The sequence below is a fragment of the Grampus griseus genome, assembly GCF_964374135.1.
Source record: "Grampus griseus genome assembly, chromosome: 12".
In the NCBI taxonomy this organism is placed as follows: Eukaryota; Metazoa; Chordata; class Mammalia; order Artiodactyla; family Delphinidae; genus Grampus; species Grampus griseus.
The window spans coordinates 18,658,127-18,802,305 of record NC_139006.1 but is presented as its reverse complement, the minus strand read 5'-3'; the positions used below and the strand labels follow the sequence as shown (position 1 = coordinate 18,802,305).

Here is a 144,179-nt window from a genome sequence, read left to right as displayed (position 1 = left end):
GGCCCAGTTGTGGCAGATAGGTTTTTTTTTTAATTTTTAAAAATTTTTTAACATCTTTATTAGAATATAATTGCTTTACAATGGTGTCAGTTTCTGCTTTATAACAAAGTGAATCAGTTATACAGCAGATAGTTTTTTGAAAGTAACTTGTAAAGCATTTACCATATTCTTAACTTGCAGTCTTTGCAGACTTGCGCACATATATTCCTCTTTCAGAATAGTTTTGCAAATTGTACACAGACAAAAAGAGAGGGAACTTTTGAGTAAAGAAATTGCATTTATAAATGATCTGTATTAGAATGTAATAAATCTCCAGTTATAGTAAAAAAAAAAAAACAGGCTTTAAGTGATGTATTTCCCCATGCTTTAGATCAAATATAACCAGCACGTTGAACATCTTTTTTCATATGTTTAAGTTTTTAAAAAATGAGTCAAAATGTCGTCGAGCCATACAATGGAGTATCATTCGGCCATAAAAAGGAATGGAGTCCTGATACACTTGACAACACGGCTGAACCCTGAAAACGTTATGCTGAGTAAAAGGAGTTAGAATTAAAACTACATACAGTATGATTCCATTTATATAAAATGTCCAAAATAGGCAAATTCGAGAGACAGAAAGTAGATTAATGGTTACCAGGGGCTGGGGGAATCGGAAGGAAGTGGGGAATGACTGCAAATGAATACGAAATCTCTTTTTGTGGTCATAAAAATGTCCTAAAATTTTGAATATACTAAAAACCACTGAACTATATACTTTCTTAATTCTTTTTATTTAAAAGTTTTTAAGGTATAATTGACATACAATATTATATTAGGTTCAAGTGTATATGTTGCAAAATGATTACCACAATAAGTCTGGCTAACATCCATCACCACTCATAATTACAAAAAGTTTTTTGCTTGTGATGAAACTTTTAAGATCTACTCTCTTAGCAGCTTTCACATATGCAACACAATATTATGAACTTAGAGTCACCGTGCTGTACATTACATCCCCAGGACTTGTTGCATAACTGCAAGTTTGTACCTTTTGATCACCCATTTCAACCCCCAGGCCCCCAGCCCCCACTTGGCAACCACCAATCTGTTCTTTGTATCTATGTACTGGAGGTCTTGTTTTTGTTTGGGGTTTGTTTGGGTTTTTTTTAGATTACACATACAAATGAGATCATCTGGTATTTGTCTTCCTCTATCTGACTTATTTCACTTAGGTTAATCCTCTTGAGGTCCACCCATGTTGTCACAAATGGCAAGATTTCACTCCTTTTATGGCTGAATAATATTCCATTGTATATATATGCCACACCTTCTTTATCCACTCATTCATCGATGGACACTTAGGTTGCTTTCATATCTTGGCAATTATGAATAATGCTGCAATGAACACGGGGGTGCAGATGTCTTTTCAAGATAGTGTTTTCATTTTCTTTGGATAAATACCCAGAACTGGAATTGCTGGATCATATGGTAGTTCTATTTTTAACTGTAATTTGAATTGTACGCTTTAAATGAATGAATCATATGGTAAGTGAATTGTATTTCAATAAAGCTGTTACTTTAAAAAGTGAGTCAAGTTCAAGAAAAACATTAACTGAGGAACAGTCCCAGGTGGTACATAAATATGAAAACTTTTCAAGGTGATACAGGAATGACTGGAGTTTGGAAAACACAGAGTTGACGCATTAAATCCTCAAAACAGAGGCTCTACATGGGTTCACATCCCGCCTCCTGAGTGACCATGGGCTAGGGACTTCACCTCTCTGGACCTCAGTTTCCTCATCTGGAAAATGGGAACAAGAAGAGTTCCTGCCTCTCTGAGTCACCATGAGAATGAAGTGAGTTAGCACGTGCCTGGCACATCCTAGGGGGTCGACGGAAGGATCAATGGGGGACCAGATCTTTTGGGTGGTTCTGACCATGCGTTCATGAGCACAGGGTCCCGAATTCAAATCTCTCAGAAATACCTTTTCCTGAGTAGGTGAAGTGAGATAAAGCATGTAAAGCATTTAGCAAGTGCTCAATAGACATTAACTTATTACTTTCGTTGTTGTTATCACTGTGATATCTGCCTGGGTGGTAACATTTTGGTTGATTTTTATTTTGTATTTTTATTTTTTGCTTGTGTTCTATAATGATTCTGTCTTGTTTCGGTACTAAGAACTACCCAAAGAATTATATTTCGTACTTAGCATCTTTCTCTAGTACGATCTTAGATTTCAGATAGAAGGGAAAACCAGCTGGGGTCCCGGCCTGTTCCAGCCGCCTACCCCGCCCCCTCACAGTAGACACACGCTGGAACTGAAGATTTCCCAGCATCGGTCGGCCTGTGGAAGCACAGTTAGAGGGAAACCCCCCGCCCGTACTCCAAGCCAGCAGAAGGTGAAGATTGTAGCCAGAGCCCGAGGCAGCAGCCCGCAAGAGCAGTTATCCTCCCAACACCCTGCCTCCACGATCCACCCCCTAAAAGTACAGTTTGCGGGTGCAAATTTTGTACCATCCTCCACAACAACAGCCAGATTAATCACGCCCAAATTTGGGAGAGACACTTGGGATATACCGTGTCGTGGGTACAACGTTCACTCTGGAGGATCCTGGGGATACCCCCAGGATGCGGAGACCATCCTTCAGGGCAGCTGAAGTGGATAGACGGCCAGGAGGACTGCCGATGGGGGCAGGGGCATGGCACTGAAATGGACAAGGAAAACCTGGTTTTCTTTTTTTTTTTTTTGGCTGTGCCATGAGGCATGCGGGATCTTAGTCCCCCAACCAGGGATTGAATCCACGTCCCCTGCATTGGAAGCACGGAATCTTAACCACTGGACCGCCAGGGAAATCCCAAACCTGGATTTCAAGGTCAGCCCCAGAAGAACACTCACGGGACAGGTGCTCCAAATGACAGGCGTTGGGTTGGTGAGGGAGCTGCCTGTCGTCCACCAGCTGCGTGTAGTGCCAGCAAACCCAATAATAACAACCGCTGTGGTTGCCTTTTATTGATCACTGACTGTGTGCTGAGTGTTTCATCACACTCTCAAAGGTGTGAAGCCATGGTTAAACATACTCCCAAGCAGTGTGGAATCAGACAGCAGGACAATGGTGTTAATAACAGCAACGACGATTCATGACTAGGAAATAACGCATAGCGAGCACTTAGCATAGTGTCTGGCTCAGTCCATGTTGTTTTAGATGTACAAATGATGACGATGAGGTGCTGACTATGGGTCCAGTTGTGCTAGGACCTTTACATATCATAGTACAACAACCCTATAAGGTGAGACCTACTATTAGCCCCATTTTACAGAGAAGAAGACTGAGGGCGGATGAGGTTGTTTAACTCGCCCGTGGTCACTGAGCTGGTAAAGCACGCCATCGCTTGCCCCCCATGGATGTCGCCAACCCCAAATTCACTTCTGAAAGCCAGGCTCCATTAACTGTCCTGCCCGATGGCTCCCCAAACCCCTTCCCTCTCTCTGAGGGTCCCCACTGGTGCCAGGTGACTGCCTAGTTTCAGACCTGCTTAGAGGTGGCCAGCCGACCCTGTCCCTCTTCCCAGCTGTGGCTGAGCCCATCCTTCTGAAGCCACTGCGGGCGCCCAGGGAGAAAGAAGAAGGGTTCTCGGTGAGCTCATTTACAGGGGCCACCTCCAGCTGCTGGGACCAGCCAGCGGCTTTAATTTGGACAAATGCCCAGGACTCAGTGGGAACAGGAAGCATCCCTGAGCGATAAAGATCAGGACCGGCTTGTGAGCGTGCCAGGAGCGCTCTGTGTCGGCCAAACCAGCTGGCCCAACCCCCATTCTCAGCAGCCCCCACTGCTGGCCCTGGCCCTGCCAGGAGGTGGTCAGGCTGTCCCCCCCAGCCTAATGTCCAAACCTGCCAGTTGTAGATTACAGCATTGCTAGAAAGGGGCGCAGCGCTCAAAACGGGGGAAAATATGCATAGTGTAAAACGGTAGCTCGTAAACATGAAACATTTGCTGTATCCCAGGCATCTCTCTAAGCACTTCACAGACATCGACTCATTTAATCCTCACAGCCACCTTACTTCACGGAGGAGAAACTGAGGCTCAGAGAGGGAAAGCGACCTGCCCAAGGTCACACAGCTAGGAGATTCCAGAGCCAGGATTTGGATTCAAGCCACCTGAGAATAAAGCCCACACTCTAAACCGCAGAATGCAGTGCTGACATCTCTCCATCACATGTACTGTGCACAAGTCTAAAACTCACACCGCAAAACATGAGCCCAGGTTATCTTTCGACTGTGGGATTGTATGAGTCTTACCTCCTCCTTTCTGTTTATCTGTATTTGTAAATGTTTGACAATGAACATGTACTGTAGCATGACGTAAACATATTGTACTAAGGATAAAAAGAGAATAAAAATTATTAATTTGGAAAATGAACTGAGAATCATCCGTTAGAGCACTGAACAGTTATCTCCTGCCACCACCTTCAGGCAGAAGGGCTGGCCAGGTGTAAATAGTAAAGGATATAGAAACCCCGTGGTACTGCAGAAGGATGCATGCGCACAGTGGGGGCTTTACTTAACATCACCACCCACCCCAGTAGACCAGCACAAACATCAACTGGCCATTCACCCCAACATTCACCTACGTGACCTCGCTGGGAGCTCCCGGCGGGGCTGAAAGACGGGCATCAGCACCCACGCTCCATGGCACAGACACCCATGCAGAGAGAAGAAGCCACGCCCAGGGCTGGCGACAAAACAGAGGCAGCAGGTGACCCCAGGGCTGCATGGCTCTCAACTGAGCAGTGTCATCATGGTGGGCCGCTGCCGCGGTCCACAGAAGAGCCACCTTCCCGGGGGTGACCCGGGCCTTGGCACAGGAACTGGGCGACGCCCAGGAAACCCCTGCGGTCGCCCAGCCGAGCTCACTAAAGCCAGGGCAGATGGCTCACACTTGCTCTGCTGGGTCAGCTAGCATTCTGGGCATTCCAAAAATTCCTCCAGAGCTTTTTGCTGCCCCCCTTCACCCCATCCCCCCCTTTAATGAAGGAAAAGGAGGAGGGCAGAGGGGCTGAGATGAAGGCATCTGGCTAAAGGCGACACTTGGACATCTCATCATCTCCTCCCTGCAGTTAAATCTCACAGTAACCAGGCACACCTCACCTCTCCAAGAAGGAGGTGGAATGCTGGTTGCCAAAGCTTCCCGTCGCATCCAAGTCTGAGCGTGTCAAGGGAAACGGTTTTGCTTCGAGGCTGCCAGGAGGCGGGGCCAGGAGAACAGGGTCCCCACCCCGGTGCCCCCATGGGCCCCACACCCGCCATCACAGCCCTGGGCACGCTGCCCTGTAACCCCTCATCTGTCCCCTCTGGGAGGGCAGGAGCTGTATCCCAGGCACCTCTGAGACCCAGGGCCCAGCCCAGGCCCTGGTACACAGTAGGTGCTTAATTAATAACAAAGATGAAAATGACCAACTATCCCAAAAGAGGACAGGGATACACTGCCTGGGAAGTTCTGAGGGGAGAGATGGTATTTTCAACATGGTCATGGGGAGGTGGGAGGACACACTGCGTTGAGTTATTATCATAGGGGTTGGCAGGTGGCAGACCTGAGTTCAGATCCAGCCTCTGCCACTTCTTGCCTCAAGCTAAGAGACTTGAGGAAGGCTTCAGGTCTCTGAGGCTTGGTTTTCTCATCTGTAAAATGGGTTAGTAATACCACCTGTCCAAGTCATTCTGAGGACTGACAGAAGACGTAGATGTAATACCTCCCTAACAAGGCAGTTGGTACACAGTAGGTCTTCAACAAAGGGTGGGATTTTGTTGTTGTTTTTTTTGGTTTTTTCCTGGGCCCTACGTTTCAAAGGTCTGGTCTTGAGTCTTCCCAAAAGGCGCAGCAAGAATAAAAGGCTCTGGGATCTACTCATCCAGTTGCCCCTCCCCCTGTGAAAAAGGCCCAGAGCGGGAAGGGGCTTACCCAAGGACACACAGCAGAGAAGTAGGTACTCAGGGGTCCTGACTAGTGGCCGATAACTCAGTCTAATATACTCTGTATTCTCTCCCATGGCCTCGGACCCCTTCTCATGCCAAGCAAGTCCCTGGCAGGCAGGCAATCCATTCTAGAAACAAAGACATGAGATTTCCAGGGCTGGGGCCTAAAATGAAAGGAAGAGACAAACTTGGGCAGCTTCCCAGGCCAAAGGGCCCTGGGAGTTCCCCAACGAGTCACTCCGCAGCCCAGCCCAGGGCACTGGGCAGGGCTTGGCAGGCACTGTGCCCACTAAGGCCCAGGCTCCATGTCTGGGCAGGCAGGGTGGCGGGAGTTCACGGAGTGACCTCGGTGGACCCAACGTGCCCGCTGGCCTCCCTCTGCCGGTGGGCCCCGCACACCCTGGGCTTCCTTCCCACAGCGGCGCCTCACCACGCCTCAGGTAAACAGGATGGCACCCAGAAAGGGCTTCCTTCACTGAGGAAGCAAAACAAAAAGAAACGTCAACACAGAGCCACAGCCCTGACCTGGAGCCTTTGAAAGTGCAGCTGACTCTCCAAGGAGAGTCACACACAAAAGGGCTGCCACTGGCTGGTAGCTCTGGGAGAGGAGGTTCACCACACCGGGACTCCGTTTCCTCATCTGTAAAATGGGAACGACACTAGCACTGAGAAAAGATTGGATATAATAATGCACAAGGAACTAGAGTATAAGAAGCAGTCCATCAACGCTAATTATTATTTTGAATTACTGCTACTATGACTACTTCTGCTACTACAAACAAGGAAGATTTATATAGTGATTCATAAAGTCATTCCTTGGTATAACTTACAGAGAGTTTTTAAGAATACTAAACTGATCTTTTTATGGGTCAGCGATCCCATTTTTAAAGTGCCTACTATGTGCACGGTTATCTCACCTAACCCCACAACCACCCCACAGGGAAAATCCTAGAGTCTTCTTTCTGCAGATGAGGACTGAGGCTCAGAGAGGCAAAGTCACTTGCCCAGAGTCACACAGCAATGACACAGTACAGATGGGACGGAACACTAGGATTGTCTAGCTTGGCCTGCTTTACCGCCAGGGAGGCAGCAAAGGAGGGATTGAAGGCACATGGGCTGAGTCAGGCTGCAAGGATCAGCATTCCCCCTTCCTAGTAGAGGCCCTGGGCATGGGGCTCCCTCTCTGAGCCTCAGTTTTCTCATCTGTAAAATGGGGACATAAGAATCAAATAGGGCTTCCCTGGTGGCGCAGTGGTTGAGAGTCCGCCTGCCAATGCAGGGGACACGGGTTCGTGCCCCGGTCCGGGAAGATCCCACATGCCGCGGAGCGGCTGGCCCGTGAGCCATGGCCGCTGAGCCTGCGCATCCGGAGCCTGTGGTCCGCAACGGGAGAGGCCACAACAGTGAGAGGCCCGCATACCGCAAAAAAAAAAAAGAAAAGAATCAAATAAAACAATGATGAGCACAGTGCCTGGGACAGAATGAAAACTCCCTACTTATTATTTTTATTTTACTCTAAATAACATTTAGTGTTCTCAAAAGCCAGGTCTCAGCAGATGGAGGAAGAGCAGACTCAGTCATCTCCCCAAACTTCAGAAGGCACAGGAGCCAAGGCAGACCATCAGGTACACACAGGTCAAAGGCTGTCCTCTCTCACCTTCAGTGACACCTTGGCCCATCTGAGACTCACTTCACCGATGGGGAAATGCCCAGAGAGGTGAAGTGACCTACACAGGGTCACACAGGTATCCCATGCTGGCGCTACCCAACTCTTCTCCAAAAATCCAGCCCTGACATCAAGCAGATCCCATTTTCCCCATGGCCAGCACGGGATTTGCCAAGCGATAGCTACAGGATAAATTTTCATTGAATGAAGGAGTCAGTGTGACTTCTAACCCTGCACCTAGCTCAGGTGGCCTCCAGCCGATACTCATAACCAGGGGCTCCCTGAAACCTGCTGATTGTTTCCACAAAGGGAAGGTGTGAATATTCCTTAAACTCAGAGCATCCAAGACCCCTCCCTGGCCGGAAGGGGGCTGAGTGGATAGTCAAGGCTCGCCTTGGGGACAGAACGTCAAGTAAACAGTGATCCGTTAACTGACAGCCCTCCAGCTACAGCAGAAGGGGAAAAACACTTGCTGGGAAGCAGGGGTCCTAAGTCACTCCTTTCCCCAGGACCCTGGTGCTCCAAGGACCAGAAGCAACCTCACAGACCTTCATACATAACAATGATACTAGTAATAATGACAATAGTATTATTGTAAAAATGACACATGTAGGGACTTCCCTGGTGGTGCAGTGGTTAAGAATTCGTCTGCCAATGCAGGGGACACGGGTTCGAGTCCTGGTCTGGGAAGATCCCACATGCCTCAGAGCAACTAAGCCTGTGCACCACAACTACTGAGCCTGAGCTCTAGAGCCCACGAGCCACAACTACTGAGCCCGCATGCCACAACTACTGAAGCCTGCGTGCCTAGAGCCCGTGCTCTGCAAAAGAGAAGCCACTGCAATGAGAAGCCCGCACGCCGCAATGAAGAGTAGCCTCCACTCGCCGCAACTAGAGAAAGCCCATGTGCAGCAACGAAGACCCACGCAGCCAAAAAAAAATTAATTAATTAATTTAAAAAAATGACACATGTACATTCATTATAGGACACTATGTACTAACTCATTTAATGCTCATCCACCTCAGGAGGAAGGCACCATTGTTACTCCCATTTTACAGAGGAGTAAACTGAGGCACAGAGAGACCAACTGTCTTGCCTAAGGTCACACAGTTGGAGAATAGTGGAGGTGGGGTCTGAACGCAGGCAGTCTGGATCCGGAGTCTCTGCATTATTCCCAAGGGATGTTGGGAATATCTAATTCTAGAACCAATTCTGCAGAACCGATATCCAGTTTTGCAGAATTCCTCACTCCACCCTAATTAGGAACCCCCACTCCCATCCCAGCTCCGCAGTCACAGGACCATTTATATGTCATCTACTTCATGCCAAGTGTTTCACAGTCCTTCTTGCTAATAGTCATAAGCACCCTGTGTCCATTTTACAAACAGGAAAACTGAGGTTCCGAGAGGTGATGAGACTGGTTGAGGGTCACGAGGACCATAAGGAGCAGAGCTGGGATTTGAAGCCAGATTGATCACCTCCACAGCCTCCCCTTGGCCTCACTGGGATCTCCCAGTCCACTGGCTACAGGTACCAGAGCCTGAGGAACAAAGTCCAGAGCAAAAACCACCATCAAGACGATTATCCCTCACCTTCGCACCTCATGTCACAGAAAGCACCTCCTTATCCAATACTGTTTCAAGCTTCACAGCAGCTCTGCCAGAGAAGACGCATTATTCCCATTTTCCAGATGAGGAAACTGAGGCTCAGAGAGGTGAACTTCCTGTTCTGGGAGTTCTCACAAACCGGGTCGCCTTACCCCTGCTTTGATGTGTCCCCCACAAATCATGAGCCACGATGCTCACTGCCACCTCTGGGCGGACCCTCCACCTTGGCAAGGACCTCCCTGACCCATGTGGCAGGCTGTATTCCTGCTCAGAAGATATATACTAGCTCCCTCTCAGCCTCCATGAGAGGATCGTACTTCCATCTCATTGATATTGAGTTTGGCCACGTGACTTGCTTTGGCCAAGAGAATGAGGGCAGAAATGACACCTTCCCAGTTCCAAGGGGAGGCTTTCGGAGGCTCTGCAGGTTCCCAGTGAGCTCCTGAGCATCTGTTGTCCACCACAGAAGAGCACGTCCTGGCTGGCTGCTGCCTGTCAGCCTGGGTACCAAGATGAAGATACACAGGGCAGACGGGAACCCAAACCAAAGCCTGGAATCCAGCCTCCCTGCCAAGCCCAGGCAAGGTCAGCCAAGCCATCTGATGACCCCCAAGTACGAAACAAATGTTTGCTGTTAAAAGTCACTGCAGGGACTTCCCTGGTGGCACAGTGGTTAAGAATCTGCCTGCCAATGCAGGGGACACGGGTTCGAGCCCTGGTCCGGGAAGATCCCACATGCCGCGGAGCAACTAAGCCCATGCGCCACAACTACTAAGCCTGCACTTTAGAGCCCGCGAGCCACAACTACTGAGCCCGTGTGCCACAGCTACTGAAGCCCACATGCCTAGAGCCTGTGCTCCGCAACAAGAGAAGCCACCACAATGAGAAGCCCGTGCACCACGATGAAGAATAGCCCCACTCACCACAACTAGAGAAAGCCCATGCACAGCAACAAAGACCCAATGCAGACAAAAAAAAAAAATCACTGTGATTTGGGAGATGTTTGTTACACAGTATTATCATGGAGAAACCTGACTGACACAAAGGACTATGTGTTTCCAGCCTTGGAAGGAGTAGGAAAGGTACAGCCACTCTGGAGGGAAACTGAGCAGGTGAGATCAACATTCTAAACACCCTATATCCCAACTGTTCCCCATCTTGGAATGTGCCCTCCCATCGACTACAACAAGTATGCAAAGACACATGAGCAGGGATGTCACCGTGACACTGTGTGTTATAGCAAGAAAACAAACCACTCAATGCTCACCAGCAGGGCATGTGCTCAATAACTAATAGCACCTTCAGGCATTGAAGTACTGTTCAGTTTTTTAAAAGAGTGCAGTAAGTCAACACGGTCTAAAATGGGTCCACATCTATTTTTAATTTCTGCGTGAAATTCTTTGTCTTATGATTGTTGTTGTTCAAAGCATATGTCCACATATACCGATTCATTTCTTTATTCCACAACTGTTTACTAAGGAAACAGCAGTGAAGACAAATAGGGTTTCTGCCTTCTTGGAGCGTCATCTAGAGGGGGAGGAAGCAATACCACCTCCACTACAACCACCACAAGGAACAAGAAGCAACACATACCGAGCACTGACCATGTGCCAGTTCCTTTTCACTTCCTCCTCACAGCAACCCTCAGAGGTAAGACCCGTTATTATCTCCATTTGCCGATGAGGAAACTGTGGCTCAGAGAGGTTAAGTCACCTGCCCAAGGTCACACAGACAAGTGGCAGAACCAAGATGCAATTCTTTCCATCTGGTTCCAGAGTGGACCAAAAAAACCCCCAAAAAACAACTTAAGATAGCAGAGTGTGATAAGGGCTTGGGAAGAAGTAAACAGAGCATATGTATGTGGAAAGTTTCTGGAGGGTCGAGGGAACTGCTGACTGCGTTATCTCTGAGGAATGGGATTGGGGGTCTTGGGCGGGATTTTACTTTTCACTTAACGTAAATTCATTTTGCCGTTTTTGAAGTGTTTGGTATGTTACATGTTATTTTACCATAATATATATATTATATGTTATCATTATACTGTGTGTGTGAGTGTGTGTGTGTGTGTGTGTGTGTGTGTGTGTGTATGTGTATCTCTTCTGACTCAGTGATGTAAATATCCAAAGATCAGCCTTTGGGGATGTATTTTATATTCTCAGTGGAGACAAGGCTATACAACATTTCAAAGGTCACTCAACTGAGCAATTAGCAAATGTGGCAGTGATAACTACTTCTCAGAAGTCAATCCATAATCATTTCCATATTTGTCTCAATTTGCCTTCCCCCTCCCTTCCTCCCATCTAATTGACCAGATTTCTGTGGAGTGAATTCCTAAGGGCAGAGGCTCTTTTGACTTGCCCATAGAAGATGCTCAATAAAATATCCATCACATTGAAGGAAAAAAAAATTTGTGTGTGCATGTGTGTGTATCTCTCAATTCAAACTTTGTTAGCTTCTTTGTGAATGACGGGAGTTTCGGTAGTGGTCTTGGGCAGAAGGACCCCTCAAAGCCTCAGTTTTATAAACTGCAGAATCAAGGGTCCCCAAAGCAGGCATCGCCTGTGTTTGTTGTGAAGAATAAAAAAAGAACAAAAGAGCTTCGCCCAGAACCCAGCACATGTAAAGGGTTCAGTGAAAAGCAGTTGCTCTGATGTGTTATGTGCTTTCTCTACATTCTCTCCAATCCTCCCATTTTACAGAGAAAGAAATTGAGGTCCCAGGAGGGGAATGGCTTGTCTGGGGTCACACTCCTATAATCCGGATGGGTGAGTGGGGGAAGAAATGTGAAACTCCTGGACAGAGATTCCCCCTGCCCTCCTCTCAATCCCAAACCTGCCAAAGCCTTCCTGTTTGGGTATTTAGGGAGCGGCAGGGGGTGTAAAGAGAATTTTTGTTGCCAATGGTCTAACTTTTATTTCTTCAACACACCCTGTATTCTGGGTATACCAATGAGCACACAGTTCTCCTAATGGCCCTGCCTTTGCCTGTCCTGCTCCTGCTGCCTGCAACGTCCTCACCCCTGCCCTCTCCTCCTTTAAGACTCAGCTCAAGTGTCACCCGTGGTCGCCCAACGTCCCCCCCGCCCACCCACCAAACACACCAGGTTGGAAGAGGCAAGCACCACATGCCTGAAACACTATATATATATAGTGTGTGTGTGTGTGTGTGTATATATATATATATATATATATATATATATATATATACACATAATGACATGCCGTGATGACATCTATTATAATAATCATACCCACTACTTAGTGGGCACAGACCAGTGTGGGCACTATGCCTGGTAATGTCCATGCACTGCTTCTCTCAACTTGTATAACAACCCTTTGAGGGAGGGGAGTATCCTATCATGAGCCCATTTTACAGATGAGGACACTGAGTCTCAAACCAAATACCATGGCCTCAGACCACAGCCAGGAAGGGGCAGCGCCAGGGTTTGCCCCCAAGTCTCCCTGGCCGACTCCCTCCTTTCTATCCCTGCCTCCTCCTGGAAGCCTCCCTGGGTTTACCCCTGCTGCACCCTGACCCAACCTCACCAACATTTGTGGCTTCTCTATTCAACTTCCCTAACTCCAAACATCCTGGATTTGCAAGCTGGAAGCAAGTTCAAATCCCTGCTCTGCCACTGGCAGCTGACAAAGACCTCACCGCCACAACACTGAGTCCTGAATCTGTAAAATGGGACTGACGAGCCCTACCCCCTCACACAGGAAGATGGTGAGGGTTCCAAGGTAAAGTCCCCTCAGATGTTTATGACCCTCCCAGGGCAGGTGACAACAGATGCTCAGGAAGGTTTGCTGACTTGAATGAAATACTGACACTTAAAATATTCAGGCCACCTCCACTGGGGGTTTCCTTCTCCAGATTGACTGCCATGCCTCCAGGAAGGGGTCTTCAACCGCGTGGCTCTTGAAACACAACACTGACCACTGTCTCTATCCAAGTTCAGTTCCGTCATCACCTCTCACCTGGATTTTTCGAGCAGTCTCCAGCCTCCTGGCACACCATCTCCCATCCAGCCTCCCCAAGAGATGGGCAAGCTTCCCAAAACACACATCTGACTCCATCCCTCTCCCCCAGAGAAACTCCCACAGTGCCCCAGTGCCCCAGTATAAAGTCCAAACCCCTGGGAATGGTTGCCCTGGCCCCTGCCAGGATCTCCAGCCAACACCCTATGCTCCCTCCTCCGTCCAGGCACCCAGGCCTTTCTGTTCCCTCTTTCCAGCACATAACGCCATCCTCTACCCACGGGCACGCTCTCCAAGAAACAAACCCCCTGCCCACCATCCCCCACTCCAGGTCAGAAGCCCTCAGCCCCTCTTCCCATTATCACAGCTCTCTCCTTCTGGGCAACTGCCTCTTTTCACAAAGAATTTACCCCTTAAGGGTGTGCCTCCTCTTTGACATGGTGTCTTGAAATATTTGTTGAATGAATTAATTAATGAATGCACATTTAAAACATCCCTCTGGGGCTCTTTTTCTGAGATGGTCAGAGATGTATTCTGGTGATGCTGAGAGGGGAGAAAGGCTCACGGCCAGATAGTGGGCTGTTCCATTCTCCTGCCAAAGTCAGCCCTGAATAAAAGCCAGCCCCCAGGACCTCCAAGGGGGGGTGGGGCACCTCCAGACTAAGAATCTGGGGTGAGGGTTATACCCCCAACATCAAGAATCAGTACAGCTGCCTCACTGGACTGCAGGGCAAGCTGATTGCTCACAGCTAGATCGCAAGCCAGGAGGACAGACCCTATATTGCCCTGGGTCCACCATTTCTAGTGTCTGCCACATAGTAGGTGCTCAATACACACACTGGTTGACCGAATGAGCTTCTCACATGTCTAGACACTGTACTGAATGAAACTCTGTACTTCTGTAGGATAATTGCACCCTTGTCAAGCATGCAAATCCTTTAAAAAGGATTCCCCATAAAACCACCAGGACCGTGCCTAGTGGATGCACAACTCCCTCTGGAACTGTCCCAAGGATGAGACACCGGTGTCTGAGGGTGAATGCATGTTTGTCCAGGAGCTTCGATGGATTAGCAAAGGGAAAGCTGGGCCAAGGGAGAAGTCTTGTCCAAATGCCCTGGTTACTGATTAGCCAAACCCTAGAGCTTCTCTCTGCAAGGGGGATCAGAGGGGCAATTAAACCCCTTTGGAAGAAAGACTAAGTTAAATATCTGCCTAATCCTGCAGTTTAAAAAGACGGCAAGTTGGGTTTTTGGAGCCTTCCTTCAGATACCTGAGGGGAAGCGGCAGGGCATGAGACAAGGGAGAGACCACAGAACGAGGGCCCACTAATATTTACAGAGCCTGTACCTGTTTCAGACCTTTTATACCTATTAATCCTGCCAGGCACCCAGACGAGAGAGGACTGTGACCCCCACCCCCACTCCATTTCGCCCGAAAGGGAGACCCGGGCTCAGAGAGGTTAAGTGTTTTGTCCAAGGTCACAAAGAAGCTGCAAAGAAAAAGCACTTTCTTTGTGCAACAGGTATAGCCCTTTCCTTTCCAAAAGGTAATGGCAGCTCCTGTCTGGAGAAAGTTCAGTCCCGCGGGCAGGAAGCCCTGGCCACCTAGGCGGCGCGCGGAGGTCACACGGCAGCCCCACTACCGACCGGCTACCGACCAGCGGAGAAGCAGGGTTTCAGGGCGCGGCGCCGCGGCTCCGTGCCGAGTGTGTGCTAGGAGGGTGTGGAAAGGTCGGGCCCGGCTCGGGGGTCAACGGGCCGCTTCCCTTCCCCTGGGTCCCGCCTGTAGCCCTAGGCAGCGCCGCCAGCGGGGTGGGGGCCACCCGAGCCTACCGGGAGCAGGGGGATTGAGCCTTAATCCCATCAGGGCGCCTCTGCCCTGAGAAGGTGCGCGGAGGGGTGCGCAGGCCCTGCAGGGAGGGCGCGTCCGGAGCCCCGGAGCCCGTGGGGCCCCGCGCGCTGCTCTCTCCACCGCCCCAGGTGCCCGGAGGATCCCTTCGCCCCGGGCTCCGCCTCGATCAGCACCCCCGCTTCCCAGTGTCCACCTCCTGGGCCTCCAACCTGCACGGACGTCCGGATCCTAGCAGTTCCAGGCTGGGTACGGATCTCCAGCGATACCCCAGCTCCCGGCCACCAGATCTCCTCTCGGAATCACTCCCAAGGCTCGGACCAGTGGGGGTCAGAGGAGAGGGATCAACTAGCTCCCAGTTTCCAATCACCGTCCACAGTCACCCCCAGGCTGGGGATCGTATGGGACCCCAGGCCACCAGTGCCCGATCCACTCCTGGGATCGACTCCCAAGTCTTCAACCGGGTGGCGTGGGATCCATTGGCTGCCCAGTGAGGGATCTTCCCGCGGGATCCACTCCCAAGTCTCGAGAGACAGACCTCCTGGCTCCCAAATCGAGATGCCTTCTCCCCGCAGACCCAAAGCCCCGGGAGATCCACCGGGTCCCCACCTCTTCCCCGGCCAACTTTGCCAACTTTTCTCCCGGGGCCTCAGCCGAGCAGAAACTTGGCGGCCATCGCCGGCCGCCGCCTCCCCGGCCCCCTTGCAGGCCGGGGACAGGGGGCGGATGGCCTGCCCCCATCTACCGCCGCCGCCGCTCAACCTACCCTAGAGCCGCCGCCGCCGGCCCGCCGTGCCTCCACCTGCCCGCAGCCCTTGGCACCTGCCCGCGCCGCCCGCGGCCCAGCGCAGCCTAGCCTGCTGGGGGCGGGGCCTCGGGCGTGGAAGCGCCCCCGTCGCCGTGGGAACCGTGGCCGGCGGCGCCTGCGCGGTGGGCCCCGGGGCGGAGCGCAGCCGGCGGACCCGTGCTCTCGGCCGGCGCCGGGGCCGGGGGACGGTGAGACAGGTCAGGGGTCACGAGTTTGCCCCGACACTCCTCCCGGAAGCGGTCCCGGCCCTCGAGCCCCGACCCCGCCGCGCTGGACTCAGAACGTTGTTCATGATCCCCGCCCGCATTCCCGGGGTCAGCCCGCGGCTCTGGCTAGGATCCCCCGCAATGGACACCGACCGGCCGCAGGGTCTGCGCCCCCAAGAGCCTAATGCAGCCCGGGAACTCAGGAGGCGCACGGTTAGAGCCTCGCCCATTGAATCTCTTGGGCTGCGGGCGCCGGCTTGGGTGGGTGGGGGTGGAGGGGCGGTCTGCGCGAGGCGCTCGCGTCGCCTCGCGGCAATCAGGGGAATTGCACCCGGGACCGCACGACCAGGGGCTTGGCAGGAGGTTGTTCACTCCCGCTGGGGCGCCTACTGTATGCCACGCCTGCTGCCATTGTGTTGAGGTGGGGGTTGAGGTGTGAGGCATTTAGAGACTTTTTGGACAAGTTGAGAGAATCAAAGGAAGTTGCTCCTGAATGGGAAAATGCCTGTTTTGCTATCCTTTACTCATTTCATTCCACAGGTCTTTATTAAGCACCTGCAGTATGCTGGATGTCAGGGACCCAGTGGTGAAGCATCTGGCAATATACAGGCTCTCGTGGAGCTTACAGACATTGTAAACAATATTTGCACGAATAAACTGAATTGTATTTGTGACTCGTGCTTTCTTCCTTAGGAAGGAAATGTACGGAGAGTTAACTGAAGGATCTAAAATCATACATGAATTTATTGTACGTCAGTTAGACCTCAATAAAGTCAAAGAGAGGAAAAAGAACATCACGCTGTGTGGCTTCAGGAGAATTGGCAGGGATCTCTCTTACCTGTCTTTCTCTCAATTTGTGTGTGTGTGTAAGAAGGCACCCCTGTTACAGGAGATACATACATCATATCTCTTGTTTCTTTTAATCTGCACTTTTGGAGTAAGTATCAGCATTTTATCAAGCAGCAGCCTGAGACTTGCCCACAGTGATGGAACCCAGAAGTGGTGAGGCAGTGGCCCCATGACGCCCATGGCTGCATTGGTTCTTCGTTGCTGCACGCGGGCTTCTCATTGTGGTGGCTTCTCTTGTTGCAGAGCACGGGCTCTAGGTGCGCAGGCTTCAGTAGTTGTGGCACGTGGGCTCGGTAGTTGTGGCTTGCAGGCTCTAGAGCGCAGGCTCAGTAGTTGTGGTAGACAGGCTTAGTTGCTCTGCGGTATGTGGGATCTTCCCGGACCAGGGATCGAACCTGGTTCCCTTGCATTGGCAGGCGGACTCTTAACCACTGTGCCACCAGGGAAGTCCCAACGTCTTACATCTTAGAATAATCTCCTGTATCTGGATGTCTTGAGAACAGCCATCAGTAGGACCCAACTGAGTGGCTTTTAACTACGACTACCACTCCCAGGGCGGAGTCTTTGTGGTGGGGGACAGAGAATGGTTGGATTGAAAGTTAAAATGCCTCAAAATCAACCTTTAAGCAGGACTTTTGCATTACATGTATATTATATGAGCAAAGGCAAATCGTCTGCTGTCCTCTCCAGAACTTCTGGAGGCAGGGGCTTTTATCTCTTTAGTTCACTCCTTATTCTTAGTGCCTAGAGCAGAGCTTGGTACATAGTAAGTGCTCAATAAATACTGCGCTTAATAAATATTGGATTAAATGCATGAATGGCCAACAGCTGATAGGGTACCCTCTACTATCTCTCCTCCATAACCTTATCAGAACTTCCTGTCTCTCCCAGGCACATCTCAATGAACCAGAACATGTGGGCTGAGGATTCTGTTGAACTGGATGTCTCTCAGCTCCCCATCCAGCTTAGTCCTCCATCTTGGCCTCTCCTCTCTATCCCAGAACTTAAGTGGGGGAAGGGAGAAGACAGTCCTTTTTCTGCCACCTGTCACAGAAACCCCAAACCCAGATGTGTCCCCAGCCCTAGCCAGCCCACCCCCAACTCTACACCCCAAGAAATGCCCAGTGTCAGTTCTACCCACATCAAGCTTTGAGGGGAAATCTCAGATGTGCCAAACTACAACTCCCAGAGCCCTCCTGGCCCCAGAAGGGGCGGGACTTCCTGGCTCAGCCCCACCTTAGCTGATTCTCTCTGTGTTCCTGTGTCTTCCTTCCCAGGTGAGAGGCTGCCAGCCAGCACACACCCAGAGATTACACCCTGACCAAAGAGGTGTCAGGTTGTACATTGTTTTCAGAGCCAACACCCCACCCACCACTCCCAGCCCTGGCTTTTCTCTTCCTGAGGAGAGAGGACAGTGCCACCCAGGGACTTTCCCAGAACCCCTTCTCTGCCGTTGTTTGCCCCCTCTTCCAGAATGTTTGTCCTGAACTGGCAGCTCTGTCCAGTAGAGCTTTCTGCAATGACAGAGATGTTCTATATCTGCACTGTCCAACATCAATCGCAGATGACTACTGAGCACTTGAAATTCGGCCATTGTGTCCGAGGAGCAGAATTTTTTATTTCGTTTCATTTTAATTAACTTAAATAACCACACGTGGCTACAGCTACTGTATTGAACAGAACTCACACACTCCTTGGCAAAGACCATATTCACACATTTTCATTGATGTATATTTATTCATTTTGTTTCTCCCGTAATTTACCTGCTCCTTGAAGGGGAGAGCCAGTACGTTCTTTGAAATGTTTTCTCTCAACACCAGGCCTTTGCCCATGCCGTGGCCTCTGTCTGGAACACTTTGCCCTCCATCATCTGTAACAACTATGTGTCCTTCAGATCTTAGTTTTAAAGTCAACTCCTCCAAGAAGCCATCCCTGATTACCATCCCTTACCCACATGCCGAAGCTTCTGAGTCTTCTAGCCCCAACTAGACACTGATGACACTGTAGTATAATTGCCCAATTACTTCTCTGTCTCACTTTCTAGACTATGAGCTCCTTGGGAGCAGAGACTAGCATAATACCTGAATCAGAGCTGACCCCCAATAAATATTTATGGAGTTCAACGTTGAATAAATGTTTTCACATGATACAATCCAATGCCTCATTCACAGTAGTGATACTAATGAAAGCTGTAATTTATTGAGCTGTCTCATTAAACGCCACAACAATCCTATAAGAGATGCTATATTATCTCCTTTTCACAGGTAAGTGATCTGAAGCTCAGAGAGGTTAAGTAAATCATTCAAGGTCACACAGCTAGGATCACAGCCTGGGTTCCCTAGAAAACAGAGCCTGAGGCAAGATTTATAAGCTAATGCCTTATTAGGGATGAAATCCCAGCTTAACAAGAGTGAAGGAAAAGGGACTGTGAGACTGAGAAGGAGAGAGAGCAAATATAAGACGTGTCTTACTAAGTTGGCCACAGCTTTCCAAGAAAATACGGCTGGGAGTTCCACTGCTCAGGGCATCTCTGGAGAAGCCACGTGAAACATGCAGGGATAAAGGGCAAGAACTTCATCTGCCGGCCCGTCCCCTTTCCTGTCTGCCATTAGTGACCATTGGGCCCAACTGCTCCTCATGTCTGAGCTGTGTTACCTACACCTCCAGGCAGCCATGAGGGAAGCCAGTTCTACACCCAGAGCTTCACCTGAGTCTAGAAGAGGAGGCAGCAGAACCCTATTCCCAGCCCCCAGCCAAGGATCCAGTCAGGTCGGACTGGACCACAGCTGGGGTCGTTGGGAGACCAAGCCACGACTCAGGCCTCATCACCGCAGGCTGAGCTGGCCAAGTGGCTGCAGCAACTGACCCAGGCCGCCTGCAGGGGCAGGTGAGCGGAGGCTTATGGCATCCAGTGCTGCTGGGTGGCCAGGAAGGACACAGCTAAGCACACCTGAGAAGGTGCATCCTTCAAGCCTGAGAGATATCACACTGGGATTCAGATCCAGTTCAGACTAGCTCCAAAGCCCTTCCACAAATACTGATTGAAGGAAAGAAAAAGAAAAAGAATAAATACGTGACTGAATGAGTGGGGAAAAAACCCTGGCAATCATCTCTTCAAAACCCTGGTGTATTCCAGAGGCTCTCATTTTACAGTGGAAAGACTGAGGCCCAGTAAAGCAGGGATCCCCTGACCAAGGCCACACTGAGTGTGGGTGGCAGAGCTGGGACTCCAGGCTCGGTCTCAGGCATCACTGAACCTTCCTGCTTCTGACAGCACCAACTGATGTGTCTCATTTGTCGTGTCAGCATTCATAGCATCAGAGTGACGCCTCTTGTTCTCACCTTCCCAGCATCCGCGGCCCATCCTCTGCTAACAGCACCTTGGTTTTCCTCCTAGAAACCAACCCAGCCCCCACCTTTAGTCCATGTAGTTCTAGCGCGGTGAGCCTCATGACATGCTTACTCTAATCCCCATTCTCCAACTCTCAATCCCTAATCCTTGAGCCCAGGTCCTAGGTCTGGCCAATCAGAGCATCCCATTTCCCTGGCCACAATGATGGGACCCAAGCTTGTCCAGTGAGCGTTAATCACAGCAATTGCGGCAACTATGTGCAAAGAGGAGCTTTTTTTTCTCTGGGGCTGCTAAGCCTGGAGGCACCAGAAGCCAACACTGTTAGAATCTGCCTGAAAGCGAACCTAACTCAGCAGAAAATGGAGCTGAGAGATGGAGAGAGAAAGAGAGATCCATTGCTTGTTCACCTGGAGCCAGCTGTGCCTGAAGCTGTCCCACAGAATTTTCAGTTATGTAAGCCAATGCATTTCTCGTTTCTAGTTGAGCCAATTGGAGCTGCACTTCCATCACTTACCGCAAAGACAAGACAAGCGCCTATTCTGTGCCAAGTTTTATGCTGAATGTGGGAGACAAAGATTTTTCAGATCCAGTGCCTACTCTCCGCAGGTTTACAGCCTGCAGGGTAGGTATCCAGATCCCAGAGAAATATCCCTCAACTAGAATTACCAAGGCAGAAAAGTAGAGAGCACAGTGGCAAGAATTTCAACACCTGGTGTTTAATCGTAGATCGGTTAATCCCTATTCATGCCTTCTCCTACCCAGGAAACCCCATACCCTCACCCCATCCTGATTTGGGGCTGGCTTTTCCCTCTTTGCCCAACCCACCCAGCAGCCCAGTGAAAGCCTGTCGATTTAAGGAACTGGGAAGGAAAATACACACACACATGCACGCGCACACGCACACGCACACACACACGCACGCACACACACACACACACACACACACACCCCTCAGGCCAGCTTATCACACACTTGGGCTTTGTTCAGCAGCCTGAATGTTTCCTTCAAACAGAAGGACACCTGTTATGAGGTCGCAGACGTATGTTCAAAGCTGGAGCCTGAGAAGAAGTGGCCACGTTGGAGGGTCTTGACCTGAAGTGTGGTGAGTCTGGAGGGAAGAGGGATGTGAGGTCAGGATGGGGAGAGAGGAAAGTATTGTCCAGGAACCATAATGGGCTTTAAGGGTCCATGAGTCCCTGAAATTACAATACTGTGTGTGTGTGTGTGTGTGGGGGGTGTATACAAGTAAGTCTGCATGAAGAATGCATCCATGCTTTTAAATCCTATTTTCAAAGGAATTCATCACCTCCAAAAGGTTAAGTCCCACTGGTCTAGGATATGGCCATCTTTCTGCAGGTGGGTGTTTTAGTCTACTCAGCCTGCTATAACATAGTGCCACAGACTAAGTGGCTTATAACCAACAGAAATTTATTTCTCTCAGTTCTGGAGGCTAGGAATTCCAAGATCAGGTAGTTTTGGTGTCTAGTGAGAGCACGCTTCCTGGTATATAGATGGCTGTCTTCTTGCTATGTCTTCACATGGCAGAAGGGGCAAGAGTGCCCCCTGGGGTCTCTTTGTAAGGGCACGAATGCCATTCATAAGTCCACCCTCATGACCTCATCACTTCCCAAATGCCCATCTCTCAATATCATCACCACTGGGGTTAGCATTTCAACATGTGATTTTGGGGGGCACACAAACAGTCCACTGCAATGGGGAAACAGAGGCTTGGAGCCATTACATTACATCATAATTCGACCAGCTCACACAGCCAACTTGTAATGGAACTGGAAAAGCACCAGAAGTAGGGCTGACCTGGCTGTGCAGCTAGGAGAATGAGACAAGGGATGCGGGTCAAAGTCCTCCCCTAAACCCGACTTGCCCATCTTCAGATCTCAGCCTGGATGTCACCTGGCACCCAGGCTGGATCAGGTGCCCCTCCTCTGTGCCTGCCCCAACATCGCCCTGGGCTTTCTCTTGGTGTGACGCTGTGTCTGTTTGCATCTGTTGATCGATGGGTTGGCGAAATACACATCTCAGACTTCATTTAGGCTACACCACACTCAGATATCTCCACCTCTCCTAACAAACCGGTCCCTCCTGCAGCTTCCCTATCTCAAGTAAGGGCAGCCCCTCCATTCCAGGTGCCAAGGTCAGAAGCCCTGGCGGCATCCTTGCCTCCTCTTGGTCCCTCACACTCCAAGTCCAATCCATAAGCAAAGCCGGTTGGCCGGACCTACCTTTTTCCTTCAACAAAGATCCAGAATCCGCCCCCACCCTCCCTCTCTCCTCTCTCTCGGGTCCACTGATGTCTCTCACCTGACTGACTGAAGTTGCCTCTGGTTGCTTCTTCCTCGCCCTTCCTTCTGCCTCTCCTCCATGCAGAAGCCAGTGATCTTTTTTTTTTTTCTGTATGTGGGCTTCTCACTGTTGTGGCCTCTCCTGTTGTGGAGCACAGGCTCCGGACGCGCAGGCTCAGCGGCCACGGCTCACGGGCCTAGCCGCTCCGCAGCATATGGGATCTTCCCAGACCGGGGCACGAACCTGTGTCCCCTGCATCGGCAGGCGGACTCTCAACCACTGCGCCACCAGGGAAGCCCCAGAGTGATCTTTTTAAAACACTGGGACAGGTGACGTCACATCTCTGCTCGAGACCACCCACAGACTCCCCATCTCACTCAGAAAGTAAAAGCCAAAGATCTATCATTGCCTACAAGGCCCACCACTCTCCCCCTTTCCTCATTCCTTCCAGTTACCGGGTCCTCCTCGCTTCTGCCAACACGCCAAGTACACGCTTACCACAGGGCCTTTGCACCTGCTCCTCCCTCTGCCTGGAATTTCCTCCCCCATAAATCCACATGGCTTCCTCCCTCAGCTCTTACTCAAAGGTCACCTTCTGGGCTTCCCTGGTGGCGCAGTGGTTGAGAGTCCGCCTGCCGATGCAGGGGACACGGGTTCGTGCCCCGATCCGGGAAGATCCCACATGCCGCGGAGCGGCTGGGCCTGTGAGCCATGGCCGCTGAGCCTGCGCGTCCGGAGCCTGTGCTCCGCAACGGGAGAGGCCACAACAGTGAGAGGCCCGCGTACAGCCAAAAAAAAAAGGTCAAAGGTCACCTTCTCATGGGGCTTTCCTGACCATCCCCCAGTCACTCACCATCTCCCTTCCCAGCTTCATTTTCCTCTGTGGCACTTATTTACATCAGGCATCTTATATATTATTTCCTTATTGTCTCTCTCTCCCACTAGAGTGTAAGCTCCATGAGGACAGTCGTTTTGTCTGTTTTCCTCACTGCTAAACCCCCACCACCTAGAACAGTTCTCGGAACATAGTAGATACTCAATAAATATTTGTTGACTGGATGGACAGATGATGGACCATATTCTTCCACCCTGTTTGTCTGCCTTGCCCACGAAACCCTAAGCTCCTTGAGGGCAGGCACTATGTTCTGTTCACCACTGTATCTGTGAAGGTCACACAGGGTTGGGCACATAAAAGTTGAATGAATGAATGATCAATTCCTTCCAGTTCACAGATGAGGACACGGACAGCAGGATGATGGGGACATACCAAGGCTCTAGCAGCCACCTCTAAATACCCGAATCCCAGTTCCCCTTCTGCCATGGCTGGCTACGGCTACCCTGGCCATCCATGCTCACTGGCTGGAGCAGGTGGGAGGGTTGACCAAATTCTAACCCTGGGTAGCTCCTAAAAAACGCTGGGGTATTTGACTTTTAAACTGATTTCTTAATATCACTTTGGGTTTAGGTCCCAGATTCAGGAGCCTGATTCCCTGAGTTTGAGTCCCTGGTCCACCACTCATTTCCTGAGGCTTCGTTTTGTCATCTGTAAAATGGGAACTCAGATAACAGTACTACCCACCCTATCATAGAGGGACCACAGTCTTGAATTGAATGAGGCACTGAAAGAGTTTAGAATGGGGCTTGATGAGTGCTCAGGAATTGTCAACTGCCATTAACAGTTAAGCACTGAGCTGGAGGAGAAAATATTCAGTCCCTTTCATGTTTCCCTTAGGTGGATTCCAGGTAATTGAAGCCTGGCCGGATGTGGTTTCGGGTTATAATGCCTCATTTAAGTTTCTGGGCACCTGGACGGTTGGTGTGATTTTCCCAGGTGACACTGAGCACATTATCTGGAGAACAAAACTTCTTTCAAGGTCAGAAACGCCCGGAGAGGCACTGGGGCGGCCAGAGAGAGGCAAATCACGGGCCTCAGTCAGCTCTGGGCTCCCCAGCTTCCTGGCTGGAATTACACCCCTCGGGATCCTGCCAGCCCCAAAGTTGAGGCTGATTTTGGTGTAGGACAAAAATCCATCCTCCCTTCCTCAAGGGGCCATGTCTCATTTGCTGGCTAGCTGCCGTGAGGTTTTTCTAATCCTGGGAATAAAATGTCTGTGCCACCTTACCCTGACCTACCTTCCCAGGCTTAGCTCAGCCCCTCTCCCTGCAGCACACCTGCATCTGACCCCCTAGAACCTTCACAACACCCCTACCCCCATTTCCAGAGAGACGAGGTGACCTTCCCAAGGTCATGGGGGGAAACGTGGTTTGTTGCTTCTTTCTACCACATCATCCTGCTCAGTGATTGAACCCAACACCACGTGCCCCCTGGGATTTAGAATCTGCTTTTACAGATGGAGAAGCTGAGGCCCAGAGCAATGGGGCAACTTGCTGCAGGTCACACAGCTGGGAAGTGGTAGAGGGACTGGCTGGCCTCCAAGCCCAGGATTCCGGCCACGTTTAAAGTGCTGGCTGGGCTTAGAGTCCCAAAGTGAAACCCAAGGTTGAAGTCCTGGAAAGTCTGTGTAGGTGCCCTTGGCTGGCTCAGCTGCTTTTGATCCCGGGTGCCCTTAGGCTGCCTCAGCCCTTCTGGGCCTCACTTCTGACCATCAATGACAATGCTGGCTATTAGCAAACCACCATCCTGCCTCAGCATCCTCACCCAACCTCTATTATTATTTTGGTAACACTGGACTTGAAATCAACTCTCTTTCTCCTTAAAATAGATTTTAGTTTAAGATGGATAACCAGTATCATGCCAAAAAATAGAACAAAAACACCACAACAAACACAAGGAAACTCCAACTACATCCCCAGAATCTCACTAGACCCCACTGCTTGCTCAGGGCTCCCTGTCTTTTAAAAAGAGGAGATTGACAGATGCTTGGGAGATGATTAAGACCCTTTAGCTCCAACAGACGTTTTCTCCTTGGTGTAAAGAGAAGGATTGAAGGAGAATTAAAAACTAAGTAACTCTTGGCATTTAAGGCTGGGTTCAGGTGCCACCTGACTATCCCTCAAGGGTCATATGTGGCACCGCATGAAACAGCGATATATAAAACAATGCCATTTACATACATGAAAAATACACATATACTGAGCAATATTGATTTTGCAAAAATACCTCCAAACAAAAAGATACACATTAAATAAGGGTTAGGGATTGAGAGGAGATAGCTGATGGGCAGGGTAGAAGCAGACCTTTTGGAAAGTGCAAGCCTTGATAGGCAGAGCGAATGAATGAAGGAATAAATGAATGAATGAATGAAACACGAGAGGGGGCTCACATGGACCAGTGATGATCATTTCCCGAGGACTGGTTGTGCTCCAAGGTCTGTTTAAGCACTAACATTCATTCTAAAATTTGGAGTTTCGACTTCCAGAACTTGTTGGGAAAAGACCCACCCTCACCCCAGTTATTAACACCTCCAAGTCCACCTCCCAGGCCGAAGGGAGGCTAATGACCTGTGATCTGAAGACAGGACCAGATCCCTGGCTGGCCGGGGAGCGGGGGACACCTTTGCCAGCCCCTGTTTCTCTCCTTCCACTAATCTTGTCCCTTGACCTCTAAGTCACTGACATTCCCTGATGGTGGGCAGCGTGTGGGCAACTCTGGGGCTTTCCCTAACCTGCATCTCAGCCCTCAGCCTCATCTCTCCTGCCTGGTTCCAGACCACCACTTTCTCCTTTGGTGTCCTCACCTGCTGCTCCTGGCTTCAGGGTAACAGCTGGAACCAGAGCTGTGGGACCTTCAGGTCCCCAGATTATATTCCTGACTTTGCCTGGAAGGTGAGGCGTGGTCTCATCCATTCACTGGGACCTGGCGGTGGGGCACTCTTAAACCCATCAGAGTAAAAAAAAAAAAAAAAGCCAATTTCTGCTCACCTTCTAACCTCTGACTCGGTAGGTGCGGGGTGGGGTCTGGCTATCCGCATTTTAGCAAACACCCAGGATGATCCTGAAAGCAGCTGCCAGCATGCAGTGCCTTTGTACAAATTAGGAAAAGGGCGCCCCTTCTTCAGGACACTATACTGCCACCTGCTGGAAAAGTACTGTAGTCAATATGCATTTCTGTGATGACTCCCAAACGCGTCTCCTGGAGTTGTGCAGTGCACAACCTGTACACACCTACCTGGTCAGCCTCTATCTAAGCGCTGCTAGGTTTGAAAACCACAGCTAAGGTGTTGAAAGTCACTGCAAATTGCCAAATTCAACAATGGGCACAATGGGTTGGGACTCCCAGTTCAGCACCTCTAAGGAAGATTACACAGCCTTCAAAACCGATTACAAAGGTGCCTCTCTTGGTGACTCTGCTGTATAGCAGGTACTCAATAAAGGGAGGGTATGGTGGTTGTAGATCTAGATCTTAATTCTGACTCTATCTCTTAAGTAGCTGTGTGCTCTGAGGGAAATGACTCCAATTCCTTATACCTCTGTTTGTTTATATGTAAAACAGGGACAATAATAGCACAGACCTTGTGGGATTTTGAGGACTCAGTAGCTGATCAGTTAAGCAGAGAGAGCAGAGACTGCCCCCACCCCAGACAACACCCTCCCTCCTTTCTCTTCCTGGCAGGTCTCAGCTGTGATGCTCCTTGGAGGCTGACTCCTATTGGCCTTCAGTGCAGTTCTCTTCCTGTCCTGGGCCTTAGCCCCCAAAGGGCTGTGCCCAAGGAGGGGCAGCGGCCCAATGCCAGGGGTGCAGGCAGCAGCAGGTAAATCTTCTATCACATATGTGGTCCAGACATGTTTGTGGAATGAATGAATGGATGGATGGATGGATGGATGGATGAGCCTGTAAGCAGTCTTGCCTCCTAGTTGAATCTCAGAGATAAACCCTAGGATTGTAGACTATTCCAGGTCCTTTAACAAGCCAGAAGTTGGAGGTAGGGAATGGTATCCTTAACATCACCCTCTCTTGCCCTTATCCAAACCCCGTCTTAATAGTCTGTCCTCCTTTGTTTCTCTCCCATCCATCCACTTTGCATCATTTTTACCAGGACCATCATATACAGTTGGGCAGGTTGTGCACTGCACAAGGGCATCCAGCTGAGGGCTGAGAGCTGCTGAAATCTAGCCATGCTCCAATTCCTAAGCTGTGAAACTGCAGGGCTGCGTCTGCCCGGCTGCATCTGCTTTTCTCTAATTCACACATCGGCTTGGGATGATCTAGCTCAGGTCTTGACTGAACCTTCATCCAATTAATTCTCCACCATCTCTCACCTGGTTTAGAGGTGACCACCTCACACGTCTCCCTGCTGCCACCCTTGCCCCCTAGAGTCTGTTTGCCACACTCTGGCCAAGTGGGTCCTGTTAAAGCTGAAATCTGACCATGCCACTCGGACTGGCTTATCCACGCCAATGACTTCCTGTTACCAATGAGGCTCCACTGATGAAGCCCTCATTCGCTCACTGACCTCATCTCTTACCTGCTCCGCCAGGCTCAGCATGCTCCGGCCAAACTGGCTTGCTTTCTGTTGCCCATGAAAACCAAGCTTGTTCCCTCTGCCTGGAATTCTCTCTTCTCAGATCTTCACATCTTGCTCCTCCCACTTCATTAAGGGCTTTGCTCAAATATCACTGCCTCAGTGGGGTCTTCCATGACCTCAAGGTAAGGGAGCTTCCCTCTCCTTAGAGTCTCCTTCCTCTTACCTTGCTTTCCATTTTTCATAGCTCTTACCTGCCTGCTTGATAATATCTTATCTGCCTGCTTGATTACTGTGCATCTCTCTCCACTAGAACATCAGCCCATGAGGGCAAGGACATGTCTGCCTTGATATCACCAGCATCTAACACGGTACTTTGCACATAATAGTTGCTCATTAAATATTTGTTGACTCAATGGATGGAAAATCAGTCCTTGTCCTCCAATGTCTACTGGGGATGGGGTGTATTAGGCAGTTATAACTCAGTGGATATTTGGCACAAGAGGATGAGCACAGGATGCAAAGAAAAACTCCAAGAGGTACCAGACCCAGTGTGTGGAAGGTGTTAAGGAAGGCTTCCTTGAGGAGGCATCACTGAGATGAATCTGGAAGGATGAGTGGGAGTTAACCAAATGTAGAAGGGTGTTTCAGGTAATGGGAACATCATGGGCAAAGGCATAGAGAAAAGAGCAAGGCATGTGCAGGGAACTTCAAGTGGACGAGAGTGGCTGAAGGGTGGCTGCAGGTCACGTGACTCTCCTGCACGGGGAGTGCCTTCTAGGTGCAGAGGTGTCCGGTTCATTTTCTTAGTATCATTAGTACCTTTGACAGAGTGCCTAACAGTTTTGATGAATGAGTGCATGGATGGATGGATGGGTTGGTGAATGGATGGAGTAGGTGGGTAAGTAGGTGGACGAGCTGATGGATGCATCAATAAACATATTACTGGAAGGATGGATGAATAGATAGATGGATGGAAGGATGGGGAAAATGGGTAGACTGGAATACGGATAGATGGATGGATGGATGAATTGGTGCAAGGCAGGTGGCTAAGTGGGTGGATGGTTGGATGGATGGATGGATGAGTGAATGGATAGGTAGGTGTAGGAATGGAGAGAATGAGTGGATGGGTGAGTAGATGGACAGATGGGTGGAAGGCTAAGCTGAGTGATAGGTGGATAAAAGGATAGATGAACCAATAAATAAGTGAGTGGATGGATGGATGGGTGGGGGGATAGGAGGGTGGATGAGTGAGTCCTGGGATGGAAAGGCAGCCCAGAGCCCCTTGACCGACACACTGGTTTTCCTTGCTGCTGTTTCTAGCCATCGCCACCATTGTGGGCCTGCTGGTTTTCCCGATCAGCTTGGCCTCCCCATTTGCCAAGGAAGCCTGCTCAGCCTCCTCTGTGTACCACGGTGGTCAGTGCCAGCTGGGCTGGGGCTATGTGACTGCCATCTTCCACACAGTCCTGGCCAGCCTCCTGCCCATGTTCAGGTGGCTCCACGTGACCGAGGTCCAGCGGAGGACCATCCTCTTCTCCAGTGACACTGAGAGCATCATCCTTGTGCCAGAAATGAGCAAATAAAAATATCTCAGGAGGAGCAAAAAGAGCCCATGCAACAGTAGTATGAAATCACCACGCACCCAGGTTCAAATCCCACCTCTGCTGCTTCCTTGCTGTGTGACCTCAGACAAGACACTTCACTTCTCTGGGCCTCAGTGTATACTTCTGTAAGATGGGAGTGTGTGTGAAATAATGCTTACCTCATAGGGTTGTTATGAGAATTAACTTAAGATGCTGTGTATAAATAAAGCCCTTAGCATGATGTTAGGCACTAGTATTCAATAAACTTTAGCTATAATTATTATAATCCCTATCTCACAGGACTGTGGTGAGGATAAATCTATTCATGAAAAGTGCCTGGGGCAATTCTGAATCCGTGGTCACCACTCAAATACTACATCTTTTAATAAGTATGTGGATATTCTCTATGAGAGAATAAAATAAAAATATCCTTCCCTTTTTATAACTCCTCCTCTTGGAGAATTTGAAAATTTTTCATTTTCCCATCAAACGTCTAGTGAGTGCCCCTTATAGATGAGAGTTGGTCCAGTGCTGGGGTGGGGATTGAGGGGGTGTCAGGCAGTAAGGACCTATCTCACCCCTCCATGGACAATCCCACTGACGTGGAAACTTCACTGTTATTTGGGGAACATGAGGCCCCTCACGATCCAGTCCGAACCTCTCTCTCCAGCTTCTTTCTTGTCATTCACCCAACCCTGCACCTCTCCCTCCAGCCACACTGAATTCTGAGCTCACAGTAGGTCTCTTCACAGCTCCACCCCTTTGTACACATTGCTCTCTCTGCCAGGGATGGAGTCAGTCTGTTGCCTTTGCTTATCAAGACCCATTGCCCTTCTTTGGGAAGAGCGCCCTAATCTGCCCTTGGGGAATGACCCTCAGCAACTCTCTGACCACCCCAGGCTTTAGGATGGACAAATGAGTCCTTCTGGCCAGTCAAACCCAGTCAGAATGATTGGTTCAGAGATGGGCATGGGACCTGTATAAGCCAACATGGACAAGAGTGGAACCACCAGATAGACAAAGATGGAGCTCTAAAGACTTCACTTGAGTAGCTGGATGCAGCCACGCCTGCTCCGCTACCTGCAAGAGACATAGTCACAGGCAGCTCCAGGCCGGTACCCCTCTAGTTAGACTGCCCAGAAGAAAGAGTGAACTGCTCTCTTCCCAGGGATGGAATCTGATTGGCCAGAACTGAGTCATGTGCCCACCTTGGGGGGAGGGGCTTGTCAGCAATCTCAATAGACCATAACTATAGTTATAACGTAGGAGATACATTTCCCCAGAAGATGGGAGAAGTTGCTGGTCCTAGAATGGGGCAAGGATGCCAGGCAAGCAAAAACATTTGATACCAAACTCTCTCTTTAAGGGAAGCTTTATTATCTGCATTTCACAAAAGTGAAAACTGAAGCTCAGAGAGACGAAGTCACTTGCCCAAAGTCACACAGCTGATCAGTGGCAGAGCTGGGATTTGAATCCAGGTCTGTCAGACTCTGTGATGGAGGCAAAATAACACCTGAATTTGTGATCTCTGCCCCGGCCCAGCTCACCAAACTCTTTTGGTTTTAAATGTTCAACTAAGAACATCTGTAAATAACAATATTATATTATTAGAGCGATTCTATTATTTTGAAAACACACAAACCACAGAGAATGCAGCTCGCATTCGTCTTTCAGAAAAAAACAATAAGGACAATAATTACTTTAAAAAGTAATAGAATAATGGAATAAAGTAATAGAAAACCTAGGAAGCCACCACATGGTATCCAAATGGACTCGAAGACCAGTGGTATGTTTCAAGTGTCATCAGCACTTTGATGTGAGTCAGGCTTCTGTGGGAAGATTCCAGGAGGCCCAGGCAGCATCCCAGTGCAAAAAGCAGCAAGTAGATGCCGCCAAGAAGAAGCCCAAACTCAGCTTCAGGTCACCCACCTGCGCTAGGGATGAGCCGCCTCCTCTATGTAATAACCTTACAGTAGCTCCCAAGTTCCTTAATTTTCTCCTTCAGCAATTTCAGCAATGCCAAAGGGAGCAAATCTGCAGGCTATGAAGCAGAAGCATTTACACAGACACTGTCTTTATTTGACAAGAGCCAGAGGAATCTGTCTGTCTTATTTTCTGTTCAGCATAAGAGGTATTCTTTATTTGCAGGAGCCCTTTACCTGCTGAGGCTGGAAATCATTGTGCCCACAAGACTGAATAAAGCAAGCCAGGAAGATACTGCAGGATTCCTGCCCAGCACCCCGATGTAATGGAAAGTCCCTAGGGAACGGCATCGTTCTGTAGGTCATTTGAATTCTACTAGGTTGACTTAGCAACGGATTGGCAAGCTGGCACTTCAAAAAGGATCAAACTGTGCTCCTTGTAGAGTCTATACCTGTCCTGGGCTCAAGCTCTCAATGTGTGCAGCAGCTTAAAAGCCTGCAGCACAGAGACCCGAGAGCCCTTCCCTGACTCAGCAGAACCCGATGCAAACTGCAGAGTCAGAGCGGGTTTTGCTCCTGCCAAGAACTGATGGCCTCACCACACCTAACTCCAGTTGCTCTGTCATAGCCCCAGAGGGCTCAGAGCTCATCCCTTCCCCAGTTCTCCTTCAGGAGCTGTGTCAAAGATTCACCTGAGAACCTGAGCAAGACAGATGATGGGAACTCAGGGAAACTGAGGTCCCAACCAGGAAATCATCCCCAGTGATGCTAGGGGCAGAGGGTCCCAGTGGAAAGAGGGGGGCCAGGACTGAATCCAGACCCAAGGGAGGCATTATTACCCCCAGTTCACAGAAATGAAAACCAAGGCTCAGAGAGGCAAGGTCACTTGCCCAAAGCCACACAGCCAGGAAGCGGCAGAGTTGGGATCCTAAGTCATCCCTCCCCAAGCATGTGGATAAAGATATAGGACCTGATTTTAGTTGGTATGGTGAGAAAGTCACTCCCACTTCAATCCTCCTTGAAGTCCTCCAAGAAGAAAGGCTCGTCTGGTGCTAGCACGTCTTTAACCTCTCAAACCGTTAGCGCATCTCTTCTTAACGGCAAGAGAGCAAGCTTCAGAAAGCCTTTGGTGGGAAATAGTATTTTGGCAAAATAAGATTTATTTTTACAACCATCTTCTGTTTATGCAAATGATTCTGGCTTGCCATAAGTTTGAAGTTTTAAAAAATGAGTTGATTTAAAGAAAACTAGTAAAGGGACTTTCCCTGGCGGTCAAGTGGTTAAGATTCCGCGCTTCCACTGCAGGGAGTGCAGGTTCGCTCCCTGATCGGGGAACTAAGACCCCACATGCAACACGGTGTGGCCGAAAAGTAAAAAGAAAAAAGAAGACTAGTAAAGATATAATAGTACAGATGGTACACAGATATGGTCCAAATCATAAAGGGGGACTGCAGGTGACTTGAGTTTGATGCTGTCATAAAACCTGGGGAGAAGACTCATTGATTGATGGATCTAATGTCTCTCAGACTTGAGTATCTGTTGAAAAGGAAAGAGATCTAAACTACTTCCTCCCACTGCCCTTGACTGTACCCTCACCTCCTTTCTCCGATGGGCTGCTGGGACCTCAGGCCTGGGAGAGAAGGAGGGAGGGGTAAGAAGGAAGATGAAACAGGACGGCATAAACGGTTGCAGCCGTTCTGAAACGGGATGGTCGGGGCCTCCCAAACTCTTTGCATGAGTGCTTCTCAGTTGCCCCATGGCCTCTCCCACAAGCCAAATGGAAAGCTCGAGGTGAAAAGAAAATGGAATGTGATTTAGAAGAGAGATGACAGAGCAGCCAGAGGGTCTAAACCCAGCAGTGTTGTTCTGAATGAGAACAGCAACATTCAGTCAGAAGACATGGTGACGGACAGTGTCCACATGCCCATGGCTACAAGGAAAGGAGGCAGAAGGGGCAGAGGAGAGGAATCGGAGGGATGGGGGAAGGAGAAGATAAAGAAATGGAGGAAAAGATGGAGGAGGTGGCGGAGGAAGAAGAAGAAAAAGGGGGGAGAAGGGGTCCACAGTGACAACTGTGTGTGCCATACGCATGGCAGCAAAGACCCCTTCTCCATTCCTGCTTCGAGTCACGAAAACGTGCCTAGTGGCCCAAGACTCATCTTCTCACATCTATGCAAGGTGCAAATGCATGTGTTTAGGAAAACCTTTACAAAAGCAAAACATTCTCTTAGGATTTTTTTCCCACAAAATACATCATCCTTTACCCTAAGTCAATAGTGCATGTAACTGCCCATTTGTACACACATAACAGGTATGCTGGTGGTACCCAGGTCTGGTGGTGCCAGGCAGCTGCAAGAATAGTGGGGTCCTCCAGGAGGAGGGCCATGTGTACCAAGCTATGGCTGGAGCTGGGGAAATGAGACCAGTGGCTTCAAAGGATGGTCAGAACATCAGGACCAGTCTTTGCTCTCAGAAGTTTCTCCCAGGAAGAAGCAGACCTTCCCACTAAGAGAGCCCCATGTGGGCCAGCAAAAGACAAGTCCCCACCTTCCCGCTGCTGTGTGGCTTCAGACTTACCTCTGCTGACAATCTTCCAAGAAAGTGGTGACTTGGGCTCAGCCAGGCCACCAATGCCACCTGAAACTCCTTTACTTGGCTGGCCTATTTGGAAACTAACTTTTTCTATAGAAAACCTGAAGTCTTGATGGGTGCTCATTAGATTAAATCAAGCTTTGCTTCTGCAGCGGAAAACCAGAAGTTTCCCTTGGTGCATGGTTCGAGGCTGCTGGGGGTGGAGATCCATGTGAGGTCTCCATTGCCCAAAGACTGTGGTTCAGAATGACAGCCGTGAGTGGGAATCATAGATATTGAGGAGATAAGTTGATGGTCTATGGGAACACTGGGGGTGAGAGAGGAGCTAGCTCAGCAGTGGGGATACAGTGAGGCATCAACTTAGAGGTATACTCTTGAGTCCAATGGCTGACCATCTTGGGACCCCTCCTGTGCATGGACCTTGGGATACATGGTAGACTGTTTGCAAAAATACTCAATTATTTCCGTGCCTGTATTTACAGCCCTTTTCATTGTCACTTTTCAAAACCTCCCATCAACTGGCGGAATCTATTTCTCCATCCTTTCAATCTGAGCTCAGCCATATGACTTCTTTGACCAAAAGAATATAGTAGAAATAACTTTATGCCAATTCCAATCCTAGGTCTCAAGAGGCATTGCACACTTCTGTTTGCTCTCTTAGAAACTGCCATCATGGCCATGTAAACAAGCCTGAGCTAGCCTAATGGAGGATGAGAGATACATGGCCCAGTTTCTCCCACTATCCTAGCCAACAGCTGGCCAACTGTCAAAAGCAGAGTTGCCTGGCTGGCCATCAGCTGATCAGAGACACACAAAGAAGTCGAGCTGAGACCAGAAGAACCGCCCAGCTGAACCCAGCTCATATTGTTGACCTACAGAATCATCACAAGCTAAATAAATGGCTGTTTGAAGCCACTAAGATTTGGGGTGGTTTGTTACACAGCATTACTTGTGGTAACAGCTAACTGATACAAAGGATGAGATGAGATTCACCAGCCTTGAACTTTCAGGGGAAAGACCAGGGAGCTATCATAAGAATACGTCCCTCTCTGTGTCTGGGTCACTGAGGTGGGGTGGAGGGTGGGGTATGAGGACACAGTCTTCAGAAGCAAGCATGTCTTTTTTTCAAATTAAAAAGAAAATCCCCAAAGAAAGAAACAAAAAATAACCCAGGTTCACATGTTTCTGTTTATATATTTTCTCTCTATATAGACACAACTCTGTAGTAAACTGTAACAAGATATGTTGGCAACACTGAGAAAAGGAGGGCACTCCATAGATAAAACAACTCGCACGCATACGATTCAGGGACACAAGGACACACACAACGTACAAAGATCCAAATAAACACAGTAAGCCGAATAAATAGGAGTTATTCCAAATCACAACCACGACGTTCTCTGGAACACCACGAGAGAAGGCAGAGAAGAGATTTTGTGCTGTACTTTCAGACTAGTCTGTCAAAAAATAAATAAGAATCGGAAGGTCTAGGACCTGGGTCTTGCTAAAATAACATCCTCTGTAGTGAACAGTTGAATGGCAATATAAACTTTTATCTGGAGGGGACTTTCATACATTTTCTCCCATCTTGGGAAGGTGGGGGACTAGGGCGAGGAGATGCATTTCTCACGGAGCGTTCTTTGGAAGCGAGGGCCATCTAGTCTCATCCATCCTGCCCAGGAGACCATACTCAGGCGGAAGTTCAGTGCAACCTATAGTGCTGGGTCCAAGGGAAGTGCCTTCACAAGCACGCCAGGCAGGGATTGCTCCCCTTCCTGGTTTGCTCAGGACGGAAGGACTAATGCACTCTCTCTGCGAAGGCTTCAAAGTGCTTGACGAGTCTCCTACCCTCTCCAAAATCCCACCTGCCATTCTTGGGACGAGCATCCCTCCCCAACTCTCCCTGTTTCTCCCGACTCTCGTACACTCTCGGAAGAGAAGGGCTGGCAGGACCACTCTCTTGGGAGGACAGGTAGGCAGGTAAACTAGCTTGCTTAGGGTCTGTTTGGGGATTGGTGACCCTGCGTGTGAAGACATGGAGGGGACCATTTCCAGTCTGGTCTGTGACCCTGGCACCAGTTCATCAGCTGATGTTTCTTTCCCAAGGAAAACACCCGCCATACCCTACCTGGGCCAACCTCTGTCCTCCTTTCCCTCCTTTGTCCTGAGTGAGCAAGGGCACTTAGAGAAAAGCCAGCCTCCCTAAACAAGTGGCTTGCACCAACACACATCTTCCAAGCTTCTGGAACATCAGACCCAATGTATGGAAGGAGAGGCGAGGTCCTCCCTAGGAAGAGAGGAAGGGGATGTGGACTCTGCCCTGCCCGGGGGCCCCTGAGCAGGACCCGGAAGAGGCCTATCTCATGCTTACAGACACTTCTCACAGGCAGACGTCTTTCTTTAAAAGAAGAAAAAAGTCTCTCCTGGGCCAGGTGGAGGAGAAAAAATGAGAAATATACAACGGCTGAAATCCCGGACCCCAAGAGAGATGTGCAAAGGACCCCATGTGCCTTTTCTAAATGGAAGAAAGTCTCAGGATGTAGGCGGCTCAGGTACAAAGAAAGTGGAGAGGGAGATACACTTGTAGCCCCTCCTCCAAGCCAGTGGTTCTCAAATGGGGCTATTTGGCAATGTCTGGAGGTGCTCCGGGATGTCACAAGGGGCTGGGGAGGAGGGTGCTACCGGCACGTAGTAGGTAGGGGCCAGGGATGCTGCTCAAATTCCAACAGTGCACAGGGCAGCATCCCTCCAAAAAGCATTAAATGTCAACAGTGCTCTGCTCCAGGCCAACCTTCCAGCCATGTTCTGGAACATCTCCAAAGGCCCCTTTCAAAGTACAGAGGTAGCCCCACAGACCTCTCCTATACCAGTTTCCAAAAAGTTCCCTCCCCAAGTCTCATCCGACAAGACAGTTGGAGGGATGGGAGAGAAGAGGGAGGAGACCATTCTGGGGACCATGAACGAAGATGTTCCCTCCGCACACCAACAACTCCCAACTCCCACAAGGGAGAAATCCCAGACTTGGGCAATCTTTGGTCAAACAGAAAAACGTAAGGCTGAACTGAAGGGGCAATCCCTCAATCCCACCTGCCTGGTGGCCAAAGTTGGGGTACTTTCTCTTTGCACAGAGGTCCATGCTCGGGAACAGATGCCAGGACATTGCTCCCTGGGCGGCCAGGAGGAGAAGCAGGCAGGACAGGCAGGTGGGCAGAGGCTTGGGTGACGCTGCCTGGGTGACGTGGTCCTCACTTGTTCTCAATCAGGGTCTGCACCTTGTACACGAGGTCCCGGGCCAGCTTCAGGACCTGCTTGGTGTTGTGTCGCTCGGCCATTTCTGAAAGAGCGGAAGTAAGATCTCATGAGCCTCCTTCTGTGTCCATCCTCGGGACGCACCTTCAGTGCCCAGAGAGGTCTCTGGGGCATCCCCATCATCATCATCATCTGGCGTCACCCCCAGAGCAGTTCTGGAAGCAGAGACTTTGGGGAAGGCCTGCATCTCCAGACCTCGGTTTTCTCATCTGTAAAATGGGAACCATAACAGTACCTACTTCACAAGGTTACTGTGAGATCAAACGAGACGAAGCTGACTTTCAGTGTGTGTGTTTAAAAAAAAAATTAGGTCCTCCCACCACCCTCCTACAAACATGATGACTGGACACCTTTTACGAAAGCAATGCCAGGCACATGGTAGATGCTTAAAAGTAGAGAAGGAAGGAAGCAACAGAAGGAGAGGGGGAGGGGAGGGGAGAAAGGACCAGTAATCACTTTGTCGAGAGTGACATAAAATGATCAGCTCTTCAAAGCAGAATAATCCTAAACTTAGACATTTATCATAAAGAACTCATTTGGGGACTTCCCTGGTGGTCCAGTGGTAGTCCCCACCTTCCAGTGCAGGGGACGTGGGTTTGAATCCTGGTCAAGGAACTAAGATCCCACATGCCATGGGGCAACTAAGCCCACGTGCCACAACTACTGAGCCCACATGCTGCAAACTACAGAGCCCACGCGCTGTGGAGCCTGCGCACCACAACTAGAGAGAGACAACCTGCATGCCACAGCTAGAGAGAAGCCCGCATGCTGCAATGAAAGATCCTGCATGCCGCAACGAAGATCCTGCGTTCTGCAACTAAGACCCGACACAGGCAAGTAAATAAATAAATAAATAAAAGTTGAAATAAAAACAAATAAAATTAGGGATAAGTAACATTAAAAAAAAACCTCAGAAAAACAAAACAAAACAAGAAAGAAAGAAATGATTTGGTAGAAGAAAAACAAACAAAAAACACTAACACCGTGGTTCCCAAACTGGGTGCTGAGGAATCCCAGGGTGCCACAGTGAACACATGGAAACTTTGAGGGAAATACAGCTATCTTCCACACCTACTGAACACCACATAAACTGCTAATGCAAGTGAGTTTGCAAATTTCATGACATTCCTATTAACGGCTTTCTAGCTTTGCAAAAACTAGGTTTTCAGCAAGCAGTTGCCGTGATAAAAGCAACTATCATGTGAAAATCACTGTGGAATAGGAAATGAAGGTGGTGGGGTTCAAAATGATTCCAAGGTTTGAGAAGTTGTGCAAAGCCCAACAGGTGAACACACCCATTAGTAACTGTACTTATTTATTTATTTATTTTTATTTATTTATTTTGGCCACGCCGTGTGGCGTGTGGGATCTTAGTTCCCTGACCAGGGATTGAACCCATGTCCCTTGCATCAGGAGCACGGAGTCTTAACCACTGGACCTCCAGGGAAGTCCCAGTAACTGTACTTATTTAAATATAAAATAAAAATACGATTTTCTTTTGACTTACACGTATTATTTTTTCAAATGGCTACTAAGTTGTTAGGAGAGATATACTTATTAGGTGGTTTGGACCTAACTAGTTAGTGAATGGAACTTTTGGTCCGAGTGCCACGAAAACTTTACGGAGACATCAGGGGTGCCATGAACTGAGAAAGTTTGAGAACCTCCACGCTAAGACAGGAATTGCTTTGGGTTCTCAATCACACCCTCAAACCAAAAACAACCTAGATGCCCAATCAGAAGGGACGGTTCAGTAAGTTATGAACAGTCACTTGAGGTATATTCTGCTGTCTTAAAAAATGATTATATAGAAGATGGTTTTTAAAACATTAAGCGGAAAAAACCCTAGATACAACTGGATTCTGAAATGGTAACAACATAAAAATATCCATTACTTTGGGAAAGACTAGATGGAAAAAACATTTTTTTAAAAATGAACCCACTAAGTACAGCGTGGTTTCCTGGATTGGATCCTGGAGCAGAAAAAGGACATTAGTTAAAAACCAAGTGAAATCAAGTCAGTCTGTAGTTTAGTTGATAATAATATATCAATGTTAATTGCTTTGTTCTACAAATGTACTAGGATCAGGTAACATATTAACATTAGGGGCAGCTGGGTGAAGTGTATTGGGAACTCTCTGTACTATCTTTGCAACTTTTCTCTAAATCTAAAATCATTCCAAAATAAAACAGCTTCTTTAAAGGAAACTAATAATGTTTCCAGTGTAAGGTCATCACAGGTGGCTTTTTTCTTCTTTTGCTTTTTCCAAAACCTTCCTTAGTTTAAGAAAATGTTTTAATAGTGATAATATTGATAGTAGCAACAGCTTCTATTCATAGTAACAGCTATGAGCCAAGTACCATCTGACTGATGGGCTTTATATCCTTGTGGTCTCATTTAATCCTCCTGACATCTCTGTGAGGGAGGTGTTAGTACCATTTTATCCCCAAGGACTCTGAAGCCCAGAGACATAAAGTCACTTGCCCAAGTCACACAGCTCCCAGGTGGCAAGGCTGGGATCAGAATCCATCTCTGTTTGATTGCAAAGACTGTGCCTTTTTCATGCCATTTCAACTGCTTTCCTGTATCTGCTTTCCCTACACACGTCAACCTTCTGAAGAAGACACTGTTACTCCATTTCCCAGATGCGGAAGCAGATGTTTAGAGAGAGGGGAAGTGACGTGTCCATGGCACAGCTGATTAATGGCAGAGCCAGGGATGCTCCCTGAGCCTGATTTCAACACCTAGGCCCCTTCTGCCAGATCCCTGAGAAAAACACACAGGGATCACTCAGCATTACAAGATGTTAACTCATCCATTTGGAAATAGCTGCAAGAAGTGGGGAGAACCCTCCTCCATCCCCTTCGTGGTGTATCAGTCTCAGTGACCCTCCATCCCTCTCCAGGCCCCAGGAAGGGGCCCTCCAGAAGCCTGCATCCCTCAGATAAGACCCTGGTCACATGGATACCATTAAAAAATTTGATGATGTCTGTGAAATCCATGTTGTTCTCCAAGATGATGTCACGGTAGACCTCCACCAGCGCCAGCGCGATGAACAGGACATAGTGGGCGGACGACACATGTTTGGCTGCCCAGATGGTCTCCCAAACAGAGAAGACGTCATCATAGATGAGTTCTGCCGGGACACCAACACACACGCGCAGGGGAAGGGTCAGTCACTGAGCTCACGGTGCTGCCCTCCCTCCGGAAAGATCCCAGGCCAGCCATGGTCCGCGCTTCTGTCCTGGAGCAGTGGACAGAGCTCAGGCCAGGAGACAGAAGACCTGGACGCTGTCATTTGACAGCAGCCTCAGTTTTCCCCTCTGTAGAATAGGCTATGCAAACCACGTGGGTTGTAAGTTTCCAACTCTGACATCCTGTAAGTGGAGGAACCGGGCACATGCAGATTTGATTTACATTGACCTGTCCTTGCCCTGCCCCTTGGTCAGTGTCCCCCTCTCTCCCTGCTCCCTCCATCTCTTTTAGCACCAATGGGGGTATCTCCTTTTCCCCCTGCACCCAGGCAGAGCTGGCTGCTGTCTCTGGGTCTGGTAAAGAGATAGAATAGAGCAATGATGAAAAGTAAGGCTTCCTATGTCCAATAAACTCAGTCTGAATCCTGGCCCCATCACTTACTAGTAAGGTGACCTTGGGCTAGTTACTTCCCCTCCATGAGCCCTTCTCTTTCCTCATCTGTAAGTGCGGTGATACTAACAGTAATAAAGGACTGAAGAAATAATACATAGAAATGGCTCAGCACAGTGCCTGGACCTTAATAAACACCTCCATACAGGTTAGATATTATTAGCATCACCCCAAATTGGCATGACAGCAATGCACCGTGTCAGACATCATTTCTAAGTCACGTGTGAAAGATGCTCTATGGGCTTCAGAGTTCTTGGCCTCTCATAAGCAGCTTAATAGAATGGAAGGGAACTGGGCTTAGGTAGCCAGAGTGGGGCTCAGATCCTGGCTTTATTATTCCTAGCTCTGAATTTAGTTCTTCTCAGTCTTAGTTTCCTCATCTGTAAAATGGGGATTGTGACAACACCTACTGCATAGTGTCTCTGCAAGATAAGTTGGGTGAACTGATAGTCAGAACTTAACAAATGGGCATTACTCTCTTCCACTGGCTTTGTTACAACACCTCCTAGCCTCACCTCCCTGGTACCTTTTCCCCTGAGATTCTGCTACAAAGAGTCTGAGAACAAGTTTCCAGTTTGAAGTCTTGAAATCAGTACCTCGCTTGAAATCCAGCAGGAACCAGCGGTAGCAGAAGTAGAAGTGAGTGTAGTCCCCATTCTGATGCATCAACTCGAAGAGCTCTGAGTCCAGGATCTGTCAGAGAAAGGAAAGATAGGCATCAGTCTCCTGGGCAAAGGCTAGACTAGAGGGGACAGCTGAATAAATGATGCTACCTCCCCACACCAGATACCATACAGCCCTTAACAACCAGGTGGAGTTTAAAAATGGGCAAAGGATTTGAGGTGGAAGTCAACCTAGCTCAACCTAACCCCATCATTTCTCTAAAGAAGATGTGCAAATAGCCAATAAGCACGAGAGATGCAACAAATGGGCATCATTAGCAATTAGGAAAATGCAAATCAAAACCATAATGAGAGACCACTTCACATGCACTAGGATGGCTATAATAAAAATGACAGACAACAAAACGTTGGTGAGGATGAAGAGATACTGGAACCCTTATATGTTGCTGGTGGGAATGCAAACTGGTGCAGCTGTAATTCCACTCCTAGGTATATCCCCAAGAGAAATGAAAACCTATGTCCATATAAAAACTTGTACATGAATGTACACAACAGCATTATTCATAACAGCAAAAAAAGTGGGACCCACTCAAGTGTTTATCAGTGGATGAATGGATAAACAAAATGTGGTCTATCCATGCAATGGAATATTCGGCAATAAAAAGGAATGATGTACAGATATATGCTATAACATGGATGGACCTTGAAAGCATGATGCTAAGTGAAAGAAGTCAGACACAAAAGGCCACATATTGTGTGACTCCATTTATATGAAATGTCCAGAATAGGTAAATCTATAGAAACAGAAAGTAGATTAGTAGTTGCCAGGAGCTGGGGAGGGATTGACATTAATGGGTATGGGGATTCTTTTTGGGGTGATGAAAGTGTTCTGAAATTAGATAGTGATGATGATTTCACACCCGTGAATATTCTAAAAATCACTGAATTGAACATTTTAAAAGGGTGAATTTTATGGTACATGAATTGATCTCAAAAGAGGTGTGTGTGTGCATGTGTGTGTGTGTGTGTGTGTGTGTGAGAGAGAGAGAGAGAGAGAGACAGACAGACAGACAGACAGACAGACAGAGACAGAGAGAGAGAGAGAGAGAGAGAGAGAGAGAGAGAAAGCAAGGGAGAGAGAAATATACTCAAATATTTCTTTGCAGAAAAGGACCAATACATTCAAACATCCTGTTAAGGGCGAGGGCCATGTCTTGTTCATCAGTGTAGCCACAGTGCCTGAACCAAATAAATGCTCAGTGAGAATGAATGTAGTGGAGTTGAGCTGTTGAGTGAAGGTTGAGTTGAATTGAGTTTTTTAGTTTAACTCAACTGGGCTGAGTTAAGTAGGATTGAGAGACTGAATCAAGTTAAACAAGGCGTGGCTATTAAGTTGGCTTGCGGTCCATTGGGCTGAGCCGGAATAAGTTATATTATTGAAAAGCACAAGGTCCTACCTGGATTAGCGACCTCATGTTGGCAAAGTGCGTGTCCATGGCGCCTCCGTGGGGGAAGTTCTGGTTCATCCTCTTCATGAGCTCGGTGAAGCAGCTGAAGGCAAGCGCCTCTGCGGGAAGAGCACAGGAGGAACAGTCAACTGCGCCACTGCCCAAGGAACCCGAGGTCCCAAAGTGATGGTCCGAGGCCCTGAGCTGGTTCACAAAGTCCACAGCCAAATGAGAAACATAAAGACAATGGAGTACAAATGTATACCATTTCAAGGAACACTCTCCAATTAATTACATACTTCCCACCTTTAGAGGTACTGAAGTGTTTTATTTTAGGAAACAATGGTGACAGCAAAATGCTCTGTTTTAAAGATCCCTATTTGCTATAACGAAAAGTTGACAATGTTTGGTCCCAAACTTTTTGAAAAAAATATTCTACAGGGTTCATGAAATTCTCATGTCTGGGAACCACTGTATTAAAAGAGCAATTGTTAATATTGGAAGGGTGTTTGCAGGCCTTATGCAAAGAAAGCGTCAAATAACATTGGGAAATGCTGCTTAGAGAGCCACTACCTATATTAAGAATGAAAAGGCTCTGAGAAGTCATGTAATTTAAAAAATCTTTTATATTGTTCAACCCAGTGTTTAAAAAATTTATTTGAAAATAGTACCTTTTTTCTCTCTTAACACCTAGTAACTTTGGGGAAAGTTATGAGAAGGTTTCCAGAGGCACAGTAGGATCTCATTTATTTTTTAAAAGACTTTATTTTTCAGAACAGTTTACATTTACAGAAAAATTGGGAAGAGTGTACAGAGAGTTTCCATATACCCCACACCTCGTTCCCCCTATTACTAACATCTCCCATTAGTATGGTACGTTTGTTACAATTAATGACCCACTGATGATACATAATTGACTCAAGTCCATAGTTTTTTTACCTTATGTCCTTTTTCTGTGCCAAGAACTCATCCAAGGACTACATTACATACAACTGTCATCTCTCCCTAGGCTCCTCTTAGCTATGGCCGTGCCTCAGGCCTTCCTTGTTTTTGATGACCTTGATAGTTATGAAGAATACTTGTCAGGTATTCTACGGGATGCCTCCCTATTGGAATTTATCTGATGTTTTTCTCACGATAAGACTGGAATTATGGGTTATTGGGAGAAAGACGTAGGTAAGGTGCCATTTTAATCACATCATATCGAGGGTATACTGTATCAATGTGACTGAGGATGGTTGATGACCTTGGCCAGCTGATAGAGGCAGTGTTTTCAGGTTTCCCCACTGCATAGTTTCTCTCTCACCTCCCACCCCCTTCTACACTGAACTTTCTGGAAGCAAGTCACTATGCTCAGCTCTGAAGAGTTGGGAGTCATACTTCCCATTTTAAAACAGCCTTACTGAGGTTTACGTACCATAAAATCCACTCTTTTAAATGTATAATTCACTGGTTTTAGTATATTCACATCTGTGAACCAAAATCTCTAATTTCAGAACATTTTCATCACCCCCAAAAGACACTCTCTCTATATCAGAGGTCATCACCTATTTCCCTCTCCCTGCAGTCCCTGTCAACCACTAGTCTATTTTCTGTCTCTACAGATTTGTCCCTTCTGGCAGCAATCTTATTTTACTGTTGCTAAAAGGCCCAGCTTCTCACATGATCTTGGAGGCAGTTTTCATATCTTACTGGCTTCCTCATTAATAAGTTGAATAAAATCTTTGTCATGTGTTTATTTTATTTGTATGAGAGAGACACATTAACTTTTTGAAAATTGTATTTTATCAGTTCTGAAGGTCATCCACTGAGATGTTTGAGGGGATTTATCCAATGGAGACAAATTAAATCAAGTTACCTGTACATCCTCGGTGGCAACAGAACTTTTTCTGACCTTCTAGTTCTTTTTTTCTTTTTCTACTGATATTATGTATTTGTTTTCATTTCTGGCTTGTATACCTTCAGTAAGTTAATCTGAATTGGTGGCAGCAATGACTGGGGATTTGCTCTTATGGTCTGACTATTTGGTGATCTCTGTTGGGTGTATAATGAAAGCCTATTCTCTCTTGGGCGAGAGATGACAGAGAATCCAATTTTGTCGTCTTTTTTTCTTTGTTGTTCTTTTTTTTTTTTTTTTACCTGTTTGTCTATTTGCAAACTCAAATCAATTAAGAATTACATGCTCACTGGAAGAAAAATAACTAAGTTTTTGTGTTTCTGGTTCACTGTTTTCAGCAGTGTTTTATAGTTTTTGGTGTACAAATCTTGCACTTCGTCTGTTACATTTATTCATAAGCATTTTATTCTTTTAGATGCTATTGAAAATGGAACTGCTTTCCTAATTTCATTTTTAGATTATTCATGGCAATTGTATAGAAATTCAACTGACTTTTATATAGGTCCTCTATCCTGCAACCCTGCTGAACTTGTTTATTAGTTTTAATGTGTTTTGGATTCCTTAGGATTTTCTATAGGCAAGATCATGCCATCTGAAAATATACATGGTTTTACTTCCTTTCCAATCTGGATGCCTTTTATTTCTTTTTCTTCCCTAATTGTAAAGGCGAGGGCCTTTTGTGGCAAAAGTGGGCATCTTTGTCTTACTCTTGATCTTAGGTGAGAAGTGTTCAGTATTTCACCGTTGAGTATGATGTTAGTTGTGGGTTTTTCTGCTGAATTTTGTCAGATGGCATCTCTTTGTCAACTGAGATGATCATGTGATTTTTGTCCTTTATTCTATGAATGTAGTGAATTACACTGATTGATTTTCATACATTGAACCAGCCTGGGATTCCTGGGATAAATCCCATTTGGTCTTGAAATATAATCCTTTTCATATATTGATGGATTCTAGTTTGCTAGTGTTTTGTTGAGGATTTTTGCCTTTGATTTCATAAAGGATGTTGGCCTGCAGTTTTCTTTTCTTGTGATGTCTTTGTCTGGTATTGGTATTAGGGTACCAGTGGGTCCTCGTACAAGGACCTGCCTTATAGGATGAGTTGAGACGTGTTCCCTCTTCTTCTCTGTTTTAGAAGAGTTTATGAAGTATTGGTATTCATTCTTTGTTAAGTGTTCGGTAGAATTCACTAGTGAAGCTGTCTGTGTCAGAGTTTTCCTTTGTTCTCACTCATGTTTATAAAACCAGTGGCTAGCAAAAGGTTGGATGGGTGTTGGACACCTGGAAATAAGTGTTGGTCAACATGGAATAAGAGAACTTTTTATTTCACTAGGACCTTGATGTGTTCACTGGACAGGCCTTCTGAGCACCTGTACTGACCCATTCCATGGAGTCACAGAGTCAGGTTAACCTCTCTTCTATGTAGTGGGAAGGAAACTGCATCCCCAGGTCTGGGGCAGGGAGGATACACTCACCGTCATCCAGAATGACCAACAGTGGAGCCAGGAGGTCACACATACCCTGGACATAGCCAATATCAATGTGCTGCCAGATGTAGCTACAAGAGAGACACAAGATGCCCAGTGATGGCCCCCACAATATGCCTCTCCAACCCCCTCCTCCTTTACTTCCATCCTGGTTTGGTCCCCATCTCTCACCTGGACCACTCCCTCAACCTCCTGCCTGCATCCCCATCCCCAGTCTCACTCTCTTCAAATATCCTATGCTCAGTCACCAGGGTGTCCTTCTTAAAGCTCAGCTCAAGGAGACCACTACATGCTCAAAAACCCCACTGCATGACAGGACAGTGTCCATACTCCTTAACTGGGGGTGCAAGGAGTTCATAGTTTCCTCCCAATCCCTCTTTACAGTCTCACACTTCACTTCCCAGTGCTTCTTCCCCTCCAGCTGCAGAGGTATTTACCTTTGTACAAATAAAGCATACATTCATGCCGCTGTGCTTTTGTCCCAGCAGCTTCCTCTGCCTGGAATTTCCATCTGTCCCTTAATAATAATAACTAATATTTACTAAGCATTTACCGTATGCTCTGTCCACTATACATGAACTGTATCATTTAATTCTCAAAATAATCATATGAAAAAGTTACTATTATTATCCCATTTCACAGGTAGGGGTAATGAGGCACAGAGAACCAAGTGACATGCACCAGGTCATACACCTAACAATAAACGGTAGAGACAGGATTTGAACCCAGGTGGCCTCACTCCAGAGTATGTGCTCTTAACTTCAGTGCTAAATGATTTATTTCTTCAGTGTCTTCTCTTTTTGCCAAAATTCATCTTGAAGGTCACACCACAGTGAGGCCTTCCGTGATTTCTCCTGGTGCCATACCTAGGTAAAAGTCAGTCTATCCTTCCTTCCCCTCCAGCACTATTTAATTTTAAGGTAGCATGCTATATTAAAGTTAATTATGCTTGTATCTCATCAACTAAATTTTGAGTGGCAGTAATTGCTTGGGAGACCATAAGACAGAATAGTTAAGAGGTGGTATTTATTAATAAGAACGGTTTGAACAGGGTTTGGCAATCCTTTTCTGAGAGGTCCAGATAAGAAGTATTTTCAGCTGTGTAGGCCATATGTTCTCTTTCTCAACTACATAACTTTGCAGAAGCAATCACAGATAATACGCAACCAAATGGGCATAGATAAATTCTAAAAAAAAATTTATTTACAAAAGCAAGTGGTAGGCTGGATTTGGCCCATGGGCTGTAGTAGTAGCTTGCAAACCCCTGAGTTAGAGTATCATGTAAAGAAGTCCAGGGTGCACTGCTGAGTGTAAAAAGCAAGTTGTAGAAAAATAGTTTATAGTATAACCCAACGCAGATAAACATTTTTAAAAAATTAAAACGTGTGCATTCATATTATATTATACTATATATTACATAGTATAACTATATATTATATAGTATAATTACATGCTATATATTTATATAGTTATATAGCATTATATTACATTAAATATTAATTACTATCTAAATATCAATATATTAACATGTGTATATTCATATTATACTATATATTTATATAATTATATACTACATATGAAGCATAACTATATGTTATATAGTATAACACTGTATATTATATAATATACTATCTATTATATATGTGTATATATAGATATCTCATATATATGGCTTGGGAGGATATTCACTAAACTGTTAGCAGTAGTTTCTTCTTCTAGGTGAGTGGCATTAATGACTGGATATAAAAGGAGAAGTTTCTCTTTATACTTTATGAACTTCTGATTTCTTTGGTTGATTCAGGTTTTTAGTAAGCATGGGTTACTTTCATATATCAAGAAATAAAATATTTACTATTTAATGAAAAGTAACAAGTAGCCCCAAATCCTGGCTTAAAGAAATAAAGCAGAGATTCTAGAGTCCGAGAGAAATGGGTGAGTTCCCGTACAGCCACTGCCCACCTGGAGGGACCCTGAGCAATGTGGTACCCCTCTGAGCCTCTATTTCCTCACCTATAAAAGGGGATAACACTTACCTCATAGGCTTGTTGTGAGGACCAAGTGAAATGATGTTAGTAAAGGGCTCAGGACAGTGCCTGGTATACAGTAGGTGCTTAATAAATGCTCTCTATTATTATCATTACTGTAATTTTTATATAATTGTCAGGATGGGCTGGAATGAGATTCAAGGTGGGCATGGTGCCAGCTGCAGAGAGTGCAATTCTAAATGGGCTCCCCGTAGCCCACACCAGTGCCATCCCCTCCCAATCCCTGACTGATCCATCCCCCCCACCCACCCCAGCCACCTGCACATGATGTTCCGTAGCTTCTCCAGGTTGGCGGGTGTGAAGTACCAGTAGTTGCGGTCACACCTCTGCACGTCCTTCTCGATGCGGTGCAGGTTCACCGTGTACAGATCCAGCAGCTCTGGCTGCGGGCCCCCAGGAGGGGAGGAAAAGAACAATTACACCCCAACTCCTCACAGAGGCTGTCTTCCAGAGATTCTCTTTCCTCCTCCTAGCCCTCTCCTGTCATCACTGAAAAAAACTTCCTCTACCTGGACCAGTCAGATGTTCGACTTTATTTTTGTTGCTATTGTTTCCTGAGAAAGCCTCTTTCACTTTGTATGTTGAAAATTCTCTTTTTTTCCTTTATAAAACAACACAATCCTGGGACTTCCCTGGTGGGCCAGCGGTTAAGACTCCACACTCCCAATGCAGGGGGCCCGTGTTTGATCCCTGGTCAGGGAACTAGATCCCGCATGCTGCAACTAAGAGAGCCTGCAGGCTGCAACTAAAGATTCTGCACACCACAATGAAGATCCCGCAAACGGCAATGAAAATCCCGCATGCCGCAACTAAGACCCGGCACAGCCAAATAAAAAAATATATTAAAAAAAAAAACCAAAAAAAATAAAACAACACAATCCTATGAGATGTATAGAATTACTATCCCCATTTTATAGATGAAAAAAGTAAGATTGATATATATGTGTATCTATATGCTACAATATATATGTAGCAAACTAATAAAAAGCAAACAAAGAAATGAAAATACTTCTAGGAAAAACAAAATTTTTTGCAGGGAAAAAAAAACATATACAGGTTACTACATGGATTATGCATTAAATTCGTATAATAATATAACCATCGAACAGTCATTTAACTAAAATTACTATAACCATAGTGAATGGGTGGGGATTGGGACGGTTTCACTCGTGTGGTGGGTGGGGGCGGGGGGGGGAAGGAAGAAGACTGAATCCTCTTCCTCCTCAGTGGGGAGTCAATAGATATCAAAAACTGAAGAAAAACAAAAAAAAGATCAGTAAGTAGCAATACAAGTGTATTATTTACAGACATGAGGGTAAACACCAGATAAGTGGGGCAGAATAAGTAACTACTACTGCCTCTGGGGAGAGCCTAATGGGCAGAGGTGGGGCGCACAACTTCCAGTGTTTGGATCCAGCCTTGTCTGACTGTTTGACTCTTTGTGATAGAAATAAAAAGTCCTTTAAAAGAAAATGGATATACAACACCTGGCCCAGAAAAACCTCCCTTTCAGTTGATGTCCTTTGCTTTGGCCTTTTTGGCAAGAAAGTAAAATATTTAAAAGATACTGGACCTGAGTGTAAATCAGGATGCTCACCATCAAGGTTTCTATTGATCGCTATGGGCTGAGCACAGAGGCCTTGACTCACTAATTCTGAAAACAACTCAGGGAGGAAGGTACAAGATAGATAGGGAAACTGAGGCTCAGAAAGATAAAGTGATGGACCTAAGCTGGGATCTGAACCCAGCACTGTTTGTCTGCAAAGCCTGTGTTCTTTAAGTATTATATTATCTTCTCTCCCAAATGGGTTTCTACAGTGAAACCTTCGTGATGGGAAAAGGCAATGAACCAGAGGTCGTTCTGGATAACTGAGGTTTGTGGGACACTCCCACCCTCCTGAGGCTGCAGAAAATTGAGTGGAGGAGAATCCTGGTGACTTACAGAGTAGGTGACGCCACTAGAAGACACAGGGGATGCCTCGTTGTTGGCAGAAGTGGTCACGGCCAGAGAAGCGAGCACAGGGAAGAGACTTTCCATCTCGGGCTCCTCTGAGAGGTCGTCCTCACTGCCCACCTGGCTCTGCTTCCCTACCTCGATGCCCCTCCAGCCCTCCATCGCAGGGCCCTCCCTTTCGGGCAGAGCTACATCCATACTGCCAGTGATGGACACGAACTCGTCCATGCTCCCGTTGGCCAGGAGGTCGCTCTCCAGGCTGTCCTGAACAGCCAGCTCCTCACGGGGGACCTCATCCCGGGAAGTGGTGGCCTCGCTGCTCTGCCCGTCATCCACACTGCTGTCCCTGGGTCGAATCACCAGTGGGGCAGGGCGCTGGGCGTCCATGACGCTGTCCTCCGTGCTCAGGCTGGGTTCTGAGTGCTCCGAGAGGCCCGAGGAGAAGTTGTGGGAGGAAGGGTGGCCGGAGTCTGGGGAACAGGTGCCATTCACCAGGTTCCCGTTGGGGATCTTGGGCTGCTTCTCCTCCAACCTGCATTCTGCCTCCACCTGCTCCACCTCGTCCACAGACTCGAAGACCTGCAGACCAGGTGCACAAAGACAGATGGACTAGGATGTCTACTGTGGTGCTACTTCCAGCAGCAGCCTGAATATCCATCCACAGGGGACTGGTTCAAATACGGAACATGCCTGCCGGGGAACACTACACAGTCAGTAAAAAGACTGAGGCAGAACAAGGTGTAATATATGCTCCCATGTGTAGAAAATAAAAAACTGCTCCATATGCACACATAAGCGTAGAATAATCCAGAAAGAAACAAGGAAGCATTGCAGTTGACTCTGAGGAAGAATATCTTTTGTCATACAAAATTATGTGCACACAATTTTTTAAAGTAAAAAAATTAGTTAAACACAGAAGGAACAGGCTAAAAAAGCATCCATGGGGTGGACTATTATGGATCAATTTCCAAAATTAGTTAGATGCATATGAAATATCATGGAAAGTCTCCAGGACACATATCTAAGATTTATTTGTGGTTCTTTGTGTCTGTAGGCCATTTCCCGTCAAGGCAGACTGTATAAGATCATGTCCCAAGATCACTTGAAATATTTCTTCTGTGTGGTTATGTCACCAACTTGATTTACTGTTAATTTCATGTGCTTCTGGTTTTAAAAAGATTTCTTTTCGATTAAATTGCTTTTGGAGTTAACTTACCTAACTCCAAAGTCAAAACTAGAAAACAAAGTACATTCAGGGAAATGTAGCTTCTTTCCCTGTGCCCCTCACCCCACTTAAGTAACCATTTGATCAGTTTCTGGTTTATCCTTCCATCATTTTAGAAGACAGATGCAAATACATACATATATTAATATTTCCTCTGTTTATGCAAAAGGTGACATACTTTGCACATTTTTTCACTTTGTTTTTTTCTTTAATATTGAATGAGAATGTGTTAACTTTTCTTTGCACTGAATGAAATGAAAGGCTGTTGAACAATACATCTGATGGTATTTATTTAGAAATTTTAAAAGATTACTAAACATCGCAATATATTACATACTGTCTGTATTTCTGTGTATGTAAAGGCATACAGAAGGGTCTGGAAGGATACACAGCAAATTGAAGATAGCAATGTTATTTCTAGGGAGGGCACGTGGGGATTAGGGATGGTCAAAGCCAAATTTAGTTTTCTCTGTAATATTTTAATTTTTTTAACAGGCAAAAGAGATTCATGTATTACTCGTGTAGGTAAAACTTCAATTTTTAATGCTAGCATAAAAAGCTAAAACAGATCAACCATGAGTGACCTGTATATGAGGGACCTCCAGTCCCATTATTCCAGGTTGGAGGGAGGGGGATGGGTGGGGAGGGGCGGGGCCTCCGGGAGGTCACCTGTGTGCTGCTGCTGGAGTCGCTCTGCAGGCCGATGTTCTGGCGGCCCGAACTGCAGCTCTGGGAGGACTGAGAGAAAAAGGGGTAGATGGCGTGTGGGTGAGGCTGCATCCGGGCTCAGGGTCCCCACATTGAGCTCAGGAGGGGCTGCTGGGCTGGAAGTCAGTAAGTGTGGTCTTATCTCTACCCCTGACTCAGGCAAGTCCCTTCTCAGGGCCTCAGCTTCCTACCTATCAAATAAAAGTGGGGCGGTGGCTCACTCCCTACTCCCTGGAGCCTCCTCGGAGGCCACAGCAGCCACTGGACCTCCACCTCCCACCCACAACCAGAGAACCCCACCTTTAACTGCTCTGCACTTGAGACTTCCAACTAATATTTTAGTCCAACTCAAAGGACTGGTTGTATGCATGTCTATGTTCTACTCCTTCCCTGTATACGTGCTCCTTGCCCTATAACTTCTAGTTTCTGTCTATCCTGATGCTAAGCTTGGCCAAGTGACCTGCTTTGGCCAGTGGGGTGTTAGCAAACTCGACAGGGCAAACACAAAAAAAATGCTTGTGCATTTCTGCTTTCTCTCTTTAAGATCTGCTTTCACTGCGAGAACATGGCCAGGCTAGCCTGCTGGAGGATGAGAAGTGAGGAGCAGGGCCGAGTCACCCCAGATATGTGAGAGGCCAACGAAGATCAACAAACCTTCTAGCTGAGCAGAACTGCCCGGCTGACCCACAGACTCATGAGTAAAAAACATATGTTTACTGTTGGACATCATTGGCTTTGGGGGGTTGTTTGTGACACAGTATTAGTGTGGCAATTGATGGTGGATTTACCACTGGTGAAGGGAATTGACTTTCTTTTCATCCCCTGCTTTGGGATGCTAAACTGGAGATTCTATCAGGACAGATATGTCTGACCTGGTCACTGGAGCATTCTTGACATTCCTGACAGTACCTGGCACATAGTAGGTACTCAACAGCATTTGCTGAACAAATGAAAGTCTAACACTGTGCTGGGGACTTTATATATGCTAGCTTGTTTGAGTGGTACACAAATCTCCCCTATACAAATGATCATTCCCATTTCATAGATGAGGAAACTGAGGCCCAGAAGTAAAGGTGCTTGTCTGAGCCCCAGAGCTAAGAAATGAAGGGGCTGGAGTTTGAAGTCAGGTCTGTCTGACTCCAAAGTCACCTTCCACCTAAAAGCCAGGGGTGAGACTCTGTCCCAAGGCCCCAAACACCCAGCCCTCACCCTTCCTACAACAGCCTGATGGAGCAGAGCCCCGCCCCCTGCTCCCTGAGGGGAGCCACCCGTCACCTCATTGCTGATGGTGGAGTCCCGGTGCATCATCCGGTGCAGGTGGCTGTCCAGGCTGGCCCCCGAAGAGCACTTGGCCAGGGCGGCCGCGTGGGATTCCCGCTCCCTCTGCCGCACAATCGCTTCGCAGCCCAGCCACTCGGACATGGTCTGCGCATAGCAGGCATGCATCTGCTCATCCACCTGCCAAGGCAGATGCACGGTCACCTGGAATGGTGGGATCCCAGGGGACAACCAACCCAACCCAGAAGATGGTGGCTCTGACCTGGGACCCTGAGCCCTAGAAACACCCATCCAACGTTCACGGAGTTAACATCCAACAGACGTTAACTGAACACTATGTGCCAGGCACTGGCTAGGCCCTGGGGATGCACAAAAGTGAGCAAGTCAACTTCTTTCTTTCCATTTTTCCCTCCTTCCTTCCTATCTTCCTTCTTTTATTCATTCATTCATTCATACACTTATTCAAATATTTGTTGACAACCTACTCTGTGCCAGGCAGTATACTAAGCCTTGGGGATACTAAAGTGAGCAGACTGTTCCTTTCCTTCTTTATTACCTTCTTTTCCTTTTTCCTACTTCATTCATTCATTCACTTGTTCATCTAAGTTGATAAGTACCTACTATGTGCTAGGCACCAACCTAGGCATACGAAACATAAGATGAGCAAGATGCCTCATTTGTCCATTCCTCCAGTCACTCAATGCACTTACCAGGGGCCTCCCAGGTGCCCAGCATGGGGGTAGGTGCTGAGAACACAAAGATGAATAAAAGTGACCCTTTCCTTTACTTACAGCAATGGCTTTAGAGAAGGGCCACAGGTTTCTAGTGTTTCCCTTGTGAGATTTCAGCAGAGAAGATTGGAGCTTACTTCATTTCTGTGTTGCACAGCCCAGGTAACTGAGGTTCTGAATCTGCCAGACCTCTGGGCACAAGTGGGGCAGACAAGCTGGTGAAAGGGTGTGAGGGGGCAGGAAGGAGAAGAGGGAGGGCAGGGAGCCTGCCCCATGCCAGGGTTAGGAGGGGCGGGCGTCCTTTAGCTAGTCAGGACTTCCAGAGAGAGGCTCTGGGTCCACCCTGCCCAAGCCTGTCATGGGCAGCTCCCTCCCACTGACCTCCCGAAGACTCATCCAAGCCCACCTCCCTGTTCCCACTGCCATCCTAGGCTAGGCTTCCAGGACCCCTCACACAGATGACCTTCTTTCCTGGTGCCTGCTTGTCCCAGCCTGGCCCCTCCTGTCCATCTCCCACTCGGCAGTCTTCCTCCTGTTTCCTCTCCAGCCCTGCTTCTCACTGCTGCCCCCACCCCCCTCATCCTTTATGTCCGCACGCCCTTCCACCCCTCCCCACACAAATGCACACAGACACACACACATCGCATCATGCAGGCATCTCTCTTCCTAGAAGCCCTTCCTCAGTCTCCTCGCCTAGAAAGCAACCTCTTCAAAGAATTCAGGTAGGCTTCTGCCCGGTGGAGGTGCCTCCTCTGTGCTCTTAAAGCCCCTGAGTTTGCCTCCATCTGATTTTGCATGAACCCCCCTAAACTGGCAAAGACCTTATCTAATGCACCTCTGGGTTCCCAGTCCCGAGCACGGGGCCTGCCACACCGGAATCCTCATGCTGGTCCTGAGATCATTTTCGACAGCTCGTGGCACAGCCTCAGCATACGGAACCACAGTGTGCGAAAGTCTCCATATTCAACTTTTCTGATTATGAGGAAGGCCAGTCTGGCACTTTAATCCATCCTTAATACCTTATAATCTCCCTTCTAAACAAAGAGAGAGCGGCCTCAGGCAGCCTGTGACATCTAGGTAGAACTGAATTATTTCATTTTGTCACATTCTATTTATTTTTGGAGTTTCCTTCTCTTTTGGCAAGTCATATTGGTTTTCCATTGATGGCAGGGATATAAAATGCCTTTTTAAGTAAGTTATATAAATTTTTAAGTGAATCAATTCAGAGACAAATACTTAGTAAATCGTAGCACGGATGGTACACAGACATGGAGTGTAAAGTATGAGTGGGTTTTGAAAACTCAGTATGAATAAAAGAATGTAAAATATCTCACTAATAATTTTTATATTGAGTACATGCTGAAATGGTAATATATTGGATATACTGGGTTAAATAAAATGTTATTAATTTCACCCTGATAAAATGACATAGAAACACACACACACACACACACACACACACACACACACACACAGAGGAGCGGATGCAAAAACTAATGAAATCCTAGGTTGTACTGTACCAATGTTAATGTTCTGTTTTTTTGTTTTTGGGGGTTTTTTTGGCTGCGAGGCCTTTGGGATCTCGGTTCCCTGACCAGGGATCGAACCCAGGGCCCCGGCAGTGAGAGTGCCGAGTCCTTACCACTGGACCGCCAGGGAATTTCCTTAATATGCTGGTTTTGATAATACACTATATATAATAGTTCTATAAGATGTTTCCATTGGGGGAAACAGCGTGATGGGTACCTAGGACCTCTGCATCACAACTTTTGCAACTTGGCATGAACTTAAAATTATGTTAAAATTAAAACTTTAAAAATATTAATTGTGTCTGTTTCTTTTTACTTTTTAAAATGTAACTACTAAAACATTTAAAATTCCATATGTGCTACAGTAATGAAGACAGTATGGTATTACCTGAAGATTACTAATTATAGTGTGGCATTAGATCAAAGGCACAGAATAGAGAATCCAGAAATAGATGCCACTCTATAAGCCCCACTGATTTTTTCTCCTTCACTTTTTTTAAAATTGAGGTATAGTTGATTCACAATATTATGTAAGTTTCAGGTGTACAACACAGTGATTCACAGTTTTTAAAGGTTATACTCCATTCATAGTTACTATAAAATATTGGCTCTATTCCCTGTGCTGTACAATATATCCTTGTAGCTTATTTATTTTATACATAGTAGTTTGTACCTCTTAATCCCCACCTCTATCTTGCCCCTCCCCTCTTCCCTCTTCCCACTGGTAACAATTAGTTTGTTCCCTATATCTGTGAGTCTCTTTCTTTTTTGTTCCATTCACTAGTTTGCTTTATTTTTTAGATTCCAAGTATAAGTGATATCATACAGTATTGGTCTTTCTCTGCCTGACATTTCACTAAGCATAATACCCTCCAAGTTCATCCATGTTGTTGCAAATGTACCCCAAATGATTTTTCACAAAGGTGCAGAAGCAGTTCAATGGAGGAAGGATAGCCTTTTCAACAAATGGTGCTGAAGCAATTGGACATCCAGAGGCAAAACCCAAACCAAACCAAACCAACAAACAAAAACTCTTGACTTAAATGACACACCATATCCAAAGATGAACTCAAAATGGATCATGGACATTTTAGGAAAAAATAGGAGAAAAACTCTTCAGGATTTGGGGCTGAGCAAAAAATTATTAATCTTGACACCTGAAGTACAATCCCTCAGAGGGAAAATTGATACACTGAACCTCCTCAAAAATCTAAAAATTTGTTCTGCAAAAGACCCTGTTAAGAAGACAAAAAGACAAGGTACAGACTGGGGGAATATATTTGCAAATGACATATATGACAAAGAATTAATATCTAGAGCATAAAAAGAACTCCCAAACTCAACCATAAAAAAATGAAACAATTCAACAAGAAAATGAACAGAAGCCATGATCTGACATTTCACTGAAGATTCACAGATGGCAAGTGAGCACGTGAAAAGATGTTCAGTATCACTAGTCAATTGGGAAACGCAAATTAAAACCACAATGAAATACCACGTACACATTCCTGTAAGTGGCTAACATAAAAACTAGTGATAACACTGGTGAGGATGCAGGTGTGGATCGCTCCTACAGTGCTAGCGGGAAGATAAAATGGTACAGCCACTGCAGAAGTTTGGTGGTTTCTTATAAAACAAAACAAAGTGTGAACTACCATGGGGCCCAGCAACTGCCTTCGAGCATTTATTCCACCTTATGCTCACATGGAAACCTGTATATGAAGGTTCACTGCAGCTTTATTTGTGATCACCAAAAAACTGGAAACAACCTGCCTATCCATCAACAGGTGGAGTTAAACTGTGGTCCATCCATACTGTGGAACACTACTCAGCCGTAAAAAGGAATCAAGAACTGATACGCACAGCAACTTGGGTGAGCTGCTACAGATTTACACTGAGTGGAAAAGGTCAATCCCCAAAGGTTATACATGGTACGATTCCATTTCTACAACATTCTGGAAACGACAAAGTTATAGAAACAGAGAATAGATCAGTGGTTGTCAGGGGTTAGGGATGGGAGTGAGTGGGAGGGAGGGAGGTTTGGCTATAAAAGGACACGAGGACCCTAGTAGCACTGGAAATGTTCAGTATGTTGACTGTGGTGGTGATACACAAACCCACACGTGTGATAAAATTGTAGAGAACTAAATAGACACACACACGAGTACAAGTAAAATGGAAAGCCTGATTAAGATTGATATATATATATATATACACACACACATACATATGTATAAGGATGTATTATACAGCACAGGGAATATGGTCAATTTTTATAATAACTATAAATGGAGTATAATCTATAAAAATTTTGAATCACTATGTTGAACACCTGAAACTAATATAATATTGCAAATAAACTATCTCTCAATTAAAAATATATACATATTTATTGTAAACAACAAAAAAGAAATGCAATAAAATATGGACTTTAATGTAAAAATAAAGATTGATACATTGCCAGTATATCTACGTCAATGTCAATACCCTGGCTGTGATATTATAGTTTTGCAAGAAGTTACCACTGGGGGAAGTTGGATAAAGGATGAGATATCTCTGCGTTATTTCTTACAAGTGCATGTGAATCTATCACTACCTCAAAATGAAAAAGTTATTCAAAAAAAATGACATCTGTGGCGTTTGTTGTGTTTCTATTGGACTGTGCTGCCCCCAAGCTTCCTGACTCCCCAACATCTCCCTGCCCCACCTTGGTCCACCATGGGACCAGAGCTCCCCCAGCCCCACATTACCTGGGTCTTCTTGCTGCCAAAGACCCCACTGCCCATCAGGGGTAACCAACCTCCTTCCGTTCTGTTTCTGTCATCCCAAACTGGTAGTGGCCCAGGAGGAAGGGCCACACGGCTTTGCGGATCTCTGGCTGGATGCCCCCGTAGTAGATGAGACGCAGCAGCTCCCGCTCCTGGTAACTCTGTGGTAGGTGCGGGGAAACAAAGGATTTGCTCAACAGGAAACCAGGGGATGGACTCTGTGACCCAGCAGTCCCGCTTCTCAGACTTAGCCCTCAGTGATCATGCTGTGAACAAGCAAAGCCACATGGGCCCAGATATCCATCGCAGCATCATACAATAAAGCAAAACCCCAGGAACCCCCATAACTGCCCACCAATGGGGGAATGCTGCATCCCTACATGGGAATACCACACGGAGAGTAACTGGGCAGCAGGCGCATTTATGAGAACCTACATAAAAGGACGTTCAGTGTATATTGTTAAGTGTAAAAAATAAGATGCAGAATAGGTCGAGGGTGAACCCATTTTTGTAAAAAACAAAAACAAACCCCAAAGGTCAGAATATAATGAATTAACATTTCTACTTAATTTTTAGTCAATTTTGTGTACTGTGCTTATTGGGGAATATTATCTCGGAGTTATTAATCTTGACTCAGCACTAAGAAAATTGTTTTAAAGCGAATTAAACCAAAAAGGAACCATTTCCATCTGATTCTTCGTACACTAATAGCTTTTGTGCACACAAGAATGACTTTAGCAACTGTTTGTTGTACTGTGGAATAGATTTGTCCTCTTTCTTTTTAAAAATTCATTTCCAGGCAAAGGCTTTGCAGATACAATTTGTCAAGCAGTCACGCTGGGGGACCAGAGGGTCCTATCTGTGTGTGTGTGTGTGTGTGTGTGTGTGTGTGTAAAGTGCCAATGACTGCCAGAAGGTTACCCTGAAGGGAACTAGGGTCCTGTTTCCTCCCACCTCTTTACTTCACATTATAAAATTAAAAGCATGTTTCATTTCTTAACACTAGTCTTAAATGTACCCAACCACAATGGCAAAACCAGCCATTTTGTTCCTGTTAGGAATTTTTATTCATATTGTATTGACAGCCTTGTCAATGCTGTATAAAAATTAGGGAGCTATTTGGGGCTGAGGCTGTGAACGCTTCATCAAAAATCTGTGTTCTCTTCTCCCGGAGTCCATAGCGGGACTCCATTTCCCAGCCTCCCTTGCAGGTAGGTGTGGCCAGGCGACTGGGTTCTGGCCAAAAGGATGTAAGAGGAAGTGATGTAATCCATTTTCAAGCCAGGGCTTTGAAGAAGCGGGTGTACTCCCTTCACGCTTTCCATTTCCCCTCTGCTGGCTGGAAGCAGATGACCACAAGGCCCCAGAAGATGGTGGGGCCACAAGACTGAGAGATCCCTGACCCTCTAGAGGGAGGAGAGATGCCCACTCACCAGGAATGCCCACCCAGGACTGTTAAGTGAGCAATAAATACACCTCTATGGTGTCAAGCAACTAAAATAGCAGGGACTATGTGTTACTGCAGTGCAGTCCTCCCTGACACAACGATGCAACCAAGCAGATTGTGAAAGGGTTGGAGGAGTGTTAGATGAAATATATTCATTTTTGACTATTTATTGTTTCAGCCAATTTGTCCTTAGGATACTGCCTCCCAAACTGGGGAGATTGCGAGGAGCATTGGGGGAACTTTCTTCTCTTTTTTTTGGCCACAGTACGCAGCCCATGGGATCTTAGTTCCCTGACCAGGCATCGAACCCGGGCCTTTGGCAGTGAAAGCACGGAGTCCTAACCACTGGACTGCCAGGGAATTCCCTGGGGAAGGGGAACTTTCAAAATATAAATTCTTGGGCTCCACTCTTAGAGGTGCTCAATCAGTAAAGCTGGAGCCCCTGGAGTGGAGCCCAGAAGTCTATAAATCTTTCGAATTCCTCAGGAAATGTGCACTCACTCTCACAGACTGCCAGGGATTATGAACACTATAACCTTTCAAGAAAGGTAAGCTGGCATATCTATTTAAATTTAAAATGGACATCAAACAGTTACATTTCTAGGACTCTACCCTCAAAATAAGAGAACTAGTACAGAAAGGTATATGCTTATAAAGATGTTAACTGCAGCACTGTTTGAAATAATTAAAAAAAAAAGAAAAAGGAACAGCCCAGATGTCCATCATTAGAGGAAGATTTGACTAAATTATGGTCCACCCACATATAAGGTGCTAAGGTTCTAACGTGTAATAGTTTACTTAGAGATCTGAAAGATGCCTTTGATATAAAAGTAAGTTGGTCACTTAAAATATGTTACCTCATTAAAAAAATGAGTTTCAGTTTTATCTATATAGACGTATCTGTGGATGTATAAGTATGGGAAATGTATAACAGGGTCTACACCAAACTGATACTATTCATTAATTCAGGGGATCAGAACTAGGGGGGTGCAGCAGAGAGATCATATTTAAAAACTTAAAAAAAATTCTGTACACCTGTGTTCTGCATTCTTTGAATCGTTACAGTAAGAAGGCATTCCTCCTGTAACTTAGAAAAACAACTATTTCTGGCAAAAAAAGAAAACCACCCTTCTGCTTGTCCAGGTTTGGGAATCAGTTTGTTTTTCCCACTGAGTCTCCTGGCATCCCCAGATTAATACACAGAATGGCACCTTCCCCCAACGTGGGGAAGCCAGGCTGAGCCAGGTGCTCACCAGCTTGGCGCTCCCCAGGGAGGAGGGATGCAGCTGACGGAGCCACCGCATTTACCCAGCATGAAGGAAATGGGTATCTCCTCTGAAAGCCTGCACTTGGCAGCAAACCAGTATTTCTTAGAGTGGATTCTGCCTTCCACCATAGGTGGTACTTTTCCAACGAAGGTCCCTGTGGCCACATACATTGGAAGGAACGTTCCATATGCTCTCCCACACTCCCCCAATTTCCTGAGCGTGACAAGCATATCAGCATAGCCAAGGCTCTGACAAGTCCTGCAGGATACAGAAAGCTGTTTAAGCTTGTTTCCCAAATTATTTCTCCATGAAACTCTTCTCACACATAAACATTTCCCTTCCAGGAATATTTGTACTCTAATAAGAAAATCTTAGAAATCTATCTCCAGGTGAAATAGCTAATGGTAGAATTCTCGAGCCCTAAGACAAAGATGAGAGAAAGGGGTTTCATGTAGTGGCGGGTTTCCTTGGTCCAGCTGCCTCCCTCTAACTTAGCTACTCTCATCATTCTAAGTAGCCAACTGGACTGTAAATTCTTCTGGCCGGGAAGTCACAGCACATCATACAGGACCAAGCATACAGCTGATGCTTAATAAATGCTTACTGGCTGACTCATTCTTTACTCCTTCCAGACAAACATATGTATTTTCCACCCTCCCTGATCCTCATCCCAATGGGCAGAAGCAGGCTGTGGGTGTTGGAACTCTCGAGGAGGGGACCTTCAATTTGTGTATGGAGAACCCAAGGATGTCACAACACCTGAGTCCCCACGCAGGTGCGTCTATTCCTCAGATGATAAGAAGTCCCCCCTTAGTCTCTGTCCCCGCAAAGTCTCTGCCCCACGGCAGGCCGAGCCAGGCCAAGCCTTACTGTGCTGTCCTGCAGGTACTGCTCCCAGATCTCGGCCGTCAGCCCGTGTCCAGCATCGCAGGGCAAGTCCGGAGACACGATCATGTGATTGACCAGGGCTGACAGGTGGGTCCTCACAGTGGACAGGTGTCTGCAGTAGGCAAGCCCTACCGGGGAGGAAGGAAAAGTGTCATTGTCCACCATCCAACACCCCCTGCCTTGTCTCACGGAGTCTCCAAAGTACTGTCCTACCCGCAATCTGATTGAACCCTCGTGACCAGCAAACTGTCATTATCCTCCTTTTCCAGATAAGAAAGGTGAGGCTCGGAGAGGCAAAGTCACTTGCTGGCTTAACTGCTTAACAGCCCTGTGACCCTGGGGAAGTCATGTCACCTTTCTCAGCCCCAGCACCTCCTCTGCTGGAAACCAAGGCATTTAATTCACAGGCTGGAGGCAGGAAGAGGCCAGTGACTCCACGGGCTTGCTGTGCCCTGGGGTGCCTCCAATCCATACCAAGAGAAAGAGAATGGGAGAGAGGGGATGACTCGTTCAAACTGCAGCGGGATAAAGAAGGCCCTGGCCAATCAGTAGCTGGGGAGATGCGGAGGGCACTGGTTTGCTTTCAAAGATGGCCCTGGCCCTTCGAGCAATTCCCACCAACTTGCCCCCCTTCATTTGCTCCACCCTGGGTGCCGGGTCCACAGGAAGCACTCAGCCGGTGCTGGCCTATGTGCGCTTTGACCATGCCCGTTCCTTCTGGCTACCGACCCCCAACTCATCCTCGAGTCCCAGAGAGGACCCTGGACCATCTGGAGCCTGAGGACTCACCCCTACCAACAACAGGGGTAATCATGATGATTACGATGAGGATGATATGATAGCTAACATTTACATAGCACACTCTGTTCAGGGAGCTGTTCCCAGAGCTTACGTAACTTAGTTGATTCTCACTACAACCCTGTGAAGCAGGCACTCTTACTGCGCCCATCTTATAGGTGGGGAAACTGAGGCACAGTCTGCGTGCATCACTTGCCCAGGTCACGTTGCTAGGTGTTGAGCTGGGATTTGAATGCAGACTGTCTGGCTCCAGAACCTGGGCTCTCAACCATCATCAGGGAGGAGCCACACCATGTGATGACATCAAGACCCATCTCAACCCCCAACCCTTCTACCAGGAAGCTCTTCCATTGTGGTTCCATAAATACTCACCCAATGCCTTCTTCACACCAGGCCCTGCATTAGGCACTAGGGATGGTAGTAACAGAACAGGCAAAAACCTTGATCTTGGGGAGCTCATGCTTTCCCTGTTTCTCCAGGCCGATACGACCTGCACTGTTTTTTCGCAGGCCCCAGCAGGATATACTAACACTTCCCTAGAATCCCTGAAATACACACATTGTACCTTCCCCATCTAGGCTGTGAGACAGGGGAAATAAAACCTGCTAAGAATCAAAATAGCAGAGTGGAAAAAACAGAGGCTTTGCCACCAGGCAGGCCTGGGCTTGAGTCCCAGCTCTGTCGCTTATTAGCCGTGTAACCTTGGGCAAGTCACTTTGCCTCTCTGTGCCTCAGTTTCCTCATCTGTTAATTGGAAATAATCAGAGCACCTGTATTACGAATTTAGTTTTTAAGTTTTGGGGAAGGGATCAGGCCATCTTACTCTTCTGCTCCTGCCTATAGGAGAAGGGGACTGACACTTACTGAGCACCGACTGCATGCAATGCCAGGTGCTAGGGGCTTTATACACGCTTTCCATTCAATCCTGAAAACAAACCCTCTAAGGTGGGCACTGGAGATGCAATGGTGATTAAACCAAACCCCTTCCAGCAAGTGTTCACTGCCTCCCCTTAGGACCAAGGGAGACATTTTATGCCCAATCTGTAAATGAGGAAATTGAGGCTAAGAAAGGTTAATGTAACTTCACCAAAACTAGACACCTAGGAACTAGGAGTCAGGCTCCTTCCCCTGATATTGATGGCATGCAGTAGGCACTGAATAAATGCTCCCTGGAGACCACAATGGCAAATAAGGCCAATACGCACATCCATAGAAAGCTCTGGAAAGAATCTGGTACTTCATATTGTCACAGAGAAGCTTCAAGGGAGCCCTGTAGGAAGAAAGGAAGGGAAAGAAAGACACTTAGTACAGATCCACACATAGCCCAGGTTTGCTGGAGAGGAGCATAACTCGTTATCTCTAGGGAGCAGATTACAACCAGCCAGTCAAGTAGACTGGGGGTGTTACTGTTTCTATCTACACAGCATCACTGCCCCTTCCTCTGCTATCAGCTTGGGAGTTACCTCCTCCCCAACTCTGTCCCTAAGGTTTGGGTAGAGCTGATTCTACCCAGTACATGACTCAGCTTGGAGTCACAGTTATTGGGTCGGGGGTGGGGGGCAGTGTCACATGATCCAACCTGGGCCAATGAAAATCAGCCCTGGAACTTTTGTTGGAACTACTAGAAAACAGACACTCTTTTCTCTGCTTGAGTTCCTAAGCCAGTGGGATGTAGGGCAGCAGCTGCTGGGATCCGTTTTTACTACTGCACAGGAAGGGCCAGCTTGAGAATGAAACCATCATAGACACAAGCAGAGCCAAGAGCCAAAGAAACAGACATCCCTCTGTGGAGCATCTCGATCCAGCCATGCCTGAAGCCACCATACCTCTGGATGTCTCAGTTCTATCAAGAGATTTTCATTTGCACCAGTTTGAAGTGGGTTTCTTTCAGCAGCAGAAAGTGTTTTGACATCTTTTTATTTTTTGATTGGAGTATGGTTGCTTTTCAATGTTGTGTTAGCCTCCACTGCACAACAAAATGAATCAGCCATACATACACAGCCACATGTCCGACTTCTAAAGTGACCCCGCTGAACCAAAGTGGAGCCAGACTGCGATTCGGACTCTGGCTGACTGCGAAGGCGGTAATGCCTCAGAGCTTCTCCTTGCATGGGAATTTGCGGGGGTGGGGGTGGGGGAACTGCTTTGGCTGAAAGAAGGCCTCAGAATTGATGGAGAAAACAGGACTGCTGAAGGTAGCGTTGTGCATTCTTGGAGAAAACAGAGTGGAGGAATATTACACCCGTTAAAAACCCAGCGAGACTGGGAAGGAGGCATGGCTGAAGTCCTCCAGTTATGCACGTGGAGGCATTAAACATTAAAGTCACCCTCTTTGTGCCCTCAGGCTGGTGAGGCTTGGCTTCCTCGGGTTACATAAGGACAGCACCACACTGACAGCTGCCCCACAGTGGCCTTGGCCATCTGCAAGGTGGTGAGTTCCCTATCATTACAGACGTGGAAGCAGATACTATGAGAGGTACTAGGTTAGAGCAGCATTTGTCAATTGTCCATATGCACCATCATCACAGAATCACTTGGGGTTTCTCCAGCATGTGGATTCCTAGGTCCTGCACAGACCTACTCAGTCACGATCTCCAGTAAGTGGTCCAGGAAGCAGTACGTGATGCCCAAAGTGATTCTGATGCCTATGAAAATGTGAGAATCTCTGGTCATTTCAGTGCTTCTCGAGCTTAAAAGTACACACGCGATCTTGGGACCTTGTTAAATGCAGAATCAGCTTCAGTAGGTCTGGCGTGAAGGACAGAGAATCTGCTCGGGTGATGGTACTGCTGGCGCGGAGACCACACCCTGAAGGCCAGGAAGTAAGTATATGGCTTTATCTGATGCTGGCCCCCATTTACACGCCCATGACTGAAGACTGGACCGCCCACTGGGACAGAGGCCCAGCAAGGAAAAAAGAATTCCATTCTCCCAGGCCAGGCCAGGCGGGGTCAATGGGAAACATGACCAGTCTCAGGAATGGGCTGCGTAGTTCCAAGGAGACAAAGCCCTGTGGGCAAGGAGAGAGGTGATCTGGGGATTTAACTTTATGCAATAAATTAAAAAGCGTCATTTATTGAACATCACCATGTGCCAGGTACACGTGCTGGCCACTTCAAACCAGTATGTGATTTGTCCTTACAACAGCTACATGACGTAAGCATTAGTATCCCCACTTGCTGGAAGAGCAAACTGAGGCATGTTTGGTTGTCATTAAGTAATATTTCCAGCTTCTGCCTTCCAGGAGTGTGGTAGGACACACTTCCTGGTCCCTTGTTGGTGGGGCCAATGAGGTGTGAGTGAAAATGTAAGTGCTGCGCTCGGGCTGGAGCATTTAACCACTGGTTAAACCCCATCCAGAGCTCCATTTCCCTCAGTCACCGTGATTCGCAATGTTCAAGATGGTGGTGGCTCCATCTGCCGGGCCCTTTAATGTGGAGAAACCAGAGCCCCCAGCTGACCCAGGATAGACACACAGCATGAATATGCACGATGGACAATCCTTTATTCTAATAAGCCACTGAGATTTCAGGATTGTTTGTTACAGCGTCATAATCTTGTGTATGCTGACCGATATATGTAAGGAAGCTCCAACAGCTAGACTTCACATGGCTAGGATTTAACCCAGACATGGACGATTCTATAGCCTATGTTCACTCCTCTGAATACAAGGCAAGGCAAGAAATGGGCATCTGCAAATCTCTGGTAAATGCTTCCGTTCCCTCCAACCACAGTCCCTGCCCCTCATACCTCTCATGGTTGCAGCCATTGGTTGAGCCACCATCAGCCGAGCCACTCTGTGAACAGGAAGATTTCCGTGGGCTGGGTTGCCATAGGGATGGCAGGTTGCTCACGGAGACATCCATCAGGTCCTGGGGGACTGTGGTGGGTAGAAGGGGCAGAGGAAGAGCCATGGTTAAAAGCCTATGTGGGTCACAGAAACCTCACCCCAAAGCAAGCAGCTCACCCCTAGACCAGCACAGGGATAGGGAAAGACTCTGAATGTCACAGCAGGAGACAGCGACCCCAAACCAGGTCCTTGAGCCCATCCGAGCCAATGAAAGCCACCACCAAGATTTCGGGCCCCCAGCAGATGGGCAGAGCCGATGAAAGCTGAAGAGACAGAAGGAGAACAGACAGAAAGAGATCAGAGCCAAGGAAACAGGCCCAATCCCCGAGCAGGAGGCCAAGCCTCACCATGTTGTCATTCAGTTGTCCTCATAGGAGGCTGGCAGGAAGGAAGGGGAGCCTGCTGGGGACGTCTGGGGAAGGCTGATGGCCTCGAGTCCCCAGAGGTAGGTCTCATGGGGAGCTCCTGGTGGTGAGATGTAAGGAAGCCTGACTCAACAGGTGAGGCAGGCCACCCAACAGCAAGGGGACCCAGTGGAGTCCCCACTGATGAGGGTGCCTGCACTGTCCATGGTCCTGGGCCTGTAGCTGCTCTACCAAGAGAGCCTCAAATAGGTTGGCAACCCCCCAGAATCATGTTGAGGGGGCATGTTGAAAAGCCATATGCCTGTATCCCACCCCTGACCTACTGAATTAAAGTAGGTCCTACTATATGCAGGCTGGATCCTGGAGATACAGCCCTTGAGTCCGTGCTTCAAAAACAGTTTTGAGGTAGCAGCCACATTTGAGAACCAAGAGGGCACAAATGATCTCCTAACTCTTGGACACTGGTGGTTCCCGATCAATTGCTCCCAAGGATATAGCACTTATAGTTTCCCTTACTGTCTTCTTTCCCAGGTCCATGGAAACCTCAGCATCTGCAATGCTGCAGAACAAACACACCGGTGACCCAGGCATTAGAATTTCTACAGTTAATTTCCTGGTCTCTTGGTGCAAAAAAGTTGTTTTCTCTGGGACAGGGCTTGGTAAATATTTTCTGTAAAGGGCCAGGTAGAAAATATTTTAGGGTTTGCAAGCCACTATCATAACCACTTGACTCTGCTGCTGTAATGCAAAAGCAGCCAAAAACAAAAGGCAAACAAATGAGCACGGCTATGTTCTAATAAAACTTCCTTTGTGGACACTATAATGTGATTTTCATATCATTTTCACGTGTCACAAAATATTATTCTTCTTTTGATTTTTTTTCGATTTTAAAAAATGTAAACACCATTCTTAGTTCATGAGCTATACAGAATGAGACTGGATTTGGCTCGTGGGCCATAGTCTGCCAAACCCTGCTTTAGGAAATTAAGAGGGGTACTCATTTGCCCCATGAGCCATGCCTCCTCAAGGATGACTGGTAATACCTGGCCTCTTCCCTTGGGCTCTAAGGAGAGGGGGAGCTGTGGATCTGGCCCCCCTAGTCGCCACAGATCCGTAGCTGACAGCGTCTGCCCCCACCCACTGACAGAATAGAAAGCTGCCTACAGAATGAGGTTCTTGAGGCCACCAAAAGTGGCTTGTTGCCCTACTCCTCCCCATAGACTCACCAATGAGCTGGACGAGAAAGACCAGTAGGCCCCTGTAAAATGTTCTAGAAAAAGTCCCAGTTCTCAGCACTTATCAGTTTCACGCAGATGTGGCAAGCATGCCTCCACCCCCAGCCTCTCACACCTTGCAGACATCATCAATGGATCCCTCTGCTACAGAACCCTCAACACTCCAAGCTGCGTCCTGCAGCACGGAGGTAGGACAGTGTGAGGGCATCAATATTTCTCCTGCCTCCACCTCCCCCGGGACCAAGACTCAAATGACAACATGGCAGAGGTGGCTGGCACCCAGCCCCAGGGGTGGGGAGAGCCCAGACATTACTGGGGGGCTGCGGCTTCTGGCTTGATGTGGGGAGGGTGGTGTCCCATGTGGTCTGCGCCCACCGACTGCCCCTGGCCACCACTAACGCGGACCGTCCCGCAGGAACCACCATCCAGGCAGGGCCCACGGAGACAGGGTAAGTGCCACCCACAGCACTGGAAGCAACTTAAGAGGCAAAATAAAAAGCCCTGGTGAAATGGAAGGTCTGCGGTGACAGGAACACTGAAAAGGCGAGAAGAACCAATTCCCTGGGGCTTGAAACCTTCCCCTGTCCTGTTCCACTTAGTTCCCATGGATTGTGTTTGATCAGAGGAAGAAAGAATGCTGTTACCTATAAAGTGCCTACTCTGTGCTCGGTGCACATCCCCTACTATATGCAGGGGATTGCCTTATCCCTAACGACCCTGTAAGGGATGCATTTTTTTTTTCCTATTTTGCAGAAGAGAAAAGTGAGGCTCAGAATGGTAACATAACTTACTCAAAGCCTCACCTTTTTGACTAAAGTCCCCCCTTCTCTTCCCACTAAGAAGAGCTGTCACTTCCCGAGCTCAAGTCCTATCGTTATCCCCTTTTACAGATTAGAAGACTGAGGCACAGAGAGTTCAAGCAGCATGCCCAAGACTACTCAGCTAATAAGTGGTGGAGCCGGGATTCCAACCTAGAGGATCAGACCCCGAGATCCTATTCATACTCTCAGCTGTTTTCCTACTGGCTGTTGTCTCCCCAAACCATCCTTGCCCTAGACCAGCGGTTCTCAACTGGGGTGATGTTGGCCTCCCAAGGGACACTTGGTGATGTCTGGAGACATTCTGTCCGTGACTTGGGAGTTAGCTAGATGTTACTAGCATCTAGTGGGTAGGGATGCTGCTCAACATCCTATATAACATATAAGACTCTTCCCTCCTCCACCCACAAACAGTTATTCAGCCCAAAATGTCAACAGTGCCAAGGCTGAGAAACCCTGCACTGGGCAGGTGCTGTCCAATACAAATCCAATGTGAGGTACAAGCATAATTTAAAATTTCCTAGTAGCCACACTAAAAGGGTAAGAAGAAACAGATGAAATCAATCAGCAATATGTGCTGTTTAACCCAATAAACTCCAAATGTTATCTTTTTTTGTTTTTTGGCCGCATGGCGTGGCACGTGGGATCTTAGTTGCCCGACCATTGTTGACCAGGGATCGAACTCGCACCCCCTGCAGTGGAAGTGCAGAGTCTTAACCACTGGACCGCCAGGGAAGTTCCACCAAATGTTATCATTTTCACACAGAATCAATATAAAATAATTAATGAGATATTTTACATTCTTTTTCTTGGTACAAAATCTTCAAAATCCAGTGTGCATCGTACACTTACAATTTGGACTAGCCCCATTTCAAGTGCTCAGGACCATATGCGGCTCACACCTCCCATACCGGACAGTACAGAGACTGTCTTGGCGACAGAGGGGTCTAGAAATGCCCTTCTCTGACTGTGAACCCACCTAAATGCTTGAGAACTTGTCTTTGCCTCCTCTGTGCACAAGAAGCAGGCACAGAACCAGGTGGTGGAGACAGGGGTGAGAAGACACGGAAAGGGAGTTTAGAACCATCTGTGGCCACATCTTTCCTCCCACAGGGGAAAACTCTTCTCTTATCATTTAAGGCAGGCATCTGTATACTTTTTCTGCAAAAGGCCAGCCAGTAAATATTTTTGGCTTTGTGGGCCATGTGGTCTCTGCCCCAACTAGTCAACTCTGCGGCTGTGGCTTTTCAAGCAGCCACAGACCATATGTAAATGGATGGGTGTGGCCGTGTTCCAATAAAACTTTATTTACAAAAACAAGCAGTGGGCTGAATTTGGCCCACAAGAAGGGGTTTGCTGATTTCAGATTTAGGCACTTCCTCAGAAAGAACTTTACAGACCTTACAGATGAAAATCATAACATGACTGTTTTGTAAACTCTGTGACGCTCAGGGTCCTGAGAAAATCAACCAAGCATGGGGGTCATCATTTCCATGTGGGCTGAACCTGACCTTGAGGATGAAGGGAGTGAAACCACAATGCCCTCCCCTACCCTCCCATCAAAACAATCTGCATGGAGTGGATGTAAGAAGCACAAGCTCTGGAGCCAGACCATGTGGGTTCAAATGCCAGCCATGCCAAGGATTAGCTGGGCAATCCTGGACCAGTTTTTTAACCTTTCTGTGCCTCAGTTTCCTCCTTTGAACAAGGGGGGATGGTGATGACAGTGGTACCTGCCTTGGAGGGCTGTGGTGAGGATTAAGTGAATTAAGACATGGAGAGAGCACAGAAGTGGGCTCAGCACACAGTGTCACTTAGTACATGAGCCCCACCGTTGCTCACAGGGCATCTGCCATATTAGGTGTGTGATGTATCATTGAGCTGACTTCTAAGAATATGATCCCGGGTGGGGACTGCTGTTATCCCAGTTCTACAGATGAGGAAATGAGGCCTGGAGAGGGCCAGTCACTTGGCCACATTGCAGTGGCAGACTTGAAAGTAGTAATGTGTTCTTTTCTCTAAACCAGCAGTTCTCATCCGGGGGCAATTGGGCCCCCAGAGGACACTTAGCAGTGTCTGGAGACATTTCTGGTTGTCACAACGTGGTGCTGGCGGTGGGGGCAGATTTACTACTCGGCACCTAGTGAGTGGAGACCAGGCATGCTGCTCAACACCCTACAGTGCACAGGACAGCCCCCAACCACAAAGAATTACTCCAGCCGAAATGTCAGTGGTGCTAAGATTGAGAAGCCCTGTTCTAAATACACTGTCTTGGTTGGGGTTTCCTTGAAGGCAGACAAGGATTCAAGTGCAAGTTGGGAGATGTTCCCAAGAAGCACAGGTAGGGGACAAGTGAAAGGACACAGGAGGGGAAGGGCGAAGAGGGTAACAAGCTGGTCACTGCATCAGTTACCATCATGGGCACCTGGCGCTTGATCTCGTGGGGGGCCTCCAGGACATGTGCAGACACACATTTCAGAGTGTTCTCACCTGAGGGGTGAGGAAGCTGGGGCATTTATACACCAGCTCCTACCGGACACTGGCGGAGGGCTGCTCCAGGGAGGCACTGATTGTAATCCACCCCACCCACCCACCAGGGCAGAAGGAACCCCGGTGGCTGGAGACACTAAGGCTGGCAGCTGGCAGTGGAGCTGCCTGCACAGAGGGTGTGGGTGGGTGCAGCTAGCATCTGTTGCCCTGGCACGTGCAGGGCCACAACAGGCTAACGTGGATATTCCCCAAATAAGTAAGACGTTCAGCACCCAGCCTGGCTCCCAGCAAGAGCCTACAAATTGTTTGTTGGATGAGGCCCTGTGGAGAGAGCTGCCTGGGAAGGCAGCCACAGGGCACTGGCCTCTCTGATAAATCAGCTCTCTGTGGGGGGCGGAGGGGGGCGGGGGCGTGCGCCATGTGAGCCATAGTACCGCAGAGAGGCTAGGATGGCTTCAGCCCCTGATCCTGGGCAGGAACGGATATGGCAATACACGTCAGGACGCTCCATGGCTCTTAAAGACACAGGAACATGAAGCTTTGCTCCTAACTGAATACACGTGAAAACACAGGCTAACCCAAGCAACATAAGACCTTACCACCAAGCCTGCCCCCGTCCCAGCTCCGACAGCAGTGGACGTGAACTGGAGCGTTAAGCAGCCTGGCACGATTAGTCCAACCTAGCCAGGGAGGGTGTCTGCTTTCAAAAGAGCCTCTCACTGCCCAGCGTGGTCACTTAAGCAAAGGGAATCTCAGAGCCATTATCCATCAAATGGGAACAGGGCTGCAGAGGGTTAAATATTTAAAATAAGGTTTATAGAAAGAGCCTATAACTTATTATTGATTTGTTTAACAGACATCCACACAGTGCTTAACAAATGTCAGGCCTCCTTCTGAGAACTTTTCAAATATTAATTCATTTCATCGTCACCACAGCCCTCTGGTAATGAAGATCTTCATAGCAACAGTTCCCATTCACTAAGCATCTACTTCATGGCAGTCACCATGCAAACTGTAGGACACATGTTTTAATCTTGTGTGCCAGTGCCCAGGGCTTCCCTTCCCCTCTGCTGGCTTTTATTTATTTATTTGTTTGTTTATTTATTTATGGCCGCGCTGCGCGGCTTGCTTGATCTTAGTTCCCCGACTAGGGATTGAACCTGCGCCCTCAGCAGTGAAAATGCAGAGTCCTAACCACTGGACCACCAGGAAATTCCCCCCCTCTGCTGTCTTGACAACCATTTATTGAAGGCCTACTGTATGCGAGGCCTCATTCTATGGGCATTACATTGACCAGCTTATTATCTCATTGAATCCTTACAACAATACATTGAAGTAAAATAATAATAACAACATAATAGCATGTGAATGTTCTTTCTGTGCCAAGTGCTTTATCTCATTTGATCCTCGCAAGAGTCCCATGAAATAGGCGCTATGAATAGGTCCCCATTTTACAGATGAGGAAACCAAGGCACAGAGGGGTGAAGTGACTTGCCCAAGTGCAACCAGGATTCCAGAGCCCATATCACTGCTGCTACCCCATGCCACCTTGTGCCCATGGACATCTTTATTAGCTAAGTAGAGAGTGCTTATTTGTTTTCATTTGGGGAAAATCAAGGCTGCCAAGACCCCAACTTCCTGATTCCAGGTCCCCCTGCTGGCCCCAGAATCCACATCTCTTGTCCTCTAGTTCCACATGGCTGAAGTCAACTTCAGCACCAGCTAACAGGTGGATCCCTGGGCCCAGGGCCAGGGCAGCTTACCGAATTCGGACTGCATGCCAGGGTAGATGATCCTGAACACGTAATCCGTGGCCTCCTCATCTTCCTTGTCTGAAGACGTGGACTCGGACGAACCCTGAGGGCTTCGCTTGCGCAGTTTGGGAAATACTTTGCCCTGAAAGAACAAATCCCAGTGCGTGGTCCCTGGGACTCACCTGTCTCCACAACCTGCACAGCCCGAGGGTCTCTGCGGGGCATGCAAGAGCCTATGCAGCCACATAAGGGCCCATGGGCAAGAACAGCCAGCCACTCCCCATGGCTTACCCCTACCCCAGCCTCCCTGGGGCTCCCACGATCACTCACCTTCCCCCGCTGAGACCAGAGTGGCGGGTCCAGCTGCCCGTGAGGGAGGAGCCCATTCTCCAGGCACGAGAGGAACTGCAGGAGGTGACCTCCCTTGGGGAAGCGGAAGGGCGGCCTCTGGATCCCGTCCTGGCTGACCAACACCACTGTCCCACCGCTGTCCACTGCCACCGCGACCCGGCCAGAGGAGACCCAGCAGGAAGTCACTATGAGACATGGTGATGGGCCCCCGCCCAGGCATGCCCAGCCAGACCCAGCGGTCCTGCTCTAAGGCTCTGGGAAAGGTCTGGGCAGAAGCTCAGGGGCAGCTGTCACCTCCTCTGAGTCCCCCTCATCCCACCCACCAAGGTCATCAACTGGGGAACTACAGGACAAGGTCAAGAAGAAGGTGCTTGGCCTCCCTGCATTCACCCACCAAAGGAAAAAGGTACCCTCAAACACCCTATGCCCCTCAAACACACTCTACAAATTGAGCTGACCTATTTTTGTATGGAGGCTTTCAGACAGACCCATTTTTAGGGCAGTAATTGACTCTTTTTTTTTTTAAATTTATTTATGTATTCATTTATTTTAGTAATTGACTCTTGCTAGCATGTATTAAGCATTTACTGTATACATGCATAGCACGTTAAAGGCACTGTCTTATTGTAATATTCAAAAGAGCATTATGAGGCATATCTATTACTGCCTATTTTGCATATGATAAAACTGAGGCTCAGAGAGGTTATGTAACTTGCCCAAGGTCACACAGCTGGTGAGTGGCAGGACCTGGATCCGAACCCACGTCTGTCTCATTAAATAATTTAAATCACTGTGTTTTGTGTCTTGGTGATGTACAGATTCCTTTCTTAATAAAGCAAGATGGCCCTCTGCTTGTTCAGAATATACCTTCCTTGAGCTATAAAGGAGAACTCTAGCTATAAATCTTTGATTTTCAGAACACTGACTTTGGAGGGACAAAGGCCTGGGTTTGAGACCAGACTGGGGAGCTTAGGAAGTATATCAACGTGCCACGCTGCTTCCTCACCTCTAAAATGGGAATGATGGAGCCCCTACCGCTGGGTTGTTGCAACGATTAGATAACAAGCATGTGAATAGTGAGAACTGTGCCTGATACATGGGTTTAATGCTGAGCCCTTAACAAATGCCATTTGATCCTCACAGCAACCCCATGAACAGACGCTGTTATGATTTCCATTTTACAGATGGGGAAACTGAGGCTCAGAGAGGTGAAGTCACTTGTCTGAGGTTGCACAGGTAATAAGTGGGTGGGGCAGGCAGGGGGTCCAGGAGGAACACACCCCAGCCCCATGCTCACCCTCAGTCCCTACCTTGCTGGTGGCAATGCAGGTAGACAATCTCCTCCAGGCGGATGGTCATGGCATAGTCCCAGTAGACGCTAGAAGGGGAGAGAGGGTCAAGCTTGCATGATGTCTGCCCAACTCGCCATGGGGAAGCCCAATCCATGGGCTCCTCCACCCTCCTCACCAGGACCACCTATCCCCAACATCCATGTCCCAGTCTTCCCAGACTCTATCTCCCCTTCTTCTGGTTCCAGTACCCCAATTTTCCAAGGAATCCCCCCTACACACACATTTCTTTAACCCCAGTCCATGTGGCTAAGGCTGATCTCTCCTACCCTCCCCCACCTCAAGGACTCCAGGAATGGGCACCTGACCCTGGTGGCTTGGCCACTCAGTATATGACACTGTTCCAGCCACTGTGAGTGGTTCACAGATTGCCCCATGATGCAAGCAGAGCCAATGAGACTCAATTATTGGATTTATGTTAGAAATCTCTGGGAAGGAGATGCTCCTTTCCGCTAGGAGAGTAGTGGTTAGGAGATAGAACTCTGGAGATGTAGAGGGCCATGGCAAGAAAAAGCCTGCCTGCGAATGCAGTCAACAGTTGGGAAAGTAGAGCCAAGAGATGGAAAGAGTTCAGGTCCTCATTTGAGTCCCTGGATCCAGCCATGCCTGAAGCCACCACCCTGGATTTTTCAGTTCATGTGAGCCAATGATTAAGGCAGTTTGAGTTTGGTTTTCTGTCACCAGCATCTAAGATAAGAGTATTGACCAACTCCAGGCCACCATGTGGTTAGAACAGCCACTCAACAGCCTTAACTGCACAGGTCTCAGCAGGGTGACTTGAAGGCTTCCATGAACCTCATTTTCCTCCTCTATAAAACGGGGCTCATAATAATATCTACTGCATCGTGTTGCTGTGAGGATTAAATGGAATCACATATTTGAAGGGCTTAACACAGTGGTGATGCATGAAAAGGTACTTGGTGAACAGTCCCTGTGATGATTTACTTAAGGTTTTCCCTTTCCAGCTCAATGCCTACTGCTGTCTTGAAACAGATTGCCCTTCCCCTCAGAACACAGTGGACAGTGGGGGCCACAGGAGTGCACTGTTCAAGTTTCCTTCAGATCTTGCTGTGGGGAGCAGAGCTGACCAACCAACAGCTTCAGAGGCCGCCCCTGTGGATCCACCACATCTGTGCTAAGGTCATGCTTCACTTGAGCTGCTTTTAGTCAGGACTGAGCACGTGGGGGTGACAGTGTAGGTCTATTCTTGTGGGCTGGGAGACTCCTCCAATGGTCAACTTTAGCCCAGGGATTCTCTACTGATCTGGCCAAATGTTCTTAGAACTGCACTGTGTCCGAGATTCTTCTTGGCCAGTCTTCCTTCCTTTCCCCATCCCTTCCCAGTAATGAGAACAGCTTCTCGGTCTGCCCGCCTCGTCCTGCTCCTCACTTTGATCCTTTGCAGGTTCTTCCCCCATTACATCTCTTCTGCACGTCTACTCCTGTCTTGGTGTCTGCTTCTTGGAGGACACTAACACAGGCGTCAAGGTCAGGCAGGGTTTAAATCCCACTCCTGCCACCTACGTGGAGCCAGTCTTTCCCCGTCTCTGGGCCTCAGTTTCCTCTGATGTGAAGCAAGGAAGTTGGAATATATGCTCTCCGAGGGTCCTTCCTGCACAGGTCTATACCAGAATCAGTCTCGCCAGGATCCATGGAGTGACTGTCCTTGGACGATGGTCAAGTATACAAGCGTTTTTCTGAGAAGCAGCCTCTTCCGAGCCCCTCACAAGGCGAGTCTCAGTGAGGAGTTCCTTCCCAGGGCTTCCACACCAGGCCCATCACACAGGGCTGCAATTGCCTGTTTTCTCCTCTGTCTCTCCAAGAGGTGCTGTGGGGGCCACAGGAGTGCCCCCAGTTCCTGGAGAGGGACTGGGCTTTTTGTTCACTTCTGCAAAATGCTTAAAGAATGTTCATAATGAATGGTAAATGCTGGATCCTGGAATGCCCAGGAAACAAGGCAACTCTCCAATTACCACCAGACACCAGCAAGGAGGATCTCTGTGGCCACAGGTCCTTTGGATCCACCTAAATTAACACCAACAAACCCCATGACCGGGATGCCTTTCCAGCTGCCAGGCTTCCTGCTAAGGGCTTTATATGCATTTTCTTATTGACTCTTCCCTGTATGTCTCTTCAGAGGTTCCATTACCACATCCCCACTTTACAGATGAACAAACTGAGGCTCAGGGAGGTGAAGTTGATTATCCAACTGGGAAGGAACAAGAGTTGAGTTTCTGTTTTCGTTTTACATGTTCTAACGGCTTCTAGAGTGGAATTTCTGGGTCATATAGCAAGGGTATGTTATAAGAAACTTCCAAACTTGTTTGTAAAGTGGTTGGACCATCAGCAGTGTATGAGGGTTCCAGCTGTTCCACATGGCAGGGCTGAGATTTGAGCCAAGTCTGGGCTGACTCCAGAGACCAAATATCCACCTTTCTGGTGGTATTTCCCCTCAAACATCAGGAAACCCAGCTGGGGAGTCATGATCCTGGCTGTGTAAGAGGGAAGTCTGGCTGGGAAAAGAGGAAAGAGGTCCTGAACCTCCTCCTCCTTATCGTCATTGTCCCTTGATCCCCAGAGGGATGCTGGAGCCCCTGGGTTCCCCCCTTTCCCATGCCAACATGCACATTTCTGACCCCTGGCTGTTTTTATTCCAGTGAACCTCAGTTCCAGGCAAGGATAACAAGATAGATGGGGGTTCAGAGCCCAGGGCTGGGGAAGTTCCCAACCCCATTAGCAGTGACCTTTGACGTGCAGATTCAGCTGGAACTAAATATTGAAGCACTTATGATATGCCTGTCCACAGAGGAAAAGATGATGCAGAAACAGGCAGAAACAGAGTCCCCGATGATTTGAGCTGGAGGGAAGGTGCTTGGCAACCATTTGGTCCAATGTCTTTCCCAAAACATTAACATCAAAAGTTTCCTGCCCACACAATCCTGGGCTTAGGTCCAACCAACAAACAGAGTCCTTGTGTTGTTGAAAGCTTTGATGTTTGATGGAAGACACGTCAATGTTTAGGAACCCCTGCAGACCCTTGGGGAACCCTTCATGTTTTGGAGAGCTCATCCTGTCCACCCACCTCATTTGATAGGAGAGGGAAGCTGAGGCCCAGAAAGGGGGAGTGATGTACCCCAGGTCATCCAGTGAGGTGAGGACCGAGCAAGGACTTGTTCCCATCACATCCATTTATTCATTGCTTATTCGTTGTCTCCTTCAGTACAATGTAAATACAGTGTAAGCTCTGAAAGATCGATTTTCCTCTCCTTTTACGCATCTGTTCTCTCTCTTGGACCAAGCACAGTGTCTAGCACACGGTAGGTACTCAGTTAACATTTGATGAATGAATCCAGGTCCCCTGACTTCCCTGCTTTGCTTCACAATTATTTGATATCTAAAGGGCGAGACAGTCAGAACACAAGTCGTAACAGATTTATTATGATTTTGTAAATGCTAAGAAGGAGATTCAGGGGACCTCCGTGGGACCTGAACTCAGCTGGGAGGTCAGGGAAGGCCTGATATAGAGATTTCAGATGAACAAGCTGATATAAGGTTCAAGGGCAAGAGCATTTCCTCGGCTCCCACACTGCTCCTCCCAGAAGGTGTTGCCATCAGAAACTCAGGAGTCTGGCTGGAGCTGAATTACGTGGCCCAGCTGAGGACTGACTGCACCTCCCAATGACCGTCTCTGAGGACAGACGGTAACCCTTGCCCAGGAAGTGATCAGCTTAGAGAATGATATTAATCACACCAAAGCCTGGCGTTAATCGCACCGAGGCTTAACACTACACAGAATACAGTGATAGTGCTCTGGTCACGGCTCTTGGAAAGAGTTCTTCTTTTTTATATATAAATATATATATTTATACTTACAAATATGTATATATATTTATAGATGAAATCCTATAATTTCATGATGTTTGTTTGCTACTGCAGGACAATATGAAAGGCAGAGGGGATGATGGGATGGCTGTTAGGGCTGCATCATGGGTACCTGAGTTCTATTTTTATGTTAGAAATTCCTCATAATCAAAAGTTTTGAAGAAATCGAGAACATGTATAATAATAATAATAGAGCCCGATGTGGGCTCAGAGCAGCAAAACCCATCATCCCTCCTCCCCACCGGCAGCCAAGACTCCCCCAGCTGAAATCACCGGGCGGGCTGCACCTCTGCATGGCGGCTTCCCTGTGTTTTTCCTAAACTTTCCCTAATTGCGCTGGAACACAGGGGATCGCAGGCAGGGAATCCCTGGTCCCCGGGTCTCTTTGAAGTGTGACTCCAAGGCCTTTGCTGGGTCTTATAACTCGCAGGGTATTACAGGAGATACAGGCCTGGACCAGATGCTCACAACCAACACCTCTGGCCTTCCTTTTGCATTGAGTGATGGGTAAGGTGGCAGGAGACTGGGGAGTATTTGCCATTTGCGGGCTTACGAGATCTTTGTTACGATTTCTCTCTCCGGGTGGTGTTTGCCCAGGGCACTGCCTAATACCTATATCCTAAGATTCTTCCAGTCAGTTCCCAGATCCTCCTGAGTTACCCACAAGGCCACAGCTGCAGGGAGGCTGGACCAAGTGGCCATAACAACCAGACGGAGCAGGGGCAGAGGCGGGGCACAAGGGACAGGGCACAAACATCCCTGCGCCGAGGGGAAGGGAGGCTCCCAGCACCCTACCTCTTCTCGTAGTCCAGGTCCCCCACAGACCCGTTCATCAGCTGGTTGGGCGTCCACTTCAAGGTCATGACGTCAGCTGTCTGGTGCAGGGACAGATACCCCGGCACAGCCTCCATGTCATCCCTCTGCAGAGACAGCAGGACTCAGGCCTGATCATAGCGCTGGCATCACAGTGGACACGGGCCCTGGCCCATGTGACTCAAGGGCACACAACCAGAACCAAGAGGTTGGCTCATTCCCTCCACGGCCATGTCCATCTGGAAGACCCCGAGCCTCCCTCCAGATGGCTGTGCTAAGCCAACCACCACGACGGGTTTGGTTCTACGGAGTCCAGCTGTGAAGGCCGCCCACCCCACCCTTTCATGTGGCTCAGGAGCCCTGATGCAAGGGTGGAGTCGGGGGGGAATCTTTAGAACCAGGAAGGGGGCTCTGTCCTCTCAATAACACCCTTTCCAAAACGGAAGGCATGTATCTGCCATCACTGTGTCCAGTCTAAAGGGAGAAAGAGATGGCAGCCGAGTTCTGTTCCACAGATATTGCCCAGAACGCCCTCCCCAAATACCCTCTCCATACTCCCCGCCCAGGAGCCCCATCCTCTGCCTTCCCAATATGCCTGCAGGGCTTCTCACCTGCTCTGCTCTATCCCAAGTGGGGTTTGGCGGAGGGGGCTGTCTCCAAGCCTCACACATGAGAGGCAGCCCTCCTCCCCCCAGATTCACCCCACAACATGTGGAGACAGACAACTAACATTTACTGAGCACCGAGGGTGTACCGAGCACGGCTCCACTCCATAAATATCTCAACCACACATGCCAGCAACCCCGGGAGGAAGCATCTTTGCCGTATTTCATCGATTCTAAGATACACAATTTTTTTTCACATTTTAGTGCACCTGAAACGGTGCATAGCAGGTTCAGTACAAATGAGTGAACTAAATGAGTGAGTGATTACAACAGAGAATGATAGATAGACAGCTGGCTGGACAGATGGATGGACAGATGAACTGGAAAACAAATGGACAAGTGCAGACATGGATTGATGATGGGTAGATGGATGGATTAATAGATGAATATAATTATGGGTGGATGGATGGAGGTAACGATGGGTAGATGGCCGTATGGACGTAATGATGGGTAGATGGATGGATGAATGAATGGGTGGTTGGGCGGATATAAATACAGGCCGATGGATAAAGAAATAGTGATGGATGCATGGATAGAGTGATGGGTGAATACAGAGACTGGAAGAGAGGAGACTGGCTGGGTGGGTGGAGACTTTGACAGATGGATGAATAGATGGGTGAATGGGTGGATGGATGGATAGATGAGCAACCAGGAGCCAGAGGGAACTCCTCCTCTACAACCTGGAGCCAGACCCCAGTGGAAGAACTGGGCCCAAGATGAACTCTCACCGGCTGAACCAGAACGTTGTTCTTGCCATAGAGCAGGGTGGCCCGGGAGTTCTGGTGCAGGGACTCTACGTAGTCACGGGCGGAGAGGGACGGCCGGTCATCCATGCTGCTGCTCGAATGCCTTTTCTGGATCTGGCAATGTGCGGGGAGGTGGCAGATGAGGTCTGGAGTGACCACCAAGGCCCCGGTCCACTCCCCACCTCCACACCAAGTCCAGAACTCAGCCAGACTCCCTCCCAGTGCCCCACCGTCCACCCCACTCACGCAGAGGGCCGGACGCTTGGTGGGCGAGTCCTGTCGCAGGTGCAAGCTGTGGATGCGGTGCCTCTGGACAAGCTCGTCAGCTGAGGGGTCCGTCCAGAAGTGATCGGAAGTCTTCATCTTGGTGTACTCCAGGGCGCAGGGCCCTACTGTGGAGCAGACAGGGGCTGGGAAGCCATCTCCCTGGAAAGTCCTCCCTCCCTTCTACCACCAGATGGACCACTTATTTCACCATCTCTCCCCTCCAGGCAGCTAGCATGACTCAGGGTCCTGCTAAAGAGAAACCAGCACAAGACCCTGAAAGCAAGAGGCAGGGAGCAGTTTTGAAGGGAGAGGCTGGAGGGAGGCGAGAGAGGCCCTTAGGAGGTGCCCCCTGGAGCTGAGACCAGAGATCCAGAGGAAGCTCAGAGCACTGGACCACTTACCCAACAAAGATGCAAGGATGGGGCCATCCACGGGGTCCATCAGGAGGGCTTCCTTCTCGTAATACTTACTAGCAAGAAAGGAAAGGACATGCAGCGTTGTATGGTGACCAGCGGAGGGTGCACAATCAACTACAACCTGAAGGTTAAGAGCAGACTGGGTTCAATGCCTCTCTGGTCACCCAGTACCTCTGTGAGCCTCAGCTGCCCCATCTGTAAAATGGGGATAATAATAATATGTCTCATAGGGCTGCCAAAGGACGTTTGAGAGAGACAACAGATGTAAGGCACTTAACACAGTGCTTGGCTATAACAGCTTAATACATGGCTTATTAATAATACATTATTATTAATAATGAGAGTAACAGAAAAAATCATTAGAAGGCTGCCGAGGCCTGGCTGTTCTGTCTGCTTCTCTTGCATCTTCCATTTCAAACATGAAGTCACTTAGAGGCTCAGATGATGTCTGCCCTTCCAATATTATTGAGGCAAACATAGGCTTTTTAGCTGTGGTGTGTCCTCAAAAGCTGTAATAATAGGCCTTCCTGTCTGGAAAACTAAAGCAGATGACGCTGGCCTGACACGCTCAAAAATGCCTCCGGCCTCTGACTCTCCAAAATAACATGCAATGGTGTCAATACGTTCGTGCTGAGTGTTTTGTTTTTTGAGTTGTTGTGCACTGGTTTCTAATTCTTTGCAAACTCATACAATCTAGAAACTAACAGAACTTCAGAATTGGAAAGGACCTTGTTCTGACCTCCTGAGGGATCTCAGGCCCAGAGAAGGTAAGTGACTTGCTGGAGGGCACACAGCAGGTGGATGCAGGCTACACCCAGCAAGCTTAGCTCTTCTTCCCTTCCTACAACAGGGGGTGAAGAACACAGGATCTGGAGTCGGACTGAGTGGGAGCCCAGCTCGGCCACTCCCTCCCTCGCTGTGTGTCCCTGGGCAGGTGACTACCTTCTCTAAGCTGCGTTCGGTGCCCTCAGCTGTAAAGTGGGAAGAATGACAGAACTCACCCACTTGCGGATGCTGGGAGGAGCAAATGTCCAACTGCATGTATTAAGTCCCAACACCGTGAAGTTCTCACTAAATGTGGCAATATCATTGTAATTTTACCCCGAAGAAATCTTCAATCAACCATAAAATTGGCTGAGGCAGAATGACACATCCTGGACATGCTCAACATCAAGTTTATACATTTTGGTGTCAGATCTGAAGCTAATACTTTGAGACACTTTCCAGTCCACCACTCATATTCTATTCCAAAAATCAGCACAGTTATGTGATCGTAACCTGGAAATAATGCCTTAAAATAGGAGGTAGGTTGGGAGCAAGATGTGACTATATAGGGTAGCCCCACGGAGTTTCTTCCGGGTGATGGGTTTCTTTGGAACAGTTCTATAGCCTGAGTGTGGTGTTGGTTTTATGAAACTATGCATGTGTTAAAATTTCATAGAATTATATAGCAAAAAAAAAAAAAGAATGTACCAATACTGTTGGTTTAACAGTATTGCATCAATGGCAATTTCTTGGTTTTAAGACTTGTACTACAGTTATGTAGGATGTTAACACTGAGGGTAGGCAAGAACCCTCTGTACTACTGCTTCAATTCTGTGTGAACCTAAAATTCAAATTACAGTGTTAATGAAGAAATAGTAGGTTGGTATTGCTGCTCAAATAAATTACTAAATAAATATGACCAACGTTTTCAGCGGGAAAACACAAGGTCATATGCCAAAGGCAATTAACTACAGAGACCCTGGACCCATAACAAGACAGGGGGCAGAGATGTGTTATAATTTACTAGGAGGTGAAGAGGTGAACTGGAACTCCAGAGCCTGGATTTCTTTCAGTTCCTCTCCTGCCTCCGGGCCTTTGCACCTGCTGTTCCCTTTGCTGAGAACACTCTTCCCCACACTGTTTCACAGTATCCCATCTTCTGGGATACTTTCCCTGACCACCCAGAGGAAGTTAAACACCACCCACCTGTCCTGGTACACTCATCACAAATTATCACAATTACTATTTGCCTGTTTTCCCTGCTACAATGCGAGTTTCATGAGGGGAAGGACTTTGGTTTGTACTTTCATACATATTTTCCTAGCAAACAGGCAAAGAATAAAAGATGAGAACAATGATACCCACTCTGTGTGAGGATGTGGTTAAACAGGCATTTTCACATACTGAAAGATGGAAAGATTCTCAGATATATTTCTTTCTTTCTTCCATCCTCTCTGTCTCTCTTGCTGGAAAGGGGTGCTGGCCACGAGGAGTCTCAGATCATAGATCCTTCAGTAGATCTCCACTGTTCTTTTCGTAATATCCAAGTTCTTAAACATGACAGGCAAGACCAGTGTATCCCCAACATCTAGGTTAGTGCCTGGCACATAGTATATGCTCATTAAATATTTATTGGGTGAATGAATGGATGCACGGATGAATGTTTGCCAAGAGGACTTACACTGTAAAACCTTTATACCATGTCAATCTGAGCTAGGAGAGAAAATGTAAAAAATATCACTATGCATTCCCAAAATGCTGTGTACTCACTAACTCCTTTTCTCACCTCTTCAGAGTGGCAGCAATTCCCATCCTGTCCCATTCACCAGAAGAGACAACAGAGGCACAGAGAAGCTAAGTGAGTCCCCTAGGGCCACATAGTGAATAGACTGTGGGCTTCATTCATGGGAAAAGGAACATCTCTAAGATTGCAAGATCCTTACACCCCACCCCAATTCCAGAGACCCTGCATTGCTATTAAGCACCCAAATATTCCCAAGGTTCTAAGCTAGGCTAGTTCAGAGTCAAACATCCAGAAGGCCCTTATTTAATCACCTTCACATCAAGTGTATATCAAGGGGGCAAAGGGTAAGCAGCTTTGCGTGAGAGTGCAATTCCTAAGAAGGCCAGCAGGTGGTGGCAGAGCGCACCCAGGTGTCTTCCACTCACCTGCTGTTTTCCACAAGGTAATGAACAATTTTGTCCAGGACCTTCTCAAACAAGGCTGTACGGATCCACAGGTGCTTGATGGCGAGTGGGGACAGGTTGGGCAGTTTTGGCAGCTTTCGCACATTCTCCTGGAGGCCCTGTATCTGGTTTCGCCTTCAAGACCAGTAAAGGAAGAGAATAGATATTCACAAAAGAGGAAATCCAACGGGATCAATATGCAAAGAGGAAAGTGTCCAACTTCTCTGAGAAATCAAGGAATGTCAATTAGAACAACAACAAGAGCCCATATTGCTCCTGGAGAATGGGAAAACAGTTGAAAAAATAATACCGAGTGAGTGTGAAGCTGTGGTAAAACTGACACTTTCCTACACTGTGGATGGGTGAGCCAGATTCTCATACCGAAATGTCTTTGTTTTTTTAACATCTTTATTGGAGTATAATTGCTTTACAATGGTGTGTTAGTTTCTGCTTTATAACAAAGTGAATCAGTTATACATATACATATGTTCCGATATTTCTTCCCTCTTGTGTTCCCTTCCCTCCCACCCTCCCTATCCCACCCCTCTAGGTGGTCACAAACCACCGAGCAGATCTCCCCGTGCTATGCGGCTGCTTCCCACTAGCTATCTACCTTACGTTTGGTAGTGTATATATGTCCATGCCACTCTCTCACTTTGTCACAGCTTACCTTTCCCCCTCCCCGTATCCTCAAGTCCATTCTCTAGTAGGTCTGTGTCTTTATTCCTGTCTTGCTCCTATTGAAATTTCTGTCCCCCTCTCTTACTTTCTCTCTCTTGGCTGGAAAAGAGTGCTGGCCAGGAAGAGTCTTGGATTATAGATCTTTTGGTGGCTCCCCATTGCCCTGGAGAAGGAAGCTTTTTAACATGACTAGTAGGGCACTCCATGACCTCGCCCGTTTGCCTCTCCAGCCACCTCCTTATTACTCTCTGCCTCTGACCCCATGATCCAGCCAGACAGAGATATCTGTGGATCCCTGAGGCTGTGAAGCTCTCATATGAGGACTTTCGTGAACTGCTGCTTCTTCCCGGCTTCCCCCGCCCACCCTATTCCCTGGCTGACTCCTTCTCACTCTTGAGGTCTCAGCGAGGGCACCCCCTCCTACAGGAAGCCCTCTTGCACCAGCTGAAGCTGGGGAGGGGCCCCTCCTCTGTGTTCCCTCAACCTCTGCAGCTTAACTTCCCACTCACTTCTCTGTCTTCTCCTCCACACTGTGACCTCGAGGGTATGGACAATGCAACTGCTTTTAAAATAAAATACTGAGTCTACCAAGTGGCAAGCCTTGGCCCTTTTTCACGCCTGTATCTCCAGGGCCCAGCACAGTGCCTGGCATATACAAAGGGCTCAGTAAATATGTCCATGAATGAATAATTGCACAAATGAATGAATGGACACCTGGAATGGACATCTCTCATTCCTCCATTAGAAAGTTGCTCCCAATGTTATGGAAGGTCCATGGAAATCCATCCCTTTTAAGAAGTTATCAGCAAACACCTGGGAATTTAGCAGATGGACTGGAAGGCACCTAAAGACCAGGTGGCTGAGGAGTCAGATTCCAAATGGGAGTTGGCAATGCCAAATCCATAGCCTTACCCATCATGCAGTTCTGGCCAGCAGTCCGGGGCTGGCAGGGCCTAAAGGGCAAGGAAAGGGCCATTTCTCATCCAGTGAAGTAGAGTAACCACTCATGGCAGAGAGGGCAAACACATGACATGCATGCCTCTCTCTCCCTTCTGTTGCCCATAACAGGCATGGCTAATCAATCCATGTCCTCTTTCCCATGTAGTCCACTCACAGCTCCAGAATCTTTCGCAACACAACTCTCTGTGCAGCTACTAGGACCAAATGGGTTTGAAACCTATTTGCCATCCCTGACCAGGCTCCAGGTAGAGGGTTTGGCTGTGCAGTTGGGACGCTGGGGGTGGCTCGGGTGGAAGGCCCTCATGTGCACACTCTCAGGCCATGAGTCTCCCCCCAGTACACACAATCAGCCACTAAGACAACATCCCCTTCAGTGGCTGCTTCACTGTGAGCATCTGTCCACACAGACAGAGACCATGTTGGTTATGTTAAACTTTGATCTTCCTGCATTTGGCAGAGGTTTGGCTCAGAGTAGGCACTTATTCACTTTCCAGTTGTTTCTTGGGCATCTCCCGGGTGCTGAGCACTGTCTCAGACACTGGGGACCTAATGGGGGATAGCACAGGTGCAGCTGCCTGCCCTCAAGGAGTTCAGAGTCAAGTGGGGGAGACAGATGACAATCAAGTAAACAGTAAACGAATGAATGAATAAATTACACATGGTGATAACAACTGGGAAGACAATAAACAGAGGGATATAAAAGAGAAATGGGGTGAGGGTTGAAATTTACCATTAATTAGGGGAAGGCCTGAGGATGACAAGGAACCAGCCATGGAAGATGAGGGGTGTGAACTGGGTGGAGGGTACAGTGTGTGCAAAGGACCTGGGGTGTGAAAGAATCTGGCGGGTTGGAGGAGCAGAATGGAGAGTGGAGAGGGTGCAGGCTCTCACCAAGCCCGGGGAGGAGCAGGGGCTATCCTCTGGGGGTACCCTAGCCTGTACCCCGTTCTCAGCACTTACGCGCTCTCGATCAGCTGCTCCAGGTCCTGCACCTTGCGGCTCAGCTCCTCTGCTGGCGGGAAGCTCTTGCCCACTTTCATGAAGAGAGCTGCGATCTTGTTGCTGCGCAGGAAGCCAGCCGCTCGCCTCCGCAGGCCATGCAGGACGCAGGCCTCCACAGCCGCTGCAGGGATACAACGATCAGCAGGCCCTGCCCATGCTCCCCAGTGCCCAGCCTGGCTCTGAGCTTCCAACACACACAGGTACCTTGAAGATCCGGGGACCCCAGAATCACAAATTTCGTGACAGCATCATAGCAAAAAGCACGTATACCTCTCCACCATCCAGCCCCTCAAAAGGGAGCAAGGGGGCTTAGTGGTGAACCCACGCGGGCCGCCCAAGGTCAGATCATCTCTGTTCACATTCTCTCCTGGCCAATAACCAGCTGTGTGACAGGGGTCAATTACTTCCCCTCCCTGTGCCTCAGTTTCCTCATCTGTAAAACGGGGATGGTATGAACATTAACCTCGTGAGGTTACTGTTAGGATGAGGTGGAAAAAATGCACGGAAAGCACTTTGCCAGAGCCTGGCACATAGTGTGTGCTTTACGAATGTTAGCTATTACTCCTGTCCATGAGGGAGGGGAGCCTGGACCATGTGACTGCTGAGCTCTATTCCGGTTAGGGAGTCACACTGTTGTCACTACTACTGTGACTCCAGTAACAGCTAACATCATGGATCTCATCTGAGCTCTGCCACAGCCAGGCAGAAAGTAAAACCATCCATTTTTCAGATGTGGAAACTGAGGCTCCCAGAGGTAAACTGAACTGTCCAGGGCCACCCAGCAAATGAGTGATGGAGCTGGGATTCAAACCCACATCTGAACCCAAGGTGTGCTCACAACACCTGTGCCTCCACAAAGGGCCTTTGAAGAGAGGATTCAGTCATAATCTTCCCATTTCTGTGTTTCCCCTGGAGGCCCTGCCCAGCCCTCCTCAAATAAGAGACCTAGGGTGTAGCCTGGGTTCTACCACTAACTTGCTGTGTGACCTTAGGCAAATAACTTTCCCCCTCTGGTCCTCAGTGTTCCCTTCTGAGAAACAGACCCTGTGCAGGCCATTCTGATGGCCCCTATCTTATATCTGATACTCTCAGCAGCCTTTATTTATCTTCTTACTTTCCATCTTACACAGCAGACTGGGAGCTCTCTGGTATGCACTGGAGCATAATCAATGTTTATGGGAAAATGTTAATTTATAATAAGAGCTACCCCTTCTTGGGCACCTACTCAGCCAGTGTTAAGGTTTACCTTCCCTGATCCCCGTGGCAAAACTCATTAAGCAAGTGTTCTAGTTACTGTCTTTTCAGAAGAGCACACCAGCACTCAAGAGCCTGGCCAAGGGCTTCCCTGGTGGCGCAGTGGTTGGGAGTCTGCCTGCCGATGCAGGGGGTGCGGGTTCGTGCCCTGGTCGGGGAAGATCCCACATGCCGCGGAGCGGCTGGGCCCGTGAGCCATGGCCGCTGAGCCTGCGTGTCCAGAGCCTGTGCTCCGCAATGGGAGAGGCCACGCAGTGAGAGGCCCGCGTACCACAAAAAAAAAAAAAAAAAAAAAAGAGGCTGGCCAAGGTCATGCCATGTGCAAGGAGAAATACTGAGAGGTTTCAGTTTAATTGCTTGTGTTGCTTTTGTTGTTGTTGTTAGCAATGACTTGGCTTTGAAGGATTGTTCACATGTTGCCTAATCTGCTCATGGATTTAAAATATTCTGGGTGATGATCTCTAAAATATCTTCAGTTTTGCTTACATACCCAGAACTTTCATTTCTTTATACTGATTAAGTTCATGATCCATTCTGGCTTGGTAGACATTATTCCATGCTTTCCGACAATGGCTCATAAGGAACAATGGACAAAAGAAACCTCAGGGACATCCCTCAGGTCTCATTTAGAGCCAGCAGATTTCTCTCACCCCCAAACTCTGATCAGAGTTAGAGAATTATTATGATTTTTATCACTCTCTAGTCTTCTAAGTCTTTAATTGGTAGGTATGCTAGTGAGTCCCAAAATAGACATGCATATCATGTCTTTTGCAAATAAAAATGTCCAGGAGAAAAAAGAAAGCCAGAGATATGTATCTATATTTATATAGAGATATATATTCCCATATTTATGTGTGTGTATATATATGTGCACGCATAAATGTGTATTTTTATACATAACGTAACATCTTACAGAAAAACCCCAATGAACTTTTTGGCCAACCCAATATACACATAAAACATATTTCTGGGACTTCCCTGGTAGTCCAGTGGTTAAGACTCCGCGCTTTCACTGCCATGGGCCCAGGTTTGATCTCTGCTCAGGGAACTAAGATCCCACAAGCCAGGAGGTGCAGCCAATATATATATATATATATGTGTGTGTATATATATATTTATTTAAATAAATGCATTATCACCTAAAAAAATAAGATCTTGCCCAAGGTCACCCAACCAAGAAATGGCAGAGGTGGGATGTGAACAGAGGTGGGCTGCAAGGGGCTGAGCTGACGTCAGTGGTCTCCCAGGTCATGGCATGTGCTCGGCCAGCTGTAGGCCCATGGGTGGTGTCCCCGGCCATCTGGATGGAGGCTGATGGGCCCCTCTATAGGGCCAAAACCGTGAGGGGGGCATTACAGCTTGTCCTTTGTTATGAGACTCCAATCACGAAATAAAAAGGTGTTCAGGGAGAAAGAAACACTCCCACGTATACGTACACACTGCTTAGGCACTGAATCTGACTTCAGGGACACGGTAAGACACCTGTCTCTAGCCATTGTGAAAGTACAGTAAGAACCTGGCAGCGAGGTTATTCCTGGAACCCTGTGGGCCTCGCAGATTCAAGGAGAGAAGTCTCAGTCACGCTCTGAGCCTGCCTCCTTTGCTGAGCCAGCTGGAAGAGATCCCTCGGGATGTGTCTATGGCTCTTGATTCCTTTCTTTTTTTTTAAGTCCTCATTCATCCTCTCTCTTTACCTGGGTGAGGAAAGGATGTAGAGCCCATCCCTTAGATGCAAGACCCTTGGTCGCTTGGGGTAGGGTCAGTGCGAACGGAACCCACGGGAGGGAAGGCATCCTTCTATGTCAACCATGATTACCTTTTCCCGGGGTGCAGATGTCATTCTTAATTTCTTCTCTACTTCCAAATCTTTTCTCTACTTCCAAATTCCCTAATGGAGTCCCTTTAGAATCCAAAAATAACTTCGCAGTTAAAAAGCAAAAGAATGACATGAGAACTTTGCTCAAAGAAAGACGCCACATCCCCAAGGCAGCCCACAGAGGGAAAAAAAAGCCGCTTTTCAAGGCCACGGGCCACTAACTCACCACAGAAAGAGATGATGTGGCTGCTGTCTTCATGGACAAACTTGCGCGTGACGGCTTCCTCCATAATCTGCTTCACCTGGAAGGCAGAGGCACCAGAGGGGGAGACCCAAACCCACTCGGGGTGCAGACACCTCAAAGGGCTACATCACTCCCCACGGTGTTCTCAGGCTGCTTGGGATGTTTTGGTAACTGCTTTCCTTCCACATCCTCCCTGCTGTGTTTTCTGTAGGGCTAGGGCCTGTGGCCTCTGATAGCTGCACACTTCACACTGAACTAAATTATTTTTTCAGGCTCTCTGCACAGTGGGCTTCTCTTGAGGTGTCACGAAAAATGTCCTCTCCTTCCTGACTGTCCACATCATCTAAGGCATCCCACCTCTAACTCCTTCCATCCCCTGTTATGGTTTCTTCAGAGTACTTCCTGTCCTATTTGTTTACTGTCTGTCTCCATCTTCTACAATATAATTTCCCCAAGGGCAGGGCCTTGTCTGCCTTTTTTCACGGCTGTATCCATGGAGGCTAGAACAGTGCCTGGTCCACAGTAGGTCTCCATAAATATTTTCTAAGTGAGTGGATGAATGAATGAATGAATGAATGAAACGGGTATATTAAAAAAAACAGGAAGGTGTAGTATGAAGAATCAGCCCTGGAATCCTGTAGACCACAGTTCAAATCCCTGCTCAGGTACCTACCAGCTGGATTTGTGATCTTATTTTGGGAAACAGAGGCTTAGCAACGTGTAGAAATTCACCCAGAAACGTAGAGCTGGCCCAGAGTGGAGACAGAATCCAAGCTGGGTCTGACCCCCCAGGCTGTGTGTTTTTCATACTACATTCATTCATTCAACAAATATTTATTGAACACCTGTGATGTGCCAGGCACAGGGGACACAGCGCTGAAAGGGCAGCCATGCCTCTGCTTATGGAGGTGGCCCTTTGGTGGCCTGAATGCCCTTCTGCTCTGCTGGATTCTGGGCCCCACTGTGTCTGGAGTCACTGTAGCACTTTAGCAAAGTGTTTCTCCCCTCTAAGGCCTCAGTTTGCCCACCTGGAGGTTGAGGAGGTCAGAAGAGATGACCTCAAAACCTGGTCCCCGCTCTACATCTCTGGGGCTGTGACGTGGGGATCCGGAATCCACCCCCATCGATGAGCCCCTACTCCCTTCTGGCTGCCCTGCAGCCCACCTACACTCGGCCTGGCCAGCCCATCCACGTGCCTGTCTGAGAGCAGTCTCAGGCTCTCAGTGTCCCTCTCTCCTTTCCTTCTGATTGCCTTCTGGAGGGGAAGACAGAACCCAAAGCATCCTTGGCCATGTTCTCCGGAAAAACACATGGCAGTGACCACCTGAGAGCTGACACAGCACCTCCCCCGACACAACCAAGTCAGCACCCGCACCGTGAACAGCTCCCGGCCACCAAGCCCAGCAAGCTCTAAGCCTGGTTTTGCCAGCAGCATTTCAAAGTCTGAAAACTATCTAACTGAGCCTGTGGAACTGGTCCCAATTACAAATGGGGAAACTGAGGTTCAGGAAGATGAACTAGCCCACCCAAGGCCATACGGCTAGGAAGCAGCAGAGCTGGAATTCCAACTTATAAAAATGTTTCTCATTTTGGCTCCAGCTGCCATATCCTGGCCCGTCTAGCTGCTAGCTGTATTTCCTCAGGCAGCCCATGTCGCCTCTCTGAACCTTAGTTTTCTCACTGGGTAAAGGGCTTGTAGGAACAGCACCTACAAGGGGCAATGGGAGGACTGCACAAGGTAATGCACCCCATGTGCTGAGTACAGAGCCTGGTGTGCAGTGTACCTGCGATAAACGTTAGCTGCATGTAGGTCATTGCCCTACCGAGAACCTCACACCTGGCCTCCTTTACCGTTATTCTGGTCCTGCCTGAAACATCACCTGTTAAGATTAAATTTCCTTGCTTGGGGGCCCACAGTGGCTGCTTTTTGTAACATCCATCAGATTTGTGATGATTTTGTCAGCATCTGTCCTCCCTGCCAAGCTGTGGACCCCATGAGGGCAAGCACTCCGTGTCTCTCTGCTTAACAACTGTGGTTCCAGCACACAGTAGGTGTTCAATAAAGTTCTGTTTGAGGAATGAATGGCTTGAAAGATCATGATTGACTTCTGCTTTGGTAGAATATTCTAGTTGAAAAACATGCTTTCTTATCACTATAATCATGGGTAAATGGAGTAGCCGTATAATGACAAACAAAGGCACAGAGAGGCGGAGTAACCTGCCCAGAGTCACACAGCCGGTGACGAATGGATTCAGGGCTTGGACCCAGGTTTATCCGACTGCAGGGGTTGAGCCTCTTCTACAACATGCCGTTAAGCCCACATGGTCTCAGAGCATTTGTCCCCCTCTCTGCCCTCCTCAGCCTCAGGTACCTGCCTCCCTCTTTTCTCTGCTCCCAGCACCTAGACTTGGACATCCTTTGGGAATAGAGGCTGAGGGAGTGAGTTCAGGCCAAATAGTGGTGACAGTAGACTGTCAGGGAGGCATGGGGGTGGGTGTCCAGGCAGCTGGATCGGGAGTACTTTCAAAAGCACAGTGAGTAATCAACAGCCAAGAATTGGGAGCCAAGCAGACGTGGGTTCAAATCCTGGCTCAGCCACTTACTAGCTGTAGGAGCTTAGGCAAACTCCCTTACCTATAGCTCCAATTTCTACAGAATCGTTTCACTGACTCTTTTGGCTCCACCATTGAAACAGACTTAGAGTCCAACCATTTTTCCTCCCCTCCACCAGCACTGCCCAGGTGCCAGTGATGCTGGTCCAAGTCATATCTCTCCTAGATTGACACTGTAACCTCTCACTGGTCTCCCTGCATCTACATCCTAGAGGCTGTCTTAACAGCCTTAACTGTGTCCAGAAGGATCTTGTTAAAAGGTAAGTCAACAGAACAACCAGACAGAAGGCCAATAAGGAAACAGGGGACTTGGACGACATTATAGACCAACTGGACCTAACAGATACATGGACTGTCCAACCAACAAGAGCAGAATACACACTTTTCTCAAGTGTACATGGAATAGTCTTCAGATTAGTGTGTTAGGACACAAAACAAGTCTTAATAAATTTTAAAAGACTGAAATCAAAGAAAGTATCTCTTCCGATCACAATGGAATGAAGCTAGAAATCAACAGCAGAAGGAAAACTGGGAAATCCAGAAATAACTGAAAATTTAAACACACGCTTAAACAATGAGTCAAAGAAGAAATCACAAGAAAAATCAACAAACGTCTTGAGACAAAAGAAAATGAAAACACAACATGCAAACATTTATGGGATGAAAGGGAAGCAGTGATAAGAGGGAAATTTACAGTTGGAAATACTTACGTTAAAGAATAAAGATCCCAAATCAGCAATCTAACTTTACACCTTAACGAACTATAAAAGAATAAACTAAACCCAAAGCTAGCAGAGGGGAATCAAGATTAGAAATAAACAAAATAGAGAACAGAAAAAATTAACAAAAGCAAGAGTTGGTTCAAACAATCAGCAAAATTGACAAACCTTTAAGCTGGACTGACTAAGAAAAAAGGAGAGGGCTTCCCCTCTGAGAACCAGCCCTCGGATACTGAGTTCAAGGTGGAGAGAGCTGCAGGGATGGAGTAAGACAGTCCTGCCCTGAAGGGGCCCTTAGTTCAAAGAGCCACAAGCTAAGAGAGGTGGGAGGTAAGTGCGATGGGGACCAGCAGAGCTCCTCGGGTGGGGCCCAGAAGCACCAGCACTGGCACCAGCTGGGAACTGGTCAGAGAGAGGTACAGATGCTCAGCCTCACCCTGGACCTACTGAATCAGAAACTCTGAGGTGGTGATCAAGCCCTCCAGGTGATCTCAAGCACGCTCAGACTGTACTCAAGGATCTAAGGGGATGGAAAAGGAGAGGCGGGGAGAGTGCGGAAGGGTGGGGGAGGATATAAAATATAAAATAAGGAGCTGCCCCCAAATCCTTAAGAAAGAGGCGTAGCAGTCACAGCTGTCTCTGGGGACCCCCCCCCATACAGGCTGCCCCTTCTGGGAACCTCTCCCTCCCACCCTGATCAGACTGGGGGCAGTAGCGGGTCCTGGCTCCCCAACGTTAATATCACGGGGTGCTGCATGCTTCCCTTGCCTTAGTCAACAGCCCTTTATTAAATTCACCTTGGGAAGCACTTGCTTCCTATCGGCACCCTGACTGCACACACACATTGTCTCAACTCCAGAATCTGCAGAGCGGAGAAGGCTGTCTGCTTGCAGCTGTGGATCCTGAAATTCAAAGGGTCACACAGCTGGGAAGCCGGCTGCAGGGAGGAGCCCGTGGCTGCCTGGCTCTGGGCCTCTTGTCCTGGGGATGGATCTGGGGGTGGGTGGTGGAGGGGAGAATGCAGCACCCAGGGTGTTCTCAGCCTGAACAAGGGGTTCCGGCGAGTGAGGGCCCCTCCCCACCTCCGTTGGCTCCCAGCTGTGGGCTAGAATATCTTCCCAGAAGTTCATAACAGGCTGATAGCCGGAGGCCAGGAGAGGAAATTAAAAGGCAATGCTGTGGGAGCCTCCCCCAGAAGGTCACTGAGAGTCTTGCAGAAGAGGGCATGGTCTCGCCGCAAGAAGAAAGAGGCTGCTGCCCACTCCTGCGAGGGGGGGACCCATCCCCGGGGACAGGTCAGCACTGGGGGCGGGGGAAGAGGGTCTGGCAGCTGCAGAAGACTTCTGAAATTAGCTCAACCACCTTCCCCCTCTCACACCCCCAGACATGGTCTTGAACTTGGTCCACGCTGGAGGCAGACAGACTGAGGGACCGTGGGGTGGTTTGGAGACAGTGGCAGTGGCAGGGTGCCATCCTGGCTCCTTGCGGCCTGCGTGATTTTCTAAGCTTTGGACCAGGAATCCCGCCCCATTTGGGCAGCACAGAGGCAGTGACTATGGTTGGCGCCACTCTAGAGCCACACAGACCTGCATTCTCATCCCAGCCCGGCCACTCACGTCCAGTGTGAGCTCGGTCGAGTCGTGCCCCTGCTGGCACCTCAGTTTCCTCATCTGTAAAGTGGAACCTATCACCCCCTGGGGCTGTGCTGAGAGTTAAATGCGATGTGACTGGTGAAAGGGTAGGCCGGGCTGGCACACAGTAGAAGCTTTATGACGCTAAAGCTTACCCTCACTTTTTTGGGCACTCGCTGTGTTCCGGGGACTATCTGTAAGCACAACCTTAATGAGGTCATTTCCCAAGTTATTCCCATTTTATAGATGGGGAAACTGACACACAAACATTAGCTAACTTGACCCAGGTCATGCAGAGGCAGCAGGATTCAGACCCAGGGCCTTTGTTCTAACAAATACTTTGTCTGTCACTGCAGAAGCAGAGGCCACTGTGAACCAAACGCTTCTGTTATTCTCCTTTTGTTTTGTCATTCTGCTTTTGTTATTAGAATAAAAGAGAATGTATACTAAGAGCATCTACGAAGTGCCAGGTGATCTGTATAGAATGTCTGATTTAATCCTCATGGGAGCATTATTATCCCCATTTTAGAGATGGATAAAGTGAGGCACAGAGAGTTTATACAACTTGCCTGTAGGTCACACAGCCAGGACTTGAAGCCAGGTCTGACGGCCTGAACTGAAGCCCTGCCTCCAGCCCTGCCCAATGCTGGGTCAGGCCCTCTGAAATCCCAAGGTGCTGAGAAACCTGTGAGGAGGGATTCTCCAGTGTCTCCCAACTTGGGGATGGAAAGAGGCACTGAACTGGGAGTCAGAAGACCTGGGTCACCTGGATGTGACTCTGCCAACTACATCCCACTGTGGGGGCCCTTCAGAGGCAGGGGCACCTCAAAGGTCACAGTGGTCGGGAAACTGTGATCCCTCTCCAGCTCCATTCTAAGGAGTCCTCCAACAAGTGCTTGCATTTCTCCAACGATGGGGAGCTCACTCTTTTTGGAACCAGCTTCTCAGCTCTAAGGACAGGATGTGAGGAGGCAGTTGAGAGAGGCTAAGAGCCCAAGAGGTGGAGTCACTGACCTGGGGTCCAATCCTTGGCCACTCACTGCCCACATGATGCTAGACAAGCTTCCCCATCTGTAAAGTGGGGTGGATGGTCTTAGCACCCCTACCTCACAGGGGTAATGTGAGGCTTGAATGAGACTGTGGAGACTGTACTTGGCACACAGTAGGGATGCTACAAACAGTAATGACTCTTGACATGGTAGTGACGGTCAGGTTCACTGAGTGGCCCACGGTGGATATCCATGAGGGTTAGTTAGTTAGGTGAATGGCCAATTGCTAAGGGGCCCTTTCAGCTCTATTCACCAACCCCAACTTCCTCTGGCTGTGGCCCAGCCGTGCCTCCACATCAGGCCTCAGAGCACCTACCCCACCCCACCCCGGGCCCCACCCGGCAACCATTCAGAAATATGCCCTGCCCTCCCCCATCCCTCCCTCCCTCTACCTGCAAATATTTAAACAGCATAAAAGGAGGAGTAATCTCAGGAGGGAGACAGGGAAATCCGGGCCAATCTGCAAAGCCGGAAGGGGGGCTCCTGGTGGCTCCCCGGGCTGCCCTGTGTCTCTCCTCCTCACACCTGCCACCTGCGCACACCCAGGTACCCTCATGTTGCCCACCTGGAACCCTGCCAGCTTCCAAATCGACTTGCTCCTCCTCCCTGACTCTCCACACTGTGCTGTGTTCACTCCTCTAAGCCCCAATGGGAATCACATGGCCCAGTATGCAGGGCTGTCACAAGGATTACGGAAAATACAGGCAGGGGACCTCAAACGAGACCCAGCACACAGCTGGCACCATATAAAGGGAGGCATTTTAGTGACGTGAGTAAGAACATGGGCTTGGGAGCCACCAGGCCCAGGTCAAACTCCAGCTCTGCTGTTCGCTGGGGGACCTCGGGCCTCGGTTTCCTCATCTGTGAAATGGGGATGATGTCTGCACCACCTCACAGGGGTGCTATGTGAGGATTCCACAGACAAAACAGGCACAGTGCTCAGAACCGCCCTGTCTAAAACGGAGCCTCTTGCATGGCACCCTAGAACTTATCACAGCCTGATCGTCACTACACGTCTGTGGATTTATTCGTTCAGTGTCCGTCTCTCCCAAGTAAACCTTGAGCCCCTCGGACAAGCAGTTCAATATATATTTGGTGATCACTTTGATTATACCAATAACACGAATACCAGTAGCCGATGCTTATGGAGCTGGGTTCCAGGCAGTGTCCTAAGCCCCTTGGATGCCTGATCTCGTTTGCTATGTGTGTAAGGCTGGGGTCAGCAAACTTCTTCTGTAGTAAGTCAGACAGCAAATACTTCAGGCTTTAGGATAGCGGTGCCATATAAAATACAGGATGCCCAGTAAAATCTAAATTTCAGATAAACAAGAAATACATATATATATTTGGTATAAGTATGTTCCAAATAGCGAATGGTAAATACTTTTGCTAAAACATTACTGTTTCCCTGAAAGTCAAATGTAATTGGGCTTTCTGAATTTTCATTTGCTAAATCTGGCAAACCTCTTTTTTAGACCACGTACAGTCTACGTCACAGAGTCTCTTTTGTTTTTACAACGCTTTGCAATGTAAAAAGCACTCCTGGCTCAAGGGCAGCACACAAACAGGCTGCATTTGGGCCACGGGGATCCCTGGTTTAAAGCACCCAGCACAGTGCCTGTGGCACATAGGAGGCCTAAATAAACATCACCAGAGCTGCCACCTGCTCGGCGGAGGCCTTAGAGCATCCGCACACCAGCTGGGGTCTCAGGTGGTAGGTGCCTGGTGGTGCAGGTGGGTGAGTAATGCTTAGGTAGCAACAGCTTCTGAGATGGAGGCCCCTAGGCAGCCTGACTCTTACATCTACAAGAAACTCACGGTGGAGAGGACTGTTAGATTAGGATGCCTGGAGGGCCTTCGAAATGGTTTTAAAAATAACTCTCAGGGACTTCCCTGGTGGTGCAGTGGTTGAGAATCCGCCTGCCAATGTTCGAGTCCTGGTCTGGGAAGATCCCACAGGCCGCGGAGCAACTAAGCCAGTGCACCACAGCTACTGAGGCTGTGCTCTAGAGCCCGTGAGCCACAACTACTGAGCCAGCGCACCACAACTACTGAAGCCCACGCACCTAGAGCCCGTGCTCCGCAACAAGAGAAGCCACCACAATGAGAAGCACGTGCACCACAACAAAGAGTAGCCCCTGCTCGCCGCAACTAGAGAAAGCCCGCGTGCAGCAACGAAGACCCAACACAGACAAAAATAAATAAAAAACAAAACAAAACTCTCAGCATGTGGGGAAAGTGGGGAGAAAAGGGGGGTGGCTCAAAGGCCCCCTCGACAATGACTGGGGTGAGGGGGGTGAGAGGTGGATAGGCTGGGCCACTCTGCAGGCACCCCGGATGCTAAGAACAAGAAGCCGATACCTTAAGAGGCCAGTATTTCCAGCTCTGCCTCAGAACACAGGTCCCCAAAGGCAACGCAATGGGCTCACCTCCACGCCTTTGCCTAGGTGGTGCCTTCTGCCAGATGCCCCTCCCTGCATGCTCCAGCTGGCTAACTGCAACTCAGGCTTCAGCCCAGGGGTCCCCTCCTCCTGGGAGCCTTCCTGGACTTTCCATACCCCAAGCGGGGATAAGCATGCCTCTTCCACGTTCCGCTAACACCTGCCTTCCCATAACGTATCACATGAACCAAAACTGTCAAAACTGACTGCTCAGTCAGTCAACATTCACAGAGCGCCTCCTATGTGTGCAGCATTAGGTGGCAAGCAGATAGAGTCCCTGTCCTCATGGAGGTCACAGTCAAGCAAGGTGGAAAGACATTAACTAAATCACACCAACGGGTAGATAATGACGAAGTGAGACCAGTTCTCTGCAGTGAAAGAACTTGGTTCTATGAGAACAGATAACAAGGAAACTGGGTGGGTGGGGAGGTCAGGGAGGGCTTCCTGCAGGAGGTGACGCTCAAGATCTGAAGTACAAGTAGAAATGAACTTTCTGGGCTTCGGATTCACCAACTCTAAAGCATAGGGAAAAAAAATTCCTCCTGCTACTGCCCCCACAGAGGTGCCCTGGAGCTCAAAGGAAGGAACAGATGTACGGACAGTGTGGCAGGGAAAAGCACTACATGGGAATAGCTGGCGGCTCTGTATTTTTTAATTTGATATGGGCGAGGCACGCAGGAGGTGAGAGTTGGGAGGGGCTGGAACAGGGCTGAGGCTGATGGGTGGGGTGGGGCGGGGCGGGGGGGAGGGAAAGGAATATTTTGGGAAGCTCCAAAGCAGACACAGATGTGGGGGCTGGATGGGACCGCCTGGCAAGCTATAACTATTCCCATGGTGTGGCTCCACCTGCCTTTCCTGCCAAATCCTGTCCCTTCCCAGTCACACGTGCATTCCTTCTGTGTGACCCATGTGACTCCCACCACCTGACATTCGCTTCTGCAGTACCCTCCACCTGACATCCCCACCCACCCTTACATCCACCTCCAGCTCTGGAAAAACCACCCAGTGCTCCAGAACCAGATAATGTGACCTTCTTACTCCCTCCTGAGACCCCCTCGAGTTGATGTGATGCCCCCTCCCTTTCCCAACTCCTAGAGTAACACCCACTGCACAGCCATGAGCACTGGACTCTGGAATCAAACTTCCAGAATTCATATCCCAGCTCATGCACGCATGATCTCGGGCAACTCATGTCCCTTCTCTGAGCCTCAGCATTCTCATCCATAAAATGGTGTTATTCATATTAGTGTTATATTAGTATTTGTATTAGAGATTAGTATTGTCTCAAAGGCATAAAATAATACATTTTGTACATTTTGTAGCAATATATCTTGGATCGGTCTCTGAAGGCAAAAGAAATAAAAGCAAAAATAAACAAATGAGACCTAATTAAACTTAAAAGCTTTTGCACAGCAAGAGAAACCATTGACGAAACAAAAAGACAACCTACGGAATGGGAGAAAATATATGCAAATGATATGACCGATAAGGGGTTGATATCCAAAATATATATAAACACCTCAGACAACTCAATATAAAGCATTAAACACAATAGCAGCTACATAGTAGGTGCTTTATGCATTTGTTTTATGTAAGAACAACCAGCATTTATTTATAAAGTGCTCACTGTGTGCCTGGCACTGTGTTTAGGGGGTTTATCTCATCCAATCCTTGTGGCAATTTGGAGAAATGGATACAATTAGCCTCCTCATTTTACAAACGAGGAAACTGAGTCTCAGTGAGATTAAATGACTTTCCAAGAGCACAAGGTTTTCAAATGGCAGGGCAGGGATTCAAACCCATGACTACCTGCTCTGCACCGACCCTGGCACACAGTAGGTTCATTCATTCATTCAACAGACACCTACGGATGCTTCCCACAAGCTGGGTAGGAGCTTTACATATGTGAGCCCAAAGATTCACAATAATATAGGTGTCATTGCTACTATTCTCATTTTTCCAACGAAGCAGCAGACCTGGGAGGGACAAAGGTCATCTGGCCTGTGAAGAGGCTGGGATCTGAATCAAGGTCTCCTGCTCCAGAGTCCCAAGTCACGGTGGGGACGCTAGCAGCCAGGTGGCCAATGCACCAGCTCCCTCAGCCCAGTGAAGCCCAATGTCACAGTCACAGCCAGGGTCCAGCAGCACCTGCCAGCTCCACCTCTGCCCCAGCCATCATCTTTCATGACCCATCTCTCCCCGCTCGCCAGGCACCTCCTAGCTCCCTCTCTCTGCCACACGTCGGTTCCCGAAGGAAAATCAGAGTCATGAAAAGAATGTCCAAGCTGAAATGCTTATTACTAAATGAAAGAAGCCACTCTGAAAAGGCAACATACTGTATGATTCCAACTGTACGACGTTCTGGAAAAAGCAAAACTATGGAGACAGTAAAAAGATGGGTAGTTGCCAGGGGTTGGGGGGAGAGAAGGATGACTAGGGTGGAGCACAGAGGATTTTAGGGCAGTGAAACTGTTCTGTGTGATGCTCTAATGGTGGATACACGTCCCTATGCATTTGTCCACACCCACAGCATGCACATCACCAAGACTGAATCCTAGCGTAGCTATGAACTTGGGGTGATAATGTGTCAATGCAGATTCCTCCATTGTAACAAATGTCCCATTCTGGTGGGGGGTCCATAGTGGGGAAGGCTGTGCATGTGTGGGGTGGGGAGTGTAAGGGAAATCTCTGTACTTTTCATTTAATTTTTACTGTGAACCTAAACTACTCTAAAAAAATAAAGTCTGTTTCTTAAAAAAATGTCTTTACCTTACTCTGCCACTCATGGAGAATGTTGGCGGGGGTCCCAGCTTTTGGGCAAACAGGCTGAGTCTCCTTTCAAAGAGACTCCTCCTTGCCTTCAGCCTGTGTGGTCTGCAGGGCGCTCTGGGGCCTCGCAGAGCAGGGGTCTGAAGGTGTCTGGCACTAGGACCTCAGCAACCACAGGGAATGGATCAAGCTTCCTTTTCGGGATTCTCTCTCGCCTGCAGTTCCAGGACTGATCTGCCCCACCCTCACGCCCACATCCTTCCACCCTGCCCACCACATCCACACAGGTAAGGAAGGCAAAGCCACAGGGGTGTCCTTCTGCAGTCCCATCCGTGTGATGGGAATGAGCAGATAAATAAATAAATGATGAAGTGGTGGCATGTGGATTTTCAGAGGGTTAGAAAAGCCCTCCCTCCGGTTCCTCACTCTTAAACGCCCTAAAGGTGGCTATGGGGCTTGCAGGAGAAGCAAATGCCTCTCCCGGGCTGCTACCGGTCCCGCCCCAGTTAATAGTTTACTGACGTGCTATAAATAGGCACCAGGCATTGTTTCCGAAGAGCAGAAAGACCCGCCAGCCAGCGGGGCTCGGAAGGAGAGGTGTTCCGGGGCTGAGAATGGAGTTCCCACCAACAGGTCTGTCATCGCCACCCTGCACAGGTGCCCCAGACCCCTCGACAAGGAGTCTTCCCCAGTGCCTGATTCTAAGACCATTCACCTGGGGACATCCTGGCCAAAAGGTCCCTCCGGCCAACACTCCCACACCCAGCCCCGGATGGACATGGAGAAGCCTTGAAGGCCATCCCCCGGCCGCCCCCCATCCCCAGGAAAAAGGGCCCGCGTGTTTCACATTCTCAGCCCACACCATGGACACCTGCCAGCTTTCTCCCGGTTGCTCTGCCTACTGCGTGTGGCGGCTCCCCTGGCAACATGCCCCGTTTCCACAGACCCACGGGCCTCAAGGATGAGGAAGGCACACACGGACTCCAGAGGGTGCCGAGATTCTCTGGAAAGCTGCCCAAAATCTGGGGGTCTGGGAGGCTGCAGGAAAGAAAGAAACGGAATTCCCAGATGGTTCACACTCAGGATGGACCAGAAAATGGACTAACCACCTCCAGCCAACCTTAAGAGGAAAAGCAGTGAGATAGTGTGTTTAAGGGCTGGGTTAGAATCCTGGTTCTTACGGGCTCTCCGACCTTGGGCAAGTCACTTCACTTGCTCTGTGCTTCAGTTTACTCATCTGTAAAATGGGACAATAAATAGGACCTACCCCTACCTCTGAGGTAGGGGTAGGTCCTATTTATTAAGGATTTTTTAAAGATCAAATATGTTAATGGATATAAAGCACTTAGCACAACGTCTAGAACATGATAGAACTTTCTGGACATGCTGTATCCCTGTATCGTCCAATATGGTATCACTAGCCACGTGGGGCTATTGAAACGTGCCTAGTGCCGTTGAGGAACAGTATTTAAAATGTAATTTTACTTGATTTAAATGTAAATAGGCACACGTGACTAGTAGCCCACATTGGACAGTGCAGGTCTAGAATATAGTAGGTGCCCAATAAATGCTCATTATGATTATTATTAGAGATTGATATTATTATTAGAGGACTCACTGGGTTAGAAATTAGGAGACACTATTTCATTTCTGAGCACGTGGAGGTTGGGAAACTGTACTGTATTCACCTTTGTATCCCAGCATCTTTCAGGATTTTTTTTTTTTTTTTTAATCTGTGAAAGGTTTATTTAAAACCATATTAAAGGACACCAACTGTATTAGGGTATCTGGGTTGTGGATCCTCTACAGGTCCTGAGGATGATGGAGGATACCCTTTCCATACAGCAAGTACAAAGTGTTTGTACAATTTCAGGGTTTTGCACACCCCAGAGTAAAAATCTCTGATCCAGCAGACACCTGCGCACAGCAGGTCCCCAGGCAGCACTTGGGATCACAGCCAGGCACGGAGCATCAGAGTGGCCACCTCTACTGTTAGGGGCTGAACTCCAAATGCAGGACCCTCAGGCTGTGAAGGTGGATGTCTGTGGTTTGTTGGCCTAGTTACCATCTCCCTGTCTGGTCATTTCACCTTGACTCTCCTCTGGGTCCCCTCCTTTACTCTCACAGGGCTGACTCCACACTTCACCCCTCCAGGCTTGACCAATCAGAGCAATCCATCCCACAGCCATTGGCGCAAAAGGAGCACATGACCCAGGCTGGTCGGATGAGATGTAATCCTAAGACTTCTGCTAGAACCGTGGGGAAGGAGAAGCTCTGTTTGTCTCGATGTCAAGCTGGCATATTGTTTCCTGAGAGCGGCTGGGCAACCCTCTACCTCCCCATAGAGAGGAAGCATAAAGCTTACACAGACAAAAGCAGCACAGAGAGGTGGAGAGAGATGGTCCTGATAACATCACTGGAACCCCTGGATACAGCTGTACATAAAGCCGGATCACTACAAACTTCCCAAACCCTTGAACCAATAGATCCATTTCTTAGCCTCTCTTTCCCTTTCTGCTTTATATTTATATGTTTATTTACTGTTTTAACTAGTTTATTTTTAGCAAGTTATCATCCAACTTGAATTGGACGGGGCTGGCTAAAATACCCTGCTCTGCTGCTTTGCAGCTGTGTGACCTTACTTAGTCTCGTTTCTCAACCTCTATGAGCTTCAATTTCCTCTTCAGCAAAGAGGAGTTGCTATTCTGTACGTACTCTATAGGAAAATTGCTTTGTGGATTAAATGAGACAGAGTAAAGCACTTAGAGTAGCGTTTAATAAATGGTAGTAGTAAAAATGTCTTTATTTCTTAAAAAAAAAGAAATGATAGCTGCTCTAATTCTAACTTTCTATTTCAACATAATTCACTAAATAACAATAATTAGAGGAGAATTCATTCAATGCCCCAAGTATCGCCAAGTCCCTTGATCTCTTGGGGCTTCAGTTATCCGATTTTTGTATGGGGTCTACGGCAATAGGACCTGTTACTGTCCTTCACAAATGCCCAGAATCTGAGTTCCTTCAAGATTTTGTAAAGAAAAAGCCCAAAAAGCTATTCATCTCCTATCTTCTTGTACTACTAAAAGAAAGAAAAATACGCTGCCCCCACTGGAGTTCAGCCCTCCTAGCTGCCTCACCTGGGGGCTCACAGCAGCTAAGCGGCAGGGCCAGCAGGCTCACGAGGGTTTCTGACCTCCTGAGGCTGAGGGATTACCTCCACGGGGGCCGATGAGCAGTCAGACACAGAGGGAACCTCCAGCTGCCCACCCGAGGATGGCAATGCCATCAGTCAAGACTCAGCCTTGCAGACTCCTACTCAAGGGCTCAGTCCCGCTGGATCCCCTTCCTAGGCTACAGCACTGCTGCTGTGGTCCTGGCACCCCCCAGCCCGAGGCTTACCCAAGGAGATCATGATCCCATGCTGAGGGCATCTGCAAGTTCAACGTGACCAGAAAGGGCAGCAAAATGTCCTTCTGCAAACGAGTTCCATCTCACTCTTAACTGAGTGAGCCAAGCACTGTGCCTGGTCCCTCCACAAATACTGTCAAACCCCCGTGTGACGGCATAAACGAGTGGTAGATGATGCCCTGGCCATCTGATACACAAGGAAACTCAAGCCAGAGAGATTCCCACAGCTCCTAAACGGCAGGGCTGCAACCTGAACTCAAGGCTGTCTGGCTCCAAAGCTTGGCCTTATCCCTAACTCCACACTCTCGTCACAGCTTATAACCACATTGGTTTTGGCTCCAGAGTGCAGAGCTGGGTCCTGGAGCCAGACCCCCGAGCTGTACCACTTACAGTCTCCACGACCGCATGGGTGTTACTTGCCATCTCTGTGCCTCAATATCCTTCTCTATTAGGTAGAACGTTTTATCCACTCCACGGGGCACTGAGATACTTAAATGAAGTCATTCATATAAAATGCTCAGTAAATGCTGTTTAAAAAAACTTGATCCCATTAGAATGGCTTTAGTCGAGCCCTTGTTTTCCTTGAGTGAAGGCTCCCCAAAAGTCTTATCAGCTACTGAGTATAATAAGTCTTAAATACAGACTTGGCAAATTCAGAGTAGAGAAAACACAGGAGAGACTTGGCTCTTATAAAGAGATGCCGGTCAAATTAGATGGCTCGATGTCCTTAGAATCCCTGAGCCGTCCGACCTTGTCCACTTAGAAAGCAGGAGAATGAGACAGGGAGAAGGGACCCGCTAGGAGGCCACAGGTCGTTAGACGCAGAGTTGGGACAAGGACTCAGGTGTCCTCACCTCCCATCCTGGGGTCTGCAGCCAACAACTGTGGGTCCAACTGGGTGACAGAAATGCACTTTCCCACCTGCCAACCAGCAGCAAAAGCTACCACCCTCTCGCAGAGCCCCTCAGGAGGTTACTGCAGGGGGGACCCAGCCAGACTTCACGGGAGACATATCTAGGCAGGAAAGCCAGAGTCCCTCCTGCCACCCCCATCACATCGAACCCAAGCCCACCACTATCCAAAGCTCCCGGAAGCCGCATTGCCAGAGATACAAAAAAAGCATCAAACCAGACTATGTGTGGATATAGCTGCATTATTCATGAGAACTTCTGCCGTTTTAAGTTCGAAAACACGACACACACCAACTGATTTGAGTCAACCCTGCAAGCAACAGAGAGCCCCAAAATATCCCACCCAGTATTCCTGCTTTTGTTCATTCGATCAGCAAGCGTTTTCGGAACCTCCACTTGGCCCAGCAGAGGAGTGTGGGGCTGTGATTTCCAGCCCAAGAATGGAAAGCTCGGAAAGAACTAGATAGAAGTTTCCTCTCTTGCCTAATGACTTTGTATCCTCATTTGTCCCCTCCATGTATTGCCTGCCTGCAGCCACACATAGGTGAACTCACACTCCCCCCATGCTCAAAATCCCCCCACGGCTCCCATCTCACTCAGAGTAAAAGCCAAAGCTTCCGAGGGCCACAGGCCCTGCACGATGGGCCTCCTGTTCCTTCTCTGACCTCATCTCATCCTCCTTCATTCTTTTTCCCTTTGCTCCAGCCTCGCTGGCCTCCTCGCTATTCACTGTTCCCCACTCAAGGGCTTTGTATATGCTGTTCCCTCTGTCAGGAACACCCTTCCCACAGACGTCTGCCAAACAGACAATGTCACCCTGTCAGAAAGGCCATCCCAGAGTGCCCCCTCTGGAGCACGCTTCTCACCACTCTCCACCACCTTTCCTGCTTTATTTTCCTCATAGCTCCTGTCACTATATTTATTGTGTTATCTGTCCCCCAACTAGACTGTAAGCTTCACGAGAGCATGTGAGCAGGGATGTTGCTTTGTTCACTTCTCAATCTGCAGTTCCTACAACAGTGCCTGGCACCTAGTAGATGCTCAATAAATATTTGTGGAAAGAAGGAAAGAAGAGAGGAAGTTTTCTTCTAAGAGCTGGCAGAAAGGGTCTGTCCTGGCCCCTGCTGCCAAATGAAACTTCCTGAAGTTCAACTCCAAGCAAGACCTCCCCTGTTCATAAATCTTCTAGAGCTCCCTACTATCTGATGGAGCAACGGCTGCCGCCTGGCACCCACAGCCCTGCACAAGCTGGGGCTAATGGACCTTTCCTGACTCATCTCCTTCCCCTACACACATCTGACCCCCAAGCCTGCTTCCGGGGACTCTGCTGTAGCTTGTAGCTCCCTACCTCTGCCCTCTGTGAATCAGGGGCCACGAGGCCACCCTTCAGATCCTGAGAATGTGGGACTTGAATCCTGGCTTCTCCACAGGCTGGCTGTGCAACCTTAAAGCGAGCTGCTTACCATCTCTGTGCCTCCAGGTCCTCTTCTATAAAGTGAAGGAGATGGTTATTCTCCCTCTTAGGGCTGTCTTTCTGAGTAAAGAAGGTGGCATGTGGGGGCCAATCAGCAAAGCAGTGCTGTTCTGAGCTGGATACTTCCTTGTGATGGGGGCTGTCCTGTGCTCTGTAGGATGTTGAGCAGCATTCCTGGTCTCTTCCCACTAGATGCCAGTAGCACCCCCAGCTATGACAACCAAAAATGTCTCCAGATGTTGCCAAATGTCCCCTGGGGTAGGGCTGCCAGATTTAGCAATACATACTCATTCTAAAAAACTGTTTGTTGTTTATCTGAAATTTGGATTTAACTGTGTGACCTGTATGTTATCTGGCAATCCTACCTGGGGGGCAAAATTGTGCCCCCTCCTTCACTAAGAGCCACCGGGTTAGACTGACACCACCACAGGGTCCTAGTACTAACATCAGCTGTTTCCCTCTTGATTTCCTCCAACCTTCTCAACACGTCCCACCTACCTCCCCTCTCATGATCCCCTACTCAGGAGCTGGGAGGCTGAGTCCCCAGACAAGCCCAGCTCAGCCACTGTGAGGATGGCTCCCCAGGACAGCCCTCACACCAGCTCCAGTGTGCAGAGCGTAGCTTCCTCTCTAGCACCCACCTCATCGCCCTGCCTCTTTCTCAGGGTCTCTCCTCCGGCCCACAAGCCCCTGCCTTCTCCCCTCCAATTAAGAGGCCTCCCAGGCCCAGCCCTGAGGCAGGAAAACAAGGCAGTTAGACACTCTGCTTCCCTTATCAACTCGTGTCACGTGGCTAGCTCCTTTAGTGGCAGTCGTCATGGCAACGGGAAGCCAGTCCCTGAGGCTCTGGGAACCAAAACAAAATTAAGGGGTGGAGGTGGGGAGGCAAAAGGAGGGGAGGGCTAATCGAGCCAGGAAGGAGCCAGGATAGAGTTGGTTGGATTTAACTGGAGGAAATTATGCTGAGGCCACGCTGTCCCCAGCTTTCCCTGGGTGGTGCTGGGGAGACAGAAAATAAAAAGATTCCTGTCCTGGAGAAGCTCAGACTAACGTGGTGGGTGTTTTCACATGGTTTACCCTGATAGGTGAGTAATTTTCACCCCCATTATGAATAAACTGAAACCCAGATATGTGTGAAGGTAAAGACAGATGCTTGTCCAAGTTGTACAATTGATAAGCAATGAGTTTCGGCTCCACCCTCTTCTTTCCATATTCCTCATGTCCTCCCCACTCCTTTCCTCTTGCTTTTAGGATAGGACCACATGCTCTGCCCCCTCTGCATGTGGCACCATTGTCCTTTCTCTCTGCACTCCAGCCACTTCCTAGTCCTTCCATTCCTTGTCTGTAGTGCTCCCTCCAGCCACAAAGTCTTTGCATGTGCAGTTCCCTCTGCCAGGAATGGTTTTCCTCTGTCTCTTGCTACCTCATACCTTCACCTAAAAAGCCTACTTATCCTTCACACATCTTCTTAAACATCACTTCCTCCGAGAAGCCCTCCTGAGCCACCTGCATGCAGTTATATGTTCTTGTGATGCCAAGTGCTTCTACTTCAGACCTCAGTGCACAGCCTGCAATCATCCTTTTAATTACATTCGGATGTCTGTCAGGGTCTGTCCACCGTACTGGAATGTAAACCCCCAGAGGGCAGGGCCGATCTTGTTCACTGTGGGATCCACAGAGCCCAGCTGAGTCAGCACTAGATGGAACTTCCAGCCCCACAGGCTCTACTAGCCTTTGTAGCTTCAGTGGCTCAGACAAAGTTTGCAGACCTGCTTGGCTTATCTACAGAAACTGACTGTTAAGCCGCCCCTTCCAGAAAGAAGGATGGGAGGGGCCTCTGGGCGAGGCTGTGACAGGCAGGGATGTGGTTCTGAACCCAGAGGGTGGAGAGAAGGAAGACCTCAATCAATTCCCAGTTTTCTAAGCAAAGAGCTCCCCTTCACCATTCCATTGGAGATGCTCTCCAAAGAGGTAGGCAGAGGAAGGAAAGGAGAGAGGAGATCTGCTTTGGGGGGCATGGATTTGTCACCACGCCCTTGGGGGCACCCATGCTGAACAGGGGGCTCACAGACAGAAGACTGTTCCCCTTCACTGGTTCTGTGCCCTTGAAACACTTCGCTTACTCTCTCTGGGCCAGTTTTCTTATCTGTACAATGGAAATTATACCACCCACACATGCTGAGATTGTGGCACTGTGTAGATGTGGATGGGCATGTTTGTGATTTAGGGGGTAAGACAGCCTGGCTCTAACACCAGACAGACCAGGGGGATAAGTCCCTTCTGGGCTGTGTGCTCTTGAGGAATTTACTCCTCCTCTCTGAGCCTCAGTTTCCTTGTCTGAAAATGGGAACAACCTCATTCACTTCATAAAATTACTGTGCACACAGGATACAGCACAGAGTAGCCCCCAGTAAGTGGAAGCACTAATTACTAAAACGATGTGCCCCACGAAATGCAAAATTTAGAAACAGCTATCAACTTGCAACTATAAGTCTTGCCTTCTGATTGCAGATCGGGGTCAATGGGCACTCGAGGTCCTTTGCCGAAACTTGCAAGGTTCTACCTCTGCACCCCGCCCCCCTGCCCCCCACCCAGGCATCAAGCAGGATGCCAAGAGGTCCCTCTGACCAGGTGATGGCCTCGGCCTCGAGCCAGGCAGAAAGCTCATCCCAAGCCCCAAACTCAGCTGCTCCCAGGAGAGAGAATGCAGCCTCAGACCGCTGGCCACCAGGGGAAAAGTCCCCCACAGCCTGGCCAATAACCCAAACTAGACTGACATGGATGGGACCTCCAGGGACACTGAACCAATGCTCCCTCCTCCAGATATGGAAACTGTGTCCCTGAGAGGGGAAGGAACTCGTCCAGGGCATCGAGGGAGCTGGTAGCAGAGCTGGGTTCAGGGCCCCAGCTGGAGGCCTGCCCAGAACCAGGGAAGCACTCCCTCCAAGATGTTCACAAGCTCTTCTGCCTGTAGGTCCCCTCCCCCAACCTCTTGTTGAACCAGTCAAGCATTTCCTTAAAAACACAGCCACTCCAGGTGAAAACATTTGGGGAGCACATATTACACCCAGGTTTAATTAAACAATGAACAAAAAAATTGTATGTTTTTAAGCTGAAGGGTTTTGGGTGGGAGGTCTATACACACTTCCCCCCGAAACAATCAGAATATGTAGGTTTTGATGGAAAGAGGGTCTAGACAGAGCTTTCTTCAGGTCCCCACAGGGGTCTCTAAGAGGCCTGAGCTGAAAAGTTCTGGGCCTTTCTGAGGGATTCCATGTAGCCTGTATGTCTCCTTATTCAGAAACGCTAGAATGGGCAGTCAGCCTGGAGCTGATTCTTTTAGCAACAATGGGACATGCCACACACTGAGACATATGCACAGACACATGCCCACGCTCCCCAAGCGGGGAGGGGAAGCAACAGGTTCCAGCCTCCAGGCTGCCCTTGGTGGTATCTGCCACCGTGCGGGGAGGGGCTTCTTGGTGGACAGCACTGTTACCAGATACTGACACCCTCAACATACACAGAGGCACAGGATCAGGTCAGCCCCCGAGGTCTGCGGCCATTCCTGGTCTAGGGCTGAGCACTTAGGATGCAGATGTGAGGCAGGCTCAGCAGCAATGGGGTCCCACGTGGAGGGATGCGGGTGACATGAGGAGGGCGATGCACACACACGGACACAGTCTCACTCATACACACATGGTCACAGCTCACTCATTCACACACAGACTCATGCATCCCATGTCACATGCACACACACAGTCACAACCTCACTCACTCACAGAGATTCCCACATCACACAGATACACATCATAATCACAAAAACAGATAAACACACAGACACACGGATGCATGTACACATAGAGATACACTTAGATATCTCCAGGCAGATGCACACATGTTCTCAGATACACATACTCACAGCTACATGTCCTCACCCACACAGACATGTGCATGCACGTACACACACAAAAAAACACACGCAGTCCAGGTATCTAAATGCTTCCCCAGGCACCCATCACTATAGATTCTCCCACTCTCCGAGAAGTCATGAACTATTAACTCTAAGGCTAGACTGGGCTTCCGTCTAACCCCAGGGAGAGCGAAGGGGCAGAGGGGCAACTGAACCCTGACTAATTCTCACCCTCGTTCGAGGGTGGGGTGGGGTGGGGGTCAGGGGGGGCCTGCCTGCCAGGGGAGCATGCACACATGCCTCAAATGGAGTAACCCACTGACCTGGGACTCTCAGGGAGGGAGTCCCCTGGCTCCTGGGGGTGGCTCCAAGGACTGAGAATTTCGGGGAGGGGTAGGTGGGGAGCTTTATTTCCCCGTAGTGACTTCCTCCCCTTTCCCAAAGTCTCGTGCTCCTGCTGCAGTCCCATCCAGCCCGCCCCCAGCAACATGCCCTGTCAGCCCCGCCAAGTGCTTTTCTCACCTTGGCGAGACCCACCAACCTGCTCTTCCACAAGAGGGGGTCCTACTCAGACACATCCAGGTGTGCCTCCACCTGGAGGGCCCTCACACAGCAGTCGCCCCTGCACACAGCACAAAAACACCCAGGGCCCCCCACCAATAATCTCACCCCCAAGCTCACCCGCTTCTAGCCCCGTGGGGTCAGCACCCACGCAGGGTAGCTCCACACCCCAGGAGGCCACCGCTCCTTTGCAGACGCTTTCCGGGCTGGCTGCGGTGGCTCCCTTCCCTGTGGGTCGCGCCCCCGGCCCCCGCCCGGCACTTACCTCCTTCTTGACGGTGCGCAGCAACCTCTGCCGGGTCTCCGCCTCTGTGGGGTGACACGGGGGAACTGCCGCTCAGCCGAGGGCTGGGGGCCGCGGCTCGGGGCTGCCCTCCCGCCGCCCCCGCGCCCCGCGTCCCCTTACCCGCCAGCCCTGAAGCCATGGCTGCGCCCGCAGCGATCCAAGTGCGGCCGGCGGCGGTGGCTCCTAGGGGCTTCTCCCGGCTGCTGCGGCCGCGGCGGGGCGGGGCGAGCGCCGAGTGACGGTCAAGGCGCCAGACGTCAGGCCGGGCCGCGGCTGCCCCACCCTCCGAAGAGCCACGCTGGGCCGCCCAGGCCCTAGCTGAGGCTCCGCGCGGCCCGACACACACGCTCACCCCCGCGCATCCGGCGCGTCCCGCGCATCCCGCGCCTGGACCTCCCTCCTGAGGGACCGCCCCCACACCTCCATGCCCACCCGCCTTCTATGCGGCCGGGAAGGACAGCATCATTTATTCAATGTCTGCTGTGTGCCAGGCTTGGAAGTGGCGGGAGACGGTGGGGCTACTATCGACACTCTACTAGCTTCGGTTTTCTTATCTTTAAAGTGGGTATAATATGATCACCTCATGGGAATAATATGAGACTTAAATGAAGTACTGAATGTAAAGTGCTTAGCACACACCTAGGAAAAAAAGGCCAGCAACCATAAAAGATAGCTGTGCTGCTACTATTACTGTTGTTGTTGTTATTATTATTATTACAGGCATACCTCGTTTTATTCTGCTTTGCTTTTTTTTCATTTTAAAAACTTTACCATGGACATTTTCAAACATATATAAAAGTAGAGAGAATAGCATAATAAACCAGATTTATTATAACTGGGGATGGCCCCAGTTATTAATATACAGCCAATCTTTTCTTTTTTATACCTCACTTGTGTCCTACCCCCTGACACCATTATCATTTCATCTATAAATATTTCAGTGTATCTCTGAAATATAAGAACTCTTTTTGTTTACAACAAAACCCCAATCTCATTATCAGACCTAAAAACTAACACTAAATTCTTAATAACAACAAATATCCAGTCAGTGTTCACATTTTCCCAGTCAACTTATAGATTTCAGTCTATTTTCAACTAGAGTATTGCTTGTGTCTTATACCCTTTACTGCACTTTGCAGATATTGTGGGTTTTGTTTTTTACAAATGGAAAGTTTGTGGCAACCCTGAATTTAGCAAGTGTATTGGTGCTATTTTCCCGATAGCATTCGTTTCCTTTGTGTCTCTGTCACATTTTGGTAATTCTCACAATATTTCAAACCCTCCACCTGCAAAAAGATTGACTCCTCAATGAAGGCTTGCATGACAGCATTTTTTAGCAATAAAGTATTTTGAAATTAAGATATGTCCATTTTTTTAGACATAATGCTATTGCACACTTAATGGACTGCAGTATAGTATAAACATAACTTTTATAAGCACTGGGAAACTGAAACATTTGTGTGACTTGCTTTATTTTGCTATTCACGCTTTTTTTGTGATGATCTGGAACTGAAGCCGCCATATCTTTGAGGTATGCGGTATTATTAAGAATCTTCCAAGGCACACTGGTTCTCCATCCAGGAGATGCCAGGCCTTGAGGGGCTCCCTCCCCCACATGCAGGTCATTGGGAGAGTGGGGTCCTGGCAGGACCCCAATAGGGGCACCTGTCAGCCAGGATCTCCAGGGCTGGGCAGGCAATGGGCTCTTTGGGACCAAGGTTTGTTCCACAAAGTTCCTGACTGCATCCACCCAGGATGCATCTCAGATCTACATTTATTGAGCACCTACTATGTGCCAGGTTACTGTGCTGGGGATACTGAAGTGAGCAAGACAGACAAAATGCCTCACTTTGTGGGGCTTAGGGAATAGACAACAAAATAAATAAGCAGATGATATAGTAGGATGGAAGCTTCTGGAGAAAAATAAAGTAGGCAAAGCAGAGAGGGAGGGCCCAGACGGGTGGGCTTTGTATTTTGAAGTGGGGTAGCTGAGAGAGGCCCCACTGAAGAGATGTCATTTGAGCAAAGGCAAAGGAGTAGGCTGTGGGGATTTCTGGAGGAAGAGCATTCCAGGCAAAGGGAACAGCAAGTGCAAAGACCCTGAGGTGGGAGTGCGCCCACAGAGTGTGATGACAAGCTGAGAAGCCAGTGGGGCTGGAGTGGCACAAACAAGGAGCACAATGGTGGGCCAAAGTCCTGTAAGGCCTTGAAGTCCACTTTAGGATTTGCATCCTGCCCCAGAGGGGCCCCCACTATTCAGTTTTCCTTTCAGAAGGACTGAGGACAGCTCAGAGTGTGCCCTCTCCCTGCAGCCGTGGATCCAGAGTCCCCTCTTTTCCATTTGTCAGTGTCAGGGGCCTTTGACCATAAGCCACAGGTTCTGACTTTGGCTAACTTAGCAAGAGGGAATAGACTGGAAGGATAATGGGCATTCCCAGAGTCCAAGGGAGGCTGCAAGACTCAGAAATGGGATGAAAACCAAGGCAGCTCTGGAAGGCCAGAAAGAGACTCTTGGGAATACTCGTCTGACAAAGACTTTAGAGCACCACCACTCAGGTGACAGGAGCTCCACCTATTTAAGGCCCTGCTCCAGAAAGGGAGCATCTGATTGGTCTGGCCTGGGTCACACAGCCTGCTCCTTCTGTGGGAGGACCTCAGCACCTCACTATCTCCAGTGCAGGTGCCCAGAATATGAGAAACAGTTGCCTATTGGCAAAAGAAAAAAAAAAAAAGGTAATACACGAAGTGAACAGCAGTCAGAATTCTGACCTCAGGGCTCAAGAGATTGACCCAGTGGTTCTGTCCTTGACTGTGCCCCTAGGGTAACTGTGGTACTTTAGAAACGCAGGATGCCCAGGCCCCACTATGGGGAGCCATTTCTCAAAACCCACGTTTTTCCTTCTGCCAAGCACTAGGCATGGATAGGTGACCTGTGATGGTCCCTCCTTGAAAACCTGGAGCTTTTCTTCCAAAAAGAAAGACTTGATGAAGCTTGCTTTAATAGCAACAGGAAGATGGGCATCGGTGGGACCTGGATTTGCTCAGGTTTCTGAACCAGGAGCTTGGCTCTCTCCGCTGAAGTTAGACCGCTCACCACTTGGGGCGCCATCACCTAAGATCAGCTTGGAAAGATCCCAAAGCCCTCCTCAGGGTCTGAGAATTCCACCATCTGACTCACAGCTACCCAGGCTTTGCCTCATACCTGTGCTGCTGACCACTGGTGCAGCTGCGGGAACCAGAGAGAAAGGCCTGTTTCTCCTGCAGTGTCTCTTTAGCGCCCTCTACTGAGAAAACTCAGCATCGTGCTCAGTATAAAAGACAATCTTAATGCAGTCAACAAAGCCCAAGGTCTGGCTGTTAGGAGGTGACAGATCCAGGGCATGGAAAGCAGAAGGAATAATACATGCAGGGTTCAGAGGTGACAGCCAGTATGATACATTTGGGGAATTACATGTTGGTCAGTAAATTGAATACTGGGGTGTTGAAAGTGGGGTGGCTGAGAAAGCTCTGGGGTCCACTCAGGGAGGCAGCACCATATACTGGTTAAGACCACAGTCTCTGGTCAGACATACACAAGACTGAATTTCAACTCAGCTACTTGCCAGCTGTGTGACCTCGATCATGTCCCTTAACCTTCCTGAACTTCAGTTTCCTCATTTATAAGATGGGGGCAATAATGATCAATATAAGCTTGTGAGAATGAAATGGATGTCAAGTGCTATATTCCTGGCATACAGAAAATGCTCAAGAAATAATAGTCTCTAGGGACTTCCCTGGTGGCGCAGTGGTTAAGAATCCACCTGCCAAGGCAGGGGACATGGGTTCGAGCCCTGGTCTAGGAAGATCCCACATGCCACGGAGCAACTAAGCCCATGCGCCACAACTACTGAGCCTGTGCTCTAGAGCCCAAGAGCCACAACAACTGAGCCCTCGTGCCACAACTACTGAGCCTGTGCTCTAGAGCCCATGAGCCACAACTACTGAGCCCTCGTGCTACAACTACTGAGGCTGCGCTCTAGAGCCCACGAGCCACAACTACTGAGCCCGCATGCCACAACTACTGAAGCTCGCATGCCTAGAGCCTGTGCTCCACAACAAGAGAAGCCACTGCAATGAGAAGCCCACACACCACAATGAAGAGTAGCCCCAGCTCGCCACAACTAGAGAAAGCCCACACTCAGCAACAAAGACTCAACACAGCCAAAAATAAACAAATAAATTTATAAAAAAATCTGTCTCCAGTCTCCAAACTTCAAAATCTGATTGGCTTAGCCTAGCCAATGAACTGACTCTATCCTGGGTCAGGTGGCCCTATCTGCTCCAGTCAGCTGTAGCCAGAGGGCTGAAGTTATTTGGTGTGAACATTGTTACTGAAGCAGAACGAAGAGTATGTGGCTCAAGAGTGTGCCTATGAGTGAGGCCTAGAGAAGGTGGGAGAGAAAAGTGTTCCAGATGGTCTCTGAGGGCTCCAGGATGTCCTGGTTCCTGTGCCACAGGCATTGCCTTCTGAACATCATTCCTTATCCTCTAGGCCTCACTTTTCTCATCTATAAAATGGGAGAGTGTTAATTCTACTTGTCTATCTATCTCCCAGTGCACCTGTGAAGATAAGAATCAAATGACATCGTGTTTATGGAGACTCTTGGTGTACATGCCATGTAAGTACATATGACTGTTAATTTACTGAAGTGATAAAATTATGTTATTGAGCTGCTAAAGCAGATCTTAGTCAAGGCTCTTGGGACAGGAAAGACACTCACTCTGAGTCACTTAAATTGATGGAAAGATATGGGGGGTGGATTTGACAGAAGAAAAGGACAAGCCAAATAGCATCTCTGGCTGTGTGAAGTTTAATGATTTTCTCTTGCTGTGTGTGGCTCCATTCTCTTTGCCGATGGGTCTTTCTCCCTTTACTAATGCATGGGAAGGAGACTTACTTTGAATTGTGTGCTCTTTCCAGCAGTACGTTTGCAGTTTTTTTTGCCACACCACACGGCATGTGGGATCTTAGTTCCCCAACCAGGGATTGAACCCGTGCCTGTGCCCCCTGCATTGAGAGCACAGAGTCTTAATCACTGGACCACCAGGGAAGTCCCTCCAGCAGTGTGCTTTTCAAAAAATTGTTATGAACATATGTTACCTTTTCACAAAATAGAAAATAATAATGATAATAATAAAGATGATGGGGTAGGGTCTCAGCAGGAATTGCAAGTACCGGCCTGTTTTGTGAATCTGCCTCCTCATGAATCAGCTACTTCTCCAGGACACCTTAGTTTCTTCTTTTGGAGTGTGGCATTAGAAACCAAGATCTGGGCACGAGGTATCTTCTGCTTGGCCTCATTCTGCCTCCTTCTCTTCACACTCCCTTCGAGGTCTTGGGTTTCCAGTTTCCTGGAGGAATGCACAAATGAGAGATAAATTTGCGTTAGAAACAAAGACAGAGGGCTTCCCTGGTGGTGCAGTGGTTAAGAATCTGCCTGCCAATGCAGGAGACACGGGTTCGAGCCCTCGTCCGGGAAGATCCCACATGCTGCGGAGCAACTAAGCCCGTGCGCCACAACTACAGAGCCTGCGCTCTAGAGCCCACAAGTCACAACTACTGAAGCCTGCATGACACAGCTACTGAAGCCCGAGCACCTAGAGCCCGTGATCCACAACAGGAGGAGCCACCGCACCGAGGTGGCTGCAACAAAGAGTAGCCCCTGCACTCCGCAACTAGAGAAAGCCTGTGCACGGCAACAAAGACCCAATGCAGCCAAAAATAAATAAATAAATTTTAAAAAATTATAAAAGAAACGAAGACAGAGCAGAAGCAAGGTCCAGGATACAGGAACCCGAGCTCTGGCTGCTTCTCAAGCAAACTGTTCTTTCAGGTCGGCTTTTGCTTCCTAGACTCCAGAAGTGTGGATCCTGAACCAGAGGAAAATGAGCTGGGTGATGGCCTGACATGTCCAAAAGAGCCTGGGCAGGTGATGAGGGGACCCTAATGACAAGGCTGCTCTTCACTGTGCCCTCGGCAGAAGCAGGGCCACCGGTAGCAAAGGCCAGAGCCTACATCTCAGCACAGTCTTGCCTTTGGTGTCACCGGGCTCCCTACTTGCAACAAGGGGGCTCTGCCTTGGAGTACCTCCAGGCTCTGACTTAAGGCAGGGGCAATCGTGCCTGCAAAAACAGGGTTATTCTTAGTGCCAGGTCCTGTGGTCGCTATGGAGGTGTTTTGCTGAGGGGGGCCCCAGGTGTTCAGGCCACGCTTCCCCCATTGCAGCTTGTGGTTCTCGGGGACCCACTCACTTCTGCTGTAATGCTGACTGCTGCAAAGGGGCAGCTCATATCTGGGGCAGATCTGCAAAAAAACCCAACAAGCAAACAAACAAAAAACAAAAGAAGAACCATCACACAAACAATAATCTGCTCACCAGGGAACCACGTCACTGACACTTGGATGCACCTCCTTCATGGCTCATTTTTAGGTGAGCCCCCCGCCCATTATCCCATAGGTAATAGGGAGTCCTTAAGAACTCCTGGGCTGGAAGAGTTCTCTCAACAACTTAATTTTGAAGCTCAAAAGACAATTTGGGGAAGCTACGTGGGCCTTAAAAGATCCAGTTACAACACAGGAGCACCTCAATACATAAGGCAAATGCTAACAGCCATAAAAGGGGAAATCAACAGTAACACAATCATAGTAGGGGACTTTTAACATCCCACTTTCACCAATGGACAGATCATCCAAAATGAAAATACATAAGGAAATACAAGCTTTAAATGATACATTAAACAAGATGGAGTTAGTTGACATTTACAGGACATTTCATCCAAAAACAACAGAATACACTTTCTTCTCAAGTGCTCATGGAATATTCTCCAGGATAGATCATATCTTGGGTCACAAATCAAATTTAAGAAAATTGAAATCATATCAAGTATCTTTTCCAACCACAACACTATGAGACTAGATATCAATTACAGGAAAAAATCTGTAAAAAATACAAACACATGGAGGCTAAATAATACACTACTTAATAACCAAGAGATCATTGAAGAAATCAAAGAGGATATCAAAAAATACCTAGAAACAAATGACAATGAAAACACGATGACCCAAAACCTACGGGATGCAGCAAAAGCAGTTCTAAGAGGGAAGTTTGTAGCAATACAATCCTACCTCAAGAAACAAAAACATCTCAAATAAACAACCTAACCTTACACCTAAAGCAATTAGAGAAAGAAGAACAAAAAAACCCCAAAGTTAGCAGATGGAAAAAAATCATAAAGATCAGATCAGAAATAAATGAAAAAGAAATGAAGGAAACAATAGCAAAGATCAATAAAACTAAAAGCTGGTTCTTTGAGAAGATAAACAAAATTGATAAACCATTAGCCAGACTCATCAAGAAAAAAAGGGAGAAGACTCAAATCAATAGAATTAGAAATGAAAAAGGAGAAGTAACAAATGACACTGCAGAAATACAAAGGATCATGAGAGATTACTACAAGCAACTCTATGCCAATAAAATGGACAACCTGGAAGAAATGGACAAATTCTTAGAAAAGCACAACCTTCTGAGACTGAACCAGGATGAAATAGAAAATATAAACAGACCAATCACAAGCACTGAAATTGAGACTGTGATTTAAAATCTTCCAACAAACAAAAGCCCAGGACCAGATGGCTTCACAGGTGAATTCTATCAAACATTTAGAGATGAGCTAACACTTATCCTTCTCAAAGCCCTGTTAGGACTAGCAGGGCCTGAGTTAGGAGTAGTGTCAGGGCCTTAATTAGGGACAGTGTCAGGCCTTAGTTAGGGACAGTGTCAGGGCCTTAGTTAGGACTAGCATCAGAGCCTTTGTTAGGTATAATATGAGGGCCTGAGTTAGGAGTAGTGTCAGGGCTTTAGTTAGGGTCAGTGTCATGGCCAGAGTTAGGTATACTGTCAGGGCCTTAGATAGGGACAGTATCAGGTCCTGAGTTAGTAGTAGTGTCAAGGCGTTACTTACAGACAGTGTCAGGGCTTTAGTTAGGAGTAGCATCAGAGCCTTTGTTAGTTATCGTGCTAGGGGCTGAGTTAGGAGTAGTGTCAGGGCCTTAGTTAGGGACAGTGTCAGGGCCTTAGTTAGGACTAGCATCAGAGCCTTTGTTAGGTACTGTGTCAGGGCCTATGTTAGGAGCAGTGTCAGGTCCTTAGTTAGGGACAGTGTCAGGGCCTGAGATAGGATTAGTGCCATGGCCTGAGTTAGGAGTAGTGTCAGGCCTTAGTTAGGATTAGCATCAGAGCCTTTGTTAGGAACAATCTTGTCTTGTCCTGATCTTAGAGGAATTGGTTTCAGTTTTTCACCATTGAGAATGATGTTGGCTGTGGGTTTGTCATATATGGCCTTTATTATGTCGAGGTAAGTTCACTCTGTGCCTACTTTCTGGAGGGTTTTTTATCATAAATCGGTGTTGAATTTTGTCGAAAGCTTTTTCTGCATCTCAATAGATAATCAATATTACCTCAATAGAGATAGTCATATGGTTTTTCTCCTTCAATTTGTTAATATGGTTTATCACATTGATTGATGTGCGTATATCGAAGAATCCTTGCATTCCTGAGATAAACCCCACTTGATCATGGTGTATGATCCTTTTAATGTGCTGTTGGATTTTGTGTGCTAGTATTTTGTTGAGGATTTTTGTATCTATGATCATCAGTGATATTGTTCTGTAGTTTTCTTTCTTTGTGACATCTTTGTCTGGTTTTGGTATCAGGGTGGTGGTGGCCTCGTAGAATGAGTTTGGGAGTGTCCCTCCCTCTACTATATTTTGGAACATAGAGAATAGACTTGAGGACATGGGGCAGGGGAAGGGTAAGCTGGGATGAAGTGAGAGAGTGGCATATACACTACCAAATGTAAAATAGATAGCTAGTGGGAAGCAGCCACATAGCACAGGGAGATCAGTTCGGTGCTTTGTGACCACCTAGAGGGGTGGGATAGGGAGGGTGGGAGGGAGGGAGACGCAAGAGGGAGGGGATATGGGGATATATGTATACGTATAGCTGATTCACTTTGTTATAAAGCAGAAACTAACACACCATTGTAAAGCAATTATACTCCAATAAAGATGTTTTAAAAAAAAAGGATCCAGTTAATGTGATTTTTGGAGGCTTAAAGGGGTGACCCTGTGAAATCAGGAAAACAAATGGTAAGGAAATTAAACTCAAATTGAGCATTTATTCCTAGGAAGATGGCCTTACACTTGCACATATGGGTGGTGGTGCACCAAAGTGGTTTTACTGTCATTCAGGAGAGGAATCCCACAGTGATATCGAGGAAGCCACAACTATCCACCTACAGGATTAATTTGTTTAAATGTCCTAATGCCACATGAATGCCTTGCTGTGGTTTGTCACAAACTCCTGATTCAAAAAGGTCTGTTTTTCTTTCCACATAGATGGAAAACAATCTGAAAAAGACATATATGTATGTATAACTGAATCACTTTGCTGTACACCTGAAACTAACCCAACACTGTAAATGAACTATGATTTTTTTTAAAGGTAAAAAATAAATATACATAAAAAATGCTAATAACCTATAATGAAAACCTATAGTTTTCTGTTATCCTGATTTCTTGTGAAACCGGTCAGAAATTTGTATATTCCTTCAATATGTTAGGGTTTACTCCTCTTCTTAACTTGATTATCAAATAATCCAAGAGCCTAATCATTGATTCTGTTTGAAATTTATCTCTTCCTCTTCATAAATTATTGCTTTGGGTATGATACAAAAAATTTTTGTTATATTTCTCATTGTTCGTTGCATTTATAAATATATGTGCCACATTACTGACTGTATTCCACTTGGACTGGGTGACCAACAGAATTGTTGTACACACTTGAATTTCCTAACTGAACACCATAGCTTGTTCATTAAGCGAAATGGTTCCTGATCTTGCATATTTGGGGCCTGAAAATTGCAGGGGAATATGTATTGGATAGGAAAATTTTTTTTTATCCGGCTGTGCTACGTGGCTTGCAAAATCTTAGTTCCCAGACGAGGGATTGAACCTGTGCCCTCAGCAGTGAAAGCGTGGAGTCCTAACCACTGGAGCACCAGGGAATTCCTGGAAATTTTTAATTTTGGTTGTTAAGGACGCAAAAAACCACCACACATCCACTGTCTCCATCATTTCATAAAAGAAAAACCGGGACTTCCCTGGTGGCGCAGTGGTTAAGAATCCGCCTGCCAATGCAGGGCACATGGGTTCGAGCCCTGGTCTGGGAAGATCCCACATGCCGCAGAGCAACTAAGCCCGTGTGCCACAACTACTAAGCCTGAGCTCTAGAGCCCGCGAGCCACAACTACTGAGCCCGCGTGCCACAACTACTGAAGCCCGCACGCCTAGAGCCCGTGCTCCACAACAAGAGAAGCCACTGTCATGAGAAGCCCGCGCACCGCAACGAAGAGTAGCCCCCCACTCTCCGCAACTGTAGAAAGTCCGCGGGCAGCAACGAAGACCCAACGCAGGCAAAAATAATAAATAAATTAATAAATTAAAAAATGAAAAGAAAAACCATCTTAACACCTAAAGGATAGGAAGGACCTAATTTCAGCCCTAAAAAAAAAAAAAAAAAAAGGCCTTTCCCGGGCAGGGACAGCTGGTGTTTGTACACTGACAATTTCACTGCAGAAACCTTCTGCCCCTGGCTTATGGATTTGAATCTTGTCTCTGATACTTCCTAGCTGTGTGACTTTGAGTAAGCAACTTTGCCTCTCTGTGCCTCACTGCCTCCTTCTCCGGGTCATTGTGAGGATTAAATGATTTAACCTATGTAAATTAAAGCCCTTGCTACAGAGGCTGGTGTAGATTGATCGTCGCCGAAACTCACGAGTGACAACAGCGCCACCTAGTGGCTCTTCATCCCAGGTACAGACAAGCTGCTTCGGAGGAGGCATCCACACGGGCAGTGAGTGGGAACCATGTGTAATGGCCAAGGCTGAGGGAGAAATAAGCAGAAAAGCCACAAATATTCATGGAATTATAAATAAAGTTGGATTCTCACTTTATGCCATATACAAAAGTTAATTCAAAACTGATCAAATATCTAAACGTAAGAGCTAATCCTATAAAACTCGAAGAAGAATACAGGGCAAAAATCTACATGACGTTGGGTTTGGCAATGATTTCTTGGATGTGACACCAAAAGCACAGGCAACAAAATAAAAATAGATAAATGACTACATCAAAATTAAAAACTTATGTGCATCAAAGGACACAATCAACAGAGTGAAAAAGGTAACCCAGGGGATGGGAGACAATATTTGCAAATCATTCATAAGGGGTTAATACTCAGGATATATAAGGAACTCTTACAATCCAATAACAAAAAACTAATGTCACCATTCAAAAATGGGCAAAGGAGTTGAATAAACATTTGTTCAAAAGTGTATACAAATGGTCAGCAAGCATGTGAAAAGATGCTCAACATTACTAATCATTAGTGAAATGCAAATCAAAACTACAAGGAGGTGCCACCTCACATCCATCAGAATGGTTACTATCAAAGAAACAAAAGACAAGTGTTGGTGAGGATGTGGAGAAATTGGAAACTTTGTGCATTGTTGGTGGGAATGTAAAATGCTGCAGCCACTATGGAAAACAGTGTGGTGGTTACTAAAAAATTTTAAATAGAATTACCACATGACCCAGCAACTTCACTTCTGGGTATATACCCAAATGAATTGAAAGCAAGATCTCAAAGAGATATTTGTACACCCATGTTCATAGCAGCATCAATTACTAGAGCTAATCCACGGAAGCAATCTCCATCGTCAGACGCATGAATAAAGAAAATGTTATATATATATATATATATATATATATATATATATATATGTCATATACACACACACAATGCAATAATATTCCATTGGACACAATGAAATACCAGTCCTGGGTCATTCTAAGGAAATTGTTCCATCCAAGTATCAAATGATTTTCTAAATTTATAACCCATCACAGGCTCAAAGTCATGCCTCATTTTAATTGGCCTCCTATTTGGCCCATGACTTTCTTGCATAGACTTATTTTACTAGAACTTGTAATTGGCTTCCTTAGTTGTTACTGACATAACAAGCATATGTGTTCTCCTTATTTCCAAGATTTTCAGTCACAGCTTCTTTTTTTTAATTTTTTTTTATTGAAGTATAGATGATTTACAATGTTGTGTTAATTTCTTCTGTGCAGCAGAGTGATTCAATTATACATATATACATTCTTTTTTATATTCTTTTCCGTTATGGTTTATCACAGGATACTGAATATAGTTCCTTATGATATACAATAGGATCTTGTTGTTTATCCATTCTACATGTAATATTTTGCAACTACTAACCCCAAACTCCGTCCATCCTTCCCTCACCCCCCTTCCCCTTGGCAACCACAAGTTTGTTCTCTGTGAGTCTGTTTCTGTTTCATAGATAGGTTCATTTGTGCTGCATTTTAGATTACACATATAAGTGATATAATATGGTATTTGTCCTTTACTTTCTTACTTCACTTAGTATGATAATTCTAGTTGCATCCATGTTGTTGTAAATGGCATTATTTCATTCTTTTTTTATGGCTGAGTAGTAGTATTCCATTGTATATATGTGCCACATCTTCTTTATCCATTCATCTGCCAATGGACATTTAGGTTGTTTCCATGTCTTGGCTATTGTGAATAGTGCTGCTATGAACACAGGGGTGCATTTATTTTTTTGAATTATAGTTTTGTCCAGATATATGCCCAGGAGTGGGACTGCTGGATCATATGGTAATTCTATTTTTAGTTTTCTGAGGAACCTCCATACTGTTTTCCATAGTGGCTGCACCAACTTATTAATACATTCCAACCAACAGTGTAGGTGGGTTCCTTTTTCTCTACACCCTCTTCAGCATTTGTTATTTGTAGATTTTTTAATGATGGCCATTCTGACTGGTACGAGGTGGTACCTCTTTGTATTGTAGTTTTGATTTGCATTTCTCTAATAATTAGTGATGTTAAGCATCTTTTCTTTTTTTTTTAAACACCTTTATTAGAGTATAATTGCTTTACAATGGTGTGCTAGTTTCTGCTTTATAACAAAGTGAGCATCTTTTCATGTGCCTATTGGCCATCTGTATGTCTTCTTTGGAGAAATGTCTATTTAGGTCTTCTGCCCATTTTTCAATTGGGTTGTTTGTTTTTTTTGTTGTTGTTGAGTTGTATGAGTTGTTTGTATATTTTGGAAATAAAGCTCTTGCAAATATTTTCTCCCATTCCATAGGTTGTCTTTTCATTTTATTTATGGTTCTCAGTCATAACTTTTTTTTAGTCATAAGTTCTTTTTTTTTTTCGGTACGCGGGCCTCTCACTGCTGCGGGTCTCTCACAGGCTCTGGACACGCAGGCTCAACGGCCATGGCTCACGGGCCCAGCCACTCCGCGGCATGTGGGATCTTCCCAGTCCGGGGCACAAACCCGCGTCCCCTGCATCGGCAGGCGGACTCTCAACCACTGCGCCACCAGGGAAGCCCTAATAAAATTTTTAAATGGCAAAGCCAAAGAATGACAGAACCTGGAGGCAATTAACAAAAAGACTGATACAACAAATATCATTTACAAAAACAACCTCCAATAGTTAGCTGAAATATCACTGCAAATCCACTTGTAGGAATCTGTGCCAGGGAGACAACTAGGGATGAGCCCAGGTTTGAGTCCAAAGACAGCCACAGTAGCTACAACTGAGTTAGTTATATTGGCCACAGCAGGGATTTAGTTCAAGTATCAAGTGCTAAGGACATAAGTTTCTGGAGTTCCAAGTGAACATCATTTGGTAAAGTCACTCGGCAGGTTAATCCGCGGATGGCTGATGGGTGGGATCAGGTGGGCCCAAGGGCAGGCAGAGCCACTCCCCCTCCCACCTTCCCATCCCACTGACACTCGTAGCATCTCTTAATTCACCAGGTGCAGCTTAGAGTTGGCTGCATTTGGGCCAGGATGGAGGCGGCGCCGGAAGAGGCTGGGCAGCAGGGTTGAAAACGAAATTGAGGTGGGCCTGCACCGGGCACCTGCCCTGCTTGGGGTGAGGCGCATCCCACAAAGCGGCCAGGCTAGTTCTCCCTCCAATCCCACCCCTGCTTGGTGACTGCTTTGGGGGCACAGGGTTGTGTCCTGGGAAGGGCTAACCCTTTTAGAAAGGAGCTTTGCACCTCTAACCCTGCAGAAATCGGCGCTCAGACACTGTGGGGCTGGAGGAGAGGGACCCGAGGGCACAAAACTGTGGGTGCGTCATGCACAGATCTTCCTAATTGCAGAAGAGGAAGGAGGGTAGGTGAGCTGTGTGGGCTGAGGACCAAGACTGGAGATAGGTGGGTGGAGTAGCAGTTCAGAGGTGTGTGTGTGTGTGTGTGTGTGTGTGTGTGTGTGTGTTAGAGAAAGTCTAGGGGACACCGTGTGTGTGTGTGTGTGTGTGTTAGAGAAAGTCTAGGGGACACCGTGTGTGTGTGTGTGTGTGTGTGTGTGTGTTAGAGAAAGTCTAGGGGACACCGTGTGTGTGTGTGTGTTAGAGAAAGTCTAGGGGACACCGTGTGTGTGTGTGTGTGTGTGTGTGTGTGTGTGTGTGTGTGTGTTAGAGAAAGTCTAGGGGATACCCAGGCTCCTCACTGTGCTATGGGGATGCCTAGTAGGTAAGAAGAACCCAGTACACACCTGACTCGTACTAGCAAGCACTTTGACCATAGTGTCTCGTGAATCTGTGTGTGGAAAAGAATCAAAATCAACAATTTTCTTAAATTCCCATGAGTATCTTCCCAGGTCCCCTGTCTTTTACTACAGGACACTTCTCTGACAATTTAGGGGCAGTCCCTCTTGTTGGTTTGACTGGAAAACGTGTGTAGCTAGAAACCTGATGCTTTATTTGAAGTCGTAGTTTAAAAAAAAGTTCCCAGGCAACTACGCAGAGATGTTTAACAAAACCATGTTTTTTAAGGGCCTCCCCCCTTCAGGGTCATCGCCTTCAGGACAGCAATGACCGGCAGGGCCAGGGTTCGAGCCCGAGGCAGAGCGTGCAATCCAGCATCCGTGGAGCCTGCTAAGCCTGAGGTGGCTAGGGGGTCCTGAAGTACCCAGAACCGACCCACCACGGAGCTTCGCTGACATAGTGAGACGTGGCACAGCAGCGAGCTTCCTAATGTTCCTAAAGATGCCTTGCTGAGTCAGTACAGTTCAGGTTTAGAGTTCTCTCCTGCTGAGAGGGAACTAATGCATCTTGTAAGAAAAGTCAGATTCCACGGCTGTCGGTGTGGGTAGGCTTTATCTACCTGGATATCCTCTCTGCCCCTTCCCTTTCATGTGCATCTTCATAGATGCAAACAGACTTTCTTCCAAACCCCAGTGGATGGAAAGTCATCTACATCTCTTGGTCTCAGCCAGTGACTCCTCTTTGGGGAGTGATTTCAAAATGGGCAATTTCAGGCAAGTGTTTGAACAGACTGAGTTGGATAGAATTTTTTAGTCTTGTTTAAAACTTGCTATCCCTGCTGTCTCTACGCACTTCTGTCCTCTCTTATCCCGCGTCCACTTTGCATGCTTTAGGGGGTCTTGCTTTGAACTCTGATGGGTCCCAGTGCTGGCCAGCAGTCACATGACCCCATCAGGTCCTGTTTCTTCGCCTCCCCCACCTGCTCAAGCCTCAACCCTTCCTGCTGCTCCTCCCCCGTCTTAATTTTCAGCCTTTAACATCAACTCCTATGTCACTGAGACAAATAAAGCATCAAAGCAGAACTTCAATGCTGTCTTCACCGAATCTCCACATCCTGGCCTTGGCCCCTCACCCGAGACCCTAGGGCACTGGCTCTGCTCCTACCTAAAGGAAAAATCTCCTGGGCCCCTTAGCCAATTCTCTATCCCCTGGCATCTCTCCTGCAATTCTCCTATCTCCCAAGTCCTAGGTCATCCCTATCTGCCTACAACCAGCTGAGTTGACTGCCATCCAACGAGAATCCTCTCCTGGATCTGCTTTCCTCACAATTACTTCCTTTCTCTTTGCTTCTCATCAACGAAGTCTTGTCTCTATTCTGAACTCCAATCCTTATCTCCCTCTTGTCCCTTCACTCCAATCAGGTGCTCTCCCCATTGCTCCACTGAAATGGCTCTTGTCAGGCTTCCTCAGTATCCTCCACTTTGTCAAATCCCCAGGTCCGTCCTAGGTCTTGCCTATCACTTGTACTTGGAATAGTTGAGCCCTCCTTTCTCCTTGATTAACTCCTTCCATGTGGTGGTCAGGTCACCGCACACCCTTGGTTTTCCGCCAACCTCACTGGCCACTGCTGTAGCTTCCCTTGGCTGGGTTCTCCTCCTGTCCTGTCCATATGCCCAGGACCTAGTCCTTGGGCCTCTTCTCCTTGGTACATGCACTCACACCCTTGGTCATCTTTTCAGTATCATGGCTTTAGGTGCGATCTGGTATGTGGACAAGTTCCCTCTCCTGCACTAAACGAACATCCCCATGCATGTCTCATGCTCCTGATTTGCCCTCCCAGACAATTCCTAACTACTTCATCTGAAGAAATCCCTTTCTTCCAGTTGTTTAGGCGAAAGTCTTTGGATTCATCCTCTCTTGACCTCAAACCCTTCACATAAACAACCAGGAAATACTGTTGTCCCTGACGTTCAAAAAATATCCAATCTCTGATCATTTCTCATCCCCTCTATTACTACCCTCTGGGCCAAACCACCAGCATCCCTGGCTGGACCCCACAAATGGCCTCATAACTGGTCTTCTTGCTTCTGCCCTGGTCTCATGCTCAGTCTGTTCCCAGCACAGAGCCAGTAAATTGGATTCACGTTCAACCCACAGCCTGTAAGCGTTCCCATTTTCTCAGTCACAGGAGATTTCCTTAACATGGCCTCCCTCCCACTACCTCTCCGGGTCCCCCTGCTTCTCCCTCCCTTGTTCATCTTGCTCTCCCTTCAACATTTCTTCCTTAGGAGCTTGCTCTTTCCTCCACCTGAGGCTTGTGTAACCTTGTTAACTCACTGCCTCTGAGTCTTTGTTTCAGCGTCAACTTCGCACTGAGGCTCTGCTTTGTCTCCCATGAATTAATGCAACCAGCCCCTTTCATACCCCACCTTCCCAATAACTCCCAATTTTCCATACTTGGCTTTGTTCTACTTTTTTCATTTCCCTAGCAATTATCATATTCATGCCATATAAGTTAGTCATCAATTTATTTTCTGTCACTGGAATATGAGATTTTCAAGGAAGTTCCTTTGCTTTATGCTCTGATACATGCATCGTGGCACATGGCAGGCATATGATAATTTTTGGGTGACGGTCGAACATATGGATAACATTACTCTTTATTTTTATCTCCAAAAACTTGCAGGCTCAGCAACCTCATCAAATCCAGCCTAGACTCAAGCAGCTGTGGGGTGTTAGCCACGTGGCTGGGGCTGGACCACCAACAGAAGCAGAAGGAACACCGCAGCCTTCAGGTAAAAAGAGGGAAGAAGAAAGATATGCTGAGGGGCAGAGGATACTTAATATGTGACGGTACATGACAGCGATAAAATTCTAGACAGATAGCCTCGGTGCTCCCGTGATGTTTGGCAGGATGGGAAGAAGGTACAGCTCTCAACTATCTCCTGCAGTGAATTATCTGGCTATCAATGCTTTATTCCCCTTATACTTTAAGGCTTATGGAAAAAGAAATAGAGGTCATTATTCATTAGCTAATTCAATGTAATTGCTTTTCAAATTTAGAAAATGCATTGGTATGACAACTATAAGTTAACTAGTTCGGGGAACAAGATTTTTCTTGGGTTCGTGAATCGCTATACTGAAAGGTTGAGCAGTTCCTCAAATGTTTACCTACGTTGTATTATCCTCACAGGTGAACGGTTATCATTATACAGGTAAGCCCACAGGCTCAGATGTTGTCGTTTGCCAAGGATTTGGGTAATGCAGTGAAACCTTAGATCTGATTCTCCAACCACCTTTTTAAAACATTTTTTAAATTTGTATTGTGGTAAGAACAATAGAGCTCTACCCTCTTATTGTATTTTTTTTTCCAGGTACAGCACGGTATTAACTATAGGCACAATGTCGTCCCGCAGATCTCAAGAACTAACTTACCTTGCATAACTCTAATTTTACACCTGTTGATTAGCAAATCCCTATTTCCCCTCTCCCACTCCCTGAAAACCACCATTCTACTCTCCGCTTCTGAGTGTGACTATTTTCATTGTATAAGTGGAATTATGCAGTATTTGTCCTTTTGTGACTGTCTTCAAGGTTCATTCATGTTGTTACATATTGCAAGATTTTTCTAAAATTTATTTTTATTTATTTATTTTTGGCTTCATTGGGTCTTCGTTGCTATGCCTGGGCTTTCTCTAGTTGTGGCGAGCGGGGGCTACTCTTTGTTGTGGTGCATGGGCTTCTCATTGTGGTGGCTTCTCTTGCGGAGCATGGGTTCTAGGCGTGCGGGCTTCAGTAGTTGTGGCACATGGGCTCAGTAGTTGTGGTGCACGGGCTTAGTTGCTCCGCGGCACGTGGGATCTTCCCGGACCAGGGCTTAAACTATTATATATACTCATATGTGAGGATATATATGATATATACATATATCATATATATGGGCAAAGGATCTGAATAGACATTTCTCCAAATAAAATATACAAATGGCCAATAATCACATGAGAAGATGCTCAACATCATCAGCCATCAGGGAAATGCAAATTAAAGCCACAATGAAATGCCACTTCCTATCTACTAGGATTGCTAAAAGTTAAAAAGGAAGATGTTAACAAGTGTTGGCAAGGATGTGGAAAAATTGAAACCAACCATTATACACTGCTGGTATAAGTATGGCCTCTTTGGGAAACAGTCTGGCATTCCTCAATGTGCTAAATATAGCATTACCATACGACCCAGCAATTCCACTCCAGGTTATATACCCAAAAGAAATAAAAACATATCCACCACAATTGGTATATGAATGTCCACAGCATCACTATTCATACTAGCTTGAGCATAAACAACCCAAATGTTCATCAACTGGTACATGGATAAACACAAATGTGGTATATCTATACAATGATATATTATTTGTCAATAAAATGGAATGAAGTAGCAATACATGCTACAGCATGAATGAACCCTGAAAATATTATGCTAAGTGAAAGAAGCCAGTCAGGGAAGATCACATATTATATGACTCAATTTATATGAAATGTGATGAGTAGCCAAATGCATAGGGACAGTAAGTGAACTAGTGGTGGTTTAAGGACCGGGGGAATTGGGTGGAAACAAAGAGTGACTGCTCATTGTTCAGGTGTTTCTTCTTTGGGTGATGAAAATATTCTAAAATCGCGTGATGGTTGCACCACTCAGTAAGTATACTAAAAACCATTGGACTGCACACTTAAATGGCTGAATTGCATGTTATGTGAATTAATCTTAGTAAAGCTATATATACTGCAATTATCTGTAGGATTTTAAACCACTTCTTTCTTACATGCTTCCATGCAATAACGTCAGGAATAATACCATATATTACGATTATTCCACAGGTATGACAACAGAACCTATAGGGTGGATGGTATTACTTGGGAGAAGCCTCCCAGCTCTACATTTACAAGATCGGATGGCAGTGAAACCTCCTTTGTAGACTGTTACAGGGAGGTATGAAATTTTATTTCTTCAAACATACTTGTCTTAAAATTTTTCATATTATACAGTTAAGTATATTTCTCAAGTCTTATTTAGACACATATATATGTATTTGTATATATTCTCCTTTTGGGATATTATAGCTTGGCTTATATCTATTATCCATGTATAGAGTGTTTTGTGTATAGGGTAATGTCACATAATTAGAATGGCTCCAAGATGGCCCTCCCTGTCAGGCTTAGAAGTGGCTATGGTAGTTTTGAACATGTAAATGGATTGTTAGGTAGAAAATAAAATATGGTAAGACTTCAGGAATGAGAACTTTATGTAGGAGTTTCAGCCCTACAGAACTTGGTTCAAAAAGAAGAAAAAAATGACCAATTACAATCTGAAATGATGTCTATTACGTGCTAAATCTCATAATCTCCGTTGCTGTGCACGGGCTTTCTCTAGTTTCGGCGAGTAGGGAATACTCTTCATTGCGGTGTGTGGTCTTCTCATTGCGGTGGCTTAGTTGCTCTGCAACATGTGGGATCTTCCCGGACCACGGAACGAACCCGCGTGCCCTGCATTGTCAGGCGGATTCTTAACCACTGCGCCACCAGGGAAGTCCTTCCTTTTTTTTTTTTTTTTTTTTGCGGTACGTGGGCCTCTCACTGCTGTGGCCTCTCCTGTTGCGGAGCACAGGCTCCGGACGCGCAGGCTCAGCGGCCATGGCTCACGGGCCTAGCCGCTCCGCTGCATGTGGGATCTTCCCGGACCAGGGCACGAACCCGCGTCCCCTGCATCAGCAGGCTGAGTCTCAACCACTGCGCCACCAGGGAAGCCCTCCCTCCTATATTTTTAATTTGCGTGCTCACAAATAAACTCAGGCCAGTTGGTGAGGTTGGTTTTCTAGCTTTAGCAGATGAGAGAAAGGTAATTAAAGGAATGGCAGATATTTGTGGCAAATGGAAAGAACTTATAAATGGATGTTTTAAAAAAAGCTTGTATTATATTGGGACTCAAAACATAGCTACTTGGAACAATTGCAGGTACACAGCCCTCTGACATCCCTTCAAGGGAGGGTTATTATGACATTATCCTCATTTGTGTTTCACACTTATTACTTGTTCATTCAATCCCAAGAGCATTTAGTGCCTATTGTATATCTTGGGTATACATTAGTAAGACAATTTAGTTCTCAGCTCTTAAGGCACTTGCATTCTCATGGCAGACAGAGAGATGACAAACAAGAAGAAAACTATTCCAACAGTTATAAGGGATATGGAGATAATTAAAATCGGGTGGTATTATGGAGAATATCTGGTGGCTATTAGTCTGCAAGGTCATGGAAAGCTTCTCTGCGAAGCTGACATGTAAATGGAAGCAAGGAGCAAGCTAGGTGCGGATGAGGGAGAAGAGGTAGTACAAAGGCACTATTTTCGGGGTGGGCATTGTGTACCCAGAGCCCAAACTAGGCTGGAGTGTTCTCTAGAGAAGTAAATTGGATTTTATTGTCAAATCATATTGTGTAGATATTTGTAAGATTTCTAATATACAGAGAATGGGCTGTATGGGGGTAAAAATGGAGGCAGGGAAACCAGGGAGGAGGTTATTAAATCAGTTGACTTAAATGATGATGGTGGCCTGGAGCAGGGTGGGAGAAGTAGGTGAAAATGGAGAGGACATAGTGAAGGCTTGGTTGTAATAAGTGAGGGGATTGTTCTGGGATGAGATAGGCACAGACGGAATTGCAAACTGATATATCAATAAGTTAATTTTAAAAGGCTTATTTCTGGCTTGAATAAAGTCTAATGAGAGTCAGGGAGACTCAGTGATCTCATCTGTTACCATTTTGTGGCTCTACCATCTCAACAAGAGGACTCCAAGGTTGTCATGTTAGAAGAAAAGAGGTAGAAGCAGCAGACTGGCTCTTAGGTCCCTTAGACTGAAAGTGATAGGCTGATGCACTACTTTCACTCATATTTCTTTGTTAAAATTCAGTCCTACAGCCTGAACCTACCTAAGTGGACACTCTTGTCTTTCGTGTACAGATGTGGTGAGTTCAGTATCATCTCTCTGCCAAAGGGTGTAAATAAAGTATGCTCTTTGGGCATGCGGATGAGTCAGGAGTCCCAGGGTGTAAAGCCTGGAGTTTTCATTTTGGGAATTATTAGCTCTTACCTAGTCCTTGGATTTTGATAATCAGTCACCTAGGCAGAATATATAGATGACCAAGAGAATGAAATATTTCAGGAAAGAAGGATATGCGTCTCTGTAGAATGTTAAGATGAGGTTAAATGAGAGTGTATACATATGCCCCAATTCACCAAACTGTACCCATTATGGGCAGATTTTTGTATACCAATTATACCTCAGTAGAGCTGGGGGAAAAACACACAGTGAAGAGTACATTGAGTTTGATAGCATGGAGTTCACTGCCAAGAGCAAATTGTGTAATGGTGGCAATTGAAGTCCAGGTGGAAGGTACTGAAGGAAAAATTTAGCAACGCTTGCTGTAGAAGGGAAGAGAAATGTTATGTAGAGGAAGGATTTTTTAAGTTAGAGAATACTACAGTATGTGTTTATCCTGGTATAAATTGTCCGGTAGAGAAGGAGAAATTGTTAGTACAGAAGGCAAGATAAATGAGGGGTAATGATAGGAACAAAATCCCTGAAGGAAAGAAGAGGTTAGAATCCATAGCTGTGGTAGAGATTACGGACCCTTTTCTGGAGCAGGACACATCCTCCATAGTAATCGGAAGGCAAGAAGAACATACGTATGTGTAGAGAGAAGGCAAACACCGGGCAGAATATAAGTGTACTCCTGTCTGAATCCTCAGACATTCACTTCTCAGTGAAGTATGAAGCAAGATCACCGGCTGAGTTAGTTGATGGGCAGCGATGAGGGAGATGTATAGGAGATTTGAGAAGAGATGAGGAAGTGTGAAATGTTGGTTTTTTGAATGGGTAGGAAGCATAACTAGGGCATCTGAACAGAGCACCCCTTTTAGATTGTGGCAGACTAACTCTAGAACCACTCAGCAGGGTTTGGCTGTTGGTTGCATGGGCAGAAGAGACAGCTGGGTTTTACCAGGGTTTGAGACTTGCCAACGTAGCATGATCAAGGCATAGTGAAGGAATGAATGGTATTTGTGAGGACGTAATTGTGACAGGCTATGGAATGCAAGCTGGGGAAGTAAGGGAGGTGAGGCTGTGAGAGAGTTAAGGACCTCTCTCCTTCTCAATTTATGTGTGCTGATTCCTCCACCTAGGCTGATGTTTGCTTGTTCATCCTACAAATTTTATCTCAAAGATCTTTGACTAAGAAGAGCCGCTCTGGGTCCGTCCATGTTGCTGCTAATGGCATTATTTCATTCTTTTTTATGGCTGAGTAATATTCAATTGTGTGTGTATGTGTGTATACACCACATCTTCTTTATCCATTCATCTGTCGATGGACATATGGTATTATACGTGCAATCTAAAATATGACACAAATGAACATATCTATGAAACAAACAGACTCACAGATACAGAGAATAGACTTGTGGTTTCCAAGTGGGACGGAGTGGGGGAGGGAAAGATTGGGAGTTTGGGATTAGCAGATGCAAACTATTATATATAGGATGGAACGACAACAAGGTCCTACTGCATAGCACAGGGAGCTATATTCAATATCCTGTGATAAACCATAATGGAAAAGAATATGAAAAAGAATATACATATGTATAACTGAGTCACTTTGCTATATAGCACAAATTAATACAATATTGTAAATCAACTATACTTCATAAAATGTTTTTAAAAAGAGCCATTCTGGATATCCCAACAGTACCCCCCCCCTCTCGTGCATACACTGACCTGCAACATCAGGCCTCTGTGAGGTCACCCTGTTCTGTTATGTACTTGTATTTCATAACACTTATCCCAGTTTGTAATTATATATTTGGGTGATTTTTATTAATCTCTCCCCTCCCCAACAGACTATGAGTTTCATAGGACTAGGAGAGCTATGATTCTGCTCTTTGCAATACATATCTCTTATACCTTACACCATGACTGGCACATAGTAGCTCATACACATAGGTTGTAATAGATAATTCATGCATGTTAGCATCACAGAGTAGTGGGATTAGTAATAATTTGAGGGAGTGTGTCACATTAAGGCAAACTACCTTCTTGGCATGTGTTGATATATAGAGTCTTACATGTAAACATAAGAAAATGGTTCCAGCAGATTTACTTGAGTGAAATGGATGTGCTGAAATATTTGAATGACTAGGGTAGTCTCAGGATGCCCTGGTAGGAATTGAGTCTCATAAGAGATGACAACTTTGTCGTAGGGTTGTAATGAGATCTGGGAAAAACTGCTGAATTCATAGATGAGGCATTAGAAAGTAAGCGCAATCCTACCTTTCAAATAATGGAAATAGGGACAACAGAACTGATTTGTTTTTTGGACCTAAAACAATAGACTGCAGGTTTTTTCTTCAGCAAAGATGGGTTGATTTGGGATCAGTGGAGAATTGCAATTTGGGGTCTGCAACCCTGGCGAGCCATGTGCAAGTCCCACTTGATGAGGAAAGGAGAACCCCTTCATAGAAGAGAAAAGCAAGTTGGAAGTGCTTTAGTAAACAAAGAGTCCATGGCTTTTCATTGGCCAAGGTCTTGCCAGGGAAGAAAAGACGTCTTTCTTCTTCCTGTTGGGCTCTGCTATCGTTGCAGGGTATGAGAGCTCCCCCTCTGGTCTCCTGACTCTATTTAATTGAGGCTTGTTTATTTTTTACAAAAGCTATAAGAAATGGGAAGTGTGATTTCCAAAGTTCATAGTTGGTGGTTAAAGAAATATTAGGAGAACACCATGGGCTAGAGTGGGCCACTAAGTTTGAAATAGGTTGTTCATATTTTTCTAAAAACTGGTTAGTGTGGTGAATTATAGTGTGGTGAATATTTCTCTTAGTCCACGCAGGTAATGCATTTAATAAAATCTCATACTTTTTCATGTGAAAAGAAAAACTCACTTAATCTACAATGAGAAAAGAATTACCCTAATCTGATAAAGAACGTCTGCCAAAAACTTCTATAAGCATCATTATGTTAAAAAGAATATACTGGGCTTCCCTGGTGGCGCAGTGGTTGAGAGTCCGCCTGCTGATGTAGGGGACACGGGTTCGTGCCCCGGTCCGGGAAGATCCCACATGCCGCGGAGCGGCTGGGCTCGTGAGCCATGGCCGCTGAGCCTGCGCGTCCGGAGCCTGTGCTCCGCAATGGGAGAGGCCACAGCAGCGAGAGGCCCGCGTACCACACACACACACAAAATATATATATATATACCGATGATTTTTCCCATTAGTCAAAAACAAGCCAAGCAGTAGCCTCTCTTCCTAACTGCTCAGTGTCCTACTGGAGGTCCTGGCGAGGGTTTGGAAACTTGCTCTGCTGCTTGTAAATCAGGCAGTTTCCACAACAGCCCCCAAGCTTGTTTGCTGGTGGGGGCACATAACAGTATTTATCTCAGTTGATTGGTGAGAGAATTAACTGAATCAAGTAGAATGCTTGGGAAGCGCCTCACACAGCGATCATCCCATCGACGGTGACTGTCCTGAGGACGGTATAGTTCAGTCTATGTTTTTAACCCATTCATGTTGACTTCATGATAAACTTCTGGAAATGGAATGACTCCTGGGAATGGAATGACTAGGATGAAAGGGTTTTGCAAGTTTAAAGGATCGATGCATATTTCCAAATGCCTGTCTCGCAGCCTGTCTCTTCCATACACTCACACTCACACTTGTTGAATGCAGTGTGATTCTAGACCCTTCACCCTCATGGATTCAGATATCTATTTAATAAATAGTCTCTACTTTGTCAGTGCTCCACCTATATAGCTTCCTCGACACGCATCCATTTCTCACGTCACCGTGTTCTTGCATTTTGGGGAATGTCATGTTTGCTTTCTTTCAAGGTCCTTTTCTTGCTGCCCACTGAAAATAAAGAAATTTATGATGGCATAAAAAGACACCTGTGTGTCAATTACCCGATTCCAAGCCAGTGTGTGTTGAAACGGACCTTAGAGAGACCACCGCTACAAAGATTGCCCTGCAGATGAACTGCAAGCTAGGAGGTGCCCTCTGGAAGGTGGATAGAGAAGTACGTGGGGATTTTGTTGCCTTCTCTTGCTTTCATCTGTCTTTGGTAGAATTTGTTAAGGTCCTATTTAATTGGAAATTTGCTTCGTGTTCTGACTCAATCTGCTACCTTGTTTAAAATTTAAGTTGCAGAATGCAATGTTCATCGGTATCGATTGTTTCCACGGTATTGTACATCGACGGAAGTCAGTCGCAGGATTTGTGGCAAGCATCGATCCAGACTTGATGCGGTGGGTAAGCTTTGGCAGACAGTGTTTAGTGGGGAGCTATCTGGAGGCCAGATAGGAGAGGTGGACTTAACACACATTATTGGCAAGCTCCATGGACAAGTTGTTCTTAGAGATGTGCTCTCCTGATCTTCTGGCAAAGTTAGGCTCCCAGAACATTTTGTATGGAAGCCTCTGATCATTCTCTATTGCTGCCTAACAACCATGACAAAATATGGCAGCTTAAGACGACACTCACATGACCACGGACAGTCCTGTGGGTCAGATGTTGGGCACTGCGTGGCTCTCAGCGCCTTACAAGGCCGAGATTTTGTTTGTTTTTTTGGCTGCACTGCACAGCATGCGGGATCTTAGTTCCCCGACCAGGGATCGAACCCATGGCCCCTGCGGAGGAAGTGCAGATTCTTAAACACTGGAGCACCAGGGAAGTCCCAAGGCTGAGTGAAAAGTGTCACATAAGCCACATTCTCACCTGGAGGCTTGGGATCCTCTTCCCAGCATACGTCGATGTGGCAGAGCCAATTTTCTTGTGATTGTGGGACAGAGGACCCCACTTCCTTGCTGGCTGTCACCTACAGCTAGTCTCAGCTTCTAGAGTTTCATCCACGTTCCTTCTGATGTGCTCCCTGCCTCCCCTCCAACTTCCAACCCGCCAATTCACACTGTGCTATTGTTCTCTTTTGAATCTCTCCATCTTCCTCTTCTGTCATCAGCCAAAGAAAACTTGCTGATTTTAAAGGAGCTCATGAGGTCGGATATCATCCATCTGGAGACTCTCCTTATCCTAAAGTCAACTGTGCCATATAACATCACCACAGGGGCCAGATCTCAGTATGTTCACAAGTTCCAAGGATGAGGACAGGTAGAATTCTGCCAACCGCAGAATTTGATCAGTAAGCCTCTGCATAGGGACACATGAGGAAGCACTTAGGATACACGTGGGTGAAGACACATATGGGAACATACTCAGTGGCCTGTAGGTATAATAAGATCTTGTCTTCATACATTTGTATATAATATACCTGAATAAGGAGATGTGCTTCTATATCCTATGATTCTCCTTTTCTCCAGGGACCTTTTATTTTCTGTGCTTAGAGTAGAAAATAAAACCCATAGTGCAGATGGGTTTGCATATTCTTCTCCTGTGCATTATGGTATGTGGGACAGTCACAAACCACTACAATGTTCAATGCTGTTTGTGGCCCACCAGGTATAATTCCACAGTATCCTTTAAGGATCTTTTTTTTCCAGTCATACTCTAAATACAGTAACATGGATTTACTCTGCCTTTTTTAGTAAAAAATGCTGTGCTAATAGGTAAAAAGTTAAGCTTGCATTCATGCAATAGATATTTTTGAGCACTTGCTATGTGTAAATACTGAGAATGCAGCAGTGAAGATGTAAAGCCAAAATACCTGATCCCATCCATTGGAGTACAGATTCAGATGAAGAGGCAAACATACATCATACCCTATCACGTCATCCTAATACTCTGAAGTAAACAAAAACGCAATAAGGGGATAGAAACTCGAGACAAACAGGTGATTTTACTCGATACCTCGAGCAGTGGTCACAATAGCTATTACTGTTTTGAAACAAACTGCTCCCTCCAAAGCAGATTCATGTGGATGAACCATTGTTTAAGACATCGAACTAAAGTAGGAGTCTCCAGAAAAACACTGGGTTTGCACTTTGTGGAATTCCCCAGGAGCTGAAACAATATGAGTCATATGTATTCAAAGCATGTATAATTTGTAGTTAACGTTAACAAATGTTTCCATTCTATCTTAGTCCTTCTGTGCATTCAAAATGTTACAAAATGCCTAAGATATGTGAAGAGACCAATACCTGGATCTCTGCAGCGGGATGAAGAATGGATCTTTAGGGCTTCCCTAGTGGCGCAGTGGTTGAGAGTCCGCCTACCAATGCAAGGGACACGGGTTCGTGCCCCGGTCCGGGAAGATCCCACATGCCGCGGAGCAGCTGGGCCTGTGAGCCATGGCCGCTGAGCCTGCGTGTCTGGAGCCTGTGCTCCGCAACGGGAGAGGCCACAACAGTGAGAGGCCCGTGTACCGCAAAAAAAAAAAAAAAAAAAAAAAAAAAAAAAGGATCTTTAATTGGATCCTCAACTACTGATAGTGAATTTTTTTTTGGTCATAGATTAATTTCATCATTTTGATTCTGAATTAATCTTGTTTTCCAAACTAATGGCTTATTTTTCTCCATACAGGTGGTTCTCTCAATGCATCATCCAGCAATCGGGGCAGGAGCTTGTCAATGGGCTGACGACCTGCTTGCACAGTCAGTGCCTGGTGGAGGCTGGAGGGCTTGAGTCTATACTGGTGGAGATACTGCTCCCCCACCTGGGACATCTGGCAATGAGTGAAGACACTTTTGGTTGTCACAATGGGGATAGAGGTGCTATTGGCATCTAGTGGACAGAAGTTTAGGGATGCTGTTAAATGTCTTACCATGCATGGGACAGCAATACTCCCTGCCCCTGACCACCACAAAGAATTATCTGGCTCAAAATTTTCATACTCTTGTTAAGTATGGACTAGACTGAGGACTTAAGCAGTGTCCTGAAAGCTACCATGTTGACAAATGAACACAGAAGTTGTCAAAAATAGTGGCCACTTTGTTCCAAGTTATGGTTTATTTATATGTGTTTCTGACTTCCTTTCAGCTGCCTTGAAGCTCTGGTATGAACAAAATTCATCTCTGCCACATTCACCATTGTGTATCGAGATGGAGTGGGAGATGGACAGCTTCAAGCACTGACTGACCAAGAACTAAGACAGATGGAGGCCTACTTAGAAAATGCTTACAGAGGACAAAAGTGGGTATATCACTCTTGAAGTGCAGATTTTGTAAGCTTTACATTTTAGTTTCCGGGGGCAGGGGGAAATATCTACAACAATTGTGATGTGTGAATTGGAAAGCTGGATAGAGAGGGCTTCAGTGGATGGGGTGGGGAGAAAAAACAGACCCTTCCCCCTTTGTGTTCCATGCCCACGTCAGAGGAGAAAGCAGAACTGAAGCCTTGCAGTAGCAGGTTGTTTCCCCATATGGAACCCCATGATTCTTTCTCTGTTTCCAATCTCCTTCCAAACCTTGATGGAGGAGGGCTTGCTAACCTCAGATATTCCTAAAAGTCCATGAACATAGCCAATCAATGGTTTGTACTTATCCAGCTCCTTTATCCTGGAGTTCTGTACGTCCCAGGACTGGGGATTACTCTCAGTTCCCTTCTCTGGCCTCACCTGTTTGTCAGTGAAGCCTGGTGCCCAGCATAGACAGTACAAGTAATCCTGACCTTGGGAGGAAGGGACCCTTCCCCTAGGATCTGAATGGCTATGAATAGAAACCTCCTCCTTTACTTCCTGAATTAGGCTCTTGGATCTAAGACAGTAAAATTGGGGTGTGTGGAGAGCTAACATCTGCAGACTCCTTTTAATGACTCCTACGTGTGGGCTGTTTTCGACATTCTGAATGCTTCTGAGATAACGCAGAGCAAACAGAGTGACACTGATCATAATCTTTTAAGTGTCAGAGTAACTTTCATCGTGGTGAAGAAACAAATAAACATCAGATTTTTTATTGAAAAGGATGAAGGAAGACTTGACAATCCATCTCCAGGAACGGTTATTGATTTAGAGGTGACTAGGATGGAATGGTAAGCCATCTTTATTTTAAAGATTCCTTTTTATTCAAATAGTAACAGAATTTTTTAAGGTTTGCATGATTTGGACGAGAAAGGAAGAATTGACCTAAAGAAGGTTAAAAATGATAGGTATATTAGATGATAATTTTTTCTGTCTTCAATCATTTTGTTTCTCAGAGAATTTTATTTTTTTTTAATTATTATTATTTTTTTGCAGTACGCGGGCCTCTCACTGCTGTGGCCTCTCTTGCTGCGGAGCACAGGCTCCAGACGCGCAGGCTCAGCAGCCATGGCTCACGGGCCCAGCTGCTCCGCGGCATGTGGGATCTTCCCGGACTGGGGCACGAACCTGTGTCCCCTGCATCGGCAGGCGGACTCCCAACCACTGCGCCACCAGGGAAGCCCTCTCAGAGAATTTTAAAAACAGACAAATATTTATTGATCGTTCTAAGATGATTCCGTTGTTAGGAAGAAGGCTAGAACTTCTGGTTAACTTTAGACTTGTAAAGTGAATTATGCAAATGAGAAAGTTATGCAAAACCACAGCAAGAAATAAAACAGGACATTCATACTAACAGATAGGGAGAAATGAATTAAGTTTGAAGAAAGGCAGAAACACTGATTTTTCTAGTAGAAGGCATGAAAGGATTGAAGAAAACAAAGCAAATGAAAAGTACAATTAACATAAAGTATAACATAAAATGATATAAACATTCAATATTTACAATAAATTGGTTAAGCTTACCACTTATATAACTTAGGGAATTTGAATGTATTCTGGTGATTTGCAGGGATGGATATTCCCATCTTTCCCTGAATCTCGGAATCACATTACCTATGACCATGTCTAACGTGCTAATTTGATGTTTGCTGCCTCTAGGCATCAGTGCATATGCTTTTGAGTTTAAATCCCATGAGCGTTATTAATTGTCAATGATTTCACTGTCCTTTGTAGATTTGCTTTAGCAAATCATTGCTCAACAGTTAGCCAGGCTTCTAAATATAAAGGAAACTCTGTATCATAGATTTCTGTAAATTGTTACTTCAGAGACTAGGTTTGCTACATTGTTTTTCTTCTAAAATAAACTTGATACCAATTAGGTTCTATAATTCTAGGTATGACTGTTTTATTGTGAGTCAGTCTGTGAAAGAAGGCACTGGTACTGTCACTCCCACTCATTATAATGTCATCCATGACACGCTTTACTTGAGCCCAGATGCAGTACAGAGTCTAACTTACAAACTATGCCACATGTATTACAATTTTTCAGTAAGTACTTTTTTTCTTTAATTTGGTAACGTGCATCTGTTAATCCTATACTCCTAATTTATCCCTCCCCCTGCAGTTTCTTCTTTGGTAACCATAGGTTTGTTTTCTGTGTCTGTGAGTCTGTTTCTACTTTGTAAATAAAAATAAGTTCATTTGTATGCTATTTTTTAGGTTCTACATGTAAGTGATATCAAATAATATTTGTCTGTGATTTACTTCACTTAGTATGATAATATCTAGGTCCATCCATGTTACTGCAAGTGGCATTATTGCATTCTTTCTGAATGAGTACTATTCTATTGTATACACATACCACATCTTTGTCCGTTCATCTGCTGATGGACATTTAGGTTGCTTTTGTGTCTTGGCTATT

General features: G+C 47.3%; 3 protein-coding genes across 4 annotated transcripts in view; 2 read left to right on the top strand and 1 right to left on the bottom strand.

Annotated features, from left to right (window-relative positions):
* Positions 1-26,154: 26,154 nt before the first annotated feature.
* LHFPL7 (LHFPL tetraspan subfamily member 7) lies at positions 26,155-29,578 on the top strand (the record flags this gene model as incomplete). The annotated part of the gene is given in 4 exon segments (XM_082667507.1): positions 26,155-26,355; positions 27,143-27,169; positions 27,173-27,281; positions 29,316-29,578. Coding segments are annotated over 4 exon segments (600 nt in total).
* Positions 29,579-37,327: 7,749 nt separating this feature from the next.
* Positions 37,328-113,008, bottom strand: SGSM1 (small G protein signaling modulator 1). Of its 2 annotated transcripts, XM_082668458.1 has the most exons (26): positions 112,947-113,008; positions 112,806-112,849; positions 91,034-91,109; positions 87,696-87,858; positions 85,077-85,229; positions 82,128-82,195; positions 81,706-81,851; positions 81,442-81,573; positions 80,031-80,155; positions 75,315-75,382; positions 73,984-74,147; positions 73,663-73,795; positions 68,905-69,069; positions 66,892-67,021; positions 64,347-64,411; positions 62,326-62,471; positions 58,773-58,901; positions 53,710-53,892; positions 52,396-52,464; positions 50,490-51,080; positions 48,806-48,930; positions 46,491-46,573; positions 43,128-43,237; positions 41,644-41,740; positions 40,371-40,538; positions 37,328-37,426 (listed from the first exon to the last, which is right to left on the bottom strand). In XM_082668458.1, the coding sequence occupies exons 1-26, from the start codon at positions 112,963-112,965 to the stop codon at positions 37,338-37,340; spliced, it is 3,441 nt and encodes a 1,146-aa protein (XP_082524584.1). In that variant the 5' UTR covers positions 112,966-113,008; the 3' UTR covers positions 37,328-37,337. The 2 variants fall into 2 exon arrangements, with proteins under 2 accessions (XP_082524584.1, XP_082524585.1); XM_082668459.1 differs by lacking the exon at positions 68,905-69,069.
* Positions 113,009-138,437: 25,429 nt separating this feature from the next.
* LOC309830998 (piwi-like protein 3) overlaps positions 138,438-144,179 on the top strand; it is a gene marked incomplete at both ends in the record, with an annotated part of 6,170 nt that continues 428 nt past the window's right edge. The window contains 8 exon segments of the mRNA XM_082667927.1: positions 138,438-138,576; positions 138,579-138,646; positions 138,772-138,875; positions 141,103-141,173; positions 141,559-141,603; positions 141,606-141,711; positions 142,420-142,548; positions 143,653-143,806. Coding sequence (XP_082524053.1) covers positions 138,438-138,576; positions 138,579-138,646; positions 138,772-138,875; positions 141,103-141,173; positions 141,559-141,603; positions 141,606-141,711; positions 142,420-142,548; positions 143,653-143,806 — 816 coding nt within the window.

Bases quoted from the DNA above. Each gene is read 5' to 3' on its own strand.
- SGSM1 (XM_082668458.1), bottom strand. The intron at 80,156-81,441 runs GTGAGAGTTCAT...CTGTCTCTGCAG, and splicing joins ACAACGTTCTGGTTCAGCCG to AGGGATGACATGGAGGCTGT. The intron at 64,412-66,891 runs GTATGAGGGGCA...TTCTTCCTACAG, and splicing joins AATGGCTGCAACCATGAGAG to GGCTCCCTTGAAGCTTCTCT.